Here is a 144179-nt window from a genome sequence, read left to right as displayed (position 1 = left end):
AAACTCTTAGTCATCTGCAAGCAATGCTATGTCCCCTTCATTCATTACTTCATTGTAAGCTTTATTTTTTTAAATAAATGAATCTTTATTTAGTTTTCTTTCTTTTAGACATGAACATGTGAATCACACATGCAGCAAAGATCCAAGAATCCATCGACCCAAGAACTGGTAGTTTTAAAGCAAGGAGTATCCAAATATTACAGAATAGAGAGCTTGTACCCTGTGGCATAGCAGATTTCAGCCAATAAGCGTCCAATTTAGGATAATATTGAAAAGTCTGGCCTCAGTTTTACCCATGCAATGTCAATGTTTCAGTACAAACCAAGAGTTATTTACAGTGGTGCCCTGGGAGAGATGGGATCTGCTGGGACTTTCTGGCTGCCAGTGATGTAAAATGACTGTTTGGGTAGGACCACTAGGCTGTAGGTCATAATACCCAAGATATTACTGTCTTTTTGATTGTGCCCATTTCCCCTTAACATAGGACAAACTCTTTTACCTCCTTGTCTCTCCATCTAGTTCTTGTCTATTCAGCTAGCCTGGGCATAGCTTGGCTGTAGCAAGCACCTGGTGATTTTATTATCCATATTGACCTGGGTGATCTCTAAAATGAAAAGGCCGATCAGACACAGAAGTAAATCTGTAAGCTGGCATCTCCATTTGGGGAGAAAAGACTGTTAGGAGACGGGTTGCAAACCGCATCTCAAATTCTCCGAGTTACCGACTAATTTAAGCCCAGGTTTTTAGCTCAAGCACATCTGGAACAATTACTGCTCCAAACATGTGGTACATATCCTAGAAGAAAGTCTTTTAAAATAAAATAATAATAATAAAAAAACCCAAACCAGAAGCAACCCTCTGGCTTTTCCATGGAAGGAAGGCAGGGCTGCTACCAAATTCAGTGCCAACAACTTTGGAAGCCCAAAACAAGTTATATAATAATGACAAATATAAAACAAACTAAAGAAAATGGGGGTGGGGGGAAACGCCGCTCTGCTTCCCGCCTCTCTCCCTCCTCCTCTTTTCCTGGCCCACCCATGTGTAACTGACTCCAATAAACCATGAAAAGAGCAACTTGGCAGCAGCTGGCACGCTGGACCTGGGCAGATGCCAGCTGTGGGGCTCCCACTGGTTTTGAAAGTTGTATTTTTTTATATATGTAAAAAATATATGTTTCAGTCTGAATGGCTCAGTGAACCACTGAAACCAAGATAAGCAAAGCAGCAATTGGCATGCACTCTGCGTGTTCTCCAGATCTTGTGCCCAGTTACTATGTCAGGCTAACTCCTATAATGAGGTTCTTATGCAACTTTATTTTAGTTGCAGGGAATCTGAGTCCTTCTTCTTTTAGTCAGTAGGAAGCTTTCAGCTGATTATGAAGACCAGTATTTTGTCATAAATTTGTCAGGCACAAGAAGCTACAGCATTTGGCTTTCAGTGTCACAGTCAAGAAGACTTGTCTGTGTAATAAGAAATCAACTAGATTTCTCTGTGCAATTAGATACAGAAATATGCTTTTTTTCTTTTTATTTGTATCTATTATTTAGTCTGTGGAGTATCTCTTTACTGAGGCCACACTTGATGCTTCATGAAAAGGAAAAAAAGGACAGTTCCTGCCCCAAAGAAATGCCCAGTGTGATGTTTGTTGCTAATTTTTCAAAGCAGCAATAAGATCTGCAAAGAAGGAGATCTCTGAACCAGACATGTAGTGATGAGACCCCTTTGGGGAACAAAGGGCTCATCTGGGTTATAAGTGCTAGAGGCTGAGGCAGCAAGGCAGATTGCTAGCATCATCCAGACAGGAGCACAACCTGTGTTAAACTCTCTGGTTGCACCCTGTGATCACAGTTCCTTCATTTGTTTCAAGGGGAACCAGGGCCCAGATCTGCTTGAGCACATCTTGGAGTCACACTGACATAAGTGTCATGTTTTGCTTTTCTGACCCCTGAAATGTCTTTGAGCATCTGCCCTGTGCAGGCATTCAGCTATGTCTGAAAAGAAGACTCTTCAGAAAAACAAAGTGTTTTCCTGTGTCTTAACTTGAGCTGGAAAATGGAGCACAGACTCCAACAGCTCACAGACTAAACATCAGAACCTATTATTTCTTCTTTTGTTTTAAGACTCACATCAGCGACAGAGAATGGAAAAAACGTGTGAATCAGGTCATTTCCAAGTTATGTGATTCACTCTGATAGGATGTTGCATTTCTTTCTTTGTCTCTCTTCAAGGAATCATGTGGAACAAAACCACAACAGGCTGCTGACTTGCTATGGGGTGGGGGCGGGTGGAGGGAAAGAACAAAAGTGCCCTTATTTTAGAAAATAATTATAGTGCTTATCTTCTTCCAGGTGTCTCCAAGGCCTGTAGAGATTTGACAGGATTCCCACGAATGAGAACTTTTGCCCACAATTCTGTCCCAGTATCTCTCTCTTGCATATAATAGAGCTGGAGGCTTGTGGTCGAGTGACCTCAGCATGGTTGTGAAAGTAGTTTGCTTGCATTATTCTTACAACACGTGATTCCATAAGAAACACCGCTCTATGCCTAGCTACTTTTCATTAACTCTTCCCTGGGAGGCAAAGCACTGAAAAAACACCGATATGTGACTCTCTATGGGATCTGTGCTGGGCAATTGCAGGCATTTGCCCACATCACACAGCCTCCAGGGTGGAGTTTCTCTGCTACAGTCTTGGAGAGCAGTACATGGCTGTGCCACGGGTCAGAGCTGTGTGAGGGAGCTATGCTGCTTTTTATCAGGTGCACTAAAGAACTCTGCCCCTGCCCTCCAGGATAAGGTGCTATGCACAAGCAGAGCCCAGCACCAGCCTCCTGGTGCTTGTTTGCCAGCCCAGAACACTCTTGTTCCCCTAAAACTATAGGATGGGCATCTTCTTAGTCCTATATATCTTAGGAGTGCATGAAGGAAGAAACAAAGTTTTGGAGAAAATAGATTTTTCTCTCTCTAAAAAAGCTGAAATACTTGGGGGGGGGGGGGGGGCATAAAATGAAGAGGTCCTGTCCTCTATCAAGTGTAACTTCTCTATCAAGTGTATGTTTTCTTCTCACAGCACTGCTTTTTCCTTCCTTTCTTTCAATAGAGATACTGAGGGCAGGGGCAGGTAGAGGAGAGTTGTCCTCTCCCTCCCTGAGCCCTCTCTGCTACTGGGAGAAAGCAGCCCAACTAAAGTTTGTCACCACTGCAGGTTCTGGACACCGGGGTGAATAGCTTGTAAAACTGTCTTTCTGCATGTTTGCAAATTACTTAGCACAGCAAGGGTCTGATTGTATTACTACAGTGCTGATAATAAATATTGCTAATAATGAAAACAGGAAGAAATTGCTACTGGGTGCTGCGTGAGAATGGCAAAATTGGCTATTGCTGTTTCCGAGCATATAGAGACTGGGATGAGAAATTCTTTGCATGCACAGTGTAGTGTTCAGAAAAAGTTACTTCTGAAATCTAAATGAGGATGTATGGAAGCAATCCTTAACGTGTTTGTTCCAGGTTTGGCGTAAAACCTTCATATTAAGAGACAACACGGTCCCACTACAAGTCTGCAGGAGTCCCCAGCTGGGAGGGATGCAGTGAGTAAATGTCACAGGGCAGGCACTCCTCTCAAATCTGACAGTGAAAACAGCATAATGAAACTCCCTGCTGCCACGCAGGGGAATCTTGTTCATCTAATCAAGTCCTCCCAGTGCGCTGGAATATAGATGTTACCTGAGGGACAACAGCTTCAGACAGGAGACTCCCAGCAGCAAGAAAGTAAAGCCAGTAAAAAGATGGGAACACACAGTGACTATCACATCATGTTTCACAAAGAGTCCTTATTTAAACACTTCAAGGCTTGTTGTTCATAACCTGGATGAAGTCCAGGTGTTGCAGAGGGCCAAACCATCACCTCCTCTAAGGTGCACCCCTCGTGGCGTGGGTGCTGAGCACACGGAGGGGTCCTGAGGGCCACAAAGGCTTTGCAAGCCACAGGTGCAGCCGTGTTCTCCACTCCTGAGTCAGGGGACTTGCTGGCTGCCAAACTGCACATGGTGATTATGCAGTGTGGACATCTCATCAGCTGCTAAGATGTGCTAAGATGAGGCCTTCTGACTCATTTCCACTTGGAATCTAGATGACAATTTGGTTTGAATTAGACATGGGCTGAAGCCAAAACCCTGGATCTGAACTTCCTCAGATTTTGGGAAGACTCCAGTCTGGATCTGAGCTTAGCACATGGCTCTCACTTACACAAAGATTGGAGCCAAACCCTGGATCAGAACATTCCCAGAATATGGGGAAGCTCAGAGCACATCTTTGATGCTGGGATCATCTCAAGCACAGGTTTCTAAGGATGAAATACTGTCCTTATGTTAGCTTAATCTTTGTTTTCTTCTATAGCTGGTGTTCAACAAGTGCATTTTAGCTCTGCAATTGTACCTTTCCAGTTCTTGCAAATGAGAATAAACAAGAAAAAAAAAGATGTGTGTGTGTATATATTTCAAGTGGAAAAGCATCTTCTTTTCAATTTGCTTAGTGGATACACAAGGGGCTTTTTGGCTTCAGAGCATGACAGTTGTGTCTCATTCAAAAAATTCTGGAGATAATTCCCTTGCCCTGGCCACCGGTGCCTTTCAGCACAGGAGTTACGAATGTGACACCGTGACTGCAGAGATGGCAGCTCGGGCACGCATTACCCCTCAGCTCACCCTTGTATGAATGCTTCAAAGAAAAGGGAAGGACTGAAGAATAACAAAATTCTGCTTTCAAGCTGCTCAGAATACAGTGCTAACAAACAGCCCCCAAAAGGCAAGATCTTGCAATCTGCTGCTGCAGAGCAGCTGAGAAGCCGGTTCTCAAGTCCCAGGGATCTCAGTGTGTGAAGCACGGGCAGGAAAGCACGAGAAATCTCACAGAAGGTGTCCCTTCGAACGTCTGGAAAACGTCGAACCGCCTGCCACTTTGTGCTGAGGAAAATCTCAGCTCCAACAGAAGGCTTTGTCAACACAGTGCTGTATCGTTAGCTTGAGGTTTATACACTTCAGTTGACACCTCTCCCTTGTCCTACAGATGTTGCACTACATTTAGGATTGAGCCTCTAACAATACAGCTGTTTGAACACATGTGCATTTTCCACTCAACAAACCGCAAGAATATGGCAACAGGGTTACAACGTTTGGATCCTAGGGCTAGAATGAGAGAAACAGAAAAGGTGTTTCTTTGGGAAATCTCTGTAGTTTCTCCTGTAGCTTCTCTCTTTCCGATTTTATTCGCTGACTGTACTACACTCAGGCCATGGGGAAGGTAAGGTCTGATTGATATTGCAAGTGACAACTAAGGCCTTGAAATCATTTCCTCAGTTCATCTTCAGGAGGTGTTAAGCCCACAGCGTTTTGCTAGTTCTAGAGAAGTAGAGTCATTTTGACTTTTATTTGCAAAAATCCACTTTATTCCAATTCCTGTTAATCCACTGTTACTTGTGAATAAATTAGAGTCTGCCCCAATAAACAGGTTTAAAGAGGAATTATCAGATGTGCTCAGAAGGGAAAGATTTTATAATATTCTTTCCACGTTTGCCATTATAGGATATGAGAAGAGATGGTTAGGTCTCGCCAGGAGTCTCACAAAACCACTGAATGCCCTTTCTGCTACCAATAAAGTACAGAAGTTGGGGAGACTCACATCAGTGATTTAATAAAATAAAGTGAGCCCCAAAATGGGCTTCTTAAGGAACATGAGACCTCAGGTATCATTCTTCTCTCATTGCCATGGGCATCTATTGCATGTACCTTAAATTATTTGACTCTTGATTTACGTCAGTTGGTGTAAAGAGAGTTGCACTTCTTTTTCATCTGATCAACATCTGTTTTTTTGAAAAACAGATGTGCACAAATCAATCTGATTAATGTGCTTGATTCTGCAATTACTGCAGGATAAACCAGCAGCACACTTAAAATCAACCTGGTGTCAAATTTATGCTCCTACACCTTCAGTGTTCAGCCTAACTTGAATTAGATTTTTGCTTTGTGAAACTTCTTTAGATACAAAAGGGCCAGAGTTAAATCTCCGGTGCCAGGATGTGGAGCATTTCGGATAATCTGATGTGGAGTCACCGCTAACTAAAAGGGTCTATTTGGGGCTGAAACGAAAGAAATGCAATGCCTTTAAAAAGGCTGCAGGCTCTCTCTCTCATGTGTTAACAGGGCAGAAAAATCCCTTTGTCGCAGTAACTCAAGCTTCTTAGAGATTAATTGGAGCTGTCAAAGCAAAATACAAATATATATAAAAAATATAAAAATATAAATAAAATATATAAATATAAATATATTTTATATATAATATAAAAATAGAGACTGACTCAAAGGAGATACACCTTTGTTAAAGCAATGAGGGATGCAACTGATTATTTGGTGGAGAATCAATCTCCATGCTCTGTAAATCAGCTAGAAATCCCAGAACAACATGTTGCTCTTTTCTTTGAAGGTGCTGCTGCTCCAGGAGACAGAGGCAACATAGGAATTAAAATTAATGAAGTTTTCTTTACAGATTGGGTTATGACTTATTTTGCTGCCCACGTGAGGGGAAAGGTGAGCGGGAGGATCCACATGGATCCTCTGCTGCTCACTTGAGCCTGGTGTAAGGTGCTATTTCCATTGCCCTGTGTTGTGAAAAGACTTTCACACAGGTGAATGTCATGTTCTGTATCACTTAGTTCCCCCTGTGAGGGAAGTCCATTTTGTACATGTGCTCTCCATCTCCTCGGGTGGGTGGGAGCTGGGATCCCCCCAACCTGCCCGGTTCAGCACAGCTGATGTTCACCTGTCACGGTTGCAGCAGTCGCTTGTTGTAGGTCCGGTGCTGATACCGATTGTTAGCACTGGGACAAATATAGTCCTTGACCTTGATATTTTTATAAGGGGGAGTGATTAAGGTGAGAAAAAAGAGGAAGATGATTTTTTTTCCCTTTATTCATTCTGTTACAGCTGCCCTTCATCTCCTGTAAATATGGGTCCTACCATTAAGATTCAAATCCACATCCAAACCTGCATTTTCCCCAAATCTGGGGATGTTTTGAACTGGAATCCATCACTTTTTTTTTTTTTTTTCTTTTTTTTCCAACTGAAACGTAATAAATGTGCTCTATAAAAAATGAGTTCAGCCAACATCTGGAGGCAGATAAAAATCCTCCAAGCTACTGTTCCACAATCTTAGGGATCATTAGTACTGCAGAACATCTATGCAGAATATTTATCTTAAGCATGTAATAAAATGAAAGCTACTGCGCCAAATTCAGAACAACCTCTGATGAAAAGAAATGCCTCGCATCAACATTAAGCTAGAGCTTTTCTGGCCAGAGAGAATCTAGCCAAAGCAGAGAATCTCGTAGCTAGAAAAACTTAACACTAAACACAGGGGGGAAATTTATTATTTTAATTGTGAGACTTCATCACTGGTTAGTTTAATGTGTCTTTTCCCCTTTTTCTTTTAATCACCCTCCCCCTCTCCTTGGGATGGTTTATCGCTTGTAAATTATTTGTCACATCGTTGTAATTCTATCCAGATCCTTAACTTTCTAATCATGCATCTTTTATGGGGTCTCTTTTAAAGAAGCACTATAATTACTTGCCAAGGGTCCCTGTAAATTTTATCAGGCTGTAAAATATTATACTTTAATTATTTGAAAAAAAAATTGGAAATGTTCCCTCTGAAAGGCTACATGATCGATATTGCAAGGAGCAAGGCACCTTCTGCAGTTTTGCATTTGTTCCTGATGTATACCTCAGAGGCCTTCAAAACTCTTCCACTTCATTCAGTGTCATGGGAAAGTATTAATGGAGAAACTTGCCTTTGATTAAGTTGAAGAAATTGCATACTGCATGTTTTAGCTGTTGTAAAATACACTAAGAGGATGGCAAAGGATGCGCTCCCATTCTTTTTGTAGGAGGCACAGGGACTCAGCTATCAGCTTGGTGAAAGAGATGTGTATTTAAGACCAGAACAGAAATGTAGAATGAGCTGCAGAAGCAGAAATGAGTTGACCCTTTCTTATAAGAAATTGAACTTTTTTTGGAGGGAGAATTCTCTGTTTCTGTACAAATTTTGAAACGATCATCTTGCCAATTTGTTTAGTTTTATTAGTAGTAAATACAGAAATACTAGTAACATTTCTACTGCTACTATTTCTACTAGCTGGAGGCATTTGAGACTCATTTCTGTCAACCTTTACGGCAGAAACTAGCAACTTCCATGATGCTGTTTTCTAGAAAACGTATGAGGAAATTAGGTACCTGACAGTGACCTAAAGTGGTTTCTGGAACAGGGTTTCCCATGCACTATTCCAAAAATTGGTTTGCAGTTAGTTTAAGTCTGTATGTGTATAAGGTGTAAAATTTTATGTATAAGGTGTAAAATATATATATATATATACTCATCACCAGTGCTTCAATTAAATGTGCATAGTAGCTAAGTTCTTGCACATTTCTGGTAAGTATGCATTTCTTTAGATAGCTGAGCTGAAATATGAGGAAGTTATAAATGATTTGGTCAAGGAGCATGGTAAGCTGGAAGCAAAGTAAAATGTAGATCTTACCTCAGCTCCTTGCTCTTGGGGAATACTATGGAATGTGCTTAAGAGGAAGGACACACTACTCTATCTGTACAATTATTCTTATCCTAAGAGAAGCCCTGAGAGGATCCTAAGAGATCTTCTTATCCTATCTGTCCAGTGGTTTTCCAGGTACCACCCTGGGAATATCCGCTATTTTTTCCCCCTAAACAGCACCAGATAAGACTCACCAGCACTCAGACAGCTCAGGTAAAGGAACTGTTAGATCCATGCACGATGAACAGGCAGTCCTGTTGTTTCTCAGGTTTTCTGTAAATACTGACTAAAAGTACTTTTCCTGAATGCCCTTTCTATAAAAGTGCAGTGCTGCTAATAAACCGTGCACCTTCTGCATGGCACCAGCTTTTGCAGCAGGCTCTACTTGCTGGTCAGTGACATTGGCATACATCATTGCCTTTTAACGTGGAGACACCTCTGTGCCTTGTCACACGTGTGCAGGTAACGCATTCTCTGCACGGAGCTGTCAGAGCTGAGAGCGATGTCTTACAGTGACAGCACCTGAAAGAGCCAGTGCACTGTGTCACACAACAGAATTCAGGAGATCAAAAAGTAAATATCTTTCATTCATGATTCAGGCCAAGTCAACCCATGATTTTTAATGATTGTTCATAAATGAGGCAGACCTTGATATTTATTTACAGTGGTTGTTGACCATCAGAAACTGTTCAATAAATATCTCTTATAAACCACACAGAGGTAAATATAGAGCTGGTTCAAACTACTATATGTTTTTGCTATTTTTAATAGCTGAACGCTGAGAGGAGGCAATGGTAAGAGTGGTAACCATGTTTAAACATGTTAGTTAGGGATGGTTGAATTATTCACTGCAAGACAGGGGTTCAACTAAAGTAACCTTTCTACCTGTAGGTAGATTGTCCACAAAGAGATTTGTGTTTGTTTCATATTCATCTCTGCATTGATACAGCCAAATAAAGAAACGAACAACAGGTAGCCTGAGAAGCATAAAATAGATCCACTTGTGATTAACCAGACACACTGCAGATGTTTGAAAATCAGTATAAAACTGATTTCCACAGACTGACATCTGGTCCTACAAGGGTCACTGGGGACTCCGCTGCTGTTGTGTTAGCTCAGGGGTCAGCTTCATGCTCCAAAACAGCTCCCCAAACCCTTCAGCTGTTTACCTTGCCGCTGTGAAAGTTTACACCCCTACTCATGTCTGAAGGGAGCCAACTGTCTCACTCACTTGGAAACTCAAATGCCAGGCTTTCAGTCCTCCTTCAGAGGCAGGGAGAGTGCCACAGGCTGAACTGAAATGGGTTCAAACTTGGAGATTAAAAAAAAAAGGGAAATAAAGAAAAAAAAAAAAAGACAAAAAAAGACAAAAAAAAAAAGACAAAGAAAGAGACAGCATACACAGAGCTATTCTGCATCCCAAAGGACAGGGAGCAAAACATGGAAATAGTTGCTTTGTGGAGCCTGCAAAGTTGCCACTGCCTGCAGCCAGCGTCACCCCCTTCTCCAGTTAACGCAAGCCACTTCACAACCACTTCAGCATTGCTCTTTTATTCCCCATTCAAAACAGCTGCATCCCTTTGATTCCTCCCAGTCAAGGGCAGCATTTATACTCCAGCCTGCATTTACGTTCTCCTCCTTGTCTAGATTTCCTGCCTTTATCTGGAGAGCCTGGGAACCCCCCTCTCTCGCACTGCTTACCCACCTGCAGCGATGCGGATGCAACCTGGCAGCTCTGAGCCCTGCTCCTGTTGGGACTGGCAGGAGCAAAGCCTGCTGGGGCACATCAGCAGGCGTGCTGGAGGGCAGGCAGCAGCTGGAAAGCAAACAGGCTCCCAGCTCCGGGGGTACAAGCCATCCTGCGGGCTGGCTGACAGCTACAAATCAGCTCCACTGCACAGGAGGGGAGGGAGATACTTTTTGCACGTAAACTTTGCAGCCGGGGATTTGCTCCTTTCTCCTGGCATGCAGATGGTAGCCGTCACAACCACCATTTTCTGTGGCAAGAGGAACAGGGAAAAGGAATTAACTAAAGGAGCAGAAATAAACACTGTTTTTTCTCTTTGGTGCATGTTTTTGATGATTTATCACTTATGCATTTCAACGACTACTTTGTAAGTGGTTAGCAAACTACATCAATTTCTGGAGAGTTTAGTGATCAGTATCTATAATACCGAGAAATGACAATAAAATAAAGCATGTCCTCAAATGTTATTGCTATAGGTGCACAAAATGGAGTCTTATAAGCTATAGATTAGTAAAAAAGCTATAACCTCTTTCCTCTTCCCTTTTCTCTTCCATCCATGACTACAAAAGCATCTTAGGTTCTGTTCTGAAAAGAACCGTACCCCACAGTATCTCCTCTACTAGAAGACCTCCTCTACAGAATAAAGATCCTATTTCTTTCAATATAGTAAATAAAAAACCCTGATAAAACCAAAAAAAAGCAACTTGTACTGGACTGGACACTAGAAGGCTTACTTAACGGTAACGACCTAACACATTGTGTTTTGAAGACGACAGAGCCAGGAACACAGCCACCAGTGTGACACCTCAGCCTGACGTACGGCATTCAGAAAGACACAGAGCGCACAGCCTGAGTGCACAGGATTATTACACGCAACCATGAAATGCTAATTGGCTACTAAGGCAAGCTGTATCAGATGAAATGTAAAACAAAAGAGAAGCTGTTTCTCCAAGGCTTTTAAAGTTAAAAGCATGGCTAAGCTTGGGTAGTTAGAACCAATAACACTCAGATATTCCCTTTGATCCCATATTCCTGCATGTCCATTATGAAACCATCAATATCATGTGAAGGTCGGAGGGAAGGTGTAGGCTCTCTGAGGATTGGCCAAATGCTACCTTTGCATCTCTCTCAGCTCCTCTTTCCAATATTTATCTTCATCAGTGATTCTGATACCATAAACAAGGACAGCTCACATCAAACTCAAGGCAGTGAGGGGAAGAAGTAAGAGATGTTTGCTAGGGAGGATGCTGCCCTGGGTCTATGCCCGGCTGCCTGGCCACAGGTTTCCTGTAACACTGCACCTCTAAGTACTGTATTTGCCTCAGGCAGCTTCCTTCCATGCAATGTTAAAGAGAAACATTAAATCAACAGACATTTATACACATTGACTTAGAATTCAGCGAACACAAAAGTTGTTGCCTCTCTGGGCCCTAAACCATCCAGAAGTTACTAGGAGAAGAAGGCATGGGTGCGATGGCAATGAGGTCTCCCACCATCTGCTCTTGCCCCCCTGGGTTAGGTGGGAACTTTCTTCATTTACTTGGGATGGAGAATAGTGTACAGGTGTGCAGGCTGTTCCCTTAGATATCTACTAGATTTAGTAGATATCTAAGTTTAAGAAAATATTAGCAATGCTTTGCCAATGGTTCCCATAAAGAGGCTGTCATAGGGATTATTTTCCAGCATAGGGGGATGGAGGAGGTAACAGCCCACAGGTGCTGTGCAATTAGCCCATAACTAAAAGTCTGAGACAGCAAAAAATCTGAAAAATTGTTGGAAACATGGGACTGTGGACAAAATGTCTATGGCTGGAGTTTAGATTTTTTTTTGCCAGATCCTAAAACCAATGAGCTGAGACAATAAATGGACAGAGGTGTATCTGATTTACATGAGGTCATTGCGTCCTTCTGCCTCCACCACAGTACAAAACAGTAGAGTTTGTGCCATGGAGAGGCTGCAATATTTCTTCCAGCTTCCATGGTGTCAGCACTGCCTTTTTTAGGACAAGGAAACCCCTATCTAAAGACCATGCTGCATAGAGGAAAGTGGCACAGATGGTCAAAGTCCCACGAAGAGACTCAGGGTGGCTTGCTTCCTACTCCCAGGGCAAACCTGGTCTCATGAATGAGATGCCAAAGATCAGGTGCCTCATACACCTGGCAGTGGTTGCTTTGGGGTCACATGAACTCTGACGGGACTCTGCTCCTGGGCAGGTCTGAGCTTTCAGACCCATTGGGATGGCCCAACTCCCCAAAGAGCAGCATCTTTCTGATGCAAACAGACCTCCAGTGCTCAGGAGGAGCAGAGCTGAGAGTGTGCTGTTGCCATAGCAGGGGCAGGGGAATCTATGGAAACCCCTGAAAGGGTATTGCTCTATGTAGTTGCAAAACAGCAGAGCCAAAGACAGTACCAGGGCACTTACAAGGCATGCTGTGAAGCTAGGATAATTTCAATCCATTTAGCAAAGTGCTTCCAGTCCTCGTTTCAGAGCAGGTAAAAGGAAAATATAGTAAATATTGAACAAACAAAGTTAATCTGTATCCACAGCACTTTACCCAAGAAAAAGCTAAAACCATCTGACTGTTGCCCGCTCTTGGTTTATTATTTTCCTCTCAGGCAGAATGCCTTTTTTTTTTTTTTTTTGTTTGAAAGACTGCTGCTGTGTGATGGTTAGCTGCTGTCATTCTCCTCCATATACAGACTCACTAACCCACAAGGCACAGGTGAAAACTCATGGAGTAGTCAATACCCTATGGCAATGGCAGACATTTGGGTAACATGATATATATCTGTGAGTAATCATACGCTTCCTCCTCAGTTAGGGTGGAGAAGTACCCTTGAATATTGCTTACTCTCCCGCTAAAATAAACAGGATTTGTACTCTAAGGGACAAAGCAGAAGTCCAGTGAATCACTGAAATAGGGAAAAATCAAATAAGGTTCTTTGAATTTGTGTTTTCACCAACAGAGATTCAGGACTCAGTTCTTAAAATCTTGCTTGGTATTGCATTATGCTGTGTTCTTGGTTACAGTAGTTTAAATATCAACAGGTGTAGCTAAATTTGTTCTTGAAATCAGGGATGATTTTTACTTTCAAGGCTAATACATCTATCAGTCTTTTTTTTCTGTACCACTTACATCATCATAGTAGTCAAAAGCACTATAAAATGCCTTACCAGAAATGTTCTGTTGAATACATCATGAAGGGACCCCAATTGCTTGCAAAGATTGCAAATCCTTTGTTTTCCAAAGAAAATGCTCATTGCTCATTTTACATTGAACTCAATCATTTTGGGTCGAGATCATCTTTCATGTTCTCTTTTCTGGGGAAATTCTCACTGGATATAAATAGCTACAGCACTCAAATGACTTCCAGTAGTCTTAGTGAAGGTATTACTCTGGTATAGAAACTTAACTGGCTATGCAAGTTTTGTTGAGATGATTTCAAGCTGCCTGCTGCTGTGCCTGCTAGAGACACTTCTCAATCATTGCTAGCTACAAGGATGTTGGAGATTGTGGAAGAATTATTGTGTTTCAAGGCCAACAGGGGTCATTTTGATTGCTGACTCTGGATTCTTGCATTTTAATCTTCTTAAGCCCAGGGTCCAGGTAGGCTAGCCTGTTGAAAGCAGGACACTGTGGTTGAGAGTGTGTGGAGAAATGATTGCCTAGCATCAGCTAACATCAGCTAGAGTCAGGTCAGTCTCCAGTATATTTGCAGAGCAAGTCTTGAACCTGACCTTCTTAATCAAGTAGGAAGGTGCTTGAAAAGTGCTCTGCCACCATGTTTGTTCCAGTGTACAATGCAGCTCTGTACAGTTCACAGAGGGCAGCCTCTTATTTTTTTGGGTGGGTCTTTTTTGCTTTGTCCCAGAACCAAGCCTACTTGGTTGGAGTAGCAGAAGACCTATCTTGGTCCACAATGAAGATGCAGGAACTATAACCTTCTCCTGAGGCAACTCACAGGAATTAAAGCAGGATTATAGAAGGGTGGCTGGGTGTTAGGTGAGCATTAGGCGAGCCATATAGTGATCTAATCGGGTGAGTAAGCTCAGAGCAGAAGGCCTGAAGAGCAGGGAGAGCATTCATTCAACTCAGGCAGAGGTAAGGAGAAAAGCCTCTGGGAGCTGCCGTCCAGGCTGAATAGAGACTTTGTTCTGATGTTGTACCTAGGTTTACATTTGCGGGGTACCGCCTGTACTATGTTTCTGTTTGAAGTATACAAGTGCTCAGAGTAGACTATGAGTGTCTAAAGCACCCCTTCTGGAAGAGCCACTCTCAGTGAAGGGAAACAGGCAGCAAATATCACCGGTGACAGGGTGTTTGAAATGAGCACAATCCTTGGCTGTTCCGCAGAGCTCATAAAAGAAACTTTCAAGGACATGTTAAACATTGCATAGCCCTGCCCAAATCAGGCCAGGTAGTACATACCTCTTACTACAGTAACCTTGTCTATATTGCTCTTACATAGCATTGGCACCAGCAGAGGAAAGCTGTGAATGGGAATCAAGTGCGTCTGCAATACTCCGATGAACAATTGCCTGCCTAGAGCCCGAAGGGAGGAAACACTCCATTTGAAAGTCAATGGGACCTTGGCTCTTACCTCACCTACACTTGAGATGGTCACTGCTGGAAGTTTGTCTATCAGTATCATATAACTGCAGAAAACACTATGGTGTCATTAAGCCTCTTATTCTGGACAATCAGTGTCTCCAGACAAACTTTAATGAAAGATATCTAATAATTATCAGATAATGGAAAGGAAGCTGCACTAATGCCAGCTATACAAAAGTCCATTTTCTATCAACTTGAATATTGTCCAGTTATTTAGATCAATAATGAGAAAATGCAAAACGTGCTTTTTGCAAATGTTGCTGAATCCGAAGACAACCTTCTACATCTATTTCAGGTTTGTGTATGAAACACATTACAAGATATCAGACACAATCTCAAAATTTTGTGCATGCTATTCTGTATTTTATGTGATCTGGAGGGACTTCAGGGGCAGCTCACCCTTTCAAGAACATCCAGACTCTTGAGTAACATCGAGCTAGGAAATGACCTTTCTCTTTTGTAGGGATGAATTTCTCAAGCTGGTCAAAAAAGAGGATGCTATCCCAGATTGGAGGGAAAGCTTGCTCTCTTCCCACCCCATTTCTCCAGAGGAAAGAAGATTTGAAAATTGCACTTGGAAGACATTAAATCAAGCAGACGGTCAGCTGTGCTCACATACCGTTTGGATCAGGTTTTTAGAACCATGCCAGCATGTACCTTATGCAAAATTAGTAAAAACAATAGCACCAGAGCAGAGCAATAACACAGCAAACCATACAGACACGTAAGGCACAACCAGCCATTAGGTGAAACGCCAACATCATTTAGCAACTCACAAGTTCATAAATGGTAGACTTAGAGAAATTTAATCCCATTCTACTCATCAAGGGATTTCACTACAGACCAGAAATAGCTAATTGGGAATAGGAGCAATGTATTTAAAAAAATGAAACACACTTCAGAAAAGTCCTTTGAATCCTTCAAAAAGTAAAAGCACTAATTAAAAAAAGATGTTTCTCTAAGAAACAGCCACAGGTTTAGAGGGTGGGAATTGGCTAACTTATTAGAGTCTGTTCTGTGTGTCTGGCCACTGGTTGGCAAATGCAGACCTTTACACTATAAAAACTGTTTCAGTAACACTTTGAAATACTTGCCCAATCATGTTTAGTTCACTTGGGATTCATTATAATACCATTAGATGGGATTATATCATTTGTTTTAATGTCAATTGCATTTCCATATTGTGTCCAGTGGTTTTATGATGTGAACAAATATTCCACCAAGGGCTAGGCTGAGGCCATCACATTTAAATTCTTTTCCTGAGTCACAGTTGGCAGAAATCCTCATCTCAAGACATCCAGGATGCAAAACCCTCCTTGGAAGCAAAGGGGAGACCAAACACAGTTTTACGCTATTCAGAGCATTGCTCCAATGGTGCTTTGTGTTCTAAAGTTTGCTGAACCCACCTAAGTGCTTGAGTCAAATACAAAATACATTGCCTAGCTCTCCCTTTATCTTGACTAGAAAGACCACAGTGAACTACAGCTTTGAGATCTTCTGATTCACACTGGCCGGCCAGAGCAGGAGCATGACCACCAAGACAGATGCCTTAGCCTCTTCACACTGGAAGAGCAACACTGACAGACATCTAAACTACCTGGAAAGCTGGTAATGAGCTGAAGCGCTCAGACTCAAATGTCTGATCACATCTGCTTTCATATCCAAAACATTAAATGCTTCCAACAGTAATAAGACTCTAGAGAAATGAAATCATCATCAGTGGCAACAAGAAGGATGTCAGACTTCTTGTCGCACAAGATTAAAATCCTTTTGTACTATGGTCCTCATCACTGCTTCAGGACAATAAGTAAATAACCCCTTTTCTTATAAAGAGAATAAGCAAAGCTCAGATGTATTGGATTGCATAATGCATTTCCAACAAGAGTTTTGTTGCTGTCACCTCTAATAGAAATTAAATCTATGTGCTAATGGCCTAGGTAACAGAAACACAGGCTTCTCTGTATGGGAAAAAGTGTTGCTTTCTAACAAACTTAGAGTCATGCTAGAGAAGAAGGTGGATTCTGCTGTCTAAAGCTGCCTGGAATTATTTTAAAGAAAGCACGTGGCAAAGCACAGAAAACATGTAAGGAAATAAAAAAAAAAGAGCATGATAAAAGTAGCAGGGCTTCATACTGATAATAATGATCTTAATAATAAAAATAATGTGTAATGGGACTATACAGACAAAGAATCAGCTCTAAAATACAGGCGGTGAAAGATTTGTTTTATTTTTCCTACAAAAGACTGCATGTTGTTGAAGCATTTGTTCCTGATCATAAAATAATATCCGTCATTAGAAAGTTAGGTGTTAAAAAAACTAGATCTGATCCAGAGTTGGTGTGCTTGTAAAAACGAGCATGTTGCTCTGATTTCAATGTGTGTGCCTGTGTGTCTTTTGGGAACCGTCTGCTCCCTATCTCTTATAGCCCTCACCTGGGTGCAGCATGTGAGCAGAGAGCCCGAGGTTCCTGATACCTCCCACCCCAGGGTGACAGTGGAAGGAGGCGAACCCCTGCAATGGAAACTTTCCCTCTTTGCCCTGTACAGAAGCAGAATAGGGCAACAATGCGGTGGAGTCTTTTCACAAACCTTGGAGAAATGTGATGTCTTCAAGGCCTCTTCCCCTCTATGAAATTTGACTGAACACAGCTACCTGCTCAAAAGCAGAGAGAATAAAGTGTAATAGTTGGCCGCAAGCACTTGGTCTCTTGCAGCCCCCATAGAAGACTTGTTTCTGGAAAGACATAAACTGATTTTCCACAAGACACAGACCAGGAGGGAGGAAGGTGTTTGGAACAGTTATACCTCTGTTGGATGTACAATGAGCTTTGCAGATAGTCCTCTGTGCATGTTGTCCCTGGTGTTAACCAGACAGCCCAAGGAAGCTGTGAAGAGGGTTTCTCTCAGCTGGAACCTGGCCTGTGGTGCTTCTTCTAGTGGAGAGTCTTAGTGTGTCTGTAAGGAGGCTTAAGCCTCTTTCTAGGCACCAACTAACATTTGCCCCAGGGAGAGAAAATGAGTCACATCTGCACAGCTCCTTGGCAAACAAAGGCCCTGTAAAACTCTGCTTTCTTTTAGTTAGGAGTTTCTCACAGGCAAGATATATTTTCACGGGAATTTACAATTTTTTGCCCTCAAGAGAAACTTCACCGTTTCCCTTAATCAAAAGCGGTGTCATTTTTACCACTAAACATCTCACTTCTTCCCATCTGGCCAAAAACACTCCAGCGAGACATGGGCTTGGAAGAACTTGCAAGCCTTGGAGGGCTAGATCCAGCGGACCAGGCTGACTCAGTTCCTTTATGGCTCTAGGCAGTGGGCTTGCCTATAAACGCATATCCCTGTGTGGATGTAACCCCGGCATGTGCAGTTCCTGGCAGATGCAGAGCAGAAGCCAAGAGACATAGCAGATTAAACCGCACTCTCCTGGAATAGTTAAGCAGGACTGAAGTGCAGACTTCAGTGGTGCTTGAGCAGTGGTGAGGACAGGTCTGGTTTTGGCAGGTGCAAAGCCATATGCTGTCCTGTGACCTAACTACTGGAAGTGATGGATTTACTGGGGAAAGACCTTGACTGACCATGTGGGCAGCATGGAAGAGCCACAGATGCTGTCCATGCAGCATTTCCCAGCACTGCTGAGTGGCTGTGCACCAAGTTAGAACCAGATTGCAATGAGATGGTCCATTTTATTTTGGACTTTGGTCCTCCTAAAGTCAAATCTCCAAATCTCAAACACACATGCCCATGATGACACAGGCTGTGTAGCCTTGTATAACCTCATGTATAACTGCATGGGGAAGCAGTTCTTGGGTCTATTTAAGATATGTTTTGCCTGTAGGTCTGGTGATCATGGGAAGATACAGCGAGCTCTGAAGAAGAGCTACTTGAAATTTACCATTAGATATATTTTTCCATCATTAAAATGGAAGGAAATCTCAAGGAAAAATGTCAGGTTTTTAATTACTTCCTAAGAAATAGAACCCTGGTGATTGAAAAGATTCAGTTTTCAGTAGCCAACAAGGGAAACATTTCTCTAACAACTGAAAAGTGGAAGTCTGCAGTTTGTCATGCAGATATTTCCTGCAATGTTCAACTGGATAGCTTCTTCAGTTGCTGAAAACTGGAAAAAAATAAATGGATTTTTCTCCTTGCAATAAAAAATATTTTTAGTCTGTGCACTGTTTTTAGTCTGTGCACTGTTTTGCAGTGGGGGAATATTTTCTTGACCCCTTCTGTGTCTGGCACTACAGCAGTAAAATATAGATTTTCTGTTTCCCTCTGTGGTGTTTTGCTTATGCTCCTCTCCCTTCCCATTAGGATTTCAGCTGCAATTTCAGCACCTGCTGCCCTCTGCCACAGAGCAGAGGTGGTGGCTGAAGGCAAGAAATGGAAGGCTTGCTGCTTGGTCTGATAACCTGAGAGAACCTGGCAGTCCTTCAAAGCCAAAAATTACCAAATGGAGAGACTGAGCCCATAAGCCTACCAATCCAACGTGACAGCAAAGGAGACAAGAAAATGAGACTGGATGACTTAGAGCCTATTGAATTTATACAGCGCCTCATGTTTTCTAACCCCATTCAAGTTCTTCAAGAAGGTTCCTTTTCTTTGGTTAGAAAATATCAAGGAGATGGATGATGGTTTCAGTTTCAGAGGGCTTCTGAGATGCAGAGCCATAAATTCCAGCAAGTTGTGTGAGAGGTGTGTCACCTTTTTTGTTTGTTTATGTGTTTTTTTCCCTGAGGATAAAAACCAGTAATAATTAATGCTGTCGTTTAATATGTTCCTTCCGAAGAACAAACGTAGCCTTCTTCCACTGCCTTCCCTTTCTTGTGTTGTTTCTGAGAAGAAGTGCTGAATGAAAACAGAAAGCTGCATTTTCCAAAACCACATTCAGTGTGGCCGTGCACGTTTCTGCTTGGTTTAAAAATAGCTCTACGCTTCTAGACATGTTCAGCTCCTGCCTTTTTGAGCAGAGATGTCCAGTTGAGTGTTGGACCACATAAAGGTGAGCTGGACAGAAATGCACGCTAGTGGACATGTGAAACAGCTGAGCTGAAAAGGAGGAGGAAGGCATGCTGTCACGGACAGGGAGATGCATGCTGGTGCTGACGTTGTTGCATTTAAAAGCAAAGGAATGGGTGAGCACAGAGTAGGAGGCATATTTAATGTAGGGACGATGTGTTTTAGTTTCTCTTTCAACAGTTTCTTCAGGAGACAGAACTTCCACAACATGGAGCTGAGGGCCAAGAAATGTCAAAGTTTAATTTGGTCTCTGATACTCAATCAGTGCATGCCCTCAGGCAAGTGACTTATCTTTCCTCTATCTAAACGTCTACATCAGTGAAACAGAGGCGAAAGTACGTTCCACAAGAGTGTCAGCGAGTTTAGCATAACTCATTAATGTCTGCTTGGAGCATTTAAATCCTGCAGCAGAATACCCACTGCAGGCACCGGTGGTTAATGCACTCTAGGGGTGACAGACAGGAGAAACTAAAGCCCAGCACTCCATTTTGTGCTCTGTGACTGAGAGCTTGTGATATGGTCGAAGGCAGACGGCTGGTGGGTAAGCATGGTGCCAAGTCAGGGTCCCCATCAGCATGATCAGAGGATGCTCCCACTGGATAAGACTGTGACTGGGAGAGTGCCAACAATGTCTCACTGAGAAACAAACAACCAATGTACCAGCCCTGATCACTGCATTCAGCTAATGAAAATGTATGTAATTGATATTTTATAACTATATGGAGAAAGGATTTTTTTGAGGGCTTTAATGGTATCGATTGACGGAAGAAAGCCAGATAGATGTCTCTAAGCTGCAGGCTATAGGGCTAAAGTGCTTTTGAGTCAGGAAATGTATAATTGTTTAAAATTCACTTCAAATTTTCACATCATTTGCAGCTTTTAGTGGCATTTTTGGACCCTAACAATTAATCATGTAGCCACTCAAGTCAACTGATTGTCTCATTTCTGATCAATTATTGTTGTCAACCCCCTTCCCCTATATTCTGCATACTGACTCGTACCAGGGTCTGAAAGAGAATAATTGCCATGAGGCCCTGGGATATGCTTTGGGATGCTCTCCTTGCAGGTGGTCTCTGATACAGAACTTTGGTCCTCGTTCTTGTCTGAGGTTTATCACTGTTCATTTCATGTGAAGCTGCTTGGAGGGGCCCAGTGGAGGCAATACTGCTGCTTTAAAATACACACAGATATTGCTGCTTACTATGTCCATGAGTCCTTCAAGGCAAAGATTGTCTTTTGCTTTGTGCTAGCACAGCCCCTCGAAAACAGAGTCAGGGTCTTAATCATTACTTAGGCTCCTCATGGTGCCAAAATTTGTCCTTTGGGTTCTGTTCATATCCAACTGTGAATATATGGGTTGCTTTTTCAGCCACGGCATCACGCTGGGCAAAGCAACATGTAGAAATAAGAATTTAGTTTTTTCTTTAAAATAGGAAGATTAAAGAGCAGGGGATCTGCAGCAACAGGCTTCAGCTGCAGAGAAAAAAGGAGAACCTGGGCTCCCCATACAGGCGACTCTAACATGAAACCCAAATCTAGAAGAGATTGGGTGAAAAGAAGGCAAGTAAAATGAGCTTGCTGCAGCAAAAGCATGGGTTGGAAAGCTAGTCAGAACATTACTTTAGACATAGGGTTTCTGTTGACTTCAATGGGATTTGGATAGCCTGACAGTGCTGGCTTAGGCTTAAGCACCCACATTGGGTTTGGTCGTTGTAAATAAGATTCTCTTTCTGTGTGAGATGGGAAAGTGGAACAGTCAGTAGACACTGGAGGTCCAGTTTGCAGCCTACACAGTGCATGAAGCTGTGAGTTGGTTTGTGTTTTCTTTTTTTTTCCTTGAGGATTTTGTTTGTAGCTCATCTTGAGATATTTAAAAGTGATGTCGATGTCCTTCCCTTTTTCTGTTTTTCACTTTCACTCATTGGAGCAAAACACGAAAGATTCACATGCAAAGCATTAAACCAAAAGAAGAAAATAAAAAGAGTGAAAGACAACAAGTAAAAGGAAGAGAAGTTGACATTTCCTGATCTACCTCCCCATGCGCCCATGCACAGAGAAGTATCTTGCACATACACATCGAAGGAACTTAACTATGAACGCAACGTGAGATTTCATTTTCAATTCTTACAAAATGAAACGGTTACATTGAGAGAGAAAAGGAACGGGCTGGACGTGAAAGGAAAGTGCAGAGTCATTCTTTCTCTTCTTGTGGTCAATGTGTCATACCTTGGTTGTAGCTGTGCTTGGGACACTTTGCAGCAGAAAGAAAATTAAGAAAATCTAATTTGTTTAAGTACTATTGGTAAAATTGTACTGTCACTGCATGCAAGACTGTCGTGTAGATACCAGGTCTTAGAGGGCTGCCCCTAAAAACATAACTGCTAAAGTGTTAACTGTTGTCTTCTCTCCCACCACTTCTGTTTCGAGTTCCTCTAATTTTTATTCTACTTAGTTCATTTGTAACAGCTGGCTTAGACAATTCAACATTACAAAATAGCATTTATGGAGATTGAAAGTTGTGGTAATTAATCATCTTCGGGTGAGATTCTAGCCCAATGAAGTCAGTAGCAAAACTCCTGCAGCGTCAAGGTTTCAGCTCATGGCATCTTAGTGCCATGAATTATTTGTACTCTGGGTGTCTTATGAAGCTTTGAGTACATTAAGGAAAAATATTGGTTTTGTGTGTTTGGTCATTAGGAAGGAATAAACAGCGGCTGCAAGTTTAAAAAGTTATACAGAAAGCTACAGGGTTTGGTGTTTCTTTTGTCCCTGCAGATCTCAAGCCCCAATCAGTTTTTTAAAGTTTTTGTGACTGCCCTGCAAACAGTCAGGGATCTAGAAATCGAGCCATGCTTTTTCTGGCTAGCGGTAGTCACAATTTAGCTCATGAGTGTACTAATATGCATGAGACACAAAACGGAGTTCTCCTAAGTTTCATTGGTTTTGCAGGACGAGCCATAAAAAAGCTTTCTTATATTTATGGAGTCTTAGTTGCAGCTCACTGAAATCAGTAGAAAGCTTCCCTGTTGATGTCAATGAGCTTTTGGCTCAGATCCACAAAAATCTGATTCTCCTATTTGAACTGGTATGACTCCGTTATGCAATATTTAAGTGTTTGTAACACTAGATCAGACTACACCATAGATAAATTGCAAACATGCTTATTTAATCCATGTAATAGAAGAGGATTAATCCTTTTTTTCCCCATATAATTTACTAAAGCAAAACCTAAGGGATTCCTTAAACCCCCAGGACCTGCAGTAACTGGGGCTGCTTACAGTAATCCCTCTCTGGCCTTAGAAAGACAGCCTCAAATATTATTTATAAGCACTTAATTTTTTTCCCCCATACAATCTTGAGTTTGTTGCACTGCCAGATACAGACAGAAAGTGAATAATCTTTGGGGAATCTGCAGATGTCTTATTCAGACTCTGAAAAATCTTGGTCATTCTGTTTAGCAACAGCAACTTTCTCAGCAATCGGTTTTTGTTTTTTTTTTTTTTTTTTTTTTTTTTTGCCTAAGTAGTCAAGATGGGACCATAGGTGATGATAATACTGACAATTAACAAGCAGCAACGTTGCTAAATACTATTGTGACCACTGTAATGCCAAAGTTAACACTTGCAGTACCTCTGCATTTCTCACAATGATTAAGAAGGGATTTGCCAGTCTTTAGCGGACAGGAGGAGGAAAGGAACGGGGAGGACTTGTGTGATTTGCCCATGTCACGCAAGTCAGTAGCAAAAGTCATAAAAACATCTAGCATTCAATATTTTTTTCTCTTTTCTCAGACAACTACAGATTTTCTAATGAGAAATTTTCCCTCTCATATCAGTGACAATGTTGATTTTCCAGAGTTCAAGGGGAAACTCCAACTTGCCTCTGGGCATGCAATAAATCATCCAATATCACTCTTAAGAATTGATCACCCGTGAGGGGCCATGATCTCATCACTGGCTTGGAAAAAGGAACAGTTGATATGAGGCAAAAGCACTCCTCAAATATGTTGTATAACTTTTTGTGTTCATTAAGATGCTTCAGATACAGAACAACCCTCTTTGTTCAATATTTATCTTTTCATCTGCCCTGACCTGGGAACTGTGAGCACTTTAAGAAGTTAATTGAAAGCTTGCTTTGTTTCATTTTAGCTTTCAGGTCTAAAACTTCACTTTCAGTAATGGTACTGAGAACACTTTTGTCCTGTCTGCAATAGCTCAGAAACCTTTTCCAGCAACAGCTGGGAATTTGTTATTGATCACCGTTGTCTTATTCCAGGAATTCTCCACTGAGATGCTTTTTCTTATTGAATGACAGCAGGAACCCCCAACCCAGGAAGGGGATTATTTCTCTCATGTTTCCATTGCCGGAAGGGTCCCTCAATCACAACACGCTCTACACAGGATTCCCATATTGTCTGTCCATGAGATGGATTTTTTGTGTTTTTTCTTCCGTGCTTCCTCACCCAAGATCGCTACCTGCCAAGAGGGGCTGAGGTCTGAGCAAGGATTTCAGAGACCTGCACTCAGATTCTGAGCTGTATGAGTTTCTTACGTAGCTTTTGGGAAATATTTGTGCCTGAACTGACATCTCTGCAAATTGGCAAAAATAATGATATTCTTTTGTTATTAATATGGTCCATAGATTTTTTGGAGCAGAGGCTGTTTCTAATAAGATTTATATACAGTACTTTGTACAGTAGTGTCCATATCTGCTGGCAGAAGAAAAGATTTAGCAGGGGCTTATTAATTAAAAAAAGAAAAAAAAATTGCAAATTGACATCATTATTTTGAGTAAAGCTTGAAAAGCCATAAGGTGAGTAACATGGAAGACTGAAACATGAATAAAGTGGTGGAATATATGCAGAGATGCACAATCAAGTGTCTATTTTTGATAATTTCTAGAGGTAGGAATTCATGAAGGAACGGATAAACACTGATTTCTCAGTAGTTCCATGTTAACATTTCCTTGCAATACAATGTACTTAACTAGCTCCATACCATTCCCTTATTAGCACAGACCTCTACTTTACAACAGCTGTTCCCATAACATTTTTGTTTCAAAGGACAGAGTAGGAAAAGCAACAAAACATTTAGGAGCTGAGACAACAGACTGTCTCCCAAAGCAAGGAATAAAAAACTCAGCCAAGCACGAAGTCTAGATTAAAACATCTTATTTCCAAAGAAGAGATGAATCCCCATACTTTGCATAAGGTGAAAGATGGAGCAGTTGTTATTTTGAGACTAGCCTTCATTTGCTGGTGATACTGGTGATATTAATAAAGTTATTTTAAAATGTTTACCAGTGTGTCCAGCATCAGCTGTGACATCATACTGTTAAGTTCAAAATTCAGGCGTTAAATTGCCCCTGAAATCAGGAGACATGTTCAAAAAGTTCAAGAACAAACAAAAATAAACCCATAAAAATAAGGAAACACCAATATGTTTTGGTGCTGCACCTTGTATCTGCCTTACAGGTTTTGATCCTTTCATGTTCCATTCTTGAATTTTTCTCCACAAGCCCAAGGGTGACACACACTCAGTTTTTTCTGGGGTCTTTGCAAAAATCAGTGGGGTCTCAGTAATGGAGCTCAGAGAAATGTGCTACTCATAGTAACACCTGGCGACACCTTAGATCCACTCTCCACAGCAATACTGGAAGCTTCAGAGAGCCTTCGCCCTTAGTGCTCTCTTATTTGGTTCTTGTCTAAGGATTTAAAGCTACAGTATTTCATGCAAATACTTTATTCATTTCAGTCCAGAAAACGTTGAGGTCTTATATTTTTTTTATCCTTAATTAATCCAAATCTCTACATGTCTTAATATAATGAAAGACTAAAAATAACGACCTAAACACTCTCACCCTGCCCCAGGCACTTTTTTTTTTAATCTTTTTTTTTCAAGGGGGTTAATTTTAGACTTGGCATCTTTGCCCCATGAACTTCCCACATGTGGTTAAAGCTACAAGCCAGGTCCTGCCACCAGCCATATTTACCAGAAACAGCAGCAGAAATTTCCAGCAGAACAGTAAAGGGGCTGCAGTTCCTGTTGTTCTGCCAGTATATTTCATCTAAAAATATTATTCATCTTGCCAACCGCTTTAATGCAATTGGGGAATGGCAGAGCTGGGAAGTCAGAAGAAAAGCTCTTTGTTAAAAAATTTCAGCTCAGAAGTCACTCTATTTTCTCCTGTATTGTCTGCTGCTCTTTTTTTTTTCTTTCTGTATGTCCTTCTTTGCTCTTTACCCTATCTGCTTCTCAGACTTTTCCCAGTTGTGTTAATTATCATTCACAAAGATACTAATCATTTAAGATGCCCGTGCTTTGCTTTTAAACACAACTTTTTAAAACCCTGCACAAAGAGAGACGATGTAAAAATTTATCGAGCTGAAGGTTCAAAATCCTTCCTGATGTAACTACCTGGATTTACATCATGGGAGTAACCTGGAAATAGTTACAGGGAGCATGGCACACAGGCTGGGCTTTGCTGAGCCAACCACAGCCCTAATCTTTGGCTTTCCCTCATTTCGTTGACTCTGCCATTTCTTTTCTTTGTAGTTTTCTGTTGCTGAAGCAGAAGCTGGAAGATGATCAGAGAGGAAAGGAGAAACACTGAGGTCAAGTGTCCTTGAAGTCTGTTTGTGACTAATACATTAATGAGCTTACTTGGGGAAAATCCAAAACCAACTCGTTCTGCACCTGAGCATGATCATACTAGAGCAGAGAACTTGCGGCATTCAAACCAGCCCATTCCTAGCAGCAGGGAAGGCAAAAAACCCCAATACTTGTAGGTTTTTTTTAATAAATGATAAAAAAAAAGAAGTTTGACTTCACTTTGATGACCTGACAGCCTCATACTTACAACAGCAGTAACCCTTTCCGAGAGCTGCCGTGCGCCAGGCTGGATCCAGCCCGTGGGATGACTCAGGCACCGTGTCTGCTCTGACCTTGCCGGGAAGGGAGGGGAGGGTGGCAGTGAGCCGGGACTGATCCAGTGCACCTGCGCGGGTGCAGGCTCCCAGCCTCCCTGCAGCCCGCTGCAAGGGGGGGCCTTCGGAGGACAGTCACGGGGGTGCTTTTGGCTTTCAGGTTAGCTCACCATGCTTGGTTCATCCTAGGTGAGTGCCTCAGTGAAGCTTCGTGGTACTTCAGCAGTAGAAATAAACCTAACCTGCCGTCTTCTATTTGCTCTTTTACATGGATATGTGAGGACTCATACAAATAAAGAAAAAGCAGAAGAGGCTAGATTATAAACCAAATTGTGGTTCAAACCAGTCAGAGCCAGCGGAAAGCTTCTATCGAGTGAGTTCTAACCTTGCACACACTTTCATTTATAATTATTATTTATGACTATTACTACCATTACTTTATTTAGTGAGCTGAGTGTACATGTTATTCTGACAAAAGTCAACGAAGTAAACAGTCTCTTCCCCCTCCAAATCCAATACTCTAAAAGTGGCAGGATACTAACTAGATCTAGCACAAGCTGATAAAATCATTACAGCCTGAACATGGTGTAGTACAGAGGAGACTTTTAAGATTTCTGAAGGAAGAAACTGAAGGATGCTGACATATATTATTAGGAAAGCTGCTGCAGGCATATGAGCAGGCTGAAGGCATGCAGTCTGGAGTGAGCAGGGGAGAGGAGACAGGGGTGGGCAGGGTTGAGGACAGGCATTGGGAGGAGAAGAGCTGGTCCTGCCTCACTAGTGAGTTGGGGCAATGCCCCAGCCTTGCAGACTCATGCTCAGAGCCAAGTAGGTGGTTTCACTGGCAATCCAGTGTGGTGGATCCAGCCCACTCACAGACTGCCATGCAAGAGCAACATCGCCTCTGAAGAAGGTGCAACTTGGCCTCTCATCCTTTGGCAGGAAGGAAGGGAGAGAGGACCTAAAGATGAAGAGGAAGAGGAGGAAATTGGTGATGGGGAGTCAACAACATCATTAACGTTGCGTTGCAAGATGAGCCACTTGCTTGTCATCACTGTGGTGGCATATGAGGAATGCAGCGAGAAGGTTGTGCAGGTCCCCACCTTGCACTGCCAAATCAGGTTGAGAGCTGTCCTTGAGACTCTGCAGACAGCACTCACCTCCACCATGCTCTCTTATTTGCCATGCAATGCAAATTGATTCAGCCACCTTTGTATTCCCACCCTTCCACCCCCCCTGCCTGTTGTTTTTGGCAATTCTCAACGGGTTTTAACCCTCCACTTTGCGTTGAGTCAAGGGCTGTACTGTCTTTGCCAACTAGCAGCTATAAATGTACACACTGGGATGATCATTGCCTCCTTACATTCTGTTCTGACAGTCTTTTATCCAATGGAGGAACGATATTGGGTCAGACTGTGCAACAGCCAACCATAAACCAAACCAAAACAAAAATGCCAAGGAAAAAACATCTCTCTACTCTGCTTTGGTTCATCCCTCAGAGCTGGGTGAGCTTGTAAAAACCTGAGCCGTGGTAAAGGAGTTCTTATCTTCAACACATATGACTTGCACCACTAAAGTTGTAACCGTCTTACTCCATGGACTCCATCTCTGAGCCTTTTTGCTCTGCAAGAGCAGTGTAAAGCAGGAGAGCTGGAGCTTGCAGCTATTTAAAATTAGGGGTAAAATGTTGAATATGAAGAAAAAATTGTGACTATATCAGTATTACAAATGACGGAGTATTTCCTTTCCAGCTTTTGAAAGCATCCATTTGGATTTGGGAAACAGAGGAAAGGACTGTGTGTGTGCGTGTGTGTGTGTGAGATGGTGCTGGGGTCAGGAGAGCACTGGAGAGAGATGAATTCCCTGACCCTCTTCTGTGGAATCTTAATAACATGTTCAGTTATTGTGCAGTGGAGGAATGCAATTAGCACAGCGGCCAAATCCTCCTCTGGCAGGTCATTACTGCATTAGTAAATGGAGGCTGCTAAGGCACACAGCATCCCTAAACATACCAGAGGGGCTGCTGGCCCAACAGGACCCAGGATTGATGAGAAAACTCCCACTGCTCTCTCCCCTTCTCCATCCACTTTTCATTATTGCTTTTCTGATCAAGCATGCGACCACATCCTTCCCCATCCTCCCCCGTACCTTGTTCCTGAGACACACTCCCAGGAGGCCCCTCTGGAAAATCAAATCACAACCCACCAAGAGGTGTCTGTGATATATGCAAAAGCAACATCCAGCTGTGAAGAACTTGGCACAGCCCACAGGAAGCTTCCCCAGGCAAGTGGAGCAGGCAATGCTGAGACTCGGAGGTGTGCTCTCTGGTGAGGTGTGGAAGCAGAGCAAGGCTGCTGTGACCAATTTCAGACAAGGGGAGAGAGGATCCCACCCCAGCTCTGGGTGCTAACCCACTCAATGTTTTTTCCTGCTCTGTTATAGGGAAATTTCTATCATATCTTGAGGTGTGAGTTACCAGCACTCTGCTTCTCAGGCTCAGTGGAAAACAAGGAAGAGGTTTCTCCACTGAAGTTACTGGACGTAAATTAACCCTGTGATTTCCTAGGTCTGACAAATGTCATTGTGCTTTGTATTGCTCTTGCAGTCTTCTGAGTTAGCCTAAGCAGTTCCAGAGAAGTCTGGTGAACCCTGTGGACTGTATAACAAATGACATTTGTTTTCACATGTTTTAAGTAATTCTGAATATTTTGGAACTGTTCTGATTAGAATAAATGCAAGTTGGCATCTTTTTCCCATGATAAAATGTAACAGCCTGAGGTTAGGCATAAGGGTAATGAGAGAACCAGTGTCTTGTTCATGGTAAAGACCTTCAGCACAGCTAGGTCAGGACGTTGCTGGCCCCTGGTAACCGATGATATGTTTTAAATCCATACACCATGTTTAGATACTGTGGCCCCTGAAACTTTATACAAAGTGGGCTCTACACATAAGGACTGAATCCTTCTCCTCTCCAAAGTGTTGAAGATTAGACTCATTCCAGTAAGCTTCAGGTCGAGATGCCATCAGAGCCAACCGTGTGAGCTCTTCAAGAAGATGGGGTAGGTGAAAGTCACTGCTAGTATTTCTCTATTTCATTGAGAAGATAAGAGCTGACTCTAACATAGAGCTGACTCTTTTAAGATACAACCCAACGCAATGCCTTCTCACAAGACAAATTAAAACACAAGAACAGAGTAAAAAAGCAGGCCTTCTAGATTATGGCATTCTTAACCCATCTAAGTCTTCAGACAAACACGGGTATCACTAGTAATCACTGCCCATCCAAGACCATTGCAAAGCAAATGCTCCAGATTTGTTATTGCCTGTGCCCAGCAAATGTGGATGTCTGCAGCAGCAAAGTGGTTATGCTCCAAACAGTCAAGAACCTGTGAATTAGAGATCAGAGTACGTGCTTATAAATAAATAAATAGAACTATAGTTTTAAACATATAAAATAATGATTTTTTTTTTAACCAAAGTACTGTTTCCAGCTTTTCAGCATTACAGACCATGTTTATATTGCTATGCAAATTATTCCTCATAGAGAGTTTACAAATTTTATGTTCATTATTAACAGCATTATGAGGTTTTCCCTTTCCTGTTTGGTGCTATCTATAGTGCTTGGGTAATACATAATTAATGTTAACTGCTTGGGCTCTGGCCCCCGTGCCAGTTCACATTAGGATATTTTTTCTGTGTCTTTTGTCTCTGGCCATTGGAAATTGCTGTCCAATGGGAACAAAATAGTGAGATTACTTTGTGTTGTTTTTTCCAGGCCTTTCATCTGTCTGACTGATATGATGTTGGCAGATTAAATAAATAACTTCTCTGCTTTTGCAGACTTGGGTTCAAAAATAAGTTTAAACTTGACAAGATGATTGGTAATTTCCCTTTGGGATAGTTCTTGCCTACAACCTATTGATAATACAGCCAAGGTGGTTAGGGGTGTGATTCTTCAGTGGTGTTTTCATACCACAACACTACTAGATAAATGCAAATATACTGTCAGAAACTCCCCCAGAAGTGCCTTTCCTAATGAAATGTATTTCTTCTGGGAAACTGTCATAAACCAGAATAACAAAAATTATAGTAGAAGCTATGTCTACGTGTCTGGACAAACAGTTCCTGTTAATGTAGACTTATCCTTCCAGGCCTAGTGGATTATGTTATAATAGCCACCAGTTTAGATTAATTGGCGGTCCCAGCTTAAGTTGCTAGAGCAATAGGGCAGGGATGCATGTGTGGTTGTAGTGATAGTGATGGAGGGAAGTTTCAGGTGAGGACAGAAATGCTTTGATCGAGCCGTCTGTATTGGCGAACCTGCTCCCTGCTTGTCAGGCCAAGCTCTACCTCATTGCTCAACGTGGGATTGCAACCTTTATCTGCTGAATGCACCTCCCAGAGGTGTAAACATCCAGTTCTCCAGAAAGAGCAAGAAGGTCTGCTGCTTAGTGAAGAATGTCAGCACAAATGAAACATGGAGAAGGAAAACCCAGTGCTGTCAGTCTGTGAAATGGAGCCTCTCCCATTCTCACTCTTAAGCCCTGGGAAATTGCAGGTCTCGCCTCTGTGTTGAAGCAACATGGTCAAAGAAACATTAAACTCTGGAACAAACTTTTCACTGAGACATTTCAAAAGCAGCAGCTTCTCTCCCCTGTCAAACCACCAAGGCTACTAATAAAACTTTGGGCTGCTTGTATCCTGATGCCTGAAGTGCCATGGACTTGCGACAGGCTAATAGACCTAGATGGCATCATCTTCCCTTTGTGTTAAACCAGTTATTAAACAGGAGAAATTCAAGATGGAGCAACTGTGTGGTAATGGGAGATTTGAATATAGAAGCTTCAAATCAGTCCCACCTACTGCTTCTTGGTGAAGCATCAAGATGAAATAACATCCGTTTTGGAAACTTAATTTATTGGGACAAAATTCTACAATGCTCTGTGGCCCTAAGGGAAGAGAGGACAGAGGAGTCCATATCCAGAACATGGCCAGACTCCATTTCTGCAGACTGAAGGGCTCTGGACTCTTCTTTATACTGTGAATTCATGAGCGGAGACATTCAGTGTAAGGCATCGTGTAAGACATTAATGAGCAAGATTCAGTGTGGAATGAAGTAGCATAATATAACATTATATCAGTAAAATAGGATATTGAGTTTGATTTGATTACAACTCAAAGGATTTTAAAAATTCTAATCCTATATCTGTCATTCATTTCAGTGATATGCTTTTTCTTTTGTGCAATAATAGCCGACTCTTGTGCCATTTATGCTCCAGCAAGTGTTGGAAACATACTTTGCAGCTTCTCTTGCACTAGGAAAATGGGGTTTGGGGGATCTTGCAACTTTATTCACCTGGAAAACAACAGTAAAAGCATGTTTCCCCTCCTCTCAACCACCAAGTAGAAAAGACAAAATTATGAAAACATTCCCAACTGTCATTTGGAGGGCAAAAAATCCCACTTTTTTGAACAACTGAATGTTAGGAAACCAAATGGATTGGAGTTGTTTTATTTTAGATTACCAGCTGTCTTTGTTCAAATCTCTGGGTCGACTTTGCAGGTATAAACTCAGCTCTGGGTGATGCAAGAGAGACTCTTTCCCTTTGTTGATGCCATCCCAGCCTCCTGCTACATGGGAATAAGTAGAGCCCTTACAGTGATCTGTGCCTTCTCTCCTTGTCTCTCTCTCTTACTGTCCATGTAATGTTTGCTCAATTTACTACACAACAAGTATTTCCACTTCTTACCCTGAAGGGTCAAATGAGCTCATAAAAAAATCTGTCTGTCTCCATGCATCACCACTAAGAGTGCCCATCAGGCCCAAATCAGTCCATTTTCTGTTGCCGAGCGATAGGTGATGGTGTATAAAGGAGACAGGGGTTAATCCACAGGGTTGAGAGAGTATCAGCCACATGTTTTAACTAGTAAAGGGGAGCACCGATTGCTGGGAAGCCGGTGAGTCAGCAGGCGAATGTCTGTGTTTGTGTATGTAGGTGTGTGTGAGAGAACAAGAGGCATATCCAGCCGTACACGCTGCGTTACACAGGACCAGATCTATCGGGCTGCAAGTAGATGCAGCTCCCACTGAAATCAGGGAAAAATTATTCTGTCCTCTTGGACAAGTGCACTTCTGTCAAGCGTTGCCTTGCCTCGTGCTGAGGATGCTTCTGGGCCTCTGTCAGGATGCATCATGGCAAAGCTGTATAGGAAATGGGATGTTTCTGTTTTTCAAAGGATAATTTTATATATGTAACATCTGATTCTATCACTTACAGCTGATCTTTGCCTGCTGGCCTCCCTGAAGAACTTAAATTCTTCCCCAAATCCCTAAAATCTGGACTGGCAAAACTCCAAGAGATTAATTTCATGACTATTTTTGCTTTTGTTTCTTGCTGGAATGAAATTGAGACCTTTTCAACACCTCCCTGAAAAAAAGACACATACTCTGATCAATCTATAACCCAGCACCTTGAATGCTCCCAGGAGATGCAGAAGTTGCAGGTTTAGGTACCTTTAATTAATGTCTTCTTTTTTCCTCCCATAGTATAACTACCCCAGGTGGAGCTTCTGGAAGTACAATTTTGTTTAACAACACCGTCACACATGCCAGTATCACTCATATCATAGCTTGGTGTCATCCAAACTTGTTCCACTTGCTTTTTTGCCCTGTCCATCAGGAAGCACAATACTAACCTGAACCAGACTATTAAGGGATTTGCATGCCATCTCACTCATTTTAGGAAAGAATCTGGTTCCTTTGATGCACCCATTGAATTTTTAGTCTTGGGGTCGATAGATGAAGCATGGCACAAAGAGCAGCTCATACATATAACTGTAAAGGAAACGTAAATCTGTCATCGAATGTGTTTCTATGCTCCCCTTCCTTCCTGACTGTGGTATTCAAACACTTCGTAAATGTTATTCTGTGTCCTTCCAGCACACCTCTCAGTCAAGGCAGCTACTATTCTCATTTTAGAGGTAGGAAATTGGGGTACAGAAATATTATGTCTCTTCAGGGTCACCCAAGAGGCATTTCTTAGAATGGCGAACCTAACCTTGGCCTCCTCAGCTCCCTCACTATTGTCCTTCGCCTCTGGAAATACAAGTAAACACATGTTTCTAAAAATGAGACACTGACAAAACAAGAAGCTCCTTTCCCAGTATGGATAAGCCATGGAACAGGCATCACTCTGCACTGTAGACTGTGCGAGGAGCCGGAGCCTGTGGCAGATAGGCACAGCCTATCTCTGAGATGGCAATTACCTGGGTGGCACCAGTGGGTGCTGGAAGAGGGTGAGCCTGTGGGTGGGGTGTGGCGTTCCTAGAACGTGCTGGCTGAATTGGGAAAACCAGCCATGCCCTGCGGCATAGGTGCTTATTGAAGCAGTGTATTTCAGGGAGGTGTCAGAGCAGACTAGCAGCCTGTTCCTCCCAGAACATGTCTGAGACTGTCTCCTCCCAGAGAAGGGATATAAAAGGGCAGCTGCAGTAGGCGGCTGATTTTTAGCAGGAAACACAGTGCAAATCAGACCTTCTGGAGTTAAAAAAGGCGAATTTGCTATGAGCAGAAGGGAGGTTTTCCTTGCATGAGAACCTCCATACTGCAGCCCCCTCAGCTTGAAGATATGCCTTGCATTAACCTGCATATTGGGTTTAACCCTGGCTCCCAGAGATATAATTCATTAACTACAAAGGAACATCAGCTTTCCTGTAAAAAGGCAATCCTCCCCCTCAATTTTCCAGCCCCACTGTTGTGTTCCTAATGTTACTTTAGCCTCAAAACTTTGAAAGAACAGAGTAAAACATCTCATTCTTGTTTTTATTAGTAGTAATACATCTCTTGATTTTCTGAAGCTTGACTCATGCTGTTTGAATTTATGGGGCTAACAGTACTGGGGTCTTTTCGCTTCACAGTTGGGCAGAAAAATTGCTTGTTGGGGCTTGAAAAGCAATTACATCATCAAGCATATGAGACTTCCTTTGAGGGGAGCTGGGGGGGGGGTTAAAGAGGAAGAGAGTTTTTCTTCTCTCTGCTTGTTTTGGTTTGTGAGTCTCTCTTATCAATGTGCATCAGACCTGTGTTTATTGAATCTCCACCAGTCGCTGAGATCTATGGCATGATTAACAGGAGATGCACACAGGGAGTGAAGAGGGTGGCTTAGGAAAGGGGAGGTGCCTGGGGCAAGGATGTAATGATTTTCTTGTGCTTTGCATGGAAGGAACGCACACATTGAGTATTTGTGCAGCATCCAGCACTGTAAAGCCCCGATGTGGTGACTAATATATTCGGAGTGATAAAAGTGACTGCTATCTGCTAATGAGGGTGGTGGGAATGAAAAATGAATCCTTGGTTTCATCATTTTCCAGGAGTGCAGTTCCTTCTGACTACCCAGACATTCATCTACCATCCAGTTGCCATGCACACTGCAACTGAGCATGCGATTAGGAGAAGAGAGGAGAAACACAGTTCTTCAACAACTTGATTATGTAAAAATAGTATGTTTGGGTACATGATATAGATGTCTTCAGATATACTGACCTTATAGTGACACTTTCTGGAAAAAATAATACCAATAGGGTTTTCTGTGAATATAATACAGGGGCAGGAAAATCAGAGCTTTCAAAGATCTGCAGAGACCAACAATAATAAAACTTGGTCAAACCTTTGACTGGAGACAGAGCCTTACACCAGAGCTGGGAAAATAGGTCTTACTAACGCTGTGTCATGATAGCAGCCTTTCAGGAGTCTGTTCTTCTGGGTCATCTCTCAGTCCTCTTTTGATTCATTTCTGTGGCAAAATATGGCCTTGAAGTTGCCAAGATTTGGGGCTATAAAATTTAATAGAAAATGATTTGCTAGAAGATTTTTCTTTTACAGGAGAGAACAAAGAAGAATCAACCTATAAAAAAGCTGTGTTACCTCTAAAGGCGAGAGGACAACCAAAGCCCTGACATAAAACAAAAGAATCCATCTTAAAAAAAAAAAAAAAGTAATTAAGAGTTTGAGTGTGTCAGCAGTCAGCTGATGCCACCCAAGTGTTCAGTGATGTACTTAGGCACCAGTGAAGAATCAGTCATCATGTGTCAGAACATTACGTAATAATTTTAATGTTGTATAAAAATACCTCGGCAGCCGTGTAATGTACAGGAATTAATTACAACACCTGTTTGTGTTTGAAAAACTGGGAGACAGAGCAACTTTCTGTTTTGTTTTAAAGTTAAACCAAAGGAGGAAATCAGAGATATAACGAATAGTCCTGTTATCAAATCGTGTATATAGGTGTTCTGATTATATTTTCTCTTGTAAGCAGCTCCCACTGATCATGATCAGGAGGAAGATGCTGGGCCACAAATTTTCCAAAAAAGAAGCCCGCAAAACATGGTGTACAGTCCCCAGAGCTGGCTGGTCTTCAATCTTGTCTCCTTCCTCTAGTTTCTTGGAAATTAAGGTCCATCAAAATGTCTGGGGTGTATTGCTTGCTTCGACACAGTGATTGAGCAGGGAGACAGTCTGGGCAGTGCTGGATGGAAGGGGAAAGGTGCACCAATACTTAAAAGCAAGACTGTGAAAACTGAAAGAATTGGTGTTTTGTGACACATGAGTTGCTCAGTAAGCACAGACTTCATTTCCAGGTGCTTTATCAAAGTGATGGGAAATTTCATTTATGTTGTTTAGATATGAAATCTTGCAGTGAAGCGAATCATTTAGATTTTGACAGAAACGGTCTGTCTTTTTTTTTTTTTTTTTAAACTGAAGTCTGTTCTTGAATTTAAAAAAGAAAATAATAAGAAATTAAGTTCAAACAGAATTTTATGGACAAGAAGGACTAACCAGTTTGGAAATCCTTGGTGCTTTCTGATTTTTTTTATCTCCTCTGAGTGCTGAAAGATTAGCTTTGTATTTAAATAATTAAAGAGTAACACAAATCCACAAATCTTGCAATAAGGAGATGCAAAGTCACAGTGTCACAGAACAGCTACTATTTCTTGTATCAAGAGGCTGCCTTAAATTAAAAAGCCAGTGGTAGACAGCTTTGTCACTGCCTTTTCACAAATGAACTGTGCCTCACCTCTAGCACGACACTATTATTTCCCACGTATTATTCCACTTTCTCAGCTCAATGAGCCACTATGTAATAATCACATTTAGTCATTATACAATATTTTTCTTCCCTTGTTAATAGCTAGAAAAGCTAAAACAGAGTTTGAGGCTAACATTTTCCAAAGAGACTTTTCATTCTGGAAACTTCAGGTTTCTAACTTGAGGGAACCTTGGACTGATTTTCTGAAGACGTGAGCACCTACAGCCCAATGCTGACCACATTTTCCAGTTGAGAATTGTCAGATGTGTTTTCTCAATTTGAAAAGCTCTTGGCCTGATTTTTAGACTGCTGAATACCCAAACTCTGGGAAAATCGGGCTCTGCTAAAGCTTCTGAACTCCTCTCCCCAACAGTTGGTTTTGAAAGTCTTGGCAATGGACTTCAACTCAAGATATTGAAATCTCCAACAGAAACAGCATGACTTCAGATGTCTGATGAGAGACTGAATTTGTCTGGAGTTGGCATATGATCCATTACTTTTGCTATTTTCAGTACTTACATCCAAGATATTTCAATACTATTTTTTTTTAATTAATGCGAGGTAATTTTCCTAGGACCCAACTGACCAATAAGTCTCAACTCCCACTATATCTTTGTTCTTGGTGAAATATCTACCAGGCCTACAGTCAACCAGCTCTGTAATTGGAATTCCTTCTACTCTTTTTGGTATTGCACTGGACAATGTGGGCAACATTTTTCAGGAACATCAGGAACTGTCTCCCAAATATGTCACAGGAAATCTGACAATACTTGAATGGGAAGATGCAAATAAGATCACTGTAGTTCTTGTAGAACGGGCAAATAAGATCATTGTGGTTCCCTCAGGGGAGCCAGGATATTATATGCTCAGTTATTGCAAAATTAAAATGATTCTTCCTAGAGATATGAAAGGCACTTGAGAGAGTAACAGGTTTTCAAGGAACCTTCTCTCTTTTTTTTTTTTTTTCATTTAAACTCAGTTCTTAAAGAAAAAGAAACTGCAAAGACTCCACTGTGTGACTCTCCTATTTATCCTTCTTATCAACTCCAGCTCCACATTTTCTAATTTTACAGGACAAAGGATGATATACTGAGACAAAAGTTCTGCAAACTCCTCCTGAGACAAGGAAATCAAAATATATTTTGTTTGCTCACAATAAAACTTCAGCAACTAGAACATAGATGTTGATTCGTAGAGACCCAGCTTTCATCAGCTGGATAACAAAACCTGAGACTTTCTGAGGCCATTGGCACTCCCTTTCTCTACAAAAAACTAAGCCAAAACATTTTCATTCAAGAACAATGAGCTGAAGGACACGCACTGGATTGATGAGATCGAGCCGCATCATAGACTCCTTTCCATAGTTCACAAGATCTGCATGCTGGAATAAAACATATTTTCTGGCCAGAGCCCAATTCTTTCTTTATGAAAGAAGGTATTTTAGATTACTTTTCCCTTCCTCTTCTAGCTCCTCATTTCAGGTATGTATACACAGGTATCTGCTTTTACATATACTTCTAGATGACCTTTTGGGGTTTGCCTCAATTAAGCGCCACTTCCCAAACTAGAGGAAACCATTACACACTTTCCACTTTGTCTCAGCACCTGCGGAGCCTACTGATATAATCCAGTGTAAGTGGGCCACTGCAGGAGAATTTGGTGCTCAAGGAGAATGTGTTTCCTGTTCACTGAGGAGGTAAAAATGGAATCACCATTCTGACTCATTCAAGTAGCAAACTCCTCTGAAGATCACATGCCTGCCGAGCCAATGTTATTTTTGGCAGCTCTTCATGGAAAGCTATGGGTTTTGTTTTGCCACATCTGTTCTCTCAAGTATATTTTGCTTTAGATGAGCCTGTTCCACCTTGTGCGTTTTTTTTTCTTGGGGGGGGTAGGAGGGAAAGGGGTTGAGTTTGCATATTGCATTGCATTGCAACAACACATTTTCACAGCAGAAAAAAGTTCTCCCCTCTGGGCCTTAAACAGTATTTCCAGCTATTGTGTATACTCCCCGACCCTTACACTGTTTCTAAGAGAAATGATTTCTTTTGCAGATGTTGAAAAGGATACATGCACAAAAAGACTCTGAGGACTTTTATAATAAATAGGGAGATGGGGCATACAGATGCGCCACAGACAAATGGGGCAGAGAAAGAAGAGGATATTTTACATTGTGCAGAATACGTGTAACTTTGAAAATCTGATAGACAGTGAGGGTGCTGTTTCAAGGAACCAAGGTTTGTATGGCTGAGTTCAGAGGCCAGGCTGCGTTAAGCCAGCCCATTGTGTCACCCAGCAGGAATCAGAGAGACACAGTTTAGTGAAAGCCACAGGCTAATCTTCAGTGTTTCTTTGAAATATGATTTTTGCTTTTTAGCTGCAGTTGGTTTTGATTGTGCTGCAGTTGTCATTACTGGAATGGGGCACATTTTTGTTATTAGAAGGCAATTATTTGGAAGCTGCACATTAGTGCTTTAGTGATGCATACATGTGTGCAAGACAAAGCATGTGCATATGTGTGTTTGTGAATGCACAAACTTTTAATAATGATTCCCAGAATTCGTGTGATTTGCAGATTGATGCATTCTTCTGTGTATATTTACTTTTTTCCTCCCCTATCAATTTTCTGATTTGTATTAGGGAAAGATAACTTGGTTTTTTTTCTCTTTTTTTTTCCTTCTTTTCAGAAGTACTAACCCTGTACCCCCTTGCTTGATGACTCATTCCCTTCTCCTTCACACAAAACACCCTTTCAACAGTTTAGTAGTGCAAACATTAGCCCTGTCTCTTGGTCACAAGGTTATTGTTTTCATATCTCTTGGAGCAAGACCCTGGGATAGCTCCACTGACAAATTAGCAGTCGTGTTGAATGAACAATTATGTCAAGGCAATATTAATCTGGGGGCCTAGTTAGAGCAGAGAAGGTGCCTGATTTCAGCATAGGAGGAGGTGCTGAGAGGAGAACCTATGTGATCTCATTAGATAAATGGTGGGATCTCATTAAATCTTTAACAACTATATATGTTTACATCATCTTTCCTAGGGGAATGCCTGGTACTCAAAGGTAACTGCAGTTTTTCTCACCAAAACTGGGCTTTCTTGTATATGAAAAAAACCCCTATGAGCTAGACACTTTTCTCTTCTTTTTGTCTCAGTGTAGACATCTACATAGGAAATGGGTTGACCTCCAAAACAATCTTTTAAATGAATGACTGTGTTATTGCAAGCCTCCTACCACCTCCAGGCTGAGGGGCCTCAGGAGCGTTCCCATGAAACTCTCCTGCTTTCAGTGTATTTTTGTGAAACGCTGATGAAATGAGAAGCTTCAGACATTCTAGCAACAACTGCTCGGGAACAGGAAAGTCAGTGCTTGCCTTCAGTTTTCACAAGCTGGAATCGTCCAGGAAAACTGACACCAAAAATATTTTCATATGTACCCTCGCAAACCAAAACTGCTGAGTTTCACACGGCTGCTCTGCTGAAGAGCTCTGCTTCCTGCGTGGGCGTTGTACTTGCTGACTTACACATCAGGGGAAAAGTGAGCTTGCTTCCAACCAGCGGATCCCCATCCTGAGTGCAGCTCTCTCTCTTGGAGGCACCTGAGTGAAGCCTCCTCTCTTGGAGGCACCTGAGTGAAGCCTCCTGGCCCTGCGGGCAGTGGCAGACACTGTTACACCTGCCAAATCTCTAATATTGCTGGTCATCTGCCAACCAGCAGGGACAATTCCTGTTCTTCCAGGTTAGGGCTGCAAACCAAGAAGAGATAGACCCAGAAGGGAGGGGAAAGGGAAGGAAGACAAAGATGTCTGCTGTTGGACCAGGAACATGTTTTAAATAGTCGTAAGTCAACATGCATTAATTCATTTGCTTCATCCTGACAGGGAATTAGCACAGCTACATGCAGAGTGGTTACAAGATGCCACATTGATATCTGTCACATAAATCCCTCATACGGAAGTGAAGGGCCTTGTGCAATGGACCTGAACCTTTGGGCTACAGACTGGCTTTTCTTAGTTGCTCTCCTAATATCTCCTAAAAGTTGTCCCAAGGATGCACAGCTAAGCAAACCCCCTAACTGAAGGCTCATAGCAAACTGTACAGATATGCAGAGGCAGCTAGCCAGACAGAGGTGGAAATCTGGGAATCAGGTTATTGTGAGCAAAGTGACTAAGGTAGTCTTGGTGTAAAGGTACCTCCTTAAAAACTCAATTTTTGGAGTAGCCAAACCTGGCTTGCCAGTGGAATGAGTACAGGAAAATGTTTTTTTGTTGGCTTTTTTAAAATTTTTAAATAAAACTTCATTTTTGTGTATGATTTTGTGTAACTTTGCACTCAGAAAATAATCCCTGCCTCCAAAGCTGAGTGCCTGAACCTCTGAGCTCCTCAGCTGCATTCCAGACACCCAGCAACATGCACTGTTGAGACCTGCATCTATGAGGTTTGTTCAGTGTGTCCATATTTTGGGATACAAACCATGCCCTTTAAAAAGGGGGGTGCTCCACTGAAAATGCAAACCTCAGCAGTGCCTATGAGAGAGGGCAGCACCTATCTAACACACATGTACTTGGTCTGTTCAACATCCATACAACTTGCTATGCCACAGATATGTATGGCCTATAGACAGGAGCATGCTAGTAACTATTTCAATACTTTGGCGGTCTAGGCTGTTTCAGTTCTACTTTGTTCCTTAACCTCAAAATGAGATTAGAGCCAGACTCATGTCAAGTGTCCCACAGCTAACCTCTAAACTAATTTTTTATTGCCTTGAAGAGAAGGATTGAGAAAAATATTTATAGGCCCTGGAAGAATAGTAAAAGTTTGCAAGCATTTAGGGCTTTTACTCAATAAACCTTTATGTGCCCTTCATGCACCCATTCAGCTCTGAGAAAAAGTAAAAAATTAAAAAAAAAAATAGAAAAAGCACAGGGAAATCATGTTCTGACAGTAAGTCGAAAATCTCATAAATTCCAGATAAAGCCAATGCCCACACGATGTAGGAACCCATCTGTAGTCAGCCTATTGTACAAGCCCAAACACAGGGAGAATTAGGATGGTTCATGCTTCTCTTCAGACTTCTCACTTCTCCCTTTCCAGTTAGGTCAAAATGCCCTCAAAGCTCATTACACTGTTTTTTAATTTGTGCCTAGCTTCTCTGTGATTCTTCTCTTTTGTTTCTTTTTGGTGTTTTGTATCAATTGAAAGTTTATTCCTTATATCTGCAGTCCCTGAGTGATCGTATCTCCCTCATTCCCTCCTCCTGAATACCTGACATCTCACTCTTCCTATCTTCTTCCCTGCACTTCTTCCCCTGCCGTAATGCTCACTTTTCTCTCTCACAGATTATGTCTTTAAAAACCACTCCTTTCCAGGGAAACCTCTGCAAGTGTTACCTCATGGCTCACTTGTGTGCTTTCAGTGTTCAGTCCTAGCCCTCATTTGGGGTTTGCTGTCCATTGTGGTTGCAAGGACCTTCGCATCTTTTTGCGTGCAAACTGCTAAGCCCATCTGACTTTGCAAATAAAGAGCAAAGGTTAGCATGGGTCTTGGTGAAAAGGACGGACAAAAATTTTTCTTCCCCTGTCTCAGCAACCGCTGCTTTCCTTCAACTTTTCCACTTTTCAGGTTCCTCCATCCTCCTAGCCCAGCTCTTAGGCTTCTTTAGCCTATGGACCCATGAGCTCAAACTCTAATTGAATGACCAGATCACTAAAGAGCATTGCTTATGTAAATAACATAGTTTTTATTAATTATAACAAAACTAATAGTGAAAAGCTTTGTAGATTCACCATTAGATAAAGCACTTATTTACTATGAAGAATAATGAGTACACAAGCAAAACCTAAAAAAGCCCTAAAATGGCAAAAACTCCCCCCATAGTTATTATTGGGGTTTTGTTGTGGTTTTGTTTGGAGGTTGAAATGGAGCATGGGACAACACTTTGCTGATACTCATACGAAACACTGTAAAAGTCCAGACCAATCCAAGCAGGTAAGACAAAGTACAGAGGAAAGGAAAAATCAATGCCTCATCTTCGGAAAATAGAGCTGAGAAGCTGAGAGATGAAATGTCTCACAGAGCAGATCTCAAGGCAGAGCTGAGAACCTAACCCAGACTGTTCTTCGTTGATCCTTTTGGTACAATTCATGCAAAATCTAGTTCATAAAGTGAATATAAAATATTCTATAGCCTGAGAATCCTCTACTCTGCAGTGCTGGCTGTGGAAATGTTGACCTGTCAATAAATTCTTTGGACAGGCTGCCCCAGACCTTGCCCATGTGTTGAAAATACGCTTTCATAATAACATGCCATTTCTAGCATAGCAACGTTCAGGACAAGCATACTCACACTGCCTCTTCTTTAGAATTGGTCTAACTCCAAATCCAAGGAGAGCACAATGCACGGTTCAGAGGCCAAGGAGAGAGTATGCAGAAGAGGCTGGGTAGAGCAGCCACAGGTCCATATTTTGCAGCTCTTCAGTGCACAATGAATTTCTGTAGTTTCACTGGCTGTGACTTGTCTGATCCAGTTACAGTCTCAAATAAGATCTGATTCCTAGGGGGATACATTTTTTTCCCTGGGTGATTTCTCTACTCAGCTTTATACTCTCATTTGTCATTTGCAGTAAATATACTGAATTTCAATTTTTATTTCTTTGCAAAAGTATGTCCAGAAGGCTGCATTGGCTGACTGTTGCACCAACGTGAGTTTGGCTGGGGGCTGGGGGAAAATATCATCTCGTCTGGGGAGGGAGCTGGGGTCAGGCTGTGACACAGGACCCTGCCATGCTGAAGGTGTGTTTGCAACTTGAGATTCGTTTCCTGGCCTGGTGGCAGAAGTAGGTCCATTGCAAGGGAGTTTATATGCAGCTTGGTCTGTGCAGTCCGTATCCTTCTTTGATGCAGAAAAAGAAGGGGGTTAAAACAAAACTCAAGAAAGGGCAGAACTGCAATCGAGAATCCTCTCTCTGCTCAGCCACTCTACACCGTGTGGTAAGTAGCTGAGGGAAAAAACTGGGAAGAGTCCTCATCTTTTTAAATTGGTTGTGATGAAAAGGTTCCTATAAAGCTGAATTAAAATTAAAAATAATGACTATGACTAGGCCTATTCCAACAGGAAAACAGGAGCACGTTTCTGACAGGAGAGACAACGCATCACAGGACCCATCTACCAAGGGATGGGGAGATTCTTCATCCCTAGCTATCCTTTAAATTGAAAACAAGAAACAAAACAGTGTGTGATTTTTCAAAAAACACCTCAGCAGTTTGGGCCTTAGAAAAGCAAGTTAAAAGCCAACAAAGCCACGGCTTGCCCCAGATACCTAAACAACATGAGGAAATTGCTGTATAATAACACACCGGAGCTCCACGGGAGCAGCGAGCTGTTCCGTCTCAAAAGTCCCACCATAAGCAATAACGAGCATGTGGGGGATTGCTCTAGGCCCTGTTTTCAGAGGCATTTGGACTCTTGAGGATATTTTGAGGCACCTTAAACCCACAACTTCCACTACCAGGGAGAAGTGTACACTTTGCAAAAGTGCGGGATTGCAGACACATAGAGGTTGCGCAGGGAAGCCGAGGTCAGGGTCGACCACTTCAGCAGTATGAGGACTCCTTCCCAATGCACTGTGGGGTCGTTTGCCACCCAAGTGACAGTAAAAAATGAAACGGTAGCGAGAAAAGAAACACAACGGGAGAGACAGGGTGAAAGAAATGAAAAAGAGCAGCAAGTAAATTGGAAGCAGGAGTACAAACAGAGATGAGGAAATTCAGGGAAAGTTGTGTCTCTCCTGCTTGCTTCTTCCAGACACAGCGAAGTGATGTCTGAAAAGTGATGAATCAGGGACCACAGGCAAGGACAGGAGCAACAAGGCTCAATTGTATGACCTGAGGCACGGATGGGAAAGTAGAGCAGAGAGAGGGAAAGCAGAGAAAACTGACAGATTTCTGTGGGCATTACCATGCTGTGTGTGCTCTTCATAAAACATTTATTGTGGAGGATGCCTTGCTCCTTTGATTTGGGATTCAGAACCTTAACCAGATTTAGACCAGGCATTTTCTTTCTCTCTTTTTCTTTGTCCTCCATCTAATTTTAATATAAATAAGGAAGACAAGTGCCCCCCCCCACATTAGCCTACAGAGAGCAGATAAAGAACTGTATCACACATACCCAAGTTCCTAGAATTTGGGTTTCTCCCTGATTTTAACAGCTTAATTTGAACAATGAGTAAAAAATAAATGAACCCTTTGCTCATCATAACAGCCTTAACATGTGAGCATGAAGAAGCGCTTATTTATCTTGGCAAGACTCAGAGCTGGGATAAATGATTCCAGCTGAAGATAGAATTATGTCTCTCGACTCCCAGCTAAATTTGGGGCCAAATACGTACTCCCTTTACTGCAGTAAATGTCACTTTCCTGATCCTAACACATCAGTTCCAGCGTATATTGATGCAATCCACTGCAACAGCGAAATCACTACCGCTGTAATATTGCTCCCATAAAGCGCTGGATAGAGGCCCGATCGACTGCATCGGACAACAATTACCTCAAATCAAATTCTCTCTTTCTGGACAGTGGTGTAAATGGGGAGTATCTTCACCGCAGATCGATGGAGCCACAGCAGAGGCAGTCAGGGAGGAAGGGGGTGATAAGCAGAGAGATTGTGCTCATTTCCATTTTTGCCCAGGGAAGCATGAAACAATTCTGCTGTTCCCCAATAACTGTGCTCAAGGAAAAGCATCAATGCACCCAGCAATTATAAGCCGAAAAAGATAATCAGTGGCCAGGCGACCCTAATAAAAGTAGCTGGGGCTCCTATCCTCACACACAGTGTGCCTTGCCTGAAGCGTAGAGCGTTTGGCCAAGTCCCAGAGGCAGCCAAGTGAAAGGGTCTCACCTGCTACCTGCAATCAATCCTTGCCTACAGTGTCAAGCCGACCTCACCGGGGGTCATTCGGCAAGGCTGAGCCATTGCTCTGTGTTTGTCAGGGGGGATCGGTTCAATGCTTCCTGTAAGGGTCAGTGGCAAAGGCTGGCAGTAATTTTCAGCTAGGTATGTGGAGGGAGGGATGGAGCCTGAGGCACTACTGGCTTCAATAAATACTTAAGGAATTTAACAACCCAGTGCAGACCCTGTGTCAGTGGATGATGATGATGTGATGGAGCTCATGCTCAGTATTGCAGAGCCCTGTCATTAAACATCTCTGCTGGAGAGAGTGGCAGGGCAGCCATGCCACACAGGCAATCTGATACACAAATGGTGTGCCTCACCTATCGGATTTCTCCAGATAATCAGGATCAGCACCCACTAACACCATCAGTGTCCTGGATGTACAACACTGAGCTGACTCATGCCAATGGAAAAAAGAGGCCAGTGGTAATGTTCTGGCCAAAATTGCGCCACATCACAATACAGGCATTACTCATGCTGGGTTATTTTTTAAATATAGTACAATCATGCAATATGCCTAGGCCTACAGGGTAAGTAAGGGCTCCTTTGTATTTTTTTAAGCCTGGGAATTAGATTTTTTTTTTTAATGTAGCCTTAAAGGGCTAGAGATTTCAATAGAGGTTTCCATTTTGCAGAATGAAGGCACAATAACTACAGGAAGAAAAGGAGATTTTCTGGGCATAGAGCCAAACCAAGGCACAGGTCACCTGGCTCCTATAATCTTCTGTGCCATAGACTCCCCATCTGCCTTCTGGCAAGTCATTTATTCTACCCTCATCCTTTATGCTGCAGCTGTAAGTGGGGATAATAACACATTTCTACATCATAGGGCAAATGTGAGGATAAGCACGATGGTATCAGTGCAACTATTGCATAATGTGTTGGTGGGCTAGAGGGATTACTGTCCCTAAGCACTCCCCATGAGCTGCACAGCCCTCTGAATGATCATCTCTCTGGTTATTTGTAGCTTGTAAAGACTAAGCTGAAACTTCAGCATTATCTGTCACAGGTTTTAAACATACTGAGACATCCTGCACAGTGATCGGATTGCAACAATGTACAATTCTTCACTGGAAGTAGGAAATCAGCCCTGCAGGAGATGATGGGGTTCAGCAAAATTAAGTGATGTGTTTCTCAAGCAGACAAACAACAAGGAAGAAGAGGGATAGGCTAAAGTGAGCAAAGAAACTCATGTACCAGCACCCACCGCTTCTGTTGAGGTTTCCGCCACCTTAGATCTGCCAGCAGAGCTGGTTGTGGGAAGACATTTGGACTTCTTTCAGTTCAAATAGGTCAAGTTAGCAAAAAATCTCTTATCGTGGTAGCATGAACGAGTGCAATTTAGACTAAAATGGACCTGGGAGTAAAACACAAGGAGGTCAGTGAGCAGACTAGACTATTGTTGGTGGCAACTGCTGGTCTGAGCTGGGAGTTTCTAGGAAGAAAAGTGGAAGTTTTCCTAGGAACTTCCACCAAGGTTTCCAAGGTGCACATCTGCCCTTAGCCACAGCACCACTTCTGAATGAGCTTTCTCTCTGTAGACAAACTGTACCACTCATGAATCCCCCCATCTTGTAGTCCAAAGCAAAAAGGAAGAATAAGGATGTAAATTGCACATTGGTAAGTAGGTCTCGAAGATGATATAAGCCAGTGTGACATACAAGCTGACAAGGCCAGAAGAAATGGTAAATTACAAAGAATTTTTGGCTTGTCTATACTAATTTACTAAATGAAGCTAAACCTATTTAAACAAGGCTTAAACCATTTTACGTGTGTTGAGTTGGCACCAAAGTAACTTGATCCACTTTACATTGATTTAATTACACCACTGCGATTTATAGACTGTGGTGTTGTCTCTTATAGCCTTAGACTTCCTTAGCTTCACCTTTGAATTGTGTTTGTAAGGGAAGAGGTCTCCAAAATATTCATTTTTAATGTAAATTTGGATGCATTTAATTATGGATGCCATGGGAGTGGGCAGCCAGCATCCCCCCAGGCATCCCACACGATGGAGATTAGATCTTTAATGCTACATTGAGAATCTTTCCATCCGCTCTTCACAGTGCTGATAGCATCACCTCAAAAATACCCAATCTGAACCCAAAAGGGAAGAAGAAATGAAATTTGTACATGGCTCAGGAGATTCAATAATTCACGATATTTCATTAGACAACATCTCCATTAGGAGTCTGACATTTATATTCATGGTTGAGCAGAGGGATAACTTATGAGTTATCTCTTCTGTCTTTGTGAGTGAAGATTAATGTCACAAACGCTCAGCAATCGTGTATCTTATATATACACACTTACACACACTCAACATGCATTATTTTTATCTTCTATGATCTTCAGGAGTGAAAGCACTTGAGACAACAGTTTAGGGGAAAAGCAGTTTCTGAATGTTGTCAGACTGTGCACAAACCAGGGGAAAAATTGTGTCATTGGTTAAACAATCTAAACAGTAGGCATATATCAAGCCAGGAAGAGTGGTCTGTGTTGAAGCTGTCATACATTTGCACTATTTAATATGCTGTGTATAACTCTAGGGGCTCTGTCCTAAGTAGTGAGCCTATTATCATAGAATCATAGAATTGTTAAGGTTGGAATAGACCCTTAAGATCATCGAGTCCAACCGAAAATTCTTTGTGCAAAATGGGAAGGAGTGAGAGGCAATTCACTGCCACCTTCCTGCTCTCAGAGGGCTTGGGCCCAGTAGCATCCGAAGTCCATTATTGCATAACTTAAAGAAGTTTGACTGAATTTCCAAAAGAAAGTGATTGCAGTTATTGACTGCCATGGTTGAATCACTGTGCACTGTGCTTCACCCCCTTACTATCTCTTATGCCAAAGGGTGTGTGGCGAAGAACAGGGAATGCCAATTTTGTGCCATCTGGGGATTTCCCTAAGACAGCTTTCTGGCTGCTTCAGATGAAAGCAGCTGAGCTCGCAACAGAGCTTACACAGTCCAGGACTCATTTCTAGTGAAAATCTATTATGAGCATTGTATAAAGAAAGTGCATAATAAACACAATTTAGCACATGGCTCTCAAATTAATTACTGAGCTCTCACCTATGAGCCTACAGATTTATAGACATTGGGATCTGTGGCCAAAAGGTGCTATGTAAGTGCAAATAGTTATGGTTGTTGGAAAGATCGTCTTGGATTATCCAGTCCAGCCACATGCATTCCCGCAAATGCATAAGCAGGTTCAATGATTCGGTACAAAAAATCACTGCCTTATATTGTCTAAGATGACTGATGTCTCTTGAATTATCTTTGTGACTGTGCTTTTCATCTTAATTAAATAGGGTGGCTGGACCATGCCAAGAGATAGAACAGGCCAGATTTTTATTATTCTGGCTTGTAACATCTATTCCAACACAAGTGGGTCCAGTGCAACCCTCTCATATAACCAAAAAGACAGCCTGCTACGGGATCTGGCTGTATATCCACTGATCCAAGTGCTCTGAGCCCCCTTTTCATCTGTTCCCTGTCATCCCCACACCCAGCTTGCACAAGACAGCTAATTTTAGGTAGTTTAGACAGATTTTAATTTCATTTGCTGAACTGCACAGACATTCCTTTGAAGTATTTGAGACGACAAAGACCAGAAAACATACCTAAAAATATTCAGATTAAAGCTCTATTCTTGCTCTAATTTGTGTGTTACTTAGGGAAAACAATACAAAAATCCAGAGCTTATGCCAGTAGCTGAGAAAGAACCAGACCTCAAATCCAGGCAGTTCATCTTCAGCTAGTAAAGGTCTGACCCCAAAATGCATTCTGGGTTTGCTTGACTAAGTGCAGTGCAATGCAGAAAAGCCCCAGCTCTGCCTATGGGAAGCAGTATAGCCATTTTGCTGCAGTGTTTTGCCCAAGCTAGTTATTTCCACTGTAGATCATTCATATTGTCTCCCGTCCCCTTAGGGGAGCTCCCATCCCCTGTCCCAGCGATGTACCCTGGCAGAGCTGCTGGTGCAATGTGCTCTGGCACAACGCTGCTGCAGCAGGCTGGCAAATCAGGCCTTTTTGATGCATCGCTTCTCTCTTCGATAGAGGTGACTGTATTTTAAAGAGTTTTAAGAAACACAAAATTAAAACATGTGCCCACAAGCTGTTATATGCCTTTCTGCATATTTAATTTATTTCTCTATTTAATTTATTTCTCTCACATTTACTCTGCAATTGAAATTGCTCATTTTACCATCCTGCTTTAAAAACAATGCCCTATCACTGTTCATTGTTCTCTCTGGAGAAATTTCTAAGCCCTTTTGCCCACATGGGCTTGTGTGAGTGGGAGACGTCACTGTGCAAATCCCTCCTGCAGCAGGGTCCAGAGGCTGTGAACACTTTTTCTGTGTGAAATTAATTGAGCTCCAAGGGTCAGCAGGTTACGAGTAGGCTCATTATGACAAATGATTTCTGTCTGAGTAGGAAGACCTTTGGGGTCAGTTCAGGATTCTGCCTAAATTTTGTAATTACGCCTGCCTCAGGCCTTAAACAAACTAAGTGTCCCTTAACATGTGGAGGGAGGCAGCCTGGAGATTAAGGAACAAGCAGAAACAGCCTGGCTTAGTCTGGCAGGACAGATTTTTAGCTGAATCTTGTAAATAAAAATCCTGACAAGCTCAACAGAGCCGGAGACAGGCTTAGAGCCTGACAGGGAAAGATCTGGAGTCTCGAGGAGCTCTTTATCCCTGCGACGATTACAAGAAGTCCAGCTGGGAAAAGCTCATCATAATTCCTACTCTGCCTGCGACAGAGACGCTTCACTTTGCCAAACCCAAAAAGGATAATATGCTGCAAAATATGCAACTTGATTGTACGCAGAGCTGTATTAGTAACTTCAGGGCTTAGCTTGTGACTCATAGCTCCGGCTGGATGGAGGAGTCATGTGCCAGAAACCTAGGCCAGGTTCTAACATCAAATAAAGTGACTTACTTTTAGTCTTTGTGTGGTTCTTTTCCTTCGCAGACACCACTGGAAGGCTAGGGGTGGGTATGGCCCCTTGCCCTGGTCTCTACTGGGGAGCCTGACTGCTGCTTCAGCAGGTGGCAAGGAGAGGGACAGGACCATCCCTGGGCTGGGACTCACCTGCCCTAACTTCACTGTCTACAGGTTATTTGAAGTTAGTCAAAGTTATGCACCTATGCAAACTCAAAAGAGGAGGGGTGGACACTTCCAAAGCATGATTCATCCTGTCCTGAAATAGACGGGAAGAATCCACTACCGATAATGCTTCTCTAGAGAAAGTCTAGACTTCCTAAAGCTTGGAGAAGGATCTTTAAATGAGGTGATATGGAGGCACCCAGGCTGGTACACCCTAAACACTGGAGAGACAGAGCCCAAGCTGTCCAACCTTAGGCAACACTGGTGGGACTGCTGGGCATGCTCAAGTGTCCCAGCAACATCTCATACAAAAGAGCTGCTTTCCAGTTATTTTACATTACGTTCCTCTGCAAAAGCTGTCCGTAGGCTATTCTTCAAGCCCAGAAGGGCATGCAAAATGTTTCCTTGTGCTGCTGGCCAGATGGACACGGGTGCATGGAGAAACGAGCAATATGAGGAAAAATGCTTTCCTGGAAGTCTCCATTAGACTACAATACCCAATAGCTCATGGCCACATGAAATATCAATTCTTTACTCTAATTAAATTGTGTATGTATGCACATAAAACATATCGCTACATTTTTAAATATCTGTGCAAGATATTTCATAAAGCGCACAGCAAATATCTAATCTTGTTTAAAAACATTCACTTTGAAAGCATTATTGGCTCTGAAAGCTGAGGTCAATTATTAGGATTTAAATCTGAATTTCTAGGACATTTACCCCTCGTTTCCTCACTGTAGATTTAAGTTAGATATTTGTATAATTCAAGGTTTGGGATGAAAAATGAATTGACATTCAGGTATTTCCTTCAATATTTGTTTGAAAATCAGGCTAGTCATTTCTCCCAAATCAGGCTCCCTATTATGATTTGCAGCATTTCATTCATTAGCCTTTTCTTATAGTGCATTTTCTTCTAATCCTGAAAAACCATAGGAGCATAGGATTGCTTGAATCTATTTTAATTATTCATGTAAATAAAAGAGACAGAACAAAAATTACATATTCAGAGAAAATGGTCTGTCTTTCTCATAACACTCTACTTATAAAAGCAGAGTGTTTTTTATTTCATCATTTTTCACTGGTCTTTTATTATGCTTTATCGCATTCTGATCACCATGGACACTTAAAATAATCTACAGACAAACAGATTCATGGTTGCTTTTGAATACATCTGTAATTGTGTGTGTGTGTCTGTGTGAAATTTTTTTGCAATGACTGCATGATTACACTCTGATCTGAAATGGCAACACAATATACGAAGGGGTTTTAAATCACATTTAATGCAGTTTTTATAAACTCAGATAATGTTAATGATAAGATAAAAATGTTAAATTTATTTTTAACAATGGAATTGTGAGTATATTTCACAAAAATTTATTCTTAAAAAGTCTTATATTTGACTTTTATGCAGCTTCTAGGTTTTTTTCTATTTTGAGATAATTTGGGATACTTCTGATACCTTAGTATTAACTTTTCAATCTCATTTTTCATAGAATCATAGAATGCTTTGGGATGGAAGGGATCTTTAAAGGTCATCTAGTCCAACCCCCCTGCAGTGGGCAGGGACATCTTCAACTAGATCAGGTTGCTCAGAGCCCCATCTAGCCTGTCCTTGAATGTTTCCAAGGATGGGGCATCTACCACCTCTCTGGGCAACCTGTGCCAGTGCTTCACCACCCTCATAGTGAAAAATTTTTTTTTGAAGCTGTCAGATAAAAAGTCAACTCTTGTACACACAGTGAAATGACAACTGTTAAGTAATACTGGCCAGAGTGACCTAGAGAAATGCTCTGCAAATACGCCTAGGACTTTTTCCTATGAATAAAGATGATCTCAGTTGGTTTTGGGTTTCTCAGAGAATGCAGTTAATAATGTGTGATGATATTATTTATAGTGTCTTCCCTGTGCAGATCCATACAATGATATCCAAAGAGGCTGGCCTCATCTTTGTTTTGGATTTCAAAAGCAATTCAGAAACTTAGGCCAGGTATGCAAGTCCAAGAGGAGGTGCTCAGGACAGGATTCAGCCTACTTTCCTCCAAGATAGACAATGAGAAGATGGAAAACATGAGGCACCAGGCAGGAGGCGAGCACGTCCTCCAGCCCAGCCTGGGGACAGTGCCGCATCTCCTTTTCTGAGCAGAGTCTCCCTGTGGTTTTTGGTAATTACCTGTGCCTGGATTTTTAGAACTGGGCACATGCAGTTGCATGTTTCATTTGTCCATATAATTATTGTAATTGTGACCACAGTTGTGGTAATCGTACATGCAAACAATCAATTAGACATACACACTGGTAGATGGCACTTGCTCTACCGTGTTCCAAACAGCATTTTCAGCTATACCTTGCTGGCTGAGCACCTACAGTAAGATCTCCTTAGTCAAAGCAGCATTGTGCAGTACACACTATCTTTCTCCGGTAGAGAGTTAGACTATACAACCTAAACAGTCATTTCCCTTCAGTCCCCCCAAACAGTGTCTTTTGGAGACAGCAGTGCAGATAGTGACTGGCAAATACATCCAGTTTGTGATGTGCCAACACTTGAAGCAAGAAACAAACAAAAATTACCAATGCAGCTGTTAATGCAGGAAACGCTATTAGGAACCCAAGGGAGAAGTTGCTTCCCTGATTACATACAATATGCACCATGTACTCTTAGTGTACCCAGCAATGGTAATGAAACTCCCCCAAGGATTGTGTCGTCCGCTGGCATGCAGCCAGATCTGACACACTGAAAGTGCTCTTCTACCCTGAAAAGTGTCTCGGTGAAAAACAGCATCATTGGGTTTCATGTTTACGGTGTCTTAATGATCCAGTATCAGAGGTGTTCAGCTTACAAGTGAAAACAGTGCTGGGGCAGAGGTTTAGGTTTTAGTGTGGTTTCCTTCTGCCCTGACTGCTAATTCTGTGAGTTAGAAATGCCAATGGAAGCATCCAGCAAAGCTTGCTCTTTCACGTGGTGTTGCTTTCAGTAAAAGATTTTATAGGCCAGATCATATCCTCGGGTAGGTCCCTGCAGTCCCTAATCCTTTTGTTTCTCCTCCAGTTTCATATTTATCAGAGGGATTTGAACAAGTCTACATGATCGGAGTTCGGTGCCCAGTGATGATGCTGGAGAGAGAGAGGCTGTGTGTCTGCCTTAGCCATATTGCCTCAACAGGGTTAGCAAGAGATAAAAATAGTAAGTATTCATCTTTAGTCATGAAAATGGAATGGAATAAACTTCTACTGAATTCTATAGGATGATTTAAAAACCTTATATGATGGCACACTTAAATTCTATATATAGGCTATTAGATTAATAATAGCACCCTATTGATTCAGAGCTTTCCCCCAACTCAAAGTCAATACATAGAAGAGCTCTCATTGACTTCCTCTAGCTTTGGATCGTTTCTTTTTGTCTTAGCTGAGGAGTTTTCCAGAGCAGGGAAAGGAACAGTAGGAAATAATTGTATCTTGAGGGACAGGGAAGTTGAAACCTTGATCTCATGTGATTCGTTCCAGTGACAGACTTTGAACAGAGCTGGGCAGAAGTTTGCTTTATTTTTCTCAATGCTGATTTTTATTAGCAAATGCTATTTCAATTAAAAAGGGCTTTTTGAAGGAGAGGAAAGAATGAAAGTCCACTCTGAAAAACAGGAAAATAATGTGACATTTTTCAGAGCACAATGACTTTACTTTTTCATGTCAGAAAGATCAGAAGGCCAAAAAAATCTCACCCAAATCAACTAAAGTGTGTCAAAACAGAACATTTCGACTAACCCTAAAATCTCCTTTGTGAAATGCAATTTTGCAAAATTACAGAAGAAATAATCTAAGTCTCTCAGAAACTATTGAGGTAAATATGGAAAAACACACTCTCTTGCTACAATTCAGAGCCTCTCAAGAAAAGTAACATGAAAAGGAGCAGAGATTAATTACACAACCCTAAACTCAGTGGGATGGGGGGCACCTTTCTGCTCTGTGCTCAATACAAGGGACAAGGAGCTCCTGGGCAGTGACAGAAAGGGAGAAGCTACTGCTGGAACCCCAGTCCCCCAGAGAAATGCACAAATTGAGGAAATCTGCAATCCCAGCTCCTTGGAGCCCTCTCCTTAGCACCCGTGTCTCCTTTAGCAGTTACCTCTGCCTTGTCTCACTGACCGCTCTTGCTGCATGCGGTGTTTTAAGGAGTCAGACAAAGGAAGGGTGGTTAAAAAAAAATCTCCTGTATTGGCTTTCAACCACTTGCTATCAGAGAAAAACAAAAGCAGAACTCTATCTTTTGTTGTTGTTTTGGGGTTTTTTTTTTCCTCCTTTTGAAAAAGGGATTCCTCATCTTTACCGCTCCTTTATATTCTAACTGCCCCAGCTGGAAACCTTCTAGGCCTTTTTAAAACAGGATTAAAAACACAGTTTTCTGCATTAGCACAGCTCAAAAGGATAACCTCAGCTCTTTTCTCTGCCAGCCAGCTTTTTAATCCTGAATCACATGTCACTTCAAATTATGAATATGATTTTCATGTCCCCCTCGGGCCTAAATTTCACCCAAGTAAATCCTCTCATTCAGCAGCCGGAGAAACGTGTCAAAAGCAGTGATCTTCAAGCACCGAGAGTGCTCTGGAAGAGATCAAACTGTCCCAGCCTGAACTCTCCCAGTGCCAGGCATCTTTTCCCCTCCTGCTTATTGTTGTTGACACCCTGCATCCCCCCTTCTTTTCCCCCCAGTCTGAAAGCCTGGGATGGCAAGAGAGAGCAAAAATAAGTCCCTTCTTAATTCTAGATATTTCTGGGATTGATCCTTTCTGCACTTGTGGGGGCAGAGGGAGAACAAAGATGCATGCATGAACTGGTTCTGGGTAATGAGAAATTAAACCACCTGATAAAGTGCTGCTTTCTTTCATCTCCTAGTACAGATCTCCACTGATATGATCAGCAGTCAGACAAGCAAACTGGCTAAACGGCCCTGATTTCCCAGCCAGCCAGGTCGGTGTGCTGGTGTCACGCTCCATTTGAAGAAGAAAGCCCTTCCTCGCCTGGGTTTCTCTGCATTGTGCAGATCCCCCTCTCCCGAGTGTCTTGCAAACTCAAGCTAACTTAGAACATCCTTGTCAGAGAAAATGTGTTTTTCCAGCCCTGGTCTACAAATAAACAGATGGGGATTGTATCTTGTGCAAATTACTTACAACCTGAGGATCGAGCCTAAAATCAGAACTCTAGAAATCTACACATTGGGTTTGACATCAGGTCAAATGTCTCCTCAAGAAGAGGAGACCTTTCCAGATCAGAAGAGCAAGTCTTGTCTCTTCAGGGAGACTAGAGAGCTCAAAGGACCACATTGAACTTTCCTTTTCCATTCTGCCCCCGGTATAGTTTCTTCCTCTCCAAAAAGAACTATTGTTTTTGTTATGTTTAGGTATTTGTTCCTTTCCCAAGATGACTGTGGCCATTGCCTTTGCTTACTGTGATGGTAGATGCTGCATCAAAACTCAAGGCAGGTGCCAAAGTTTTGCTCACCTTTTCCTAATGGGAGCTGTGAAACATATTGATACTGTACTACTGAGGGCCATCTCCATCATAGCAGGATGACCAGGTAAGTGCAAAGATGATCCTCGTTTCAGTCCTTTCAGAGCAAGGAACAGAGATGTTTGGGTTTGGTTCCAAAGGAGCTATGGGATTAGAAATAATAACTTTGCTGAGGTCTTCTCAGCACCAATCCAGACATCTGAGTTCAGCTTTCTTCTGCAGAGAGTGGAGACAGTGCTGGTTTGAGGTCACCTCCTTTGAACATGCTTTTCCATGGGTTCTCTAGATTTTGTCAGAAAAGGTGTTTGGTATGGTTTTGGACTTGAATTTTCTTAGGAGTTCTCCTTCCTCATAGGGGAAGAGGGTAAAGATAGACCCAAGACATCATGGAAGGCAAAGAGCACCCGAAACAAACAAGTCCCCACAGCTGCATCACGTGGCTGCACGGCTGCAATGGTATGGCCATTTCCCATTTGAAAACCAGTCAGACTAATGTTTTCCTCTTGCAGAACAGCAAACATAAATGTGGAAAGAGACTAAGAAGGCATGTTTATCGCTCGCTTACCTTCCCACGGTGAAGAAGCCACAGGAGCTATTACAGAAACCTCACCTTTCAAAACATTCCCATGGCCATGAACATGCTACTGAATAAATGTATATCCTGGGAGGATTTCTCATTTGCTGGAAGATCAACTCTGATCCAGCCATTGCCTGTTGCTTTTTGAAGTTTCAGCAGCAAAACAGAAACATAGTGGTTTGCCAAGAGAGGTGGGCAGGAAACAGTTTTTCCAATCCACAAGCAATTCTCAGTTTAGAGTTTTCCCATCCTAATACTGAGTGAAAGGGAGAAATTTGAAACTTAGGAGGATTCAGATCATATCAACAAAATAATTTTTCAGAACTTTCTTTCTTTAATATTTTTGGTGTATAAATTTAAAACATTTTCTTTTAATTTCAAAATGTTTCCTTTTTGTTATAAGTCATGGTAAATTCGAAAGCAAAAATATTATTCTTCTCTAATTCACTTCCCCTCCCAAAGTAAGACATTCAGATCACCACCTGTGATTTCCATCAACTAGCATTTTTCAATTTAAAATAATTGCCAGAAAATCCCAATCAGTATTCAAGGCGATGTTAATGACTGCCTTACTGCAGCCTAGAGGTGGCAATAGTTTAGTGACTGCTGAGCTGCATGTACAGAATTTGTAATCCCTTAAGTAGTGCTTTGAGGCTTCCAGTAGCTAATATATGTCCACCACCATAGCAAGGAATAAAATGAATATTGCTTCCTTTATCCCTTTATGTTTAGTATTACAAAAGCTTGTAGAACTGCATTTCCAGAGTGGTGATTTTTTTTTCCCTTCCACCGTTGGATGATAAATTTGTTTATCTTTTCACTTGGCACCAAACTTTGTGAACATTTCTAAAAGAAACAATGAAAACTCACTCATGGTCTGCTAAATCAATACTCCCAGCATCTCATTCTCCATTGCCAATGCACCTTGTATAACCATTCACCACTCTGCCTGAGTGGCGGTTCACCTCCGTTTTGCACTGGTGGAAATGACTAAACCAGCTGCAGAGCAATGGAGAATCAAAGCTCTGCCTCCTCCCTTAGATGCCAATCTGAGCATCAGCTCTAAGAAATACACAGCTGAGGATAAGCCTTCATCCCAAGCCAGTGATAAGCAGAAAGGATCAAAGTGAACAAGATAAACTGACAGGTGTAGCCTCTCCACACAACAGGGATAAGTCACAATATTTCTGTACAGTTGCTTCCTTAAACACAGAGCAGAGACAGACCGGAGAAGATGTGACTGCAGATGGTATGTGTAAGAGGATGTAGACTCAAATTTGACAGTCACTTTACAAACGAAACCCTGGCTGTGTGATCTCCCTTCAGGTTGACTTGCTGCTGCAGAATAGTTTTCTGTGGGTAAAAATACCGAGTTTTCCATAGCCTGATTTATGATTATTCTCTGCTAAAGTCTTAAAAACACAAAAATTATTACAGCTATTTGTATCTCATCCTGGCATCGTTGTTCCTCATTGCAGTAAGTGGAACTATCTTTTCTTAAAATGCTGGATTGAATCCATATTCTATTTATTACATCTGAGGACTGCTCTTCTCTATTTTATAGTCTGTTGTTTACGAACTGGGAGTGGGATAAAAAGTGCACAGTCTGAAAAAGTGCAGAAGTGTAGTCCTCACCGTTTTTTTTTTTCTTCCCCAAAAACAGTGGCTCCCAAAGGCATCTGCTTTTTAGACCTTTACAGCAAAGCAAAGCACAAGAGCAAAAATGAAAATCTCTGATGGATGGGTGCTTGGCTTCTCCCCTAGGCCAAAAAGCCCCTGGCTCCAAAAGGCATATGATGCAGATATGAGGGCATTGAGGATTTCCCCTGTTCTGCCCCCGTGTGCTTTTACTGCTCTACATTCAGTTATTCTCCTTCTAATTCAAGTTCAGGGAGAAGGAATGAACAGTCTGGTCCTGGGAGTGGGAAGCAACTCCTGAAGAAGTGAAGGCGGCAGCACGTATCCGACAGCTTTTCCATACATTTTAATTCTAACTCAGTCCCGCCTGTCCCCAAATGAAAGCTTTGTGCATGTACTTTACACATGGCTTGCACCAGCCTATTTCCATCCACATCCTAGAGCAGCTCTGATGTTGTGCTTTGTCCTTCACCCAAAAAGTCCCCGGCAGTGTGAGCACTGGTTTCCCAAGTAGCTACAAAATATTTGTCTGAATTGGAAAAGGTGGTTTCCAGATTTTTAAAAATTTGAGAAACCAGTTTCCAGTTTAGTGTTTGTCAGTGATTCTTTATTCTGTGGACCTCAAAACCTTTCTGAAGAAGCAAACCAAACCCGCTAATGGGTTAGGTGGGTGATCCTGGATGCTGGCAGTGCCAGAGGGAGAGGATGTGTGATAAATAGCTGGCCTGGCAGGCCGTGGCAGGCAACTGGAAGACACATACAAACCAGCTCAATGGGAGCGAGCGCACATAAGGGGTTTTGGTACTTGTCCACCTTTCACCCTCTGATGGACCACAGCTAAACAGTGCAGCATCTGTTGTGCACCGCTGTTGACAACATTTTATCCTGTGACTCACATTGTGGCGCTGGTGCACACCCTGTCACACATGGTGTGTACCAGAGGTTTCTAGGCCACATCCTCCTCCAAAGAATGAGAGGGAAATGTGTTAGGTGCACAGAAACCATTCATCCTTATGCAGATTGAGTTTACCAGGAGAGGTGAGCAGAGTCCCTTTGCTGCGGTGCACCACATGGTGCAGTCACAGTCTGTCCCACCGTTCTGACCACAGCTGTGTCCACCCATGTTTTCCCCTCTCATGGGCACCAGGTTGTCAGGAATGCGACCTTCAGTAGAAAGCCAAGGAAAGCGTAAAGGGAATTCAACCACTCACAGTCTTTTGGCATTAAAATCAACTTATTGATCAGTACTAGCATCTTTCTGGATGGAGAATATCTCTGACAGAGTTGAGATTCTCCTCAGCACTCCCAGTCTGGAAGATACTTTGTCCTGCTGTCAAACAGTCGCCACCAGCCAGGTGCTGCTGAGGAAGGGAGTAGCTGCTGAGGGATTTACATTTAACTCTATACATCTCACCAAGGTGCTTCAGGTATGAGTGTTTTGGGCTCTCAGCAGAGTGGATGGAGGGAAATTGGCTCTCACGGGGACGATTCAGGGGGCAGATGCTCTAAGTCACCCTCATTTCCCATCACTAGGATCCCAACTCAGCTGCCTTGGTGGCATGGCAGGGATGCCTCCACGCCTTGGCTTTTATGACACAGTTAAAAAGAACTAGGTATCATTGCCCTTACATGGACAGAGCACTCAGTTAGCGTTGCCTAGATTTTTGTTTGTTATATAAAAGCCATAGCAGTGAGTGAACTAGTAAATGTTTGGGTTTGTTACCTGTTGTTGAATACAGAGACTGAGATTTTTAGAATACATCTAAAAAGAGTTTGGTTCCTAGTTCCCTTCAACAGCCATGAAAAGTAGAAGGTGTAACTCTTAAAGATATCTTAAAAAAATCCACATTGAAAGCTGTTATATCTGCAAGATTACTCAACTTTCTGTGGAAACAGGGTTCTCAAGTGACAGCTCCCCCAGGCCGGCATGCTCCTCTTCCTCACTTTGGGATACCAACCTCAACAACGTTGTCAAAATGAGGATGTCCCAGCAAGCCATTTTTCTGTAACAGGCCACATCCCAGCTCCTGTGCTTGGCCAGGGAAAGCTGGGCTCCTGAGTAGAGTGGAAGTCCCTGCACAGGTACATTTGGATGTTACCAGCCCTCCCGGAACAGACACAATGAATGAGGAGAGTGATGTGGCTATGACAGCTATTTTGTGATCGTACTTCACAGGTTGTGCTATTTCTGACTATGGTAATCATTGGCATCAACTTCCACAGCAGGTAGGATTATTCACAGTATAATTCCATTTTGGAGTTTATTTATACTGTGAATACATAATTATACTGTGAGTACATAATATTGTATCATTATGAAGATCTATGGTTGAATTTCTACTGCACTGAAGTACAGAAATCTCCTATATCCCATCACTGACTCGTGCAACAATATCCCTACAGGTGGACAACCGCATTAACATGGTTTCTGCCCCCAGTCCGGTGAGATCATGAGAATAAGTCTGCAATCTGCCTCTCAAGCCCATCTGGTGTCTTTTGCTGAGATGGAACAATAAAATACTTGTGTTTGGCTATTTCAGAGAAAAAGACCAACAACAACAGAAAGCAGAGTGGTTTTGTTACATTATTTGTGTAATGTCTTAACACTCAATGTGGCATAAGCAGCAGTATCATGATGTTAGCCTCACATCAAACAGATGGCTAGGGAATTATGATATCTGAAAACCCAGAGCATCTTCCATTTCTAGATGCCACTTAATAATACAGGTGGTGCTGTATGAAGGGAAGAGACTTTGCTACAGCTTTGGGGCTCAACTAGTCCACAGGGTCCAATTCCCCGTTCGATTGCAGTCCTTTCCTCCCTCTTGCCACATAGACATCTGGTGTTATTAAAAGCTAGTAAAAGAACTGTTTTCAGAGATAGCTCCCCAACATTGCATGTGTAACCATATGTGGTAATATAGCATTACATTAAAAATAAAAAATGCCTGCTTATTGAAAATCAGCCACTTTTTTTTTTTCCAGCATCCCTTCTCTGTTTGTGTGGTTATTGGTCCTTGTAACTGTTCTCATCTTTTGAAGATATTTAATTAGATGCAATGGGTGGATTTATTAAAATGTCTTGACTGCTCTGCTCTTCAGATAGCCATGACCTTACGTCTGAGTGTGGAAATCGTCTTAAATCTAGTATCTTTAAAAAAAATTTTTTAAAAATTCCTTTTTCCCTCCCTGTAGTGTATATGCTGGCCTTACTCCTATTGTATCAACATAGAGAATTTCTGCCCCAAAAAGGCCAACAGAGAATTGCTCCTATACAGAACATGTTTCAGCAGCATTAAGCTGGTAAAATTAACTGAACACTTCATAGATTATTGATTTTCCTGGGCCCTGGATGGAAATGACTGGAGCAGTGTAAGTTGGAATCAGTTCTCAGCAGCTCTGATTGTGGCAGGACTAAGGACTGTGCTCATTAATTCTGTGTTCAAATTAAGAAAAAGACAGAAAAGCATGATGGAAACCATGGATAAAAAGAGAGAACAAATGGGGCTGAACCAAAAACTGCCTCCAGTGCTGACCCAGGAGGCTTTCTGTAACCTTTTGGTGAGAACCATCTCATGTTATTTACTGAGTGCTTCACGTAAAACAGCCCTGTCACACTATGGATGATGTTAACTAAATATGGAAAGAGAAACTGGGGGAAAAAAATTGCTAGAAGAGAACAGATAGCACAGCACTTCACTACAGCAACAGACCTTCTCTTCTGGGGTCAGCGGATTTGGGTCTTGATTTATCCAGGGGAAACTGAGGCTGGAATTTGGTTCATTCCCCTCATCAGCAATGACAGTAAAGAAATAATGTCAGCTTCAGTGACCTTGAGCTGAAAAGCATGACATCTGTAATGTCCCACACTGGCAATCCAGAAACTAAATCTTTAAGGCATAGAGTGCTGGCCCTCAGGAATGGCATTTCTGAGCTTTAATGGGCTGTGGAGCAAGGTGTGCCTCCTATTATTCCTCTCTGGGCAGACAGAAGAGGTGAGTTAAAACATGCAGTGTGGAGGGAAACAGAGGACAAGGGAAAAAAAAAAAAAAAAAGAGAAAGAAAAATTACTTATTTCATTAAGAAGCCTCCTTTGCTGTGGACAGGATGCACACAACAGGAAGGATGTGGACACTGAATAACTCATCTCAGGATTTCTCTGTCATTAAGGAAATGGAGGTATTGAAGCGTGGGTTTCCTTTGCATGCTATTCTAGTGAAAAGCAACTCAGCAATAGGCAAAATGTTACTACTACTTTGCTGCTGCTAAAGGAGAAAACTTTCCCTCTCTTCCTCTCCCTGCCCTGCACCTGCTCACTGGGCTCGCAATACACCGGCACTCAGCAGGAAAATTAATACTTATTACTTCATGGTATGCTCCTTCATCACAGACACAGAAACACACAGCGTATCCACTGCACGGCCACTTGGGCAACAGTTTAATACAACTGCTAAATGCAGAAGGGTAGAGTAAAGCAAATCTAGGTACTAACCTTCCCAGCGACTTCAAGGTTTCTCAGAAATGTGGCTGGAGGTGGATTTTGCCACCCCAACAGTGAATGTCCCCAAGCTAGCCTGGAGCCAGGATGCCCCTGTCATAGGAGGAGCTGAGATGGGAACATGGAGCAATGAAAAGCTGGGTTTGCTGCTCCTGTTGTCCCTGGGAAAACCTGTGAGTGCAAAGGGGAAAGCAACAGAAGTATCACCGCTGGGAGCAGCCAGCTCTGACAAACTATTGCAATCAACCACCATGATTTTCTCTGACTGAAATGGCGTTTTGAATTTTTCAGGTGAGTTTTCACAAGAATAGGTCTCCTCCTTGACATCATGAGGTTAAACAGCCTTAGTGTCATTTTAAAATGAAAAAAAAGTTTTATAAAAAAATAGATTGTAAACTTATGCAGATGGGAATTTTATGCATTTATACAGCTCCTCGCACAGTGCTGTCCTAGACCAAGACTCCTGGATATTACTGGAATACAAATAGTATCAGCCAGGGATATGCAAACATTTTGATAGTTTCATTTCATTTTTTTCATTTGCAAATTATTTTAAGAGGCAGAATGGAGGAGAACATTACCCACAAAATAGAAGGCGTAATGTCTTGCAGGCAGAATACATGTAGGCTAAAAAATGCTCCACAAATTCTGTACTGACCTAAGTTTCATTACACATCACCAGGAAAGACCTAACTTTAGGTTTGACCTCCACAGTGTTGTATAAATAGAGAAGGAAACCTGAGAAGCATTAAGATGTAGCCTTCCTCAGGAAAAAAAAAAAGCAGTCCCTTCATTAATGACTCCCATTATAGCTATTCATTGTATCCTCTTTTCCTTAACAAAGTCTCACATTGTCAACCAACCCTCTTAAACGTTCATTGTGCGCCCATTATCAAAATATCATTTTCGGCTTCACTGAACACATGTAGGAAATGTAGTAGTGTAAAAAGGAAGAGGAGGAGGGAAGATAGCACAAGAAAAAGAAAGATAATAAGCTTAGACTGTACTTGTGTAATTACCCTCTCCAGAACAATCTTCTGAGAAAAGGATATGTTTAATTTTTGTTATTTTATAAATCTTCAACTCTCAAGTTGTCACTGATTAGGCTAGTAACTAAACAACTGAAAATGGACGCTGGAAGTTTACCTTCCCCACCACTTTACTTTTAATAAAGATGGATTTATAATGAATGGAGGGAGACCTCTGTGGTCAATTTTCAATCTGTTTTTAAGGCCTGTCTAATAAATGTTATGCATCCAAAAAATCACCGATGGTTTGCACAAGGCATAAATTGTGCAATTTCAGAAGCATGAAACAGACCTGTTTAGGAAATGTCCAGCCAACACACCAACTTTTCTTACTCCCATTCATGTTCTTTATCTCTTATAACATTTTCTGACCCTTGATTTAAAGTTAATTCTGTTCCTGACTCAGGCTTCATTCAAGACCATGACAAAACTGTCCTTGACTTCAATAGCAGAAGGATCAACCTTCCAGTGCAAGATGGACAATGAGATACAGTAATTGCTCAACAGACAAATGATAGAAAGGCCTTCTCTGACCACAGCATGCCTCATCATTAACCTCCAAGAAATTCTCCATTTGGAAGCTACTAATGTTACCAATTGATGTAGGAGCCTGCCCAGTTTGAACTGTAGAGAGACATCAACAACTTGCCTAAGATCCAGCACCAACCACTCGTCTGCAGGCAGAAAGGCTTGACCATTAACCCACAGATGGATGTTATTCATCCTGCACTACCAGTGTAAGCTAGAAGGACCAAAGAATGGGTCTTAGGTAGAAGGCCCTCCACAGCTCTAGTTGGTGAAGGCAACGGGAGCCAAGAAGCCTGCTCCCCCAGGGGAGCGAGCTAGGCAGTTACAGCAGTGAACTGGGTCAGCCTGTATCCAAAGTCAAATTTCAAGTTACATTCTCAAGAGGATGAATCCTTCTATAGCTTTCAGAAGTGTAGCTTTCAGTGACTTGATTTCAGGAGACAAGCAGTCTTAGAAAGTGCTGAAGAGCAAACTCTATTAACCACTTGCAATTGGCCTGAACTGAAATTAGTCTGGATACATTTTAGCCCTCCAGCACCATGGAGACACTGTTGGTCACCATCCCCTGCATTGCAGCTGTCATTGTATGTACATTTGTCACCTTTTTCACACCTAAGTATGACTATTTGGATTAGATTAGGTAGTATTTTAAATGTCAACAGGGCATTTGGCATATTGGATTTCCATCCATCCATCCATCCATCCATCCATCCATCCATCCATCCTAAGAGTTATTTCCTGTTTCGTTTTTTCATAAGATATTGAAAACTTGGAACAGTTAGCCCAAAATCAATGGGAATTTCAGCAAGGGCTCTACCTGAGAGATATAGTTTTGCAATTCTTGTCTTGGTCAACTATTGTCTTAGGAGCTTTCAGCTGGGCTTGCAGACAGATATACCTATTGCATAACTGCAAGGCCATCCCTGGTGGATGCAGCTCTGCCAGCTGGCAGGGAGGACACCTGGCAGCATGCAGGTGGGAAGGATACATCCACATTGATAACACGGTGGGGTCTAACTGCTCTGTGACTTTGCTTTTCTTTGTCATTAACATTCACACTCTTGCGGCTGCAGGACTTACGCAGCATTTTAAAGGCAGACAATGAGCAGGGTACAGCCTTGAGACATGGAGAGTCTTTGAGATTGGTTGTACCTTGCAGTTCAGCCTGAGTGGGATGACATGCAGCTGCATATCCCCAGGAGCAGAGCAGGGCATAGACTGCGACTTGCAGGATCATGGCCCATCCCTTAGTTGCCCCCTCCCCTGCCACCATTTGCCTGCAGCTCTGACTTTCTCCTTTGGCTTGCTCATCCCAGCAGGGCAGTGTGGTGGGTCTGAACTGGGCAACATTACTGCAGCCTACAATTCTCCTTTAAACTTCAGATTCAACAACACTTGTTTAGTTGAATCTTTGACACATTCACAAAATACATCCATAGATATATCTGTATGTATCTATATATCTATCTAGCTATATATCCATGGAGATATATACATATACATAGATATAGATATAGATTCCCTTCCTCTCTCCCAAAAAATAACATTGAAGCCAAAACTTTTCTTTACCATTTGAAATTACTTTTTAATTACGATATTTTGGGGAGTGTCTTCCAGTCTTGGAGGGTAACCTGTTCTGGTTTTTTATTTTTTCTGTCAAAAATGCTTGGAAGCAGAATAACTTTTTTCTCCCATAAGCTAAGATAAAATCTGAATTGATGGAGTCAAGTCATGAAGTGTCCCTATCCACGACTGGGGAGTGATAGCTGTCACCTGAGTGCTCTCTCTCAACACAGCTAAGGCACTCACAGACATCAGTCAGTGCATACGAGAGAGCTTCTGGGTACTGGTAGCACAAACCTATTTCCCTTTTGTGGTGGCCACTTTGGTTGCAAAGCCTGGGTTAGAGGACACGGACCTTGCTTCCCCACCAGCTTGGGTTTTCTGCACATCTCTCCTATGGCCTAGTTCAGTGCACACCACTGACGCGCAGTCTGTCTGCTCACGCATGGTACGTGCAGCACCTCCTGGGCATGCCAGACCGATTGTGCTGACTTCACTGGCAACCTGCCCTTTCCTTAGCAGAGAGCCTCATGGAAAGGATGGTGGCCAGGAGCTGGCTGCTGCTGCCTGTGCTCCCTAAAGCTCATGAGCCTCTGAGGAACCGCAAGTGGCACATGACTAAACTTGGCTTTGTCCCTTCAGCCAGCTCTGCCGGCCGGGTGCCTGCCTGCCCCATCTTGCTCAGGAATGGTGCAAGTGGGTGCTGCTGAACAAGCTGTATTCACACCTCCCAGCAACCTTCCCACAGCACAGCCGGGTAGTAAAGCAGAGTTGTGTGAAGAGTGGCTGTGGAGAAAGGAGACCTGCCCAAGACTCCTGAGCTTTCCATGGTGCCTGACCATGCAGAAGGCGTGTTTTACTTGCCTGCTGGTCCTCAGTTTGCTGGTTCCCCTGGTTTTTACTAAGTCCTGCTGGTCTCTGATTGAACCCTCTTGTGGCTTTACCTCACTTTGAGTCATGGCCTTGTTAACAAAGGCCTGTATGTGAGCAAGGCAAGCCATGATGGGAAGTGGAGCGGATGTACTGTACACAGCACCACATCTAGTGAAAATCCAGTGGGAATGTCCACTGTGAGGTTTGCATTTTTTCCGTGGTGTTTATCTAGTTCACTGCTCTATTCCTTGGCCTTCCTCTTGTGCCCAGGCTCTGTGTTTGCTGGGGTTTAGTCTGACCATTGCTGGTTTAGAGTGGCCTCTTCTCTCTAAAGTGACAGCCAAACTGAAGAATGGTTGTGGTTGGAGAAATGAGTGTACACAAATGACATCGTGCTCTTCAGTATGTAGAAACTGGATTGTCAATCACCCAAAACAGCTTCTTTATACCATTTTGAATGCAAATCAGTCTTTGAGCAGGCATAAGTTATGACTGTGTTCACTTTAAGGCCTCTTTATGCAACCAGAGCAATGAAAAGCAGTCTTATAGCTAAAACCATGTTCCCCCCTTCCAAGCTGTGGTAGCAATTTAGGTTGTTTCCATGACCATTCAAATGGATTGTTGCTACCCTTCCTTTGGGGATTATATTATTCCCCACTATTCATATTTCTCCAAGCAGAGCCAGGAAAGTGCAATGTAAGACACTTCTTACCCAGCTGAATGGCAAAGCCAGCCATCTTTACCTAAGTGGAGGATAGCTCTTCACCTTCATCAACATCTCTGTAAGTCAAATTTATTAAAAATGAAGGTATTCCAGCTGCCAGACCTGTAAACTTAAACATTATTTAACCAAATAAAACTATGGTCTCCATTCTAGGCCTCCTCACGTGTAGTGGCTGTTGATGAATTAAGACTCTGAACAGTCACCTCAGCTTTTCAAGACTTTGCCTTTAAAAGCATACCATAGCCTCATCTGATATAAATCTACATTATCCCATTGCTCTCTATGTTGATTTATATCAGTGGACCAGCTATTATACCAACATCAATAGCAATCTGCATCTCTATTGGTGGTGATTAAGGGTGGAAAAACAGCTTGGAGGAAAAGAGAATATAATACTCAAACTCTGACTAAAAACCTGAAAAGTAGGAGCCTGATTAATGCTGTTAGGAGTCTGCTGGGAATAAGCTGCACTTACGATTTGACTTAGTCTGAATGGACAAAAAGTCAGTCCACAGCTGCCATCAGGTTTCCACCCTGGTCTTCCACAATTAGTGGCTCAGATAAACTGGGCGCAGTTTTATACCCAGAAACATCTATGGTGGCAACATTAGGTGATGAGGACACCTAAGTGAACCCTTAACCAGTCCAGATACTGCTTTGGCAGTGCTGAATTTGCACTTCAGGACTTAGATTTTTCACTTCACAGCACCTAAAGTGGGGTTCAGATTTTTTTTTTTTTTCAGAGATTCAGCTGCTGGTGACTCCCAAATTGGTGCCAAATGGTATTTTTTCCAGAATGCAGTTCTCACTATCCTGAGCTCTTCCGAAAAATCCATCTATGGCACTTCTCAAAGCTGCTGCCAGAGAGCTCAGCTGCTCCCAAAACCAAGCCGAAATAACAAGTAACACAGCATATGTTTTCTTAAGAGCCAGGTAAAGTTTGTCTATGAGAGAAGCAATCCAGGAACAAGCCCAGGGAGCCTCCACGCTGAGAGGCTTGTTTTGTTTTTGCTTTACAATTTCACAGCTTTAAGTCCTTTCAGGTTCTCCCATTCCTGCTTTAAAAGGCTGAAATTCTCTGTAGTGCAGCCACAAATATCACAGCCCTCTTGTCAACGTCCAAGCAGCTCAGAGCTGCAATTTATTTAAAGCTAGCCTGAAGTGAACCAGTTAGTAAGAGCTGGTTTCCTATCACACCTCATTCCACCTTCTGCCTTTGAAGCCCACTTAACACAGCCCTACTATTCCTCGGGGACTTCAGGGGATTAAGGCAGGCCCCTTGACAATGCACTGACTGTTCTAGTGCTGTTGCCTTTTCTGTTTATCAACTAAAATGAGAGAGAGCGGACCGAAAATGAAAGACAAAGAAGGAAAGAGAGAGGGGAGAAAGAGTGAGAGATGGAAGGAGGAAAAAAAAGAAGGTAAGATTTTTAATACAACAACAAAATCCTGTTGTTTGGGGCTTTTGTTAGTATTAGCAAGCTTCCAGTACAAGCACTTGTACCCTTAATAATGTAGCAGAGAAATAATTTCCCTAAAGCTCCCTCTCTGTATGTCAGGTAAGTTGCATTTGTTCCACTAATTCTCCTTTCTTAGGGAGACTCAGGTGTTAAAGCCCGACAGGGTATTCAGTTGCCTGCGTCTGAGGAGCCCAAAGGATTGTAGCTCTTATTTAGAACAATTGATCATAGTATTTGATCCTTACTTCTTTACTTTACTAAAATCCTCTTGCTGCTGGCATCATGCCTAAGGCATTGTCTACCTGCAAAATCTGCAGCATTATCTTACCGATAACAAAGCTTAGATAACACTGTGAAGAGTTACAATAACACAGGATGAATGGAATCTACCTGAACTCATTATTATACTATGATCTTGGGAAGGTTTGCTGCTGAATATTGAGCAACTGCTCCGTCCTGCAGGGAGCCTAAATGCTGTGATAACTACAGTATGGAAAATACAGGCAAATGCTACGTGCTTTCATGAAGAAGGTACAGAAGATGTCTTCTAAACAACTTCCTCTTTGAAAAAGAAGGATACTCTGGGAAGAGACATGTAGAGCACACAGGTTAATGAAAATCCCAGCAGCAGTGCTGAGAAACCCAAGGCAACAGTAAAATATGCAAAAGCAGTGGATGGTGGGACCCCACAACACCAGCCATGAGAATTAGGAACCTCCCTCTATCCTTCAAGCCACCAACATCTGGAATACACATGAGCCAAGCAGGCAAAAGAGGTCTAATAAAAGCTGTTTGAGGCAGCTCAAAAGTTCAGGGAGCCCATGTGGCTTTCTATGGAAAAATCCTGTAGAGGATTAGATATCTGCCACTGCAGCCCATAAACCTTTTCCCATGTAGTACATGTTTAGACTAGTCTCTACAGGACTTTCTTGCCTTCATCACTCTTCAGTCATATGCAGACAGAGAAAGAAAAATAAGAGAACCCAATAGCAAGCTATAGGTGTGTACTGAGCAGTGGATGGGACAGCACCAGGGGCAGGTAACAGTGCGCAATTAATCACCTTCAGATTTCTTTGCATCTTGATAGGGCCATATGCTCCTGAGGTGAATACAACAATCCTTGATTGCTATAGCTTCTAATTAGCAACATACTCCAGAAAAGGGGTCACAGTTCTCCAACTGGATAGGATCTACTGCAACTGGATAGGACATACTACCTTCTGCTTGTGTAGCTGACTCCCATCAGTCTGTATTTTCTTTCACTGCTGTAAAGTTACTTCTGCTCCCCATTGCTACATCCCTGTTCTGAGTTTCACCAGTGGCTATCTGACACAGCCTCAAACTCCTGTCATGGAAGTAAAGAGCTGAGGCATCAGCTCCGAGTGACATCCTGTGCAGTCAGCAGGTGCCATGAAAGGACCGTGATTTTGAATGTTTTTAGATGTTTGCATTATTTGTTTTGCATTGGCCCAGTTGTGGGAAACTCTGTGATCAGTTTTTCTCCCTGGTTAATGCCTAGTGGGAAAATTCATTTCCTGCTGAGCAGTCCCTCTACCCTGCAAAAGACAGCAAAGCCTCTGCCACCACGTCCCCCTCGGGGATGGGGGCAGGAGGGGGTCTTTGCGAATCATAGGCATTCAAAACCACAGCCCACAAAGTAACCTCATCAGGTGGGAGTGGGTGGGTCGGTTTATACTGGGACTTGTTTCCTCTTTTAGTTTTACTGGTTTCCTTCAGCAATCATTAGGGCTTAACTAAGCTTTTCTGGCTTCCCCTTGTGCTTCTGAAGTTCTTTTGTTCCCACAGTGGAAGTGAAGCTGTAAGGATCCCAAGCTTTCAAATCAAATCATTTTATATCCCTGAAATTCTTGATCTGGGCTTAAAGTTTAACTCAGTGCTGGCCATTTGCTCTACACAATTAGGGAAAAAGGACAGAGGGCAAAGCTGGTATCTTCTGATGCTGAAATCTCTTTATATTGGCTGATTCTTTTGCTTCAGATCAAAATAGACTCACAGTATTACAGTGTCAGCAGTTACTTGTCACACGTCCCACACTGGCTCAGAGGGAGAGCACAAGCAGCACCTGTTATGAAGACATCGAGCAATGGAGGAGCCCAAAGACACTCTAAGGGATTTAGTGTGATATATTTTAGAAAAGACTATCCTGCACCTGGCAAAAAAAAAAAAAAAACAAACCGAAAACCAAAAAAACCCAAACCAAAAATCTCCCCAGATGCAGAGTCCTGACTACAGAGGCATAAAGCAGGGTCTGATCCACTGGCACAGGATCTGCCACACCGCGCTGTCATCACCAACTCTGTGACTGCCCATTAGGTACAACAGTTTTCCTCCCAAGCCCCACAGTCACCACACACAGCCCCAGACAAGATCTTCTCACTGCTGCCTGGAGCACCACTTCACTGGCTGCTATAGAAAAGTCACTCTTGCTGTAAATCCAACTCATTTTTCTTCTAAATTAGGCTGAACATTACTTACATAGCTCCCTGCAGTGAAGAAAGCACTGATAGTGACAGCCTCTGATGCTATGCAATGTTCAAGGCTTCAGGAGTTGCTACCAACCATCAGTATCAGACACGAATAATCCTGCTCTAAGCTCTGCCATGGCATAACAAGCCTTTCCTGGGTGCGTGCAAGCAGCACAGATGTCTGGCATCAAAATCTGTTTCAGAGCATCCACTAAATGCATTTAAAAGAAGACGAACTGCATTCAACTGGATCTCAGTTCATCCTCCCAGACCAAGATTTTAAAGAAAGGCCTCTAGTGGCTATGCAAGATGTAATACTGGGGGATGAGAGTGTTATTATCTTCCAGCAAATCAGCTGGATTTGGAGCACCCTGATGAAAACAGAGAGTTAGGGCATGGATACCAGTGTGCCCCACATCCTCAGCAACTGTAAACACTTCAGCTCCTCCCAGCTCACTCATTTTGGCCTTTCTGTCAAACTAAGCATGGGGACAGACATAGGGACAACTGCTTGCAGAAGGAAGGAATCCCTTTCCTCTGTCCCACTTTAATTTCTGGGACTGTAAAATACTGGCTGCACCATAGGCTTCCACTGTGACAGTGGTCAGGTTGTAGGACCGCCATGGCTCTATTTCTCCCCCGCAAAAGGATGCAACAGTTCTTCCTATCCCCCACACACTCTGTGGGTTTGAGCCCAGGGGACTTTGTTACTCCCTACAGCCTCCCAGTGCTGCAAAGAAGAGATGAGCTCTCTAAGCAAGGGGTCCCCCAGCACCGAACACTGGAGAGGTGTGAGCCCTACCAAGACGACAGGCAGCCTAAGGTGGGGTGTGGGCTGACTGTCCCTGCCTCTGCATTGTCAATTCTCTGCCACAGCCACCACTAGCCAATGCCTGGCAAAGATGTTTGGAAGCTGTGGTATCAGTTTCTGATCCCAAACACAGATACAAAACCCCAACAAACTTTAGGAGTGCTGGACTCCAATTCTAAAGTGCCTGGCGCAGAGAAATTTGGGGCACAGTTATGCAAATGGCTTCTAGGGTCCATTATCAATGAAGACAAGCTCATTTCTAACTAGGAATAAGCAGGCACCGAGCTGAAAGTTTGAAGGCATTTTAAGCAATCCTGCTTTGCTAAAAAGAAATCCAAAAGCAGTTACTGTGGCCCCATTGAGACACGGTGACTTAGTAAATCACAGTAGCTCAGTTTTAACTGGGTGGTCATATTCTTCTGTGTCTGGCAACCCACACGCTAGCCCAGGATCCACATTCCTTGATCGTGTAGTGCTTTGGAAATACATACTGCTGTCCCAAAATATTTCCTCAAGGCCACCTTGAACTGGCCTTGGCAGAGCCAAGGAACATGTGCAATGGAAAGTTCTTTTTCACCTGCTTCATCTTAGCAGGTGGCATCTCTTTGTGGAAGAAAAGACACAGAGCAGGGATAAAAGCTTCAGCAAAACTGACTAACTACATACATAAAATTGCTGGAAAAAATGCTTACTTTTTCCCCCACCATCAGAGTGTTCATATAAACCTTATAGGCAATAGAGGAAAAGGATACAGTGTCTATAACCAGTTCAGGCTGTTTCTCCCTCTGGGAGATTTCGAGTGATTTGATTCAGCTTTCTAACATTGTTCAAGGTAGACTTCATCTCCCCTAGCACTCATCAAAGCTGCTAATAGGTACTTCAGAACTCATAAAGAGATGACCAAATCTTGGGCATTGGGGACTCTGGCTCATTTATCTTCCACAGGCAGAATCAGATCTGATTTTTTACACTGCCTGCTCAGATGCTAATGCAGTGCGTGGTCTCTGGCACTTCATGGAAGCTTCCCTTACAATAACAGTCTGCTGTGAAAACATGAGGAAGGCAACACAGACTTCATATGGCTTCTACATTTAACTACATACAGATGGAGAAATGAGGGGGAAAAAGAAGAAAAAGAAAACAAGTTTTAGTTAGAAGTCAGTTACTGGGAGTGGGGAAGAGGAGATATATTTGAGTGTATACCAAAACCAACACAAACTTTTTTCACACAAAAACTCCTTATTTGTAGAAATAGGTATAGAGAAGCTGTGAAGCCCAAATTTCACATATCCTGTGAAGGTTTGGTGAGGTCTCAAGTTCTTAGTTAACATGGAACAGGTGGATCCATGCCACTTTCAATAAAATTAGAGTACTTCTCATTTGGATCTGATCCCATGAATTACAGTGAACCTTTCCTCATTTTAAAATGAGATCTAATTATTATGCTGCTCCTCACATAATGCAACAATTAGATTCAGGTTCAGATATACAAGAGAAGTTGTGCTAGTGGAGTGACATTTATGTGGTACTTGAAATATCTGCAGGTATTAAGGACAATTTCATGGCTAACTAGCGGGAAGTGACACTTAACAGTCCTTTTTGTCAAAATGACTGTTTTGGTATAAAAATGCTTCCCATTGAAGACAAGGATGTGCAAACCTACTCTGCAGGGATTATGTTTAGGACTGATTTTTTTTTTCTTTTTTTGGGGGGAGGGGTTAAGCTCAGTTTGCCTTGATGTGCAAGACTTTTCAAACTGCTGTTACTGCTGACTGTACTGTAACCTGGGTTTGACCACAGTTCTAAAAAATAACCATAGATTATAACTAAAAAAACCCCACCTTTTAGAATGTAGTCTAAAAATAACATCTACATGGTGTCTATTTATACGGCAAATAGCCTCAGCTCTTTTCAACATGACACTCCAAACTGCAGGTATTCAGTCGTACTTGGGAGATGCTAATTCTAAGAGTTGTGGTGCAGGTTGACTGTGGTGTTTGCTGGATGCTGTAGATGAGTAGGTGCAGGGATTCCCTGCTCCCCAAGGCCATGGTCTCAGTCCACAGTTTGGGACCATGGGTAACCTGGGAGTAACAATACAAGGCTCAGTCTAGCAGCTTCCCTGATGTTATTATCATAATCCATAGGCAACACTCTTTTCTTCTTCCCTTGAGGAGCCTTGGGGATGAGATCATGTCCTGCATGGTGCTATGGGGTAGGGAGGAGAAGGGGTACTTTAGCTATTCTTAGAAAGCCAAATGAGTATTTAACTACATCAAACCCCATAATTATAAAAGCCTCTCTACCATCTCCTAACATTAGAAGTCTAAAAATCAGCCACCAAAGCTGCTTCTTCATCAAAAGAGAAAGACAATCCCCTTTGGAAGACAGGTCACCTTAAGCTTGGTGCCTGTGGTGGGTGGTGGGTCATCCTCCGGAGACGCATGTCTCCTTCCCCTGATGCCAGGCACAGCCCAGCCTGCGGGCACTAGCACAGACAGCTCGCGCTAGCTGAGATGGATTCCACCCTCCCTGTCAGGTCTTCAGTTCATTGTTTTTATTATGACTTGAATTGACGTATTTCATTACATACGATCACCCTCTGCCCCATCGTACATTCATCACATGTGTCAGTTCTGCTTTTCCAATCTGCTGCTTGATTAGCCTTTGTTAACAGAAATACCTGAACGATATACATGTAGCCGTGTACCTTTTGCTTGTGTATTGGAGGACACCATTGCAAAGAGACTGCCGGGGCTTTTTCCCAGATAAAATTAGTCAGAGCCATGGGAAGGCCCAAGGACATCAGAAAACTCAGTTCTGTTCCCAGCTCTGCTCCTGACCTGTGGCAGGGACATGGCTGAGCATCTTCTCGCTCACCCTGGGTGCCTGCAAACTGTCTCCGCTCCTTCTCTCTGGAGTTAAGGAGCTCATCAGCCGTCACCTCACCCTGTGTGTTTGTGCCTATTATAGGGACTGTCATTTTGGTAAAAGCCTTTAGGGGAAAAATCATTCTCAAGTTCCCATTGGTGACAAAAGTAATGGTATAAGGGGGCAGTTGGCTGGAGGAATGACAAAATTAGAGAATTATTATATTATATCCCCTAGTATTGGGAAAGATTATAGATGCCACACAGGCTCTTGCAATGGCAAGCTAAGCAAGGGCAGTCAGCAGAATCCATTTACGAAGAGTAGGTCATCCTCAGCAAATATGATTAACTCCTTGGAGCGGAGGTGACGATGAGAGCTGACAGGGCTGAAGCAGCAGACATAATTGACTTGGACTTCCACAAGGCGCTTTTTTTTTTTTCCATACAATACTGCATAAAAGACTTAGGGTTAATAAGTCTGGCATTGATAGTGAAATTCTCAATTGGCTACAAAAAAGAATGACTCGGTAACTGAGGTTAGACAAGTTGGAAAGTGGTGATAAATGGATACAGATGGGGTAACGGTGAGAGGTGAGAAGTGGAGTACCGCAGGGAGCAGAGGTGGGGGCTCGTTCATGCATCAGTGACCCACCAGAGAGGGGGATGGGAAGTAAAGTGTGCACGTCGTCAGAGGACACAGAACTGTAAGAGAAGAAGAGGGAGACCACACGTGTGGAGACAGAGTTAATGGCCACTCACCCCTGCACAATGCAAATTGTAGAAAACACAAGAACAGCTCAAAATGTAAAGAGGTGGGGAAAGGACAGGTGGGTTTGTTTCTTTTCTGTAAAATGGTGATTAGGAATAGGATGTGAGGTGATAGCAGAAAAATCCCCCACAGATGAGGGGGATACAGGTTTTTGGGGGTAGGATGAAGCTGTGATTGTGAGCATTGTACAGTGAGCGGGCTTGTCTGCTCTTCTGGACACTACCACTGCCATCTATTAGTGGCAAACCCAATTTCTTTCAAAATTTCTCTCTTTTATTCTATGAACAACTTTTCCATTAACTGATGTGTCCATTAACAGATCAACATTTTAATGTCTACCTATTACATAGCCCTTGCCAGTTCAAAAGCTGAGAATCTCGAAGTTTTAAATGATTTCATCCTTGTATTCAGCCCTTTTGCATTAAGGAAGTATTATCTCCATTTTACAAAGATCAAAAAGCATAAAGATATTAAATCTAGTTATCAGCTATCATAATTCTACCACAAATCCTGCAATACTTTAAGATTTTCTTTTCCATTTCTGATTGTCAAGGAAGTTTCATGAAAATCAAATGTTTTTATTCTGTTAGTCCATATGTAAGCTTCACAGACCAGACCTTTGAAGGACCTTTCAAAACAGCCAAATGAACATAGTTAACATAGGGTCTTTGCAATACTTAGTTTTACTGTGCAAATAAAAGGTTGCTTACGTGAATGTTTGCAGAAAGCACGTATCACCGAAGCAAACACGTGGCCTCTCTTAGATAAATGCTTTTTGCAATATTTGCCCAGCTGTAGTGATTTTTCAACTAGCAGTTGGAAAAGTGACCTCTGATTTGACCTTAAGAGACAAGTTCTCAAGCCACAGGCTGTGGCAAACTCTGCTTCTCAGCTGATTAAGATGATCTGACACACACCAAAGTTACAGATTTCACAGTAAAGAGACTCTCCTAGTGCACTGAGAACAAGAGCTAAATCTGAGATCTCTAAAAATCCAAACATTTAATCCTGGATTCAGTCAACAGCAAAGCTCCCATTAACTTAACAAGGGCAAAAGTAAAACATACTTGGCCACTGCCAAAGTGAGTTGCTGAGTTATTTGCACTGGTGAAGGAGATTTTCTGAAACACCAAGATCTACCCTGCTTCTCCCACCCACCCTACCAGTGGTAAAACTCCCATGACTCTATCAGAGTAGAGCTGATCTGGAGCTGAACACTTCTTGAATTCCACCTAAATGCTTATAACATGCAAATAACTGCAGATATGACATACAATTTCCCTAACCCAAGAGCTTGTTCATATTAAAGTGAAAAGCAGAATAAATTGAGAGTGACAGTAGTAAGGACCAGATTAGCATGCATACAGCTGTGACCACATTTTACTGGTGCAAACCTCTTTCTAACTGTAAATAACTAACAGTATTAAAAATACCCACCTCTAAACAAACATTGCTTAAAATAGTCAAAATCCTCAAGTTCAGCAAAGCACTCGAAGTTCATATCAAACATTTAGCATGCCACGCTAATGGGACACAAGCACTTGCTCTGGCAATTTGTTCAACTGGGGTCACAGTGCCAAACTGCGATGCCTCTGTGCCACTCCTTGCTTGGAGTTATGATGAGATTGGGTGGGTGAACGAAATAACCATACTGCTTTCCTCAGTCTTGTTTGCCTTAAAAGCAGAAGCCACTTCACCTGTGTCACGTCTAACTTGTAACTACCCTTTGCCTGTTTTGGAGTTGTGCGTTCAAGTTCTCTTTTCTGCTCTTTTCACAGCAGTCTCCTCCTGCTTGTGATCATTGTTATTTAAGGAGAAAGGAAGAGGATTTTTTCTTCTTTAGGTGTACATTTGGAGATGGAAAATATTTCTTCTTTTTTTTTTTTTTTTAATACTTCCCATGCTAAAAAGCCCTCCTGAACTCTCATTTTATGGACACACAAAAAGCACAATTTTCTTTGTGTAACTTGACACATCCCAGAGGCAGCATAGCACTTGATTATTTGATGAGACAGCATTGTGGATCACATGCACAATGGCCCCCGAGAAAATTACACCCTCCCAGGCTTCAGCGAGAATCTCTTTGATGACAAAAGGGTTATTATTATGAGTATTATGCAGACACTCGGGTCAAGCTCTTACTAATTTCAGGGGGTTTTCCTTTATCGTTTCTTGACTGTTTGGGCAGTACATATACAAAGGTAACTTCCAGTCCAAGGAGCAAAGACTAGATTTAGCAAATGCTTAAAAGCGTTTGCTTAATTCTAAACATAAGAAACAACAGTCAAATTAATGGGAGCACTCATGTACTGCATGCTAAGGATGTGCTTTTTCAGTTTTATTAATGGCACTTAATGAAGTTTAAAATATAGATAGAGATGCATTTGTCAGTCTACTGAAATCATACTCTTTCTTCTCCTCTGTCAGAGCAGTAGCCTTCATTAACTCAGCATTCTGCAGCCTGGCTAACTAGGGCAGGACTTGCAGTAACTAGTATAGCAAGTTGAATTATTCATTATGAACTTTTTCTTATAGAGGAATGTATCTTCTTTTTTTTCCTACTCACAGATTTTTCATGAACATATCATGATCTTTTTTTTAATGATTTCTCCTTTCTTGAGTATTTCTCCAGTAAGGAAATGGCGCAAACAAATTATGCACAGTTGGTTGTGACATGATCACAGCAGGACCCTGTTCAAGAGCTCTCCACTGAACCGTGTGATTGGTCACTAAAGTTATATGATTTCTCTATTTATTAGACTGGCTGAACAAAACATGAAACAAAGACTATTTTAATGTTAAGAATTCCTCTGATTTGCCCTTCAAAAGGAACTTTGTCTTTTCAAGATTTCCCAACTTACTCAAAATGTTCTTGCTTATCACCAATATTTTGCCTGTTTCCACCTCTAATGGCATAGTATTCCTTTGGTCTTAACAGCCCATTCCTAGCAAAAACTTTCTAAGACTCACTACCAGGCTTAATAAGGCTCCCAGTGGGAAGAAACTGAGATCAACAAGGGATGTCTCTGTGCTTATTATCATGTTGAATCTAAATGGTGTCATTCCTCAGAATTCATTAGTTTAACAACATTCCCGAAATATACTTGGCAAGTTGTAAATGTATCCTTTCGATTAAATTACTTGAAAGTTATAGATTTTCTTTTCTTTGTGTATATTTTTACTGAAAACTCACTCAACTTACAGATTGCCATGAAAGTTTATTCTTTATTGGAATTAACACTAGAAGCACTGGGAGTATTTTTAGCAATATGCTTTTGATTAATGGGTCATATTTTGAATGTTGTTAACAGGGGATTTTTAAGTGCAAGATTTCTTCTTGTAGAGGGTCCCACTCTGAAATTGCTTGCATCAGCAGTCGCTGCAGGAGAACGTAATGCAGCTGAACAGAGGGGATGTGCAAGCCAGGTAACTATGTCCATCAGCATATCCCAGAGCAGAAAGCTTGGGCAGAAGAAGCCCAGCTTAGGAGAAAAGAAAGGTGCGGTAACCAGGAGCCAGTTCAGTCACTTGTCGAAGGATGTGATCTTGAAAGACACTCGGGTACAAATGTAAAAATTGGTACTGCTGAAAGCTGCTCTTTACCTGCAGAACCCCAACTGCCCATAACCATCCTTCTCAATCTAACATGAGTGAAAAAAGTCTGATGCTTGTGGTAGTCACATATTGCAGAAGCCAGGGCAGAGGTCTAACTGTGGTCGTTCTGAAATAAGGAACAAGTCCCCTTCAGCACCAGAGCACAGCCAACAGGCGGCCATGCTGAAGAAGACATTCTCTACATTCAGGATGAAGAGGGAAATAGTCCCTCAGAAGAAGACTTCTGCATGCTACAAGCCAGGGTATTGGAGAAGCTGAAAGACCTTAGCACTGGATGGTTCTTACTCCTGCCTTAAAAAAATAGTCATAGCATGGACTCCTTCCATGAGCCTTCCTGGAAAGATGAGTTATGACAGAGAAGACACAGGACACATTTGTTTCCAGCTGTCTCTTGAGTAAAGTTGTCTCTCAGGAAAGGTATTAGCCTGTCCAAGAAAATCAGTGGTGTCTGCTAAGCTCACCGGAGCTTGACACCTGCAAGAAACATCACGAAGAAGATAACGGTGAGCATTTGGCAAATAAGGATTTGCTTGAACCAGCATGTCTGTTATTTGTAATTCATAGGCTTGGCAGAATGATCTGGGATTTTTCAATGGTTTTCTCTCAACCCGCAAAATAGATCTCATTTTAAAAGAGGCACTTTCCTGATCTATTTTTAACTTTGATATTATGGTCAGAAAGGGAAATCCCCAAAGATATATCAGTGGTTGAGATACAACATCCTGAGTCTGAGAGATATAGAAATATCTTGTATATTCTCTCCCATCATTCTGGGAGAGTCATTTCTTTCTGGTTATCTGCACAATACTGCAAAACAACACAGATGTTTCGTAAGAGTAACGCTCAGTCAACTCGCACAATCTCTCTCCCAGTCACCTTTCTATTCAGAAGCTGAGTATTTGTTTTCCTCTCCAGTGCTCTGCCTGGGCAGCAGATTAATCCTGGCCATACAAAATGGTGCCTGATAGAGCAATATAAAGTAAACAATTTGCAATGGATCCTGAACTGTGTTCCAGCAACCGCAGAAGCACAGGGGATATGGAGACAGCTTAGGGGAAGAAGCGGGCTCATTTGTCATTAAGTCACCGCGTGCTAACCTGCTGGTACACCTGAACTGAAGAGACTGGGAGATCATAAGAAATGAAGAGGCTAAAGGGGAAAGAAAGCCAGACGTGCATGCTTACTCCCTTTCACAATATGTGGACATGCAATAGGGAAAGAGACAATCGAACAGGTGGGGCCAGGCTATATCACACTCTTTCAGATGCTAAAGAATGAACTTTTTCATCACAGTTAGTAGGTGAGTGTGAATAATGTAAAGCGCTACTTGTTTTCTTCCCCTTCCTATATAAAACCTGAGATTTTGCAAGCCAACATGTGCTGAATTGTTCAAGATGTGTAACTAACTGAATTAAAATATGCAGGAAAGACTGGGTAGCATCTCATGTGAGATTGTAACTGGCCCTCAGGACTTTGAAACTTTAGTCTACAATGACTGTCATTGCATAAAATTTAGTAGACAGCAAAGGACAAAGTGTTATGACAAAGTGACATTTGCAAACTGAACACATCTACTGCCAGGTGGGGAACTGGGTGAATGGACAAAGATGCCAGGAAGATGGGTTTTCCTTGTCCTTTATTAAGCTGTGTTGTTCAGTAGCTGTGTCAGGCTAGTGTTGCATTTTTTTCCCTGTGAAAACTGCCCTTGTCTCATAGCTGGCAAGTATAAGGGTAGAAATGTTGTCCCATAAGGGCACTAAAAGCAAAGAGATTCAGTGATACCAAAAATTCTGGCTGAGGGACCAAGCTGGTGCCCACTTGTTTGACAGCACCCTCCAGCTATTTGAAACCACCTGATCTTCCAACACCATGGTGAAAATTAGTGCTGCAGTAGGACAAGCGCTTCCAAACAAGGCCAGGGCTAACTGCGCCAGGCATTATGGAAAGCTATGTAAAATGAGCAAGACAAAGCAGACCTTTGCTGTAGTGCTTGTCACATATGCAGGCAAAATAGAAACGGACTGAAGAAACATATGCACAGAGAATTAGATCAGAGTTGCCCATGCTCATAGGAGAACTGAGAGCAGTAATTCACATCTCTGGGGCAAGCATCCACTGCCCACTTGCTTTGCATTTGTACAATTGTGACAGCAGAGACGTGTAAGGGGATTTTTTGGCCTCGATTTTAATGAACTTTATTCTTTAGTGTCTTTTTTCTCCAAGGTTGGAGAAATATGCACCAAAAATTCGCTCTGAGACAAACACTAGCTGCTGCTAGTCTGGTGAAACATTTATTGAATGGTACCAAATGCCACTAAATTAAAAGACCGCTCCTTTGCAGCTCCATTTCAAACTTCATACTTTTGTTACCTCACATGCAAAGCTGACAAAGCCACTTTGTTTTCTCCAGACACAAAGGGACATTTTGAAGTAAACCCCACTAAACCAAACTTGGTTATATTTCATTAAAATAGGCAAGGGCAAGAATTTTCATGTTATAGCTGCTTCTCTCCAAAGCGCATCAAAGCGCTTCACAAAGCAAATTCTCCAGCTGAAAGCACTTCCTCGTCTGAGCAGTCCTGCTGGACTCTTGAAAGTCTCTGCCTCTCCTTTCATGAGCCAGGTTGGCTTCATCAAGACCTAATGATCAAGCCCTGAGAGACGCTGAATACCTGCAGCCCAACGTCTCTGCTAGATCTCATTATGCCTTTCAACAGCACCGAGACAAAGGGAATGCCCCATTACACAGATGGATAAACTGAGTCATCGGGCTTTTAAAATGACTTGCCCAGATACTTGAAGCATTGGCTAAATCTCACGCAGCTCATCCAGGCAATTAGGCTCCTTACGGCGAGCGGGCCTGGTTAAATTACTACAAAGAGAAAGATGTGGCACTGAATAAATGACTGAGCGCACATGGTGTATTGTGACTGAACTGTAGATTAGATCTATTTAAACTTGCCTTAAAATGAGCTAGTTCAGATATTAGCAGCAGATCAGCTGGTTTAATCTGCTGGGCTGAGCTGCTACAGCCGGCTGAAACGTCTGGATCAGCTAGTGGATGCAGGGATGCCTCCCTGCCCTCCCTCCTCTAACCACCAAACACTCTGCTGCCCGCTACAAATTAGTTTATAACTCAGGAAGAGTTCCCACATCAGATGCAGCCTGATAGCATGGGGAGGGTAGGAGCAGCCCTAACCTGGAAAGACCTGTTTGTCAGTCAAAGATTGTCTAGAGATTTGCAGAGGGGCAGGGCCCCTCCCGAAATGCCGCAGCCCTTTGCCAGCTGCCGAGAAGAGGCAGACATGGCTTTGAAGCAGCGGGCAGAGACATCTCCTCCATGCTCTGCTCGGAACGGCCACCTCCAGCCTCCCGTCCCCCTTCTCGTCCCTCCCGCCGCGTGGCTCAGCCCCACATCTTGGCAGCCCTCTGGAAAATCCAAAGTATGTGGTGAATGCCTGCGTAAATCTGGTTAATTTAATTACTTCTGGGAGATTGATATCTCTGGCTGCTGAGCCACATTAGTAAGACTGATGTCAGCCCCTCCTGCGGCACACGCAGGTTCGGGCAGGAGGGCCGGCGCAGGCGGTGCAGCCAGCTGGGTCAGCGGGTGCAGGAGGGATGCACAGTGAGACGCACGGCTTCTGCCTTTGTCAGGGTGCAGGAACCAGGTCGGAAACTCTGATTTCAAGGCACAGACCTGGACTTGTCTGTCTCATTTAGTGCTCTGGGGTGGGCGGGTTGGAAACGTGGCATGACCCTCCTTCAGCACAGTTTGCAAAATTATTTCATTGCCATGATTCCCTGTCTGCCACTGCCTGCAAAAGCTCCTGTTGGCTCCCAGCACAGCAGAGAGGCTCAAACAGCAAACGAGACATGATGCTTATTCAGGCCTCAGGAAACTTTGGGCATGAGTCCAGACTGAGTTGGCTCTTTGTTTAACCTAACTCCAGTGAGAGCCATCAAATGGCACCTGTATCTACGATACCTACCTGAAGCCAGCTTTGCCCACCCGACTTTTGGGTGCCATATCATCTCAAGAGTGAGTATTAGACACTCTGCTGCCTCTCCGTACTCGGGCAGAAAATACAGTGAGGCAGGGGACACCTCTGCCATCTCTCCCATCACACAGACCTCTGCAATGCCTTGTAGATAACCGCCCCCTTTCCATCTGCTCCTGTAAAATCATTTCACTCCAAAAAACCTCCTTACTCACTGTGTCGAGGAATTGAATTCCCACTGTTTTCAACAGGAGTCAGGTACCTGAGGATATCTGCAGCTCTGAGAGCATGTGTCTGAGCTCCAGGGACTAGTGCATAAAGAAAAAGAACTTCCCATAGAATTTTAAACCCAAATCATATTTCATTCAAATCAGTTAATTTGCTCCATAATCCAAGTTCTAGAGCAGCCCTTGTAAATGAAAATGATACACTCCTGCTATCCTCAGCAGAAGCATTTTCTTCTTATTTCTTTCTATGTCCAAAGATTTTCTGGCACCCATATAAAGGTTAAATCTAGCCTGAAAGCATATGCCTTTCCTCTTTGAGTTTGATTAACTATGGCTGAAATGATACTGTGAACTGGAAGCTCTGAAGACTGGAGTGGTATCAGACAGACAGACAAGCGGGGGGAGAAATGAGTCTTTTTAAGTTTTTGAAGCAGTTCTGAATGAGGTCTAAATTGCACCAAATAATGTGCTTAAATAAACTGCTAGCAAAGGAAACAGCTGTCAGAATATTATACTTCTGTGGATCCAAGTATATACCCTACAGTTACGGAACAGAAAATTGCCAAATGAAGATTTAAAGTGACAAGATCTGTGTGTGGCAGCAACAGCAGGTAAAACACAAGAGGCATTTAAGCTGCTTTAAATTTAACTGTCCCATGCATTGAGTATTGAAATTTTTCAGTAGCTGCTTCATGAGTTTTCCTCTCTACGCTTTGTTAACACAGCAAGGTTCAGACCACATCTAATGGTTTAAAGCAATGCTTTTAAACAGTATTTCCTGCTCTAATAAAGCCCATCTTGGATTTACTATCAATAAGAACTCTTTAAAACAACACCCAAAAGATAAAAGGCATAAAAATAAATGTATTATTTTCTAAGCCCCTCTCTCTGTTCCTTCTCCACACACAACTGTAAGACTAAGAAGCTATATTGACCATGGGTATGTAAGAAAGCTGGACCCACAACCTGTGTAACTCTTTTGCAGATCTTCTTGTACCAATGGCTTGACATAACAGCCTCTCAAGTAATTGGCATCTTCAAGTGGGCAGCAATTGCCTCCTAACATTTCACGTCAGGGCTGTATTGTGTGTACAAGTATACAGGTTAAAGATCTCTCACGCCTTTCTGGAGAGGTGACGATGAGCAAGTGTATCACTACTGTTTTCTTTTGCACATCATCTCTGTTGTGGAAGCACTTGGCAAGCAAGAGTGTGGCACAAGTCATTTGCAAGACAGCTTTTTATCCTCACATCATGCCTGTAGCTGAACACTCTCTGCACTTCCCAACACAGGCAGGAATAAACTTTGAGAGTGCAATCTTGCCATTTGCAAGTTACAATCAAGTGGAAATTTCCTTTTGACCTTGGAGAAGAAGAGAAGGACTTCACTCTTTGGAGTTTCAGACATGCCAATCAAGTGTAAGCATCTAACCAAAGAGCCTGTGTTTGCAGTAGGATGAGTTAACAGCCCCTGTATATTCTGCTGGGTTCACAGCATACCTTAGTTAAGTGCTCCAAGTCAGGAAGCCGAGATCTGCATCTGTGTCCCCAGTTTAATCACTGCCGCCTCCCAGTGCTCCCTCCCTCTCTCATAAAACTAAGAAAACATTTTGTCAGTGCTACACAAGTTAATTCAAAGTGAGCTCACCAAATAAATGCAAATATAACAGCCTAAAACATTTAGATGAGTTTAAGTGTATTCTTAAACATTTGGCAGAGTTAAGGCCCATGACTCTTTGGGTAGAGACATGCAAGTCTGTGAGTATGAGCTCCGTTTGCACAGGGGTTGGCCTAGGAGGGTGAAAAAAAGGGTTCAAGTTTTTAATAAGCTAAGAACGTGAGGCAGCCTGCCCAGTCAGGCTATGAGATGAAACATTCAAACTGATCCATCCCTATGGTATCATGGTGGCTGTATTTTTGGAAACTTTGCTTTTTTACATTTCTATTTTCTCATGGCTCTGCCTCTGGACCTCATTAATCTCCATAGTATTTGCAAGTGAACAATTGCCCTAATTCCATCTGGCTGGAGTACAAAAAAAAGACTTTTAAAAAAAGAAGGTTGCTCTTTTCGTTCTTCTTCCCTTTCCCTCCTTATTCTGGAAATTCCTGGCAATTTAACACTTAGCTACTTCTTAATGATATTTCCAGAGTTAAGCTCGTTGGTACAACTTGAGAAATGGGATGATTAATAGCTGGGCATATGGGAGTGCTCTGCAGCCAGGCTGCTACTGTTGTGTTGACCTTGTTTCACAGAGGATGATCTTTTTCAACACTATTGAACTGAAATTAAAACCCAAAGGTGTGGACTTAGACCTTGCTCCTCCCTACCCCGAGCTCTCCTGTGTTTGATGGACTGGCTCATTCTGCTTAAAGATGAATGTATGAAAAGCTTCCCTCTTAGGAGCCAAAAATTAGGAATATAACTGGAGGTGTCAGTGGATGTAAATTAGAAATGAAGACAGTGACGGAAGAGGCTCACTTTTTTTGTGATAGACAGCCAGTCACTCATCCCTTATAGAAACCACAGGGCTGCTGCTGGAGAGATGCAGTGATTTAAAGTTGGATAAATTCTGGAGTGAAAAGTTGCATGAGTTACTCTTGAGAGGGTTCAGAAAGTAATGGAGAAGAAAGTAATTTCCTGATCTGAACACATTTCTAAAGGCACCAAAACAAGGCCCTCACATTCAGCTCTTCTGAAATGAAATACGCCATCCTACAACCCTGAAAAAAATGTAGAGAGAACATAAGGTACACAAAGCAGTCAGCACTTGAGTTTTCAGCTAGAATCAGCACCTCTAACTTGTTTCATCTAAGCCAATTTTGCCAGGGACTGTTAACTTCTAGAGCTCAGCGTTGTAAAGGGCCTTTTAAAATGTGTGTTTATCAGGTTTATTTTTTCCTCCATTCAGAAAATTGTCCACATTTTTATTTCTCATATATGCAGACTACCACACCATTGCATTCCTATTCATTCCTCAGCACTGGGGACCACAGAGCAGCATCTGGCCCCATGCTGCAGCTGGGAGCTGGTGTCTTTGCCCTGCTGCTACAGCTGAAAAACTCTTGTTTGCAGTACGAATTTTATTTGAACCCAACTTATTGTCTCAAGACTATTTTAGTTCTGGACTGTGAAGCAAAATGTAGAATTTGTGAGAAAAGGTGATCGTAATAGTGGCTGAAACGTGTGCAAGCACACAGAGGAGAAATTCAGTTTGCAGGTACTGTAGCCTACATGCCATCCAGCTCCACAGACTTACGAAAGGAATCCTGATTTACAGGCAGGTAATTAAGAGCAGATCTGCTGAGTGAGAAGGCAGTGTTCCTGCAGCTCCCATTGCCAGCTGGATCACACGTCAGAGCACGGCGCTGGCACCGGGGCTGAGCCAGCCCTGCTGGCTCTGCTCAAAGAGCGTTAGCCCCTGGAGCAGGGCTGAGCTGCCCCTCTCTTCTCTGCTTGTCTTCAGGGTCCTCCCTTCAGCTTGAGAGATCTTCAGCCACCAGCTCTGAGCTTGCAGGAGGGTTTTTGGGGTTTCTTTTTTTTTTTTTTTTTTTGGTGAGGAAGGTTTGTAAACATGATAAACGTAAGACATGGTTTTGCTGAAGGGCTGACATACAGGATGCCTTCCTAACTCTTTGAAGCTTAATTAATCCTTATTAATACCATTAGCACAACGTATGAGCTGGGGAAAGAGCACAGAAGGAATACATTTTGGTTGGTCACACAACTACCTCTTCTACATTCCTATAAATCAAGCAGGAACGGACTTCCATGGCCAAAGTGTTTTAAAGCGGACATGTCTACCCTACAGACCGTGTGTTCCTAAAGCAGTTTTAAATAAGCTGAGTTAGTGCTACTTCTCTGATAGCTCCAGCAGAGAAGTTAACTAAACCCCTCCTCCCCTTAGCCCTACTTTATAACAATTAAACTTGACCTCAAGATAAGTAGCCAGTCTCAGGTTAGCCCCCTCTGCAATGCTTAAATGCCCACAAAGGCACCATGCTCCCTGCTCCTGGTGATGTCTGTGAGCACTGGCTGTGGTCTGATCAGCTTTCTGGGCAGAGTCTGCACGTTCGGCAGATTTTGCAGTCTTCCTTCACGAAGATGGGTAGGTAGGGAAAGGGGCAGAGGAGGTGTTATAGTGTATTTCACGCTCAGGTCCCAGTTTAGGTCTCCGCAGGTTGTAAACTGTTTAAGCCTGCATTTCCCCGTCAGCAAAGCGTTTCAGCACGTGCACAACTTTTACTTAGCTGATTAACATTGCTGACTATGGGACTTAAAGAGGTGCTGTTCCGTGTTGGGGATCCAGCCAGGAGCTCTATTAAAAAAACTGCTCCATATCTGTGAGCTGAAAGGTGTGAGAGGCAGAAACCAGTTTGCTTTAGATGATGATGTACAAAGTCATCATATATGTCACTTAATATTTCAGGAAAAAAGCAGCTCTCACTCCTGGACAACCTTTAAATCCTATAGCAATTCACAGCCCAGTCATACACAGCAACACCAAACAGTGTTTGGGTCTGTATGTTTATGGGTTTTAGTGACCTGGGTTGTGCCATGTCCAGGGAGCCAGAAAGCTGCATTTCCAAGGATATATAAGTTACTGAGTATTTTGTACCGTTCATTTGCTTCTTTTACTTGACAAAAATGGTAATCACCTTCTGTATCCCACACACTCAAGCTCACATTGATATGAATTTGGAAAATACTATATTAAATGATTTATTCCAGCTCTATCCATTTCCTAATAATGTAATGAATTATTGATGGGTACTAGGAAAAAGAAAAAGAAGCAGAATAGTATTTCAACAGAGGCAGTTATTCAAAAAAATGAAGTGGAAGGAAAGTGTTTTCCATGCCATCAGATTTTGAGCTTTGAAATATTTTCCTATCCAAAACTAGGACGACAATATAAAAACAACTTTCTTCAAGTACTTTTAGAAACGGAAGTCTCCCCTAATGCAGGATCTGGCCAATGAACATGTAAAATCTTCTGCTAAAATGAAAGGCAATTTTAAAAATGCAAAGAATCACTTTGGAAAAAAAGTCAGAATCTTTTCATCTGAAAAATAAGACAGAAGGGAGGTTTTGGCAATTAAAGCAAATCCTTGTGAAACACCTACAAATGAAAAATTTAAACTGCAACTTGCCCTTTCACTCAGACAAGTTTGATTTCAATGAATCAACCTCTCCTGTGGAAGATATATAACTGAACTGATCTCAGCTGTGCCTAGTATGATGAGACTTCATTTATGACTCCACTTCCAAGGGCCACTCTATTAAAAGATGGGAAGGGAGCCACAAGCCAAACTGCACCACTTCTTGGGGAAGGAAAGCAAGCAACAAAACTGATTGTTAAAGTCTCTGCTTATACTAACACCTACCAGAATATGGAGGTTGAGATGGCACCAGACCTTCCTTGCAACAACTTGGTAAAACCTAAGAAAAGCAGCAAAGGCTGTGTTAGACTTCTAGTAACATTGATGTGCTTGATGCTTCAGAAACTGAGCTGTTAGAGGCCGTCGGGGAGCTGAATGTGCAAGGCTGAAGAGATGCACAAACTGAAAAGAAAATTTGGAAATAATGTAAATTGTGAAAATCCGAGGCCCAGTCTTAAGCCCAGTCCTGCTCAGTAGACCTTTGTGCACATTCATGGTGCAAAACTGCACAGTCTTGGAAGTGAAGCACTTGCTGAAACCCCATCTCTGAGCAGCAAATGGTCTTTGAGCCATACCCTCAACTGTCTTTCTGCTGAATCTACAGGACTTATGTATATAGTGAGAGAAGATCACTTTTTTGAGAAAATTGGTCTTGTTCTACATATCTTTGAGTCTACTCATTTGCTCTGGCTTTAGGACCCCTGTTGTGGCCAACTGCTCCCCCAGCTCTCCCCAAAGAAAAAAGCCTGCACAGAGGATGACTCAACAGAAAAACAAAATAACTCCACAGAGGAGGACTCTAAAAATATGCTCAATTATCTGCAATACAATGACAGCATTTGATTCAATTTGAGCATTATGGTTTTATTATTTCTCTCTCTGTCAGTGGGATGCGTACTGTGAACAACAATCTCCACAGTTTTTTGACAAAGTAGGAAATTCACAATGGAAAAGAAGAAAGGTAATAAAATCCTGAAGATGTCTTCTTCCTCTCTTTTAAAGGACTGGTAATGAGAAGGAAACTGGTTATAGTCAGAGCTGCCAGGCTATCAGATGGAATGAGATTTGAAGGGAAAAAAAATTAATGGCATGCTAAATATGTTGTTGAAATGCACTGGGAATAGCTTCACATTAAGAGGAAAACAGCTTAAAATCATGTAAAACGGAGGTCAGGCGTGAGAAGGAATGTGTCTGTAGAGAATTGTGTGCATGCTAAAAGCTGCCTGCAAATTCTAAATACACACATTGAGAACTGCACAATAATCTGGTCAAACAAGGTTTTCAGAGGGGGAATTATCTGCAGCCGCAGCTGTTTTGGGTATACTTGATTGCTGCATACTTTTTGATTTATCACAATCTTGTATTCGGTGACATAAACAAATATGAGGATGTAGGTCACTACAATTTTTTGCAAAAAAGCAAAAACATGATAAGAACGGTCTTGATTTGCTCTGTTAAAAATGTTGAATACTTTTATAAATTTTTCTTAGAGTGGCCAATTTCCTTTTAGCTCTGTTCTCTGAGGGAATAAGGTTTACACACTCATGCTCTGGGCATGTGCATAAGCACACTAAACTTTTGAAACAGTTGGCTGATTTTAACTGTATTTGGCAGAGGCATGATTCTCAAAGTTATTAAGGTCCTAAAAGTTTTGAGAGGAAAGGGAAAGGCTGCAGTGTGCCCTGATACCTTAGTGCAGAATCCACATGGGACCTCAACTTGGAGGAACAAGCATGTTAAAAAAAAATTAGTTTCCCAAAGTTTGTGAAATTACTTGCTTGAACACTACAGTAAGCTGTAACAAAATAATTCACATTTAAACCACCAATGTTGGAAACCTCCTTTTTAACTAAGTAGCCTTCAAAATTTCAAATCCCTCTGTACAGCAATTGATCTCTGGGACTCCAACAGAGGTGGCTGGAGCATCACAGCATTATCATCTCACATGGAAAGCTTTGAAAATTAGCCTCTAAACACCCAATCCACAAAAGAATAAGAGAAAGTATAAATGCACCAAAACCTCTCACTGAACTCCCTTTTAATTTTCTGAATGGTGCTCTTACTGCACTTAATAGAGAAGAAACAAATGAAGATAAATAAAGGGACATTCAGGGGGACAAGCAACTGAAGGAGTGGTCCAGGGGTAGAGCAATCCCACTTGCACCGCTATGAACCTGTGTTCACCGACGGAGGCAAAGACCAAACAGTGCATATGAATTGTAGGTGTAAACTTTTAATCAGCTGGGGAAAGAGAGCCTCAGCAATGCTGCTCTAGGAGAAACTTCTGTCACTGCAGAAATACAGAAGAAGGACTGGAAGCCAGCGGTCCCAGGAAAATGGCATTTTGAAATCACAGCCTCTGAGATCCTGTCTTCTAGGAACAGGGAAATAAAAAACAGCTGATGGAAAAACAAGAATGGCATTTTATTTTCTAAGCTATGGGAAGGAATTCTGATGTAAAAAATTGTTTTGTATGAAATTGATCCTAGTGTCATTGAAGACCAAAGGCTGAAGTGCCAATAGATGATTTCAGAGAGTATTCTGCTGGCCTCCCATCTGAGGGAAGAAAAAGAAAAAAACTTTAAGGCATTTCCACAAGAAGTTTCAGAGTGGCATTATCCAAAATTACTTTCCAGTTAAAGTACTGCATCCATCTTTAGTACTTCTTATTTAGCAGGCAGGTTAATAAGCAGAGAGTTAAGTAATTGCTTTTAAGAGAGGATCTTTTAGAAAAGAAGGTCCTATGCAGCCTGCAGTAATCCAGGTTCAGAAATCTACTTTCCTAGATATAAAGAGTTAATGAGCTGGTCTCTACACGGTGTTGTAAAGTATCCTAGCCAGCTGGAGTGCTTACTACATAGTCTATAGTCTCAGACAAGTCTGTTCTCTTTAAATTGTATTTACATGGATTTTCTTTCTGGTTTTCTATTTGTTACACTGTGTTAAATAAATCTGGCTTTATTCAAGATAATTTGGATTTATTGATTATTACTGGGGACAATTACTCTGAGTGATGTCCCAGGGGAAGAAAATGAACCTCTGGTGAGGGGCATGGTGGCTAAGGAACTGTCACACGCGGTTAAAGGCGCAGGAGCTCTCTCATAGAGGATGTTCTGGCTGTGCTCACTGCACACGATATACTCAGCAACTCATAAGGGATTTTTCTTTTCTATATCACTACATTAGAGACCGTATGGAGTCACCCCTGTATCAGTCCTGCTGTGTGTTCAAACCCACCACTGAGACTTAACAACCATGTCCCCAGTTGCTAAATGCCAAAAATTGAAGCAGCTTTAGAATTTCTGGCTAAATACGTATTTAGGTGAGGTCTTGATGGCCTGTAGATGTCTAATATGATGGAAAAATACCAATTATTAAACATTTTTAAGTTTCTGTATGACATACTGTCTCTCATTGCACTTTATCTAGAAAAATCAAATAGGGCTAAAGAGAAGAACATCCTACTACTGCTTGAACTCACACTTCTTTAAAAGGCAATGATTAAAATCCCTTTGACACAGAGAAAGAAAGAGTAACCTTGTCGCAAAAACAAACAACAAAGTGGCATAGACCCCGTCCTCTAGAGGTTCAGTCCTTGAAGATTTTAAAAGTTCATTCAGTCACTGTTTGTTTCTATTTACGTTATAATTCTTGTAGTTATAGATGTGGTCTGTACCAGAAATGTCATTCCTGTACTGTGTTTGCCTCAGATTTGTACAGCCAATGCCCCTGGGAGCAGAGAGGAGCACGTGATATCTCAGTCATGTCCCTGGGTGGCCTTAATGCAACATCCCTGTGATGCTACCCAGAGTCCCAGTGAATGTAATGTGCCATCACCTCTACAGGAGGACCTCCAGGTACAAACTGGATGGTGCCAATTTGGTACCATTACACACTTGTTATGGATTTTATCCTTTTTCTTAGTTGGAGAAAAAAATAGGGATTAAGAAAAAGGATTCTGGGAGAGGCAGCGTCCCCTCTCCAAAGCCTGATGGATAGAAATAGATGCTGCTATTCAGAAAATTGGGATGGGAATAACAGGAGGTTTCTATTCACCCTTGATCAGCCCGTTATAAAATTTTCACTTGCTTAAGTCCTGCAAGCAAATAGCAGCGATCTAAAAAGGCATCAGATAAAACCCCTGCATGTGCTGACATGTCTTGACACTGGTATGGCTGCATAGAGAGGGGAGAGAGTAAATAGGGGGTGGGGTGTAGATAGGGACTATTTCAGCTTTTTTCTCTCTCTCTCGGGTTGAATATTTGTGCATGTTCCTGTTCATTTGCCTCTAACAGAGTCAGTGGACAAGTAGAGAGATCATGAAGATTTACAGCTGTTTGAAGGGGGGAAAAAAATCAGGGCAAAGGCAGAGAAGCCCTCACTGTTCACACACTCCTGAGCACTACTTTTTTCCCTTTATTTTGACTCTTTACTTAAGAGTTCATCAATGTTTAAATACACAGAGAGCCCTTTCTCATAGAACAACAGCAGCCATGGAGAAAAAGAGAAGAAAAAAAGCACTTTTATTTTAGATGCTATCTCTAAGTAGTGTATAAGATCTACACTGAGTCACTAGCTGGATAGTTGAAAGTGCTTCATTTCGTCTATGCTCACAACCATGCAGCCTCCAGCACAGCTTTAGCACATCCTTGCCTCTCAGGACAAGGACGCACACAGGAATTCAGAGATCTAAAAATACAAATACAAAATTAGGGAAGACCTTTGTGATTTGTTCAGTTTCTCACATGAATTTTCGTAGCCACTGAAATCATGCACAACCTACTAATCTTAGGACACCAGGAGAGCTCATTGTTCTCTGAAGAAACGACAGAGCTTTAAGAAGCACTTACTTATTTACTTTTATTTACTTTATTACTTATTCCTAGCCATCCATTTATCTTAGTTACTTATATTCACCACAGTAGCATCAAAGTGCTTCATAGACTTTCTTTATCCTGAATCTTCCTTATCATTAATATATTGCTTTTGTCATGCAAATAAAGTACTTTTCTGCCCTTGCATAAGATGAGGGACTTGAAGCCATGATTTGAATATCCATACAGCATGGCCACCCTGTATAGGTAAGTAGCCCAAGTTCACGTACACTGATGTGAATATATTGCTTCTGCTTCATTTACACCTAGCTGTGAATCTCCACTTGCCAACATAGACTGACAAAGCAGATGTATTCCAGAAGACTACTACATCTAATTTCAATTGAAAGCAAAATTACTAGTAACCAGCCATTTTCTGTGTAACACCACAGAAAATGGGGACTTTAGGTAGATATCCTTGAATTTCTCCCTGTGAGTGAGTGACTTAAGAAACCTGTAACAAAGCTGAAAACTTAATAAACTTTAAAACCTGTCTTTCACCCCACAGCTGGTTAATTTTTTTGTGCTTCCCTGCAGTAAAATAAATGAAGTAGACAGGTATATCTGTCTATTTTGAGAGAGATGTTTTCCTTGTGTATTATTTCTTCCCAGTTTTACCTTAGGAAACAAAAACGCACATTATCATTCTCTGTTTGGCATTCAGGAGGAGGTGTTTAACTTGCATGGAAAAAGAGCAAATTTAGGATGAGAATGGGGGGAAAGTGAATCACAAACATAGGCAGAGACTGTGTTTTGGAAAGTTTGTAATAGTTGTACTGGGTTTCAAACAGAAGCCCAGCAGACAGAGGGATCCTGCACAGATTGCAAAAGATGTTGCAAGCACTCGTACATTGCAAAACCGAGGACAAGGAGGAGACGCAAGCATGGCACAGTAAGCTTTTCCCCCAAACAGCAAAATCTCTTTTAAGCAATACGCCAGAACAGTAAATTTTCAGCATTTCTACTTTGTGTTTCCCCCAGGCAAGGGAAACAATCTTCATTATACTGAAAAGTAAATAGAGGCAGTCTCAAGGAGACCTTTTAAAGAAGCAGAAAAAAAGTATGTTTTGTAAGACCCAGGGCTGGGATGGTCCACTTTGGGGACCAGGGAGAAGGTATGGTTCAGGAGGAGAGAAAGCAGCAATAACTTCATCTAAGCTGGGCTCTCCTGATTCTGGGATGTAGGGAAAGTGTGATTTCTCCATCACAAAATGAGTCTGAAGTCTAGCATAGGGCATCAGCAACTATGCCCCAGCGAAGAGCAGGTGAAGTCCAAGACAGACATGGACCTGTTGGATCAGGTCCAGAGGAGGGCCATGAAGATCATCAGAGGGCTGGAGCACCTCTCCTATGAAGAAAGGCTGAGAGAGTTGGGATTGTTCAGCCTGGAGAAGAGAAGGCTGCGGGGAGACCTTATAGCAGCCTTCCAATACTTAAATGAGGCTTATAAGAAAGATGGGGACAGAATTTTTAGTAGGGCCTGTAGCAATAGGACAAGGGGTAATTGTTTTAAACTAAGAGAGGATAGATTCAGACTAGATATAAAGAAGAAATTTTTTACAATGAGGGTGGTGAAACACTGGCACAGATTGCCCAGAGAGTTGGTAGATACCCCAACCCTGGAAACATTCAAGGTCAGGTTGGACAGGGCCCTGAGCAAACTGATTTAGTTGAAGATGTCCTTGCTCACTGCAGGAGGGTTGGACTAGATGGCCTTTAAAGGTCCCTTCCAACCCAAACCGTTCTATGATTCTATGATTCTAAAAATGTATTTGTTTATAAGCCCAGGAGCTTGTGATGCCCGTTTCCTCCCTTGTGACACAGGTCCTCCTGCCTTCAAAATATAGTCTTTGAGCTACATTTTGCCTTTGGCTCTCCCATACTTGTTCAGAGGAGGGACAATTCACTGCAATTCATTGCACTCCCCAAGGTGACACAAGTCACTCCTTTTCTCCGTCACCTGTTAGGACTAGCAGTATGGGCACAACCCACGGAGCCAAGGGGCTGGGGAGGGCAGAATGGCTCCTCCAGGGACACACTTGGGCATGCGTCATCCAACGGTCCTACATGGTGACCAGCCACAGCCCTGCAGTGGCTTTCTGCACCAGTTATCCACACACTAGCCTAGTAAACTGAGCCACAGTTTTTTTCCACCTCAGCCTGAAGGAAGAGATAGGGATTTCAGTCCAGATTGCAGCCAGGTGTCAGGAACGTTACACTCTGTTCTTGGTGGTAGAACTTGCCCAAGGGATGGGAGGGAGACTTTTTAAAAAAATTATTTATTTATTACTATTTCACAGCTGTCCTACCTCTTCTACCATCAAGTGCAGTCAAAACACGGCCATGTTTCCAGCAGTAACAAGCTCTGCTATTGCTGAATATTAGAGACAATTTCACCTGAACTTTCAATAAGTCTTACAGATTCGTATTCAGTTCTCCAGTTGTCTGCCTCTTACTAAGCATTATTTTCTGTGATTGTTAAAGCAGGATTTCGTAAGTTTACTGAATATATGTTATGAAAGCACTAAATATTTGGAAAGTAGTGAAATAATACATATTTCAGAAGTATTAGCAGCATGCCTTGAGCTAACTGACACTGCCATACTCTTGTGCTGTTTTGGCATCTAAAAATCTGAAATTTGTCCACCTACCACTGTATTCCCCACCTTCTGCTGGACTATATGTAGGAGCACATGGACCATTAACAGAATACCATGTGTCAGAAGGAGACCCAGCAGTCTCCTAATTCTAATAAAGGGCTTAATGAAGAACAAAGAGGTGCGGCAAATGCACCCTACGGAAATGCCATCCCTGAGTTATTAAAACCCTGCAGTACAGCCTGTCTGGCATACACTCACTTCAGCTCCTGGTGTCCATCAGTGGTGACACAGTCAGCCACCCCATCCCTGCCACACCAGCGTGAGGTGTCCTCACCCTCCCACTTTTTGCATGACAGCACAGACATGAAGAGGCTTTCACACCGGAGACCAGCCTTCCGATGTGCCTGCCTGTGCAGGTCCAGAAGAGATCTGAGCCTCATCGCTGGTATTTTATTTCAAGTGTCTTTTCTGTAACTCCTTCCTCTGTAGGTTAATGAAGACTTAAGCACTCCGTCTCAGCAGCACTGATGTAAAACGGCTGCTTATTGCCTGTTCCATCTCACTGACTTTTATTGTGATACTTAAACCAAAATGGTGAACTATTACACTTCATAGCCTGCAAATAAAAGCAGAATGTTAAAAAGCAGAGGCTATAACCTCTGATCCAGTCAAAATTGCTCTAAACATCTAAGGCTCATAATCTTGAGACAACTTTACTGAGCTCCAAAGGGGCAAGAAATGGCATGGATTGTCATCCACAGCGTATGAAGGACTTTAATTGTAATGCTACAATTTTTATTCTACCCATGCTCAAAGATAACAGAAGAATTCCTAAGCCAGCATGTGAAACAGCTCAGCTCCATTGACTTCAGTGGAGCTAATCCAGTTTACATCAATGGGAATTTAGCCCATTAGCTAGAAGACTTGAATAATCTGCAGCAAGTAGGAGATATTGGTTCTTCTTCCCTTTGGACCACATAGAGAAGCCACTGAGGTGACGGCAGCCAATTTTCCCTGTTTCCAAAGACCCACCTGTTCTGCAAATCATTACAACTACAAACACTGCATTTCCAGTTCTGCACTTTACCAGAGCCACTTGGGCACTACAATATCCATTTTTAGAGCAATATGTCCTGGGGAGAGGTCCACAGTGGCTTGGGCTCAGAAATCAAATAGGAGAAGGGAGAGAGTTGGCTCTTGGTCACATTTTCAGCTTCCTGATCTTGGGGAAAGTCAGAGGTCAGTTGAAACTCTGGCTCAACTTAGAGGAGGGAAGGGACTGCTTTTTGCTGTAACCTCACTCCTTACGCACGTGCAAGTATGTTCTGTTAATTTTGAAATAACGTTGTTTTTAAGGACCTACCTTAGATATGTCCAAGTAAGCCAAGATGTATTTAAGTCCCATGTTCCAACACACTTCCCACCCAGACAGCGGAAAAGCACTACTGAACCAAACGCAGCCTGGCTGGACATCTTTAGTAATGCAAGTTTACCAAGTGGTTAAACATTTCTTACGTAGAAAACTGAGGGGTGTAAAAGGAGGGACCTGAGAATGAACGTGAAACAGAACTAAGAAATTTTTCAATCAATAGTGACAGTAAAGTTGATACTACTCCGAATTTCTGGTTTTGCACAGAGTGAAAGGTCAAAATGGTTAAGTTGCAAGGATGGAATAGTTTGAGGGATTTCTGACTTGGCCCAAAGCAGGGAAAACTGGTATTCTCACAAAAGGAGACTGTTCATGTGGAATCTGTACACATTTCAGAGCTTGTCTTTCTGAGTCTGGTTTCCTCACTGGTAAATCTGAGCAGGTTGCTGGAAGCCAATACCTTTGGGGGAACTAGAAAAGAGGAAAATCTCCTATGAAGATCTGCAAAATTAGACATGGCAGCCATTCAGGAGGACCCTGTTCCCCTAAAACATGTCAACTAAAGCAGGGAGGCTTTCTGGGTTGGAGAAAAGTCCCAAGGACCTCTGCTAGACCCTGGCCAGGACTGTGGAGTAACAACTGAGAAGATTGCCTCCCATAGAGAACACCTTTGTAGGTAACCCTGGCTTAATTGGACACTGGGAATTTATCCAGTACTAAGTGAAATAACATAGATAAGATTTTTTTAAGTGACTCACTGTTTGGAGAGTCTTTTGGGGTACACAAGTCAAGACACCTAAATCTGTTAAGGAACCTAGGAGGGACGAGACTTCAAAGAAGAAGTAGATTTACAGATAACAGATTTACAGATCAAGTTCTTTAAAAGCTGCCTCAAGGTAAGGCATAAAAATAATGTGAAACAAAATAAGTACTACCAAGGCAACCCACAGTCTATATTTGCTGTTGAAAAATCTTGTTTAAGACCAGTAGAATTCAAAGCAATTCATTCCTGTACATGGCAGAGCTGAGGAAGTTCTTGCTAGAGGAAGCTGAAGGTGCAAAAGGATTGAAAGTGTTCTAAAAGGGGTTGGAAAATTTCTTGGACAAAAAACACCCCTTGGGGTTTCTTAGAAGTACATATTCTCCAATTAAAAAGAATTTTAAAAAATAACCCAAACAAACAAAACACTTTGTTGTGGGTAAAGATAACATTTATAGCTCAAGAAATGCCAGAGCCACCAGACCCTGGGAGAGTGCTACGGGGGAAGTATCTCTATATGTCTGATCAGTTCTCCTGTGCTCCCCCAGAGTTCTGCTATCTGGCCACTTTAAAGGAGAAGATACCTGGCTAAACAGGCTTTGGTCCAAATCAGTGCAGATGTTTTCCTGTCCTTATGTTCTTATACCTTTATGGAGGTAATAATTTATGGAGCTCCTGGTAACTGTGAAGATGACACTGCCCTGTACGTAGTACTTTTTGTCTAGATTTTACAATGACTGCTGGTTTTTTCTACTTTAGAAAGAAGGAAGATTTTAAAGAACTCAGTCCAGCAGTTTGGCCCCCCCAATGTGGGAAGAAAAAAAAAAAAAAAAGCTTTGGAACTATCTAAAAATAGATGCCATTAAGGAAATAAAGCAGTCTGATATAACATAGTAGCAGCATGAAAGTTCCTGCACTTTACCTCTATGAGACAACAAAGCCAAGAGAGGTCTAACTAAAGCAACATAGCTTTGTAGCTCCCATTACCAGGAACTGATCACCCCAAAATCTTCACAGCATCCCCAGGGGACAGCAAAGCAGTATTACATCCTTTTTACAAAACCAGGGAAACGAAGCACAAGTAGAATAAGTGATTTACCCAAGGTCCCGCAGGAAGCCTGCAGTGCTCCGCAGCATTGAAACTGAGACTCCTCATTCCTGGACAAACACCAGTGCCCTGAGGCCAGCCAGGCTCTCGGAAGCAGAGTCCAGGTCAGCCCTCGCTGAACTGCCTTGCTTCCCCCCTCCCAGAGGCATCCCCCGACTGTGCCGAGTGCCGTGCGTACGGTGACCTGCCGCCTCTACAGCCATGGCTCAAAGCCAAGGGAATTCAGTTCCCCCTCTTGAAATCCACTCTCTCTCTTATGGTAATGAGCACTTTAATCTATCAGGAAAATGTAGAGCTTCTTGGCGCTGCTTTTTATTTCTGATCTGTGTTTTCTCTCTCTCTCTCTTTTAGGTTAATTTATCTGATTACATGCAATGCACTGCAGCCGTGTTAAGGTACCAGTCGAGTTTCCACTTGGAGGCTTGGAGGAAAGATTACCATTAAAACGTGACTTCCATCCACTCAGCTGAAATTACTATTGATTGCCAAAGAAAAATATTTGTGCTGTGAAGCTGGGAGCTATGATGTTGAACCGTATTAACATAATGTTAGCATAGCTACGGGTGTTTAGTGGCACGCAATCAGATTTGAAATGAACGTTGATTATAGATTGAGATTAATGTTCACATATTCATAGGAACACAATGAAAAGAGCAATTTCCTTTCTACTACAGATCAATGGTTTCCCCATTCAATTATACAGCTGTAATAATTGCATTATGCGGAAATATTTCTTAATGGCTTATTTCATTCTTTCTGTTTGCCTGTGTGTGTGTGTGTGTGAGAGAGAGAGAGAGAGAGAGAGAGAGAGAGAGAGATCTTGTGTACTTGCATGCATGTGTGAAATCTTTTGTCAGTGGTACTTGCCAAAGCCTGTATCCGATGCAAAATACTTTAATTATTAGTGCAAATGTGTAATCTTTAGCTAAGCTAATAATCTCTTAGCATTTTCCCACTATTCTCTTTATTCAGAGCCCTCAGATTCCTCTGCTTGTTTAAGGTTTTAACAGCTGGATCCCACTGCACAGCAGATACGCCGTGGCTCTGGATCCCCAGTGCTGGCCAAAATGGCACCCTCACACCCAGAGACATCCTGCTGGGTTCGTGCCTGTGTGTCCCGCTGTTTTAGTACTAATAGAAGCGGGACTTTTGGTTAGAAGCATTGCAGGCTGGCATGGCTGAAATCCTTACTTTCTTAGTGTTGTCCATCTACTCAGAGCAGCTGGTGTAACTAAGAAGCACAAGACTAGTTAAGGAAAATAACTTCCTATGAGCTTCCAACCTTGTTCTTACCACTCAGGGATTTGGACTCAAATTAAAAATGAGGCCTTGAATACTAAAGGCACATCTGCAGTATGCAAACAACTGCTAGACATCCTATTTTATCTCACAATCAAGGCAAGATAGGACATCTTCTGAAGGAAAAATCTGGTATTGAATGGAGACTAACTTCAAAAGCATCTAAGGGATTAGGGTAGAACAACTTTCTCTTCCTATTTTAGTGCAACGCTGTGTGAGGGAACACTTTTTTCATTTTCCTCAGAAATAAAAGTTCCCACTTATCCTCTTTTTTGCTCAAAAATACATTAGCTCAGATGTATTCTCCTTCTGTGAAAGGATCACCTTTAGTTTCCTAGTTTGGTGGGTCAGCAGCCCACAGGAGAAGAACGTGTCTTACAAGAGAACAGACGTATCTCCCTGAAGGAGTTCATACGGTGGGTGGGAAAGAAGGAGTTTTGCACAGAAAAATGCCAAGTCCTTCAGAGAGAGGCAGGCTGTAAGAAAAGAAAAGAATAGTATCAGGAGCTGATAGAACAGCTTACAGTGCATTACTTGGCTCTGCTTTAGGGGATGTCCTGTTATTGAACTTTTTGACTTCAAGTGACTTGAAAACATCTCTCAGAGATATTTTGTTAGACAGCAGTGTTGACCGCAATGCATGTGCAGAAGCACATTCTCCAAGCTACCTCACAACGGAAGCCTGCATCATTTCCAAGCTCTGTATCAGAAACATCCTACAGACCATATTGCTGGCAATGATCAAAACTGATATTATAATAAAAAAAAAAATCATAATGCACAATTGAGTAATGCACTTCAAAAGCTGTTCAACTTTGAAACTGAGGGTAAGGGTATTCTGGTTGTACACCATTTCTGCTGACTGTGCTCTCTGCACTAGCAAGAGTTACAAGAAACTGTAGCAGTCATCATGTGAGATCTGCACTGTGTATTTAAACTGGCTTGACTTCCCCAGGAGTGTTCTTTTTTTTCCTCTATGGAAAAAAGCTTCCAGCAACACAACACAAAGCTATTCCTCAGCATGGTATGGCTTGTTGCATTTGTCTTAACACTGCAAACTCTTTGAGGTAAAGAATTAATTGTTGGAGCTGGTTCCCCGCCCCCGCCCCCCCGCCGAGCATCCAGAAAAAAAGATGTCCACATTTTGGTGTATTCTATCATTCCGCATTGTAGGAGAAAAACACAAACTGTGGGCAGCACATAAGCAGGATTCAAAGTTAGATGTCAAACCAGTTTTAGCTGCTTTAGAAGAAACCCCACCACCGCTTGATATGTGGAAGGAATTACTGGACAGGGTTTACAAGAATTGCAGAGTCACTATTCCCCTTGTGATGCTGAGTCATCAGATGGTAACAAATGAGCAAGAATGAGGCAACATGACCCACTCATTCAGCATTTAGCTGCCTCCCTTTTTCCCATTTCTTCAAAGTTTCACATCTCTGTTCACTTGTCTCGGTTCGTCAGAAGTCACATGGAGGGACAGGCACAGTTTCGGCTCACGTGCATTTTTAGTTACCAGACAGTGGAGTTTCACAAAAAGTGGTATATTTGAAGGGTCTTGCCTGGAGGAGAAATAGATGGAAGTAATTGTTGCTTTTATTAAACTAAGTATTTGGGCTTTTGGAAAGTGGGATAAGAAAAGTTAAATGAATGGAGAATGTGGAAGAAAAAATAAGTCTGATAAATCCCAGTGAACAGAAGACAGCATTCAAAAGCTATGACGTTTAAGATTTCAAAAACTTAGCAATTTTGAATGCATATATTTCTGAGATCTTTAGAGAAACTTTGTTTTTAGAAAAGACATTTTAGTTTTCCAACTTTTCATTTAATAGAATGCTAAATTTTTAAGTCTGTTTTGAAGGTCCTGGGGCTTTTTTTTGTGCTTCAGTCACTCCCAATAATATGGTTCAGTCTCACCTAGTTGAAATTTACTTGAAAAATAGCAAATACTTGTGTTTGCATAGACGCCAAATGGGCCCTCAGGCATACCAGTGTAACTGCTGGTAGATGTTCTGCTCGTGGAATCACTCCGGGTTCACAACAGCAACAAGGAACTGGAGTTTGACACAGTACCGCTCTTACCTGACCCAACTGGTGGCCTGAACTCAGCTTTAGTGTATGCAGATCTGCAACAACTGGCTTCAGAGCTACAATCTTAAAAATGCCATTGCCAACTACTGTAATTTACCATAAGCATTCAAGGCAGATATTCTTCAGTGTTCTTTAGGAAGGAAATTATTATGAAAATTATTAGATCACCAAGGCTAACATGTCTTTACAAATAAATTGCTGAAGAGAATCACAATATATATAATTAACAGAGGAGAGAAAGAAAGTGAGCATTTAACAATCTTCCTGTCCCAGACTTCCTTTGGAAGTTGAGGGAAACATGAATTTCATCAAGCTTTGAATTAGCTTCCTCTGGAGAAGAGATCTATCCTTGGCATGGATTTCTTTAAAAACCTAGGGAGGGATTAATCTCACCTGACTCCAGATAACTCTAGTGTGGACAACTGTGTGTGATTCAGTCATCTATGATTCATTTATGGTGGAGTCCATGGAGACAAGTATGGATTTCAAAATCATGATTAATGACCAATTTTTGTCAAGCACATCAAGATGAGATGAATTGTGCTTGAATTGTTGACCATATAGTCTCCATAGTCTGTAGGAGAACTTACACAACTGGCTCATATGGAGGTGTTTAGACATTTACAGTTTAGGTATCTACAGTGAAAGTTCAGAAAAAGTGAATCTCAAGCCTTTTTCCTAGATAACATGAAAAATACAAAAATCTGGGTATTTGTATGAGCACAGATCACAGTATCAGGTTTTTCTTAATAAACAAATATATGACTTTTTAAAATTATAACAACACTTAATACTTAATTATCATGTCTTCCTTCTCTTCAGCAAAAAATAAGGAAGCAGAATCTGCTAGAGGCTTGTTCAACCACAAGTTAATCTGAAATCACATCCTATCAGATGGGAAACATAAAGAAATGCTTTGTTCACGAAGTTATTTTCTACAGATTTTCTGAGTGGCCTATAATTTGGCCTAATACTTTACCTTGGAAATGGAAGCATATGGCATGACCTTCAACTCCTAATAGCCTTCAAGAAGCTGAAGTTGGATTATTTGGGGTCATGGGTAACAACTAAGAAGTCATAGGTCAAATTCAAAACCATATTACATCTCCAGAAAAAATTACCTTTCCAATAACTTATGGCATGACCTCTAGCTCCGATTAGTCTGTGAGGGGCTCTTGTCCTCCATTCACACATTCATATATTCAAAATCTCCAGATCAAATACGAAGAAAAAGTTCTTTCACCTTGATTGTTATGGTAGAATGCTTTTTTTTTTTTTCCCCCCCTTTCCTTAAGGACAATTCTGGTTTTAGAAACACTGTATTTAATATAAATACTTTGCCAGTGAAGCTGATTTTAATCATATGCATGAGTTCCACCAGTGCTGCTCTACAGAGTACAATGGAAATATCATACGAGATCAAATAAGTGTATTTTCCCCTTTTGGGGACAGATACACTTTTAAGAGAGGCATTGATATCCAATAGCCATCTTAATTTAGGACATGCTTAATTTTGTGCATGATTACTATAGATGCCTTTGTAGAGGAGTGAAAATCCACGTTTTAATATTCTGTGCTCAAAGGCTTTGTTCACTGTTAGATTATTGCTTGTGCAGGCGCACAAGTCTTCATGAGTGATAGGAGCAGCAGACACCCTGGCCATCAACACAGTGAAAATTAATATTTGAGTATCAGTGAGGCAGGCATAAGGGACAAAAGGTCTGGAGGTACAATGGAACCCAATTCATGTTTATCCATTTACTTATCCTGAAGCAAATTTCTCAGCAAACTAGAACTGCCTTCCCTGGGATAACATCCTCAAACGAACAATGATGAAGCTTCTTTCTGCCTATTGGTTCAGTCCTCTAAGGAAACCACATGACTTTATTATTCTGTACATCTCCCTAAGTAAAGCTTGGCCAATGCCAACTGCTTTTGTATCTACAAAACAAACAAACAAAAAAGTGACAAAAAGAATGTGGAAGAAGCTTGAATAAAAAGAACTACAGAAAAAAAAAAAGTCTTTATGTTGTCTATTACTGCTACATAGGCAAATATAGTTCAGTATGTCTCTGAAGCACCAATATGCTTTCAGAGCAGTAATATGTGATGTCATTGGTCAGATATTACTATTTTAATAATAGTTCAAAGAAAGACTAAAAAATCTACTAGTTATCATAAGAAATGTTACCTGTCAGAAAATAACGTGATGACAGGTTGCTTGGTTTATAACCTGTGCTTCTCCTATCTTATACTGGGAAGCTGATGGAAGAATTATAATTCTTAGATCTGTTAAGCATGTATTTAGGAGACTACTGACTCAGGCTTGTTAATCAGTGTCTTGTGAAAGTTGAGTTATTGCCATAAAGAGTGTAAACACAGCGCGTTTGAGGAAGTGAATCTCTATTTACATTAAAGACAAAGCAGTTTTTGTTCAAGAGGCAGAAATATCTAATTGTCTAATTTTTTTTTGAGGTATGGCTAAAAGTGGTTCTAGGAGCTGCATCTGCAGAGGAGGCTCGGCATCCAAGGGAATTTGACTTCTGCACTCCAGGCTGGAGCTGAACTTCATCTTTCAGACTCATTGCTAAAGCATGTTGAAACGTTTGTCTCTCCCATGGGTTAACAGAAGTCTGTAAATTTGAGAATTCAGCATATATCACACTGGATTCATTACCTAATCACAGTTAACCAGAGTGCCTTCTATAGGGAAGTCCATGAGGTAGTTCTATAGTTTTCTCTTTACTGTTTTGTAACCTTCCACATTACAGTCTTCAGCCTCCAAATGACATGCTAGAAGGAAAACTTACTATTTTGGAAATAGTAACCTGATAGTAGGAAAATATATGTTGTAGCATGCTCTGATAATGTGGCTTACAGCTCTGTCTCTGTGAGCAGTTCCTTCTTTGCACTAGCATCCTCTGCCCCTTGGCCTGGGCATTCAAAGCCTCAATGTCAGCTGTTTTTGTGTTATGCTGATGAAACAAATCCACAGCTTTCTTGTTTTCACAATAAGAAAAAGGGCAGGTTCCTTTTCTGGGCATGATGTTTTTCCACCAAGCTCTGTTAGTTTCCTTCCCAGTGGAAGAGTACTACTGGGAACGCCCAAGAGTTGTCCTGGATGAAGAGTGACCTACCTCTGCCTGTAGCTCAGCACAGCTGTACAAGTCAATGGGACTGCTAATGTGCTTAGGGGTAGGTGCAGATAGTTTTGGAAGAAACATGATTTGGAAAAGCCATGCTGAACAGTCTTTTGCAGTAAATGCCAAGCCTATACCGAGGTGAAGACAGACTACGGCATTTTACCACCATTTTTGCATTCCAAGAATGAAGAACAGAGCCCTGCTGGGAAAGAGAATGAAAAATTCAAGTAAGAGACTTTACATCAGGCTGAAACTTTCAGCATCACAGGTTAGCATTATGAAAAGGCAACCCTTGTGCTACGGTTATGCTAGGTAGCACCTTGTAACTGGAAGGGCTTATGTCACGCTACATTGAAATACGCAAACACTTTTCACCTCAGCTCAGTAAGTTCTTGGCATCAATCACAACTGCCTCCTTCTCCACCTGAAGTGGTTTATGCAAAACTGCCCATAATTCACTCTTTCTGAGGTTCACTAGCTCAACGAACCAAATCAAACCACCCCTGCAGATTACAGCAGGCTTGCTGCTGCTCTCTTCCCTGCTCACCACGGCCAGCAGGAGGTAAGTAGAAAGGCACTTGCAGTGCACCCTATCTGCGTGAACTGGCCTCGTTCTTCATTTTGTATTTGAAATTCCAGATTTACCCTTTCCTCTTTGCTTTCCCCAGCAGCTTCCCTCCCGGGTGGGTAAAAGCCATACCAGATGTTTCTTTGTTCCTTTGCTTTACGGCAATATTGCTGCTGGCCTCTGTGTGCAGATGTTGGGGTCAGAAATGCCAGCATCATACTCCTTTCAACATTTTCTTTTTAAGTTTTTCCTTCATACAGTTCCTCATATCTGCCCCATCCATTATGCAATTACACAATGCTGAGTCCTCAGGGTTTACGGACCAAAGAAAGCGGCATGAGTACAGACTGCTGCACTAGCACAGGCTGTTGCACAGTTCAGCTCCTTGCTGCAGTGGCCAGGCACTCTTATACTGGAAGTTTCAGCTTCCAGTTGCAAGAGGCAGGAATCAGAAAGCTCCAGAGCCTCCTCATCCAGCAGAGCTGAAAAGGAGAATGAGTGCCATGACTGTCTCCTGATATCTTCTATCTGCGGGCCCAGGATTTCTTAGAGCAAAGCACGAAAGCAGAGTGCTGAGTTGTAATACGAGGGGGTACGGAGGAGCAAGAGGATATTCTTCTTTCCTTCCTTCCTTCCTGGGGATTCCTGGCAGTTAAGCTGAGCTCAAAAGCATGGAAAGATCAGGAAGCTATTTCAGTGGATGAGGCCTCTGGCACGTACACTTCAGTCTGGTGAGCATCTTGGTGAATGCTTTGCAGTGTGGGAGGTTCCCTGCTGAGATCAACAAGTCTTCCAACCTTTAGTGCTATTCTGGTTCAGATGGAAGCACCCATCTGTTATTATCCTCAAGAATCTCCCTGCATATCAGGGTCATCCCTGGATGTGAAGCTACAGATGATCAGATGTTACTTGCACTTCTTCAGTAGGTGGAAAACTAGAGACTTACTGACTTACTGTGTGTGGTAAACACCTTCCTAAAAACTGTATTGCCATTTGGGGGGTGGGAAGCCAAAAAAAAGCAAGGCAAAGAGCAAATACATCAGTCTCTATTTCACCTGAAGACCTGACTTTGTTTGCAAGTGAAAATAAGATTTATGTTATCAGCCCGCTCCCTTAATGATCATTTGCCGATAATGAAAAACCATCACTTAATGGAGTATGACTGGCAATGTCCACTAAAGAAAGAACTCCGATTGGAACAGGAGAGTTTAATTCCGGTCAGGCTTCAGGTATGCTACCAAAATACTGAAGAGACTGAGAAGAGGATCAGAGCAGAGAGAGGCGCTTGCTGCAAATAATTTAATCAATTAATTTAGCCTGTTTCTTTTTCTCTTTGCTTGCAAAATGTTCACAGGCTGATTACAGTTTCTCCAAATTTATTTCTTACTCAACCTTACTCAGTGGTATCTTTTGCCCTTTTAAAAATAAATAATATTGACTGATTACAAACAATTCTCTGGTAGGACATGCTGTTCAGTATTCAAAATATGGTCTGATTTAGCTAATGACTTGGTCACGTGGATCACACGGCATCATTTCTCCTCTACAAGTGACAGATATAAATCTTGCGAGTCAGGAAGAAAATCAGAATTCACCAGCGGTACGGATACTAAGGGAGTAGGATCTGATAAACAGGTAAAGGGAGTTTTAAACTTGGAGCATCCTAGAGGAAAAATCAGCCCTTCTGAGATTTGCTGGCAGGGTGCAAAGATTATATTTAACTTTCTTTCCTTGCCTATCTCAGACAGTGGCCTACAGCAGAGAGCCAGAAAGTCCCTTTTATCTTCCTATGTCCTAACTAGTCCTGAGTCTTTAAAAAATGCAGAATGGAAACTGAGCATAAGAGAAGGAACATACAGGGTACAGCAAAACTTGGATTTACCTTTGTGCTGTCTGACTAGCGTGTTCTCAGCTGCAGTGGAAAGGATTCTGCTTTGCTGTTACTATAAGCCAACAGTAAATTTTTTACCTCCTGGTGGAAAAAAAAAAAATGAACACAAGAATTGTGACTAAAGGAGAGACTGAGACAAAGTGTCATCTCAGTGCTCATCCTGAGCTGAGGAATTTTACACCCCACCCATTCCCCCAGGGCTGTGCCTGAAGTCTGTGTCTAGGTCAAAAAACTTGGACACATGAGTGCCCAACCTGAGGTCACGGGAGGGACAGGGCGCTCCTGTTCTGCAGCGCATGGAAATGTTTAGACACTGAATCTCCATTGCTGGAGACTGTTATGAACAGGTTAAATAACCATCTGTCAGGAAAGACACCCATTGAATTAATCCCGCTTTGTGGCCAGTCCATCGTCTAGACAATCTCATGAGCTTCCTTACAGTCCTTTTTTTGAGGGTATGATTCTTGACTCAAAAGAAAAAAGGTCCCCAAATCCTCCTTGCCAAGGTCCTGATCGAAAGACAATTTATTCCAGGCTTCCATCTCCTGACACTCTTCCAAAAAGAGGATAACCCAAGTAACTTTTGAAAGCAGCCACTTAAAGTTCATCATTTACCAGGTTCCGTGCAAGTGAAAGTTGATTGCCTCAAGTATTTGCATAGCACAACACCAGGAAAAAGTGTGGGTACAGATCATGCAAATCAAACTTCTATCTGAATGAAGTCTGCAGTGTTATTTCATCTTTTGGAGCATCACCAAGGTCTAGGCAGATGTGATTTTGGCCTAATCTGAAATGTAGGACCAGAATTAGATCAAAATATTGGGAAAAGCATGGAAGAGCAAGGCTGAGGGTCTCTGGCAGAGCTGTGCGGGACAGGCTGCACATCACCTCCCTGCACGGGAGAGCCTCTGGGGCTTTCTGCTCACTGCAGGACTATTCTTCTCAACTTTACATTAAAGCCAAATTTAGCAACACAAACAATATGATAGAGTCATATGGAAAAAAGCTCAGACACTGTGAATCCGTAGCATTATTACCAGGACAGAGGTATTTCAAAGCAGCTGTTAAGGTGTAGCAGCATGTATATGCACGAAAATCCAAGCAGAAGTCTTTATGGTTAGAAACACATGCTTTCTCTTTTATAAATCCACCTCCTACCCCCATTTTTTGCAGTTTCACCCTATTGTCAAATTCTATTTCTTCCACTACTTTCACCTTCCAAAGAAAGCAAACGTGTCCCATTTCCAGCAAAATGCTTATTCAGTGCCCATCTTCCCAGTGCTAATGACTTTCTCAGATGGAAGATGTCGTGCTAGGCAGGAACCAAATGAAAAAAATAAACAATTAATGGGCAGGATTCATTGTTTTTTACATGCCTTAATATTTTACTTTCCAGATTGGCAGCATCATGGGAAACCCAACACTTGGATGAAGAGCAGTGCATATGGTGAATATAGGGGAAGAATGTTGAAGCTGTAATTCAGGTAAGTGAGAGCTGAGAGTTTGTTTGTTTTTTTTTTTTTTCAAGCAATGATTTTATAGCACATATCATCAAGTCCGTATTAAACGGACTTTTTGGGCTAATGCTTTCCAGTCTTGACTCTTAGACTTAGTAACTGTTCCAAATAGTACTTTAAAATGTCTTAGCTGTATAAATACATGAGACCTCAATGCTTCCCTTGTGGACTAAACCAAAAACAAGCTAGATTAAAAATAAATTTATTTTTTTAGTATTGTCAGTTGGCCAAAGAGAAAAAAAAAAAAAAGTCTATTACATGAAAAGGACCTGATGTTCCTAACAATATTTTTAAATTGACCTCCAATTTGATATTAGTTTTGGGTGCAAAAAAAGGCCTCAGAGAAAGTCTACATACATTAAGGTCGACAGGGTAGACTTACAGAAGAAAATCAAATGCAATAAGTGACTTGTTCTTGGCTATCTGACTTGGGTTAGAGACTCACTTAGCGTGCTAGATGAGCTAGCCTCATACAAAGCACCGGGAGAGCTAGGTGCCAAGCTGCAGGTTGCACGAAGGAGCTGTTATATCATCATAGGCAATTGAAATAAGCTTCATTCTATAGCAGCACAATCTATCAGGGTCCCAACAACAGCCCACTAGCAGCACAAAGTGGTTTTCTGCACAGAGGTGTGGAACTGGAACTGCTCCACACGAATTAAATGACAAAAGTGCCTTTGAATTCAGTGGTGAGAGCTTTGTCCAGTCTGATTTTAAACTAACCATCAATTCACCTTTTTGCCATTTCCAATGATTTTTTTGCTATCTGATTACATTTTCTTAAATAATCTTTTGCTACATATTAACTGTCCTTTATTAAAATCAAATTTGCAGAGGATTAAACCACACAATAGTTACATTTATAATATATATATCTATAGATAGATTATATAATAATAGTTATATTGAATATCACAGTAAAATCTCAATAAGCACGAGTGTTTTCCTTTGTTCTAGAAATCAATGGATATTTTATTAACATGGGGTAATAACTCTTGCAACTAGAAGAATCCCTTCAGATTTAAATGAAATCATTATTGTACATTAAATGGGAACACAGATACATTTGAATAATTTCAAAGTTCTCTACAAACAAGGATGAATTGAAATATCCTCTATTCTTCCAGCCTGGTGCAAGAATTGGTGCTTTATCCCCAACATCCTCCTAACCTGGACACTGAAACACCCACTCAAGAAGAAAGGCGGAGGACTGCTCAGAGGCCAGGATGCCTGGCTCAAGGAATGAAAACCCATGCCATTTCCCGAAGCATTAGGCAATTCTTCCTGGCAATAGCTGGTAGTTACTAGAGACGGTGTTTGCTAAAGGTTAGAACACCCACATGGGAAACAAGCACTCTTCCCATGAGCATTGAGTTGACTCTCTCACACTGAAAATCCTTAAGAATTTTCCAAATTTCCATTCATTCTGGTTGCTTAATTTGAATTTAGGGTTGCTCAGCCTGTCTGTTCATCCAGCCCTTGATACTGGAAAAGCTACTGGTGAAGACATTACTCTCCAGCAGCTACTTCTCAAGTCACTTAATGATGTCACACAGATGAATATTCCATGGGAGTTGGGTGCCTGCAACTCGGACACTCTGTTGATAACTCTTGCTTTTAATTTCTCTCTTTTTCACCCCAAGGAAAACTAAAGAATATTTTCACCCATGTAGTGTTTCCAAGACAATGTTAAGGCAGCATCTAATGTTTGGGAGTGGAATTAAGGAAGAATTAATACAAGACCAGCCAGTAGAAAGATGATGATGAGAAAAACAGTATTGCTGGAAGGAATATTTTCTGGAAATTCTGGAAATTCCAGTTTTTCCTATCAGTACATGGCCTATGTTGTTACACTTATCACTGGTTTTATTTCAGACACAAGGACAACTTTCAGGTAAAAGTAATACATCTCCTTTGTTGTGTCACTATGCATTCTTCAGCATAGCAACATCTGGGTAGATTTTTTGGAGGGAGGGGTATAAGTCTTGCTTTCATGGGTTACAAAGATCATTTACACCATAAAAGGAAATAATGACTTTATTATTTTTTAAATTATTATTAATTATAAATGAGGAATAAAGGGTTAGATGGTTTGGGGAAGCAAAACGGTTTTCTCTTGGTTTGAGACCCTCTTTCTCCCCTCCTCCAGACTGTCTAACATGACAGCATCACCTCTCCTCAGTGCTCAGCGCTGTCAGCGAGGGGCCGGGGATCCTGCATCCTTAATCACTGCACCAGTGAGGCAGGGGGGGCGACGGGGGTGAATAGCATAAGAAAAGAGCAAAGCTGACTTAGATGGATCACATCGTTTGTGCCAGGACTGCAGACTGTACACCTCAGTCCAACATCGACACTAAATAACAGTAAGCCCCAAGATTATCAATAGGTTGTGGAGTACAGTGCCTGGATATAGACTTTATCAGATAGCGACCTAGAGATTAACCTCTTGGCCCCCTAATCAGGATTGTGCTGGTACACCGTTTATTACCAGAGTTGGGCAGGGGGTGAGACAGGGAGGGAGGGGACAGACGGCTGCAGGCAGAGCCTGCCCGCAGCGCACGGAGCCAGGCCAATTTCACAACACGCCGCTCTGTCTCCTGCTGAAGGTTTTGTTTTGTTTTCTTCATTGGATTCTAGGGTAAAAATTCTTGGAGTCTTTATTTACTGCCAAGTGGAACCACCGTGTGACTCCGGAAATACCTGTCGCCTAATTAAATTGTCTAGAGAGGAATTTTGGAAAGCGCTTCTAATTCAGGAGCTTAATTTAGGCTGGGCCCGTGCACCAGAGCTTTCTGTCTTATTATTAGATGGAATTTTAATCATTGCAGATCTCCCCCCACCCCCAGCATTTTTTCCTCTCTCCCCATCTCCTAACAACCTGATTCTGGCATAATTCCCTTCCCCTTTAACCCTCTGGAGCTAAAAATAATATCCTTTTGGAACTAGCCAAAAAAAAAAAAAAGTAAGCGAGCACTGAACCAGAGGTGTTTAATTAGCAGGAGTGAACTGGAGATGGGTTCAGCAATCATTTTACAGCAGCCTCTGTAGAGACAGACCAAATCCATTATGAAAAAAACCCAGCTCATGGGTCCCGGGAGTAAGGAAGGTGGTGTGTTCTCAGGGCAGCTTAAGCCTGTAACATCTGTAAAATGCAGCCCTCATATGCCTGGATTAAAACAAAACAAACAAACAAACAAAACCAAACAAACAAAAGATGTTGTGGTGAATGAAAGGATGCTATAAGCAAACGGCCTTAAGGAAATGTTTCAATCTGGCCAATTGCTCTGTGCACTGCTATTCTTTTGCAGTTAAATTTCACCTTTCCATGTAATTGCACAGAGAAAGGAGATACAGGACACAGGAGTGATGGAGAGAGCACAGGGCAGGCAGTGATGGTACCCACACAGATCACAAACATGTCACTTTTCTGAACTCAAGACCTCAAGAAAGTGATTGCCTCAGAGATTATTAGGCACCATGAACATACCTTTAAAGCACATTGAAATCCTCAGATGGGAAGTATGAAGCATGGTTAAAATGAGTAGGTCAAACTCTTTCAGGCAGTGTCTGTGTGTGTGTCCAGGGCCAAAGGTAACAACCTCTGATCCTGGCATCTTCACACAATCATCACGAAGAAAAAAAGCTAGAGAAGCTCCATAGCCCAGTTGAGCACACCACACACTGCATGAGACGAAAGAGCTTTACCATGTCCAGTGGAGTTATCCTGCATTTACAGTGATGTAACTGTCACCATGAACTGACCTTTGGCGTTTTTTACTGGGAATGAAAAGGAGATCCCAGAACTTCCATTTTCCTTGCAAAAAGGTTTCCTTGCTACAATCAGGTTTCACTAGGATTACTACGAAAACTAAGGAAATTCCTCTTGCTAATCTAACCTCTATGGCATAATTCTAACACACAAGAAGCTCTGCTCTAGTATTAAGTTTTAAACTGGATCTGTGTGTGGACAGCATATCTACATTAAAGAGGTTTTCCTCAAACAGTTTGCACTGCAGCACTTTCCCTACAGCTGTTTTAATTCTTCTGGGTTGCATCAGCTTTGGGCATCTGCCTTCACTCATGCTGGAGTGCTCTGCAGTCACCCAGCTCTGCGCTGCTGTACCACAGCGAAGGAAAAACTTGTCTACTCTGAGGATTGAAATTTGAGATTTTCTGTTTCGACTAAGCTCAGAAACCTCTCTCTCTCTCTATCTCAGCAGTTGGATTTAGTCTGAATCCCCCCCTAGCATTCTCCTCCTGCTGCAGAGAGGATTTCTAATCTCATCTGGGATTAAATTTGTAGGCCAAGACACCACAACATCAATATTGCTTTTAAACCCAGAAAGAGCATTGAAGCCACAGGAAAGAGAACAGGATAATGTATTGACCTATCGCCTCTTCAAGGCAGAAGCTTCTAGAAATATATATACGTCTATATGTGTGTGTATTTATAGATAAATATAATCTATCTATAATAATATATCTGGTTTTATGCTTCCTTCACCCCTACTTCTGCACAAAGCACACTGCTACCTGGACGAGAGGCGAAATGACCGCCTGACACCTGATCTGGACAGCGAAGTGCTGTGAATCCAGCCTGGGATCTGGAACCAGATTTGCCAGCCTGAGCACATTATGGGTTACACAGGAATGGCTGGGAGTATGAACTCAACCCTTGTTAAAGATATTCATTTGCAACCCCAAACTGAAATGCTTTGATTTTGGAAAACATACATGCATTCACATACATATGTATATATATCTACACACACACAGACACATGAAAAACTTAAACTTTTGATGTCTTGTAACTTTGCATTGCCTTTTTTTGTTCGGCTGTATTTACTGGGCTGGATTGCCTGCCAAGACCATTAAGTATCAATCATTCATTGTTTCATTAGTGCTGAAATGCCTTTCTAATTGACTTTGTAATTGTAGTTAAAAGCAACTTTAGCACAGGCTCGAAGAAGCCTTCCTAGAGGCCTCTCTGCGTCCTGCCTTCCATCTGCTGTCACTGGAACTTAATGGAGATGCCTCCAGCAGAAGAATGGTATCAGACAGACCACTTGTTTGTAGGATATTGCTTTATTTTGTATTTAGTTTGATTTTACTTTTTTATTCCAGGGTCTGATAATGACTTGATGTTTCTGCATTATGGGATATTTGTCTCATAATTATCTAGCCAGGAGCTAAAACATCACATAGTGACTCAAGAAATACACCAGGACAACGTACTATGGACAGCGGGGGTGCCAAAATGTTCTTGATACTTTCAAAATCCTGGTAACGCTTTTTAAATGGCCTCTTGTTTTTAATCATTCTGCAAAGGCCTATTTTTTTAAATTAAGTCTTAAGTTTATGTGCACTTCCCCTGCCCTGATTCTGATTGCACGCACTGTGGTGCAAAAGCCCTGAAGCTCATTAGGGCAAGGGCAGGCATGCAGAAGCAGAAGCACTGAGCATCTCCAAGGTGACTAATAGCCACCAACTCCTTCCTTCATCCAGCCAAAATGGACCGAACTGCCGGGGAGCCTTCGCTGCACAGCGGTGCAGGAAAGGGAAGCAGGAGGGAATGCTGCTTCCCCCAAGCTAAAGATAGAAGGCAGAGTTCTCCTCTGCTTTTGGCAGAGGAACAGGAGTGGCATTTCCCCACCTACTTCCCCTTATGTTGGCCCTACCAGCATGGAAAGCAACATGCTACAAAACCGCAGAGGAAGCAAACTTGCAGTAAGAACAGAGACACTGCTAAAAACGCCAGAAGAACGCAATTTTGGCTAGGAGGCAATGCATGGGGTGATGGAGGGCCAGACCTGACTTATTAAAAACCATGTCTAGATCTTACGGAGACTTCAGCAGCCAGTAATGAATCCTTTTAAAAGGCTCCACATCTTCATCACAGACTTGGAGAGATCAGCATCCTGGGGACTGTTAATCCCAGCTAATCTCTAGTGCTCAGAAGAGACCCTGCACTGAGGTCGTTGTTGCTATTACAAGATTATAATAAAATAAATGCTGTATTGATTTGGTTTAAGTGTGTCACAGTCTCAGCTAGTACTGATAGAGATTTCACTGTGCTATGCTCAGGCCAGCTGCAATTCCCAAGTTGTTATCTCAGCCTTCCAAAAGCTCCTGTTGAATACTGGAGCAGAAATTTGTCTGGTTGATAACATCAAAGGTTTGAGTTTATGATATATCACCATCTTACACCTCTATTGCTTAATTTGTGGTGGACGGGTTAGATCTCAAGACTGTTTCCCGCAGGTGCAGATACACCAGCTCGCTCCTGCTGGAGCAGTGTTTCTAGAAACTAGGAGCCAAGTTCTCCATGGACCTGGTAGGATTTCTCCCAATTTGGTCCAGAATGAGAGGAAGGCCAGACCCTGGCACACACAGTATCTGCTCTCCTCCTGTAGAGCAGCTCATGCTCTACGGCTCTGCGAGCCATGATGCCAGCCCGTGAACAGTGTCCCCTGAAGCCTGTCACAGTTGCAGGTAATAAACAGCTTCTGTGCCCAGGCCAAGAGCTGCTTTTGCTTTCATTTATCATGTCAGCACCACCACGGCTCCACACTTCTGCAAATCCTTCCATCAAGCCATGCCTGGTAAAGCTGCCCACAGAGCAGCTCCACTGCAGAGAGTCTACAAATCAGCATGTGCTCCAGCAGAGCCAGAAAGCATCAGCAGAGAGGTCAGCCCAGGTTGTCCCACGTCCCACCACACCCAGGCACGAGGGAGAGCCCCACACTTACCACCGCCATGAAGTCTGAGAGGGTGTCCTGAAGAGTCTGACTGCTGACTTCAAAGGAATGGCCTTTGTCCTGGTGACTCCTGTGATCTAGCATGCACATGCCAAAATGAATAACAGCTTGTTTTTAACCTAAACTTGGGTCTAAAAAGAGAGCAGAGGCACAAGTGAAGTGAGAGTGAGAGAGGAGGAGAAGAAGAAGAAGAAGAAGAAGAAGAAGAAAAAAAAAAAGAAACGGAACCCTCCCCCCTCAGTAAAACCTAGCTGGTTTCCAGGTGAATCCTCTTATCGTTTTCTGGTGTCTCCTGATTCTGATCACCTGCCTGGGGATCCCACCTTGCATGCTTAATTAGATAGAAGCAGTGCATTAACCGGTGGTGTGCTGGGGATTTGTGGGGGGTTTGGATAGACAGCTTTCTGTGTATGGTTTTTTGTGCATAGGCTGTCTTGGTGACCTGTGCTGCTGGGGGTGTCTGATGCTGTTGACTCTGCTGCATGTTTTGCTTGTGAGCATGGACAGCAGCGATACCCAAAAAGGGCAGATCAAAGCAAAGGGGGGTTGGATAAGCAATCTAATTTTTACTCAGACTAGCAGAACTGACAGCAGTCGTTTCTCTCAGAGCTAACTGGTAGGCATTCAGGTAAATCAAAACGTTTCACACTGTTAGCCATGCCATCTGCTAACCCCCCCACGGTGGCATACACAGAAAGCCGCTGCAGGGAGGAAGCCACTGAAAGGCCCAGGCACTACTTAAATTCTCTGTGTAGTTTAAAAAGGGGTTTTCTGCAAAGAGCTAATCCTGCCTGACTTGTACAGCCCAGGTGCAGAGTTCGAAAGCAATTTTTAGTTGGGATAAGAAATTGAATGATTCCTCTCCAACCCCCCCAAAAAGGATTCCCTTGTAAGAATCTGTTTCTAAGATCCATCATTTTCTAAGTCTCATATTTAAGTGGATTTAAGGGTGAAAGTAATCATACAGGTTATCTAAAGGGCCAGTCTGGAGCTGCTTAGGTGGTTTCTTAAGAAAAAGCCTTGCCAGCACTGAGAACGGATGACCTGGCCCCTTGGCTTTCCGACACATGACTTGGTGCCATTGTAGATTCAGAGCAGTAGCAGAGGCTGGCCTGGCACGTCATCGCTTTGGCACTTCTAAATTGGTTTTGAATATATTGGCAATTTGAACAGTGCCAGCTGCAGTGATTTTATTAGATATTTCCTGGAATTTGAAAGTAATTTGAAGGCTTAAGTTCCTAAAGTCAGGAGAGTCTCAATTTTCTGTGCCACCTTCATCAAATCAAACAAAAGATTGGATCTCAATGTATCACGACCCTCTCAGCTTGGGTAAACTTAAATGAACTAAAACTTATTGTATAAAAATCTCAGGTGCATTCATTTACTGATGATCTTGGCAAAGCCTAGTTTTGCATCCTTCAATCTGAATTCTCAGCCTATGCGGACCTCTGAATGCCTACAGGTTTGCTTCCATGACTTCAGCAGAGCTCTGCACAGTGGAACAGGTAAAAAATAGGAAAAAATAGTCTCTCATCCTCTGGTGAGCTGAGCAGAAGCAGAACTGACTGTCTACTGCGGTGTCATTGACATCTGTGAGCGTTCAGGTAGACTCAGGGATTGATCTCTATTCACTTCAGTGCAGGACTGAATTTAAGATAGGCACTCTTATAGCTGGTTGTTGCTACCTCTCATCCCTTGTCACCATGAAAAACAGAATATGCATTCAAGATCAATGTAATATAGGAAGTTTCAGCTTGATTTATGCAAATATATTCGATTTTATGCAAATGTACAACTGACCTTTCTTTGGTCAAACTAAGTTGGCAGGTACAGGTTTTTGAACTAGAGTGCAGAAAAATGAAAGGTGTCTGCATTATGCAATGGTGATTTCTTCAGAGAACAGTTACCTACAGCAGAGACTGCATGACAGAACATTTCACTAACATTTCTTGAAGAGATCTGAATCCTCACAGAGAAAAGCTGGTTGGACTTTTCAATAGAAATTTATTTTCAGCAGAAATAAGATGTTGCAGCTGAAGTAAAAAGTATTTGAAAAGAATCAGTTATTAAACAGAAAAAGGCAGCAGGGGAAAGCCAAATCTGAAAAATGTTCAGTGATTTTTTTGGTTTGAATTTCAGGAAAAAGCATTTTTCAGTAAGCTGGTTATTTATTGGAAGTCATCTTCAAAAATACATTTACTTCCAGTGTTACTTGTAGTTTTCTTTAAAACACTTGCAATTCCCTCTCCTCTAAATTTTCTATGAAAAAGCAACAGTATATTTTTTGATTAGGAGTAAACACGATTGAACTCAACAGCTGTTGGGAGTTCATATGAATGTTCAGAAATATTATTTTAGAAGAATCTGATGAATTCTGCTTTCTCAGCAGCAATGAGTTTTTCTGAGCCAATATACCACTCTCCTATGCTGATGTTAACTGATCCTGAATTTTACTACACATTTTCCAAGTATTACTTGTGTATTAGTAGCCCAGCTTCTCTGTTAGGCATAACAGGATTCAGGCAGCTAAAACCCCTGCATAGCTTTGAAAAAATACCCTCACTAAGTACACAGTCAGGAAACAAAAGAAAACAATATGAAAAAAGAGGAAGGGGAGAAGGCAGCCATATGCCCGAGGCTCTGGAGTATGATCTAGGAAGGGCCGATGAGCCCTAGGAAGGACAAATACACACCACAGGTCAGAAGAACAGTAGTGTGAAAATGGAGGCAAACCAGCATTTCAGTCATCTTTTCTGTGTAAATAAAAGGCTGAGAGCATTCTCATTGAGGCAGAGTTAATCAGGGATTTTAAAATATTTTATCTTTAAACAAGAACTGAGCCAGGCTTAACTCTAGATTAAAACTGGCCCAACAACACAGAGGTGCCATCAGAGCTGGACTCGGAGCCCTGCCAGCATGGGATCAATTCTCCATCAAGGTTAATCCCACATGGCAGAGTGAGTCTGTCCTTCGTTACACCAATGGGGTCCTGGAGCTGGTTGCTCCTCAGCCTGTGCTCCCCAAGACTTGGTCAATGATACAAAGGTCTGGCAGCTGGACTCAGACTTAAATCACAGACAATCCACAGACATAAAATATCAATTATAGTAGTGGCCTGTAGTCACTAGTATAAGTTAGTAGTAGATACCAACATAGAAATATCACCAGTCCTAAAAATCAGCAGCTGTCAAAGCTTTGATCATGTTGGGCACAGTTGAACTGGTTGATCAGAGGGGAACTGGACTCACTTTAGGACTAAGCTGGACATCCAGGACAAGAAAACCAGCCATTCTAATGTGTGACACTAGCTAGAAACCAGATCCACTGAGATATTTAAGCAATTAGCTCCTACTTGGGTGCCTAATAAATTGTTTCAGAACCTGAATACTTTCACAGATCAGAGTCTTGGTGACTAGTGGCAGAGAGATACCCCTACTAAAAATGTAGGTGACTCGGCTACATGGCTGTCCTTGCGTTTCTGTAGGTTTTAGCTATTTTATTTGCTAATGCACTTTTGAGCATGCCTGGATATGCTCTGAGTGTATGCAGCCCCCAAACCCCACTGCTGGCTCCAGCCTGGGCTGATCCCGTGCTGACAGCAAGGAGCAGCCCCGGGCAGGAGCAGACCTTCCCGCTCTACGTTCAAACTCAACGCAGTGTGTTTTGCAAAGCTTCAAAGTGCCACTTAACGGGACTTTCATTTTCCTTCCAGCTGAAGGGAAAGTGTTGTTAAACTCCCAGGCTGGCAAGTTGGAGTTTACACAGATGGAACAGTTAGCGCAGACCGCAGAACAAATACCAGCAACCAACCAGTTTCACACTTCTAAAGAAAGAAAGAAAGGAATGGCAGAGGCAGGCCAAAGCAAACAGGCCTTGGAAAACTCGAACCCGCTGGCTGGAATTTTCAGCTGTTACTTTTCTTTTCACATTCAGGCTTTTTTGGAGATCTCTCGATTCAGCAAAGCAGAGAGGGCTTTTGCATTCATATGAAATGATTTAAAGCTCTATGAGGAGTGCTGTGCTCAGTCCCAACAACCACAAAACATACATTGTTTGAAATTTTATAAACGTGGTTTTCACTGAGAGCCACATTTTAAAAAAAAGTACATTTTCTTTCCAGCAAATAATATGTTGTTGAATTTCCCACATCTTGCCTAGCTATGGCAGCGGGGTGTGTCATTTTATATGCTTTTTGCTTTTTAAACCTGAGGACAACTCCTATGCCTCTGAAAGAGCCCTGAGCCCTCTTCCTCTCCCTGGGCTGTCATCTGCCCCTGCTCCCCTCCAGCGATGCTGCCCAGCTGAGAAGGGCTGGGTCCCCCCGGGGCTCATCCACACTGCCCTGCAATCAATCAGAAAGGTCATTGCTGAGTATCGCAGCCCGAAACCTCTGCAACACCCTGCACTGCTGCTGCTGGTCCTCAGAGCAAAGGACCAGAGCAGGAATTAATCCAGGTCTCTCCCATGGCAATGGAAGCATAACCTCTGGGACAACCCCAGAGAATTTTATTTTATTAAGACACAGGGGTCGTGCCTCTTCCTTCATTCAGCCAGCCTTTCATTCTCCTCCTCCAGTAACAAAGAAATTGCTAAGGAATTAAAAAAGGCATCTCCTGCGAATACACAGGCAGAGCCACTAGTGAATCTTCACTAGGCATCTGAGACCTGCTGGGTAAAATTGTTAGGGGTGGATAAATTGGTTTAGACAAAATTATCTTCTTGTGTTCCCAGAGACCCACATTCAAATGCAAACCTCATTATGAAATTGAAACGCTTCATGCTGTGTAAACTGTGACTTGTACTAACAATGCAGAGGCAAGTTCTGGTCCCACCAAAACAGATGTTGATTGGAGCAACTTCAGATTGCTCCGTCAGCTTGCTGGGTGTCTGCAGGGGCCTTCTCTTACTTTGGATTTACAGTCACGGAGCTGAAGCAGCATCTCGTTCTGAACTGTTTCACTAAGAGTACCTGTTTCTACCTGTTTTTACTTCCACGTACCAGAGGTTTTTTTCCTCCTTGCTGTATTAGCAACACCTTTCTACTCCATCATGCACAGTAAGACTATCCGGTACCTCATGCATTGCTGACATTAGATTCTATTAAATCAGTCCAGACATCATGCAAAGCTACACAAACCCAGCTTAATTCAGTGGAGAGACTTCACTGTTCATTTCAGCTGAGACATTAAATGACACTATTCAGGGGTGTAAAAATGAGTGGAATTAATTTATGTGATGAAGGAGGAGGCAACCTGATAGAGGGAATGGGATAACAAAGCAGTTATTCCAACCAAAACAGTCAGATTTTAAGCAACAGGGGGCTGTGGCCAAAAACAATCAGTGTCCGCTCAGCTAACGAGCATGGGGACCAACTGCAAGTTTAAGGCTAGATCAGGTTGTCTGTGTTAGGTGTTAATCCAAGACAACAGCGTAGACAAACCCCTCTAATTCACCCCTGTTTTGTCTTGCACACTCCGGCTAATTGCTTTCTTTGCTATGTTGCTTTGTACTCACTCAGGGTGTAATTTCCACTTGCTCTGCGTGCTTACTGGCACCAGGACAAGGTGCCTCCACCAGGACACCTTCCTCGAGGAGGACAGACGGGTGGTGGAGCAGGTTGTCCAGGGAAGCTGTGCTGTCTCCATCATGGAGGTTTTCAAGACAAGACTGGATAAAGCCCTCAATAGCCTGGTCTGATCTAGCAGACCCTCCTGAGGTCCTTTCCAACCTGAATTATCCTGTCATCTTAAGGTGGGCACCTGTGGTGTGAAACTGGGGCAGGTTTTCTGGGGACAAGGAGCTTAAGGGACTTGCAGGTTCCCAGAATTAGTATAGCCTCTCCCACATGCCCACAAGGCAAGAAAGGGGTTGCACAGACACCTACATCCATGTCCCATCCACCTCCTCCCTGGTAAGATGTTACCTACTCAGAAATGGTATCATTAGCCAGGCACAGGGCAATGTGACAACAGGGCTAAATCCTTCCCTGGTGAAACTACTGGAGCACTGGTGCACCGTCAGAGACATTGTTGTAACTCAGTATTACTTATAATGTTTTTTTCAGCTAATATTGCTGTTTATACAATTATACTAAACCAGACCCAGTGATTCCTGAATTTGCAGCATTTTTCTTTTATTTCAATGCTAAGTGTGTGCAAAGAAGATAGTGTGTATAAAAGGGGGGAAAAAAAGATTACATTCTTCCTCTGCTCTGCAGCTGCTGCTTACAGTGACTAGTCCCTCCCTTTCAAACAACCTTTGCTGACAGAAACCTGCAATGATACATGGCAGGATGCACTAGAGTACCATGCAAGCCAGTGCAACGTGACGCATTTACTGTACTACAACGTACTGTATCTCAGTGCTAATGACGTCTGGGTATTGAAATAACCTCCGCAGGGAGCAACGCTGCAACACCTGCTTCTTCTGGATAACTCAGTCTTCATCTCCTTGCTGCAATGGAAAAAAAAGACCTTCTCAGAGAGGCTGCTGAAGTGGAATGTCACATTAGGGCATGCTTGTTAATGACAAACCATTACAAGGTTGCCAAGTGTTCGAAAAGATGCTCCCAGGATCGCTAGTATTGGAATATTTTAGGTAGCGTTTAATTATCCAAGGTTCAAATTATATGCAGTAATATAAATAGAAAAAGCAAGAAAACTTTTCATTAAGTGATGCTTAGCAATCGTTAATCACATATTTATTACATGATAACATACCATAATAGGGTTTGGAACGTAGGCCCAGTGGTCAAAGCATCTCTGACATTGCATGGAGCTAACGAGGCTTGAGGGTCAAATTCTGCCCTCATTTAAATCAGCAACATGTGCAATTGTGTTGGTGCAATCAAAAAGTAGTACTGAAGGCCACTTCTTGGGAGCGTGCCAGTTCCAAGAACGAGCAAAAGGCCTTGCCCTAGGTAGGATCATCCACTTTTTACCGAGGATTTAGGACTTTGGGATGGGATTACTGGGCCCAGCAAAGCATAAGAACACCCTACTAATATATAGGAGGGAAATTTGGATATTCTTTTCCACGGGCTTTACCTTCCACTGGTTTTTTGGTTTGTTGGGGTTTTTTGCTTGGTTTTTTTTTTTTTTTTTTTTTTTTTTTTTTCTGCTGTTACCCCTCCACAATGCTAAATTTATCCAGAGAAGCTGCTGGGAACTTTAAAGTGTGATCCCTGGGGATAATTTTCCTTCTGAATGTCTCCAGTGGGAATTTCTAACAAGTCAGCACAGTAATTTGTGAGATCACCCTCTACTTTCTTACATGTGTTGCTAAGAAACAAAGTGAGTTAATACCTGACTGAGATGAATACAGGACTTAGTTATTTATACTTTTCTTCGGGCTCTCTTCAAACTCAGGCAGGCATAGAATATGTCATTCACAGTTAAATACTTTCCTAAAATTTTCCTCCTATAAAAGGAATACCTAATCTTACACCTATAAGAACAGGTAAAAGATTATTTTTATTTTTAATGAATATTTAGATTCTGGAGGAAGAAAAAGCATTTGGGGGCAGCACTGATACACAAATTTACTATACCCTGTCCTAATTCAAGTCCTGTTCATAATCAATGAGAGACTGTCAGGAGGATTTTCTGCTGCAAAAAGGCGAATGTGTGTAGCAATACATACATCTCCTTTGTATTTCAGTAAATATTATGATTTGTGGACAAATGGTCAATGGTCAAAGGGCCAATGTTTACCCAGTCAGAAACTTATATCTGAAACCCATTTATCTCTGCAATGATATTGCCTATACCCATAAAGATTTGGTGATTTACTTTGTTTGAAAAAATCTAGACAACCTATGGTCTTAATATAATGGACGCATTGCTGGAAAAATAGAATTGAAATACCACCTCAGCCCAGAATTTCTTCTTCGATCTCTCTTCTATTTATTGATTTTATTGTTTTTGTAAATACAGTATTTAGTTTTTGCTCTCCATTTAAGATCACCTACTGAAATATGACCATTCCTTTTTTTTCCTGAAGTATATATAAGTCTTTTTTTTTTTTTTTTCTCAGGGGATGTAATAAATGCCTTGAGAAATGTCCCTATGATTGTCAGAATGGATGTGGAAAGTTAGAAGCGTATTTTTTTCTGTATAGATTAGAACCGTTGACAAATTAAATAATTTGTAGAGGAAATTATCCCTATTTACAGACTAGAGAAAGTTTGCTCTTAGGTGCATACACATAATTCATATTAACTTTGCTAATAGTAAGTGGAAATGCTCATGTGGCTTGTATGTGTCCTTTGCAATTTCAATTGCTGTTTGGGTTTCTGCTCCCAATGATAGGAAAGTACCTTGTATTTGCCGGGTGAACAGCCTCCTGGGCCATGCACACAGGAGCGTGCACACTTAGTTTTATTCAAATACAGGATGGAGGTAAATTCAGCCATTTATTCGGAGATTCCCATGGGAGACTCCTGTGGAAACCTAGCTATGGCAAACTATAGTTTGCAGTTCGTTATTGTGTCCCCTGCCAAAGAAACTGTAGATAGGAAGGGTATTAGAGGACTGTGTTTAACTGCAGTGATTCTTTTCTTGTTTCTCTACAGCTAAGCAAATAGCCTGCAACTTGAGTTGAATTGGAGCCTGGTGTTCAATCAGTATCCCAGCTAACTACAGAACCAGCCCATGAGAGGCTTGGGCTTGGTTTAGACCCAAATAAGTACCCCATATGTAACCACTGAGTAGTGAATATACGCTCCAAGCAACCACCACTGGTATTAACTTGGAGCCAATGTTGTGTATAGAGGTCATCTTTTACATCTTATGAACTTTAAGCCAGAAATAGAGTTGGTTGCTCTGATACTGTCTGCCTCATATTCTTGTCTCTATGCTGGCTCTGTATGTTACTACAGACTGCTTCCTCACGGAAAACTCATTTCATGGTGCAACACAGCATTGTGCAAGGGATCCCAGGCTAAACCCAAATGACCAAGTCCTGATAGAAGATGTCACATCTACTTGGCTCTCCAGGGTGCAGGACCTTCATTCATCTCTGGCTCAGGTGTCTCTTCACCACCCTTCACAGTGCTGGGTAGGGACATGCTGGAATGACCGAGCCCCCCCGGTCCTCCCAGTGACAGTGGGACTCTCCCAGAGGAGCATTCGGCTGCTGGTCCATGTCTGTGGGCTGAAGGGGCTGTGGAGGGCTGCCTGTTGTTAAACAGCTGCCACGTTTCATCCAAGTGGTGGCTGCATTTTAGTGGTGGCTGAAGTGCTTCCCCTGTCTACATTGGAAAGCTTGTTGGGATAGTTTTGGATGACAGATATTATTACTATATTTAATTTTTGAAACTCCACTGGAAAAGTTAAGCACTTAAAGAAATCCCTACAGTTACTACATTCAGCTTTTTCCCTCGTAAGAAACGACTGGAGAGTTTGTGCTTTTAATTATTATCATTCTCCCTTGAAATTATAGGCAAAGCACTCAGTGACATTCGAAACATAAATTACTGGCCTGCAGCCTTGTGCTACTGTTTCTCTATCTCTCTGCCAGGGCTGCAAATCAATTTTCTGCATTTTTTTCAGATTTTCTGAAGAAAATTGTGGAAAATAGCTGTTGGCACATGGCATTTTTCCACAATGGTTAGAACTATTGAATGGGGCTGTAATAGGCTGCCTTGGAGAAGCCAGCCCCATTAAAATGCCAACCTCAGACGGATCAGAACACTCTCTCAATCTGAATTTCATAATTTTTCCACAGGAAGAGCAACATAATTTTCCCTGGTTTTGCCTGCAGTCCTGTAGATTTGTTTAAAAAAAAAAAAAAAATTAACTGCCCCCAATTTTTCTTTTCCTCTCATTTCTTCTCATCTATGTTTTTTTTCCCCTCTTTGTTTTGTTTTGCTTTGCTTAAGTTCCAGCCACAGTGCCCTCTAACCCTGGGTGATTTTTGGAGGATTTGGTTTAGTTCTTGTTTCTTTACTCTGGTTTTGTCCAGATTGTTCCTTTACAAAGTGACCTGGAAATTCACCTGTTTAGACTGACGATTATTCAGCCAATAAAATACTTTTCCCTCAAAACTGTCTCCATTATGTTTTTGGTGATACTGGCCATACAGAGACATCACTTTCTGACTGGAAGAGTCTTTAAATCTATCCTGGCTACCTTGGGATTTAAACTCATGGGGCACTGGCCAACACTGAGGAATTTTACACCTTCAAGTTTGGCTGATTTCTTTGGATTTAGAATCAAAGCCCATTAAGATTACTAAGAAAAAAAGATAAGAAATGACAGGAGCCTTTCAGTCTGTAAAATAGACCTTCAGCATTCACAATGGATTGTGTAGGATGAGTTGCTGGGAGGGAAAGAGAGCATGGCTCTATGCAAGACAGCAGGTTGCACAAGAGCTGAGAGCCAGAAGAACCAGAACAGCGAATTCCTGGATTTCCAGGAAAGAATTCTTGCGGAATTTTTGCTGATCGTATTGGCCTGGTCAAATTGTAGAGCTGGTTAAAGAAAAAAAGGACAGTGTTATGAACCTACTTACAGATGAGCTGTTTTGCTCAATATGGCAAAAGCTTAAAGAAACAAGGTCATATCTTAGCTTCTTCTCCCTAAAAACTGGTTATTCCAAAACCTCTAGAGAGAGTCAGCTTCTGGTTTTTTTATTATATGTTTCATTGCAAGGTGGTGATGTAATGTCGTACGTGATAAAGTGAGGGAATTGAGCTTCAGTTGAGAGTGGTGGAAGTTTGCTGGTTTAATCCAGGTCTGGGTACTTCAGATACATCTAGCCGTAATTTCAGAAGCAAGTATTTGAGGTTAGAATATCTTGCTGCTGGCTGGTCTGATGCCTGTTTTGCCAGGGCAGAAGGAACTGCTGCAATACTGTTGTAAAAGAATCGTTTCAAAAGGGAAAACTGAGTTAACCTCTGGGTGTTTCAGCTAGTGCAGAGTAATGAATTGCTATCTTCATTAACAGAAAGAATGCCAAAGAGGCTAAATGAGTCAGAACAGGGAGAGACACAATCCTTTAATGAGTTGAACAGGAGCTGGTTTGTAATGTGAGGTTATTGATAATCCCAGGGTTTATATAACAGCATGATTCTAGGTCAGGGAGCAAAAAACACACACTCCTATATACACACACTGGCTCACACGCTGTAAGATGACACACTCCTCTGAACAGATGGCTTCAGCCCGGGTTAAGCATATGCACTCAGGAAAGATGACTTTTTTTTCAGCAGGGTAAGTCTTCCCACTTGCTTTTGCACCTCAATGTGTAGGACAGATGTTGATTTTTTTCAGCGAACAGTTTTGCAAAGGATCACCTGGGCTACTGTGGCACACGATCAGTTTAATTCATCCCAAGAAGCTCCATATTTAGAGATATTTTTTTAGAAACACTGCTAACATCTTTTCTCCAGCTTGAGAAACAGTCTCTTATTTTGCTGACTTCCTGCATGTGTACCGAGGGGTTTGACACCCGGTCTGGTGTCAAGGAGCTGGAAGTGGGAGAATCACACAGGCTGAAATAACCATTGCTTCTCGGCTCTTATTTTTGCTCTCTCTTGCTACTGGTGGGCTTATGTTGCTAAGGAAGGTAGTTTACTTTCCCAGCAAGGTAATACTAATGTGCAAAATGGTTGTATCATCACAAAAAAGCTTTTTAATAGTAGCACTAATTTCCCTTTTTGCTTAATAACCTGTTTAGTAACATTATAACACCATTGAAGGGCAATTATGTTACTTCAGCCATGCCAGGATGTCGGTGCTGGTTGTGAGTCCGGATCTTCCCCTGGTTTTGCTATCCTAGCTGCAGTCATTTTGCAGGAAGCAGTTTCTACAAGCTCTCATGACTGCACAGGTTGCCAGCACTGCCCATGGCACACCTGCCAGTACTGTCTGATCTGCTGTTTATGGTTCTGTAAAAGTCAATTTATGATATTAAAGAAAATCTGGAACGTTCTAATTCTGAGCTCACTAGTCAATTGTGGCTTAAGCAGCCTACCTTAAATTCCCTCCCACAGCATTCCCTGAGAATCCTTAAATTCCCAGGCTTAATTTTCCTGTGGACTCCATATGGATAAGCCTATTATTGAGTAAAATAAAGGAAACTAAAAGACTATACAGAAAAACATCAGGAGTGACAATTCCCGAGTCCATGATTGACACTTTTAACCATATTTTAACCATATTTATATGAAGTTAAAGGCATTTTCATTCTCTGAATTGTCTGACTTGTTTTTCTTTTTAATGTGCACTTATTCAGGTTTTTTTCTCCAGATAGGAAAAAAAAAAAAAACCAACAACAACCAAAAAAAACCCCCAAAAACCCCCAAAACAAATAAAGAGGAAGGTGGTAACAAACATCAGCCTAACACCAAACCTCAGACCTGTTGCTTTCCCATTACAGGTAGTATTTGGTGACTGCCATTGAAGAACTACTGCTGGTGAAAACTTTCCACATTTTCATAGAGCTGCTGCTCATGAAATCTGGTAGAAGCTCTGTAGAAATGGACGTTTCGTTTTCTATCATTCACATTTAAGAAAGCCGCAGCTGAAAAGCATACGCTATGAATATCAAAGGCTAGAACTAAATTCTGGCTTCTGTCATTACCACTCACAGGGGACACAAAGTGGAATGGAGGAAGAAAAACATTTAACAACTACAGATGACCCCTAGAGGGGTTTTGAAAGGGCGAGCGGTGATGTCTGAGCACGCTGCAGGTGTTAAACTGCTTCGAGAACAAGCACAAGTGTTAGCATGCACAGGTGTCAGTAGCTGGAGAACCAGGGTGCCAACTTCAGCATGCACGAGCAAAGCCAGGGAGCTGAAGTGTAGCACGAAGAGGATCTCTGCAACAGCAACCCTCCATCTGAAGGAGGTTCGCAGTTCCTCAGTGTGCATTGGTAATGCACTCCCTGAAGTTTTGTGTGTTGTTTCATTGCTTTTTCAAAAATCAGCTTCAGTGCAGGTGTAAAAAAGGGATATGGTATTGCAACAGGATTCTGCCCCCTTCACTCATCCTCCTAATCGGTGGTGGTGGTGCTGTGAAGTGGTTCCTAGAAAGCACAGGACTGAGCCAAAAATACAGCTGAACTGGTGTCCCGTTGCATTGGCAAGAACAGCGATTGCATGTCATCGAACTCCCAGCGTTCACAGGACTGAAAATAGCAGGAATTTTCCCTTCTTGAACAAAATGATATATTCCTCCCTCAGCTACAGAAAAGAAACAATGGGGAAAGAAGATCAGGTTTGCCAAGAGCAGTGCATCCCTTTCATTTCAGTGTTCTCCCTGACATGTAAAAAATGCATAATAATTACAGAAAGGAACTAGCAAGCTCTTCACAGTTTGGAAATAAAGTAAAAATATTTCTGACAAAACATTTTTCCAACAGAAAGAACCAAAACACTGTTTTGCTGAAAACAGAAATGAATCAATGGCAGTTATTTTAGACAGATTACTCGGGTTAAAGCAGCAAGAAAAATGCGTGGAGATGTCTATATCAAACTCTAGAGGTCAGGAGTTCTTCTGAGCTTCTCCCAGTAGTTTGAACAGAGTACCTGGGTTCATTTCTAAGTGCCATGAAGAGTTCTGGCATGATGAGGGTTGGAAACACAGGATTTTGAACAGGGGAAAAATAAATTACAATTGGAGAAGAAACAGTGTAAAGCCCAAAAGGCACTTTCCATGGAGTCCTGCAAGCCTGGAGACAGCCCTGCTGCCCCAATTTGAATTTTCCTATTCCCTCTGCTGCGTGAATGCACTACTCAAGTGTTTGCTGTGTCTCATTTAGTTGCACAAAAGTGAGTGGGTGAAATAGTTTAGATGAAAGAGAGTGTGTGGCAAGAGATCAAGAAAATAATTACTGCTGTGATCCACTGTTGGAGCTAAAAAATCTCAATTAAGGGAGAGGATGAGCAGGAAAAGCTGTTGGAAGGAAAGGAAAGAGATGTATATGTATGTGTACACACACACACTCATACACTCCTGCTCCTTCTTGTATTTTCAAGGAATACTCTTTAAATTAGTCCAACAAGTCCTTTGGCTACAATCCCCTCCCCACCCTGGAGTTAGTTTGGTTTCTCAGAAACTTTAGAAATTGTCTCAGATCTTGCTTTGCACAAAGGTTTTACAGCATCTTTCAGGATGATCATTTACATTTCAGCAGGGAGTAGGGTGAGTCGACTTTATACAAATCTGTGGAGACTTCACAACTGCAAGCATCCTCTCTTTTTTAAGCAGCATACTTGAACAGCAAGCAACCTTTTTCACTGAGGATGCTACAGGGAGCTGACACAGCCAAGGAAGAAACTCCTCTTGCCTGAGATGTTTCCTGCCTCTTTCCTGGGGCGGCTGGTGACCGTGACTCTTCCTAAGACAAAATAGGCTGTTGGAGCGATATCTGATGACAGCTGTGGTTATCTCGTAAGCATTAATGCTACAAGGTCTGATGGGGAGATGGGGGTGTGGGGCATGCCCAGAGTATTTCTATCAGGTGGGGGGCTTGATAGGGATGGAAAGCTACAGACAGTAAGAGTTTCACAGCCCAGCCTGGTAAAAAAGTGAGGCTGGTGTGCTATAGATGAGGTTGTGAATGCATGCACTGTAGGGATCTCATTTACTATTAGCCAGTTAACCCTGCGTGGATGGGTGTGAACCAGGGTATAGAACTGTTTCACACAAAGTACGTAAGCTGTATTCAAACTGTTGGTTTATCCGTTAATGCAATGGCATATAAATCTGTCACTCGCGCAGGTTTGCTTAGCCTTCTTGGCTGAGAACAGCCATTCATTTTGCAGCAGAGATCACATGTGCCCTTAAACTGTTCTTTTGAAACATTGACACGCTGCAGATGTGTGTGTGTAAACTGGGGAATTACATCTCTTCCCCTCTGTTTCTGCTTGGCAAATAAATACCCATTTCACTTGTTGCGTAGTGACACCTTCTGTGCGCTCTCAGCGGCGGTGAGCGCGGGGCAGCCCGGCCATTTTGGAGGTCAGGCATAAAGCACAGCAGTGGCAGGGAGCACAGGTGGCTTGCTGGGACCACAGTTTCCACCTGACCTACACGGCAGCACCTGCACTCACACACACCTCGTGCAGAGAGGATGGTGGCATACAAAGTGAATATTTCTGAAGGCAGACGATGTGAAGCAGTTTGTTTGCCCCATCATTTGCCCATACAAAACACACGGAGAGTATTTTTCATGCAAATAAATACCTGTACATTTTCCCCCTGCACAGAAAATGCAAGCTTCGCAGGTATCGAAAGAGAGCTTTGATGTTACGGAGTGATGTGGTCATCACCAGCTGCTGGAGTGTGCAAGCTCTGAGTGCCAGTCCTTCTGCTAAAGAGCCCAAAGGAAGCATATTGATGAAAACTAACTAACTAACTAACTAACTAAATAAATAAACCCCCAAGCTGCAATTAAATATGCATTGTGAGTGTCTTCTATTTCTGAGCATGGAAAGCTCTCTGATCTCAAAACTCTAGAACACAAAAGCTTAATCCAAATTCTCAAAAGACTGTGTGTGTAAGTGCACCCCAGCGCTGGTGTCAGCATGAAAACTACTGCTGCACTAATGCAGCCTTAAATGCATGTATGTAAAAAAATACAAGTTTAGGACAGTTGTGGGGAATTGGTACCTGGGAAAATGGGACATTACAAAAGTTGTAACTTGTGTCATTCATATTTCTCACTGGTGCAGATTTGTTGCAATGCCTGTCTCAGCTCTAGCGTGCCTTGTTTTCATTATTTCTGTGCCATTAAAGGCTTCACTTCATGGCCACAGAAGTAATGGCAGAAAATATCAAAGACAATAGAAAACATGGTGTTGCAAGCTCCCTAAGTAAATTCAGTCAGTTTTTTTTTTTCTCCTGGGAAATTCCTGCCTGTACAAGGATATTGCGTCTGGTGAGGCTGTGGTGATATACATGTGGGTGGTTCAAGGTGTGGAACGATGTCACCGTTCCAGTTAGAACATGCTGATCATGATGTCGTATCAAAGAAAACCACTTGCAAAATGACTGTCAGATGAACCCTGTGCAAAGGAACATAATGGTTTGTATGTATATGTATCATTTGAATATCCATGTGGCAGCCTGCATTCCTGTACCTGTCTGCAAAAAGGGAGGGAGGGGACCCTCACATGACGTCTCATTCCAGGACAACCCATGTGCAGGGAAAAAAGTGTCTTCTAGCCTCTGCATCAACTTACAGCTATCCCTGAGACTGTCAAGGAGGATCCTCAGTACTAACTGCGTTTATGTTGGCTTCGATACCATAGAGCTGGCCTCAGGAGCACAGCCAGATAGGAACGACTCCTGCAAGTCTAGCTCCAGTTCATAGTGACACACCTTATTATTAATACCAAAAGAAATAGGATGCCTCTAATTTTTAGCACAGAGTTTTGTCACCTGAAAAGGACCTCCCTTCCTCTCCCTGGCATATGGGTTGCTGGCAGAAGTGGTGGTGTGTGATAACTTCACTGTGCAGTAAATGTGAGTGGAAATGTTTACCTGCATAACATGCCACGTGTCATAAATCTCCATGCAGTCTATTAGGGAGGGACATGGGATGAGACCTCTGCCATTTCTCTCTTGCCTGTCCATGCTAGATGAGAGACCTGATGTTATTCTAAGTTTGCAGATCCCCTGTCTAGATGCTGGAGAAAGGCAGTGTTGCTCTGCCAGCCAGCAGTGTCCTCACAAGCCCTGGAGCAAAGGGTGTGCGAGAAGCGCTGTGTGTCACACCATGAACCCACAGCACACCGTCCCAACATTGCAACAGCTAACTCATACAGGTTATCACAAGCCTCAGGACAGCTCCTGCGCCTTTTGGTACCCCTCTTAGAGCAGCGGCTATTGCCTTTTCTGATCCATGGGGTCCCCTACGTACTTTCCAAAGGAGCTCCTGACTGTGAACTGCTTTTCTTGGTTACTTTGAGCAGATATTTCAGGACTAGGTCAAGGATCCAGAGAGGTTTACAAATCCCCTATGGCCTTAGAGCCATGGTTTAAAGTCTCACGCTTAGTTTCCCATGGATCTGGTCTGACTGACTCCAGCTGAGGATCTGGTGCTCTTAACTTCTATTCAAAAAGTAACCATGCAATATTATATGGGGAGAGGCAACAATTAGTAAACCATTGCATTATTCTGACTGTGTTAATAAGTTTAATGCTGACCAAATTTACTTCCTATTCACATCCACGGCAATCAGAAATTCCTCACACCTCTCAGCACTTTGCAGTGTCAGGACCTTCTAACATCAGGACAACGGGCTATGACTTTCTGCCTTTAAACTTTCCAAAAGCAGATGTGCTCTGTCACATATTTCCAATTACTAAAGAGGATTAAAAATCTGGGTCTGGGATGTGAGTGTGGAGTTCAAAGTAGGTCCAGGACTGAAATTTCTCTAACACTCAGGAGCATTTTCGTTTGATCTCATCAGGCCTGAAATTCCATTACTTTACCCTTGCGTGCAAATAAGCACTGCAATAGTTTCAGTCACTGCTAACACAGCTATTACTTGAATAAAATGGTTCATTTGTTTTAAAAACCTAAATCAACACTCAATCCATATATTTTAAAAACAAAACAACTAAAAGACATGTTACATGGCATGAAATCTGGTTTTGGGAGGTCTCTGCTCCAGTGGTTTCTGAAGTCACCAGAACTCTTTGGATGAATTATTCCTGTATAAATCTCCCAGGCACCTCTCGCTGTTCTCTCTCCCCTTGCCTGTGCAGACAGCTCTGCCTGCTGCCTGCTGCAGCAGGTGACAAAGCGAACCTGTGCACCCAAACACCGATGGCATGGCTGGGACGGCACTTGCACTGGGGTGAAATAACCACAGAAATAGGAACGATGCTTTAAATCCCCCAATCCCTAAATCATGTTTCCATCATATGAATATATACGACGATCATCTTTATGGTGTGTTTGGCGGGGGTTAGTGTGAAATCAGCAGGCTCAGAGCAGTTATAGCGAAGGTTCATCTGAGGTAAGGCAGTAAGCTAAAGGCCACATGTTGCTTTTATTGCAATTTTCCCCCTTGCTTGCAATTCTGAGCCAACGGTTCCCTCGGAGCCCTTCGTGCCTACACACACACACTGGCTGCACAGACATACAACAGGCATGCGAGGCTTCCCTGCTGAATGTGTTTAATATTCTGTCTGTGCTGGCATGCTCTTGTCTTGCTTCATAAAACCTGTTGAAAGCCAGTCAATTCATTAATCTTTTGCCAAGAGACATTAAATGCCAAACAGGGAAAGACGATAATAACTTGACAGTTCATAAGAAAGGGCCTGATCCTGCAAGATGCTGAGAGCGGGAGCAAGTGGGAAGAGGATGGTGCTTGGCATGCTGCAGGATTGATTCCTTGCACATTTGCTGCTCTCTCTCTGCCCTGGCTTGGTACACAGCTTCCAAAATGAAGACAGGAGGGCGCGAGCATATGACGAAGCCACAACCATGACGCTGTCCTTCAAGGAGGTCTCTGCAGCCTGACCTGTCTGACACGTCCCCCTGACAGAGTCTGCATCAGGGCGGTTAGCAAAACTGATGCTCCAAGGTGCGCAGAGGAGACATAGGGACAGCTCAGGCCATTGCCAACATGAAGCCAGCTCTTTTCTGTTCCCATAGCTAACTGACAGCTAAAGCCTTGGCAGCGGAAACTTCAAATCATTTGCAATGAGCTTTTTTTCCAGCTTTAAACTGCATGGTCACCAGCACTGGGGCTGCGGGCAATGCTTGGGGGCTGGCGAGCAGTGAGCGGTGCAGCTGAGCCTCCGCACTCCTGCCGCAGCTTTGACGCCTCTTCTCCTCTCCACGTCTAAGAGCCGACCGCCGCAGCGGGGAGGGAGGAGGAAGCAATGCTGCCAGCCTTGGGCGATCGGGTAGCATGAGTCAGGCTGCAAAAAGGCAATGAGTTTCACTGAAAGCTTGTAGGTTTAGAGAATAATAATTGTCGAATTTTGATTTGAATTTTCGGTCTTGAGATTTTAAGGTTCAGATTTTTGAGCCTTTTTCAGTGTCATGCTGGATGTTATAAATGTTTAAAGAAACAAGGAGAAAAAAGAGTTCTTCACTTGGTTGCATGACTCAAGGAGTAGGAGCTTTACTAATGAAATTGCAGTTAACACAGGACTTGCATTAAGCTAATCGGAGTGGATATCGCTGAGGTCAACCACAGTTTCCAAAAGGTCCCACTGGTTCCAGGGCAGTTAGCAATGCTGAAGTGATGCACTAAAAATCAAGTACACTCAGCCTCCTTGGTGTACAGAAGTGGATCAATACTGAATTAGAGGTGGATAAACTGCATTTAACTATATTTAACAATACCACTGATAGCACTTAAACTTATTAGGTATCAATTATCCCTCAGTTTCACAGCAGCTCACCTCCGTCTCTTATCTGCAGCATTTGATTGCTCCAGCCAGAGTCTGCAGCAGAGCTGATGATGTTCTGTCCCTCAGCTGATGAAATCAGAGTCTAATTTTGCGGAAACTTTTTTTCTGAGTCATTCATCAGTCCTAAATCTCCCAAAATGAAGCCAAGCCGGTGTGTACCATTCTTTCTGATTTAAAGTGCCCTTCCCAGCTTAGCACTTAGGCATCCTCTCCAGTTTGAAGACAGAAGAAAAAACTGCATAGAAAAACTGGCTTGATGGTTTCCAGTTACCATGTATTGCTGATTGATAGGCTTCATAATGAAATTGCAGTTTTCTGCAATGGGGGCTACGAACAGAGATCCTGCACACTTTTGCAAAATGATTCCCTTGAACATACGTAGTGTATAAGTCACCACATGGCCCATACTTCTCGTTATGTTAAGATTGCCAGTCTCTTCACTGCAAACAAGATTGGGTTTTGCTGGTTTTTTTGCATATGCCTCTACAGTGATTGAGTGTTTTTAATTGGACTCACTTTCTCTCCTCGCTGAAGGCAGTCCCGTTTAGCTAGCAAACACCCTCCGCTCTCTGCATTCCTCAGTCACAGAGGTTATCTACGGACAGAGCGTTGCAAGCTCAATACTCCTCATGGCTTTCCATAAAGTAGATCAATTTGATGGTAGAAGAGGATAACCCCAATTTCAAAGAGTGCCTCGATACTAATGGAGCCACCCTCCAGGGTATTATCTTCACCACTTCCCACCATTGGCATGTTTGGTGGAAGAGGGGTGGGTGATGGCATTGCTGAAGCTCGTGGTGCGTCGTTACTCTCTGCAGCTCTCTGTAGCACATGAAAGGCAGGAGTGGGTGCCTAGAGCAACCTGTCCTCATTACACCTCTAATCCACCTAAACCCTAATGAAGTACAACCCGACAGTGGACAGCAGCAGCCACATTTGGGCTGTGTGTAACGTGCAAGCAGCTCTGTGGCCCAGGTTGCAATAACTGCTCTGTGCAGGTGGAAGGTGGGATTACAGCACAGACCAGACCAGCCTCCCCTTCCTGAACAAACAAAACTGCCCTCGATGGGTGGCTGCAGGGTCCCGTGGCAGGCTCGGTGAGGACTGGAGTTGGAGAGTGCCTATCACTTCTGGAGGGCTTGTGATCTTCATTTCTTGGGGACAGGATCCTTGCAAGTCTTTCCAAAGGCCATGGAAAAGCAAAGGGATAGCAGCTTGAACACCTCAGTGTTCACACTCAGTGAAGGATGGGGAGAAGATGGGGGGCATCTTCTCCTGGCCCTGCCTGCTCCCATTGGTAGAAGCAGGAAGAGATCCAGGGCTCAGGCATTTAGAGATCACAATTCTTCTCAAAAACAATTTGTTTTACAGTAGGTAAATCAGGAGACAGGGACATGGGGAAGCATCCAAATCACCCACAGACAGGCCATCTCCTTGCTTTGAACACAAAGACCCTGTTCCTCCTCTGGAGGATTCTCTGCCAGCCCAGATCTCTTCTGCTTGCTCCCCTTGCAGAAAGGGCTGTCCTGCCTGCTGTCAGCGCTCAGGAGCCGGAGAGAGGCTTTGCAGCAGGAGGCAGGCAGTGCTTCTAGAGCCCAATGCTAAGAAAGGCAGGAATACTCTCAGGTTGTAGAGGAGAGAACAGATTTTTTGCTGTTCTTTCAATCTTGCACCTGAACTGTGGGCCCAGCTGAGGTCTGCCTCCACCGTCCCCAGGGTGCACCCAGCCATGCCAAACCTTCAGACGAGGCTTTGGGCAAGCCGATGGTTCCCCTCTCCCTGTATTGAGCATGTTCCCATGGCCAAATACATTGAGGCAACAGAGCAGGATTCCCCTGCCCGGGTCTGCACTGAGGTGCTGCCTGTGTCTTTTGCTCTGCATTATTTGGGAACACCTCTTTGGCTGGCAAGTGTGGCATGGGGAGGGCGGCCATGGGGGATGCACTGGACTGCTGCCAGGAGGGATGTAACACCACAGAGCAGCCTGGGTTTCCTGGATACACCCTGTCTTGCAGCTATCTGCAGCTCACGAGTGTTTGGATCAGCCTCTCCCCAAGTGCTGCGAGCACAGAACCTCAGCTCAGCCTCTTTCTGGCAGACTTGTTTATCTGGGTGTTACATTGCTTGAGGCGAAGGCTTAGTTTCTGTTGTACTTGTGCCAGTGTACACAACCCTGGCAGCTTTCGGCACATGGGAGGAGTGTCATTTTATCCCAAGTATCCCTCGGGAATTGATAACTGTTTAACAGAAGATCAGGGAGAGGATGGAGCAACTGGAGGGGTCCCAGAACAAGGGGGGGGGGGGGGGATGTAGCCAGGGAGAAGGAAGAAAAGGCTAGATAAAGAGTATATGAATAATAAACTGAGGTGCCTTAAATTTTTATTTTTATGATTTGGTGGTGGTGGTGGTAGTGGTTAGCTCCAGACTAGGATTAATGAATCCCCTGCAGCTATTCTGCTTTGACGAGATCTGGCAAAGATTGTATTAGAGAGAAAGGGAGTGGGGGGATGGAGGAAGAAAAAGCACCACTTATCAGCATGCTTATACAGATAGGAGCTAAAAGGTGTAACCTGATGAGACATCTTTCATTTCAGACAATGCAAGCCCTGCACAGTCCCTCTGGGTCTCTTAAACAGAGATATAATAAGCTCTTTGGAGCCTCCCAAAAGTACATTGCACTATGGAAAGTGTTAGGAGCTAATTATGCAGCAGGCTGAGGGAGCCAAGGCACCGGGCTGAAACCAAGAATAAGTTTTGTACCCAAAGCAGCTCTGGAAAGCACAGCTTTGCACAGCGGGATGTAAAGACCCAGATTTCCCTTCTTGCCATGCAGTGTGCATGCACATCCATGGTGCAATACAGATGCTTTTTAGCTTGGGCAGTCTCATAAGGACATAGGTCTCAGGACATTTTTGAGCAGTCTTCAGTGCTACAGAGGCACACCATCTGTGCAATTGGCAGATCAACTGTGACAGGATCATTTGCAAAACTTTATGTGGAAAAATATGACCTGTTTCATACAGAACACCCTGTACTGAAATCAACCCCTCCTGCCTTGGCCGATTGGGAGCCAGGAATTTTGCAGAGCGCTTTTGGTTGCATGGTGTAATTTTCAACTATGACCAAAGCAGCAAGGCACAGGGTGAAAATTAGGGGACTAATATTTTTCATGTTCAGTGTTGGTGGTGGCAGTGAAACATGGAAGAAATTCAGGGAAACGTACAGACTCCTCTGCACCCAGTTCACATCTGTTCACAATTCACTGCTACCTGCCAAACAATTAAAAACAACAACCTGTTTTATTAGCTGTCACATCCCATAAAATATTTCAGGGCCCTTCATCAGCAGCTGACACCCTGTCAATAACAGCTCTCTGGGTTAAAAAAAATGTTCACAATGTTATTTCAATGTCTGGCTCTCAGAGGTTTATCTCTAGTGCCCATCACAGAAGTATTCAAGCACTAAATGCAAGGTTAACAACTTTACAATTAAGGATGTGAAAGATATATAGACACTGATTTTCATCCCACTCTGAGTTTGAGAAATACAGGTTCCATGGCTTGGCCTCCAAGGAGCAGTGCATGGGCTGAGCTTTGGGTGGGCAAGCAGCTGGCCTTGACTTCAATGGGAGATAATCAGATGAAAGCTCAGAGGGGCACATCTCTGCTGAGAACTGGGAAAACTGGGAGATGGTGGTGTAATGCTTGTTGTTAAGCCCTGGCAGTCTCTGTCCTGCTACCAGTGCTCCATGCCAGTAACTGCAAAGTGTTTAAGGCATCCAATCTGAAAGAGATTGATCCCTTCAGCACAATCCTAAATCTGCCGAGGCTGCCAAATTCTGCCTTTTTTACCTCCCACAGGAACAGGGAGACTTCCCACAAACTTTCCTTTCTAAAATGTGTTTTTCAGAGTTTTAAAAAACTGCATTCACCTACGTTTGAGAATATGGTGCCCCAGGCTGAAACAAAAGTCAAGACTGAAATCAGCATTTTGAAAACACAAAGACTTACCAGCTCTGGTTTTAAGAACTGAAGATATGAGTGAAATGTTATATGATATATAACATTAATGAAATATGTTCTGAAAACCTGGGGAAGACATTTTGTACTTTTTCATATAAAAGAAAGAGGTTGAACTCCTTTTTTTGAAATGCAAAGCTGGATGCGATCTAAAATACAAATATTTTCCACATTCTGTGTACTACATAGCCTCAGAGTGAGGAGCCCTACCCCACAGAGCTCACAGTTTAAATAGACCAAAGAGAGATGAAATATCATGTCCAAGATCAAACACTAACTTGGTGGTCAAATCGGTGAATGGAGCACAGGCCCTTTGATCCAGAACTGCTGGCCTGTTCATTCCAGTCACCTTTCCTGACATGTTCTTTAATTTTGCATCCAGGCCTTATTTTTCAAGAGGTAATGTTACATTCAGTACTGCTGTTTCATTGCACGGGTACTTTCTATCTGGCAAAAGATAATCTGTGATTAAATCAACTGGGATCAAACAAAGCAAAGTGAGGAGGAAATCAGATATCAAAATCCTGTTAAACACCTCCCAAATGCGAGGAGCTGACAATTTGTAACTGATCGCTGCACCTCTGATCTCACAGGGGTTGCAAACCCTGCCATGAGCCATGAAGAGGCCTGTGGCATCATATATATTTCAGGATGAAAAATGGTTCATTTGCTTGAAATCATCTCAGTTTCATATATCTGTTTTCAGATATATTTTCAGCATTAATACAGCATGGTTGCCTAGTGTGGGGGAAATCTGTGGGTCAAATCCTGCCCGGTGCTGTCAGCACACAGTCCACACTGTCATCAGGTGCAGCAGCATGAGCATGACCAAAGGTAGATTTTAGATCTGAATAGCAGAATTAGGCTTGTATTGGTTTTGTCCTGGAGATGGAGATTTTTGTCTGGTTTTTAGATGGTATTATTCCTGGCAATTATCCCAACTGAAATGTGATGTTTTGACCCTATTTCCCCCTGCAGGGATCATGACTTACTTTCAGTGAACGGCAGTCTCTTGGTCACTTCTCATCACGGCTCTGTGTTCTTGTAGAGTAGTTATTGGGCCTCAGAAAGTAATTTCCACCCCAGGAATGCCAGGGTGTGTTTGGCATAGCAGTGGGCAGGTTAATGCTCAGACCTTTGTGGCTTCTTCTTGTTCCAAACCTCCCTATATAACTGCAGATACAGTCTGTGTGTCTGAGCCCCTAGTCAGCCTCAAGGTGGCATAGGACATGGCACGCATTGCTTTAATAGCAGGATGGAGTGGGAATAACACTGTTTTCCTCTCTGTAGCAGGAAGACTTCATTTAATAGGAGCATAATGTTCTGCTGGTGTACATTCAGGTGCTTGTAGTTACATGCAATTTCTCACAGGCCTGAAAAGAGCCGCAGTAACTGGCTGTGGTGAGAAAAAGACAGATGAAAACAAAAGAAATTCCTGGTACTGGGGTGGTTCTTCAGGAAAAAAAAAAAAAAAAAGAAAAAAAAAAAGAAAAAAAGGAAAGAAAAGAAAAAAGAGAAATAGAAAAAAAAAAAAAAGAAATAACTTTGGCTGTAGATGTTCGCAAAATCCCACATCAAACTATCATAAAGGCAGATCCATTGGTGTAACTTCGCTGATCCTAGAGGAGCACATGTGGTCTCAGCCCTCTCGTGCTACAGGCAGTTGCAAAAGAGCCTCAAGGACATTTCAACGGGATGTGAAAATTTTTCTTTTGGAAATCTCGGCTTGTATGGTATATGTTCTGTCGCATGATGCTCAGCCAGCCTCAGCATTTCTATTTAAAAAAAAACAACAGTGGGAATCACACGAGTAAACCTTGGGCAACTCTTTGAACCTCTAGGCCCTTGGTGATCTTAGCAGGTGAGCTGAGATAAATCGAGCTGCTCCAACAGGCATGGGGCACTCGCTCTTTAAGAAACACACTGGACTGCTGGAGTAGAAGAGGCGGGTGGCAGAAAGTACTCTTTGATATAATGATATGACGTCCCCTCTCAAACCTCAGGGAGCCCCGTCTCCTAATATTATTCTTTCTTCATTTTCAATTCAAACCAAAAGTGAAAACAGAAAGAAAATAACTCTCTTTTCTCTCCTTGCTTGCTTTTTCCCCCCTCTCCCCTCCTGCTGCTGCGACGGCGATGGGAGGGGAGGAGAAAAGGGGCTAGAGCCACTTAGATCAGTTTCATGCACAGGAGAAGTAAGACAGGAATTATTTTTCTTGTTAGCCTTTTTGTAAGAAGACAGACAACCCTTTCAGCCCAAATACAATATTGTAATTGCTCATATTCAACTGACAGAGGTTCCCAGATGAGCTCCACTGAGGCGTCATTTACTAATCTGTCATGTTCTATAGCACCCGGCACAGAGCGCTGTAAAAGTGTCTTCTTCTCTTTAAGTTATTTATATAGTTGGCTGAAAGCGCTTTGCTTGTACAAACTAGAAACTATTAGATTAGACCAGTGGAGACAGCCAGAGGCAATCTTTTTAACAAAGTGAGTGGGATTCAAAGTAGGGTTGGAAAGCAAATATTATTTCACTGGAAGTCTATTAGAGGTAGTTCCCTGGATAACAAATAAGTGCTTTGTTAGCTTAGCTTGAAGAAATGCACTGGTCAGGTTGGCAGCAGCTGGGTCTAATGGTAAACTGTGTGATAGCAGATGATAATTCTGTGATCAGTGCAACACGTAAGCCAATTTCGCTCTCCCTTCCTTCACAGCCTGCCACATCCCTGGGTTTACTTATTTAAAGTGCATGTCAGAACTTAGCAGCTGGGGATAACTCCATTTGTTTTAAAACTTCTCATCCTAACACACACGCACACACATAAAAAGAAAAAGTATGTAAATCCAGCCTATCAGAAAGCAAATATTATTCTCACCGGGGAAGGCTAAAAGGTTGTGCATGTCGGAGTGCTTCAATAAAAGTGGAATCTGGGCTAAACCAAGTTTTAGACATAGAGCTCATCAGGACAAACAGAACCTCATAAGTATTAGGTGAGATTAAAGCATATTCATAAAAATATGCAAAACAAGCCATAGTCACTACTAGCTGCTAGTTCTGGCAAATATCATTTTCATTCAACCCCTGAGACAGCTGCTTTCAACAATGGGTAATGTGATTTTGCTTTGGTAGAGGACAAAATGTCTCTGTGCTGTAAATCCATATGAGAGTAATTCCTGAAAGCAGAAACATGTCTGTGTAACACCTTGGGATCTATTTCTTTCTATGAGAGGTGCTCCATCCATGTAAGAGGTTGTTTTTATTTATTATTAATAACCACTTGCCTGCTTGGAAATTCCCTGTTTGGAGCTTCCAGTCTGTGGGATTAAAAATCAAAAATTATACAGTTTCCTGTGTAGCAGGGTGGATAAAAGTCAGTCAAACCATGGGATGGATAAAATGCTGATAGACAGATGATGAATT

This window comes from Platalea leucorodia (genome assembly GCF_965183815.1).
Source record: "Platalea leucorodia genome assembly, chromosome: 13".
Taxonomy (NCBI): domain Eukaryota; kingdom Metazoa; phylum Chordata; class Aves; order Pelecaniformes; family Threskiornithidae; genus Platalea; species Platalea leucorodia.
The sequence above is the reverse complement of the archived record's forward strand: the minus strand, read 5'-3'. Positions refer to the sequence as shown.